The sequence below is a fragment of the Acartia tonsa genome, chromosome 7 (assembly GCF_053477335.1).
Source record: "Acartia tonsa isolate MP-2025a chromosome 7, ASM5347733v1, whole genome shotgun sequence".
In the NCBI taxonomy this organism is placed as follows: Eukaryota; Metazoa; Arthropoda; class Copepoda; order Calanoida; family Acartiidae; genus Acartia; species Acartia tonsa.
In genome coordinates, this window is record NC_137266.1 from 42,110,872 (window position 1) to 42,245,871 (window position 135,000).

At 32.6% G+C, this 135,000-nt stretch overlaps 6 protein-coding genes and 2 long non-coding RNA genes across 11 annotated transcripts; 4 read left to right on the forward strand and 4 right to left on the reverse strand.

The window, feature by feature from the left end:
* The first annotated feature begins 17,649 nt into the window (after window positions 1–17,649).
* On the forward strand, window positions 17,650–28,145 carry LOC145323782 (uncharacterized). 2 transcript variants are annotated; one of them, XM_080166319.1, is made up of 17 exons: window positions 17,650–17,724; window positions 17,806–17,853; window positions 19,328–19,413; window positions 22,999–23,059; window positions 23,374–23,404; window positions 23,811–23,855; window positions 24,232–24,343; window positions 24,780–24,829; window positions 25,062–25,106; window positions 25,385–25,456; window positions 25,616–25,684; window positions 26,022–26,128; window positions 26,472–26,558; window positions 26,958–26,996; window positions 27,374–27,426; window positions 27,763–27,808; window positions 28,016–28,145. In XM_080166319.1, exons 1-17 carry the CDS (start codon window positions 17,697–17,699, stop codon window positions 28,069–28,071), a joined length of 1,035 nt encoding a protein of 344 aa, XP_080022445.1. In that variant the 5' UTR covers window positions 17,650–17,696; the 3' UTR covers window positions 28,072–28,145. The 2 variants fall into 2 exon arrangements, with proteins under 2 accessions (XP_080022445.1, XP_080022446.1); XM_080166320.1 differs by lacking the exons at window positions 17,650–17,724; window positions 17,806–17,853; window positions 19,328–19,413 and adding an exon at window positions 21,419–21,511.
* Window positions 28,131–32,616, reverse strand: LOC145323783 (uncharacterized). 2 transcript variants are annotated; one of them, XM_080166321.1, is made up of 11 exons: window positions 32,498–32,616; window positions 32,176–32,247; window positions 31,835–31,881; window positions 31,475–31,558; window positions 30,922–31,012; window positions 30,555–30,647; window positions 30,258–30,438; window positions 29,918–30,058; window positions 29,361–29,400; window positions 28,644–28,723; window positions 28,131–28,273 (listed from the first exon to the last, which is right to left on the reverse strand). In XM_080166321.1, exons 1-11 carry the CDS (start codon window positions 32,530–32,532, stop codon window positions 28,223–28,225), a joined length of 915 nt encoding a protein of 304 aa, XP_080022447.1. In that variant the 5' UTR covers window positions 32,533–32,616; the 3' UTR covers window positions 28,131–28,222. The 2 variants fall into 2 exon arrangements, with proteins under 2 accessions (XP_080022447.1, XP_080022448.1); XM_080166322.1 differs by lacking the exon at window positions 29,918–30,058.
* Window positions 32,617–46,343: 13,727 nt separating this feature from the next.
* On the forward strand, window positions 46,344–47,846 carry LOC145324324 (uncharacterized). Its single transcript, XR_013881243.1, has 2 exons — window positions 46,344–46,500; window positions 47,710–47,846. It is a non-coding gene; the product is annotated as an uncharacterized LOC145324324 (long non-coding RNA).
* Window positions 47,847–50,697: 2,851 nt separating this feature from the next.
* On the forward strand, window positions 50,698–62,591 carry LOC145324556 (FMRFamide receptor-like). Its single transcript, XM_080167138.1, has 12 exons — window positions 50,698–50,759; window positions 51,188–51,298; window positions 51,769–51,852; window positions 55,150–55,213; window positions 58,089–58,137; window positions 58,780–58,861; window positions 59,297–59,375; window positions 59,681–59,773; window positions 60,252–60,317; window positions 60,742–60,792; window positions 61,922–62,032; window positions 62,517–62,591. The coding sequence occupies exons 1-12, from the start codon at window positions 50,698–50,700 to the stop codon at window positions 62,589–62,591; spliced, it is 927 nt and encodes a 308-aa protein (XP_080023264.1).
* A 2,424-nt stretch (window positions 62,592–65,015) lies between these two features.
* Window positions 65,016–65,762, forward strand: LOC145324325 (uncharacterized). Its single transcript, XR_013881244.1, has 2 exons — window positions 65,016–65,084; window positions 65,481–65,762. It is a non-coding gene; the product is annotated as an uncharacterized LOC145324325 (long non-coding RNA).
* A 9,802-nt stretch (window positions 65,763–75,564) lies between these two features.
* On the reverse strand, window positions 75,565–93,246 carry Dnz1 (DNZDHHC/NEW1 zinc finger protein 11). Its single transcript, XM_080166323.1, has 9 exons — window positions 92,977–93,246; window positions 92,407–92,499; window positions 91,799–91,901; window positions 91,531–91,590; window positions 88,893–88,970; window positions 86,891–86,969; window positions 85,559–85,676; window positions 79,169–79,255; window positions 75,565–77,397 (listed from the first exon to the last, which is right to left on the reverse strand). Exons 1-9 carry the CDS (start codon window positions 93,089–93,091, stop codon window positions 77,300–77,302), a joined length of 831 nt encoding a protein of 276 aa, XP_080022449.1. The 5' UTR covers window positions 93,092–93,246; the 3' UTR covers window positions 75,565–77,299.
* Window positions 93,247–95,011: 1,765 nt separating this feature from the next.
* LOC145323785 (peroxisome assembly protein 12-like) lies at window positions 95,012–108,964 on the reverse strand. The gene is made up of 11 exons (XM_080166324.1): window positions 108,751–108,964; window positions 107,895–107,969; window positions 107,222–107,313; window positions 106,254–106,368; window positions 102,570–102,682; window positions 102,009–102,097; window positions 100,089–100,167; window positions 99,317–99,376; window positions 96,294–96,387; window positions 95,742–95,810; window positions 95,012–95,143 (listed from the first exon to the last, which is right to left on the reverse strand). The coding sequence occupies exons 1-11, from the start codon at window positions 108,840–108,842 to the stop codon at window positions 95,074–95,076; spliced, it is 948 nt and encodes a 315-aa protein (XP_080022450.1). The 5' UTR covers window positions 108,843–108,964; the 3' UTR covers window positions 95,012–95,073.
* A 14,738-nt stretch (window positions 108,965–123,702) lies between these two features.
* On the reverse strand, window positions 123,703–132,530 carry LOC145323787 (uncharacterized). 2 transcript variants are annotated; one of them, XM_080166325.1, is made up of 6 exons: window positions 132,464–132,530; window positions 130,464–130,545; window positions 129,837–129,908; window positions 127,150–127,258; window positions 124,360–124,463; window positions 123,703–123,859 (listed from the first exon to the last, which is right to left on the reverse strand). In XM_080166325.1, exons 1-6 carry the CDS (start codon window positions 132,510–132,512, stop codon window positions 123,784–123,786), a joined length of 492 nt encoding a protein of 163 aa, XP_080022451.1. In that variant the 5' UTR covers window positions 132,513–132,530; the 3' UTR covers window positions 123,703–123,783. The 2 variants fall into 2 exon arrangements, with proteins under 2 accessions (XP_080022451.1, XP_080022452.1); XM_080166326.1 differs by lacking the exon at window positions 124,360–124,463.
* Between the last annotated feature and the right edge of the window lie 2,470 nt (window positions 132,531–135,000).

Sequence of the window (135,000 nt, forward strand, 5' to 3'; positions counted from 1 at the left end):
GAACTCCCCAGATCTTTAAACACTTCGTATACATTTTTTTTATTTATTTTGGTTCCTTAGAACTCTTTTGTGTTTTTTTTATATTCCTTTTTTCTTTATGTGTTTTTTTTTTTCTTTTTAATATTTTTTAAGAAAAAAACATTGATTAACATTTAATCATTGAAAAATGCATTGATTAACACCTAATGCATTAATTACATAATTATCATAAATACATGATATAAAAATAACATTGGTTAACATATAACCATCAGATTTAAGCATGGTATTATAGAGCATTAATGAAACATTAATTTTAAACTTTTTTTTGAGACTACTACTGCCTCAACAAATATTAAATACATAAAATAAAATAAAATATGAATTAATACACATAAACTATAATTATTACTTTCTTTTTCCAGACGTTCTGCTCTTCTTGCCAGATTCTTCAATATCCATGGGCATGATAGCTTCATCATCATTCACTCCAAGTTTTGCGGTCTCATCACACAAGCCGTCTTGAGACATCCTTGCCTCAGTATCACCAAGCATATGAAAACATCTTTCAAATCCACTAGTAACCGCAACCGAAATCGAGGTTGCAACGTTATCAACCTCCTCCTGATTATCCAAAATCTTTTGATGCTTACGACTAACCTCCTCTCCAAATTTATCAAGCATCATCAATATTCCAGGCGTGTGTTCCATCCTCATTTCCTCCCTCACTTGTTCATCAACATGCCATTGCTGACCTGACAATTCAAGGTCCAGACAAACAGGAATGTTCGGATTTAAGGGCTGATCCATCTGAACACAAACAGGATCCCCAAACCGAGTAACCAATTTGAAATCACCTTCGAACCACTCATTTACTTTGTGTTCAGGATTAAACTTCCACTCAATATTGGTTGTCAACAAACTTGTATAAACTTTTCCATCCAACTCCAATCTAAGTTCCTTTACTACATTCTCTAAAGTGGTATCTGGATCACATAACAATATCTGCTTGGCTAGAGTCGGACGGAGACGCTTGCAGCGCATCTGCATTTCCCAGGTCAAAACTCTTGCGTCTACTTTATCATTCACCAGACTACCTGCATATGTGGCACTCACCAGGTTATCAATTATTTCTCTTTGACCATCCAATCTAACATAACGTATCTCAGCTGGCATCTCTCCACTGGTGATTAAACTCACCGAATTCACATTTACAATGCGTGGAATGTAGACTGATAAGTTCATGTATTCATTCACCTGAATAGAGTCAATAAACACTTTAGCACTCAAATCCTGTTCAGACTTTCCATCAAGCCAATCTTTCTGTAACTCGAACAAAGTTGTGGATGGCATTTGCTTCAGAATAAAGCTTACTTTATTCACGACATCTTTCCAATGTGCCAGGAGCCGGATAGCTGACACAACCTGCGTCTTCAACCTCAGATCAACGCTATTACCCACCGTTCTCAACACCGTCTGAAGGCTCATTTTACCATCTGCAGGTATGACGTCAATTTTTGAAAGTTGATGCCAATCCTCAAGTTCCCCCATATGTTTGATTATGGGTAACAATTCGCCCAACGTTTGACAGCTTTTTCTCTCATCTCAATCCAGGTATTCAATCTTAGCAAGCAACACCAAACTTGGTAAAATTTCGCAAACAAGCTTAGAGAGAAATATGGTTGCACTCAACTTATTCAAACTAGTTGTCTCGTTCCATGACAACTTTCTGTTTATAGCTTTAGAATGCTCACCAGCCGCCATCAGGTTGAGGTGTCTTGAATTCTGGCTGGTAAAGATAGGGATCCTGTCCACAGGCCAGTCTATGGAGTTGATGCATCTCCCCATCTCTAACTGCACCGATAACATGTTTACTAAATTCAACTTAAACCTTGGTTCATTATCAATAAGACGAGCTAAATCTGCCAGTGGCATGTCCTCACTGCTCAAAAATATGTTCCTCGTCGCCCTGCCCACACTCAACGTGGGCAGCTCAACGCGCGACATTACCAACACCAGCCGAGATGCAGAGTTGCTGACCAATGCAGATACCGGTAGACCAGGTTTGACTTGATTTCCTTCATTGACAGATTGTTTGTGGCGGCCATCTTCTTCGTTGCTCAATAACTTTTGATTCATTGTTGCCGCCGTAACCAACCTGCAAAAATACAATATAATTAAATTTCAGCATAAGAATTTAAGATCTAGCATTAAATTCTTCCTCAGTAAATCTTTTTTTATGACACCATGAACAACAACAATACAACAATGCCAACATAGGAATTATACCTAACAACAACATTAACACAATCAAAACAAACTTGGCAAACAATGGTAGTATATCTTTGAACAAATGTTCTAAACCAAACCAAGGACCTGTAACCTGTTCGAAAAATGACAACTTATGATCAACAAAATCCAACTTAGAAGCTTGTCCATTAAAATCCTCAAAATCCTCTAACCCCTGATATTTAATAGTCTTATTAAAATCAGCAATAAACACCTTTTCATCGTTCAGAAAAATCTTTTGTCCCACATGTTCAGATTTTTCATTGGCAATGTGCAGAAGTTCGAGTCCCTGCCCCTGATTCCCAAGGAACAAATTGGCTGTCAACTTCAAAAATACCGGACTTTGCGAACAATTTAACAATTTTATGTCCTCTACTGCAACAATCATTCTACTATATTCTTGTATCCCAACTGTCTCACCTTTATAATCCACCATCAAATGTCCTACTGCACATCCATAATCCACACCTAACTTTACTGGAATTTCAACCGCTGTACACTTTTCATACTTAGCAATTTCTCCCAGGTATATAATTCTGAACCCATGATGCATCTGTACATTTGATCTAACTTCTGTTTGAGCACATCTAGAAATACTAAAAAGTTCCATCATCCTCTCATTCCTTTCTCTACTAGCCAAAAACATAGCATTCAAATCAAATCTAGCTTCCTGTTTTAACAAATCCCCAAAATAACTTCTAACAGCCGCCTTCGGTTCCTCTAAAAACTTGATACCCTCCAATTCTGTTACAAAAATGTTGAAATCCAGATGCTGCAAAGTAAGTTTCTCTGTTCCCATAATTTTAACTAAAATATTCCTTTCCAAGTTAGAAACAAAAAGTTGTTCATTCCACGTAGTTAAATTAAATGTATCTTGAAAAACTACCTTAAAATTACTGGCCGGTTTTCGTACTACATACGGAAAATATGGAGAAGTTGATGTTGCCCACAAATGATTTTCTTCAAAATTCGCCACAATCGTCTTTTTATCATAATCCATAACAACATTTCCCTTGATCAAAACGGGTGTATTTTTTACTAAAATATGCAAAGTCCCAACAGCAAAACCTAAATTGAACCACATATTGTGCGCGTATATTCCCAGTGTCTTGCATTGAATATTTTCACCACCAACATCCCAGAAAGGTGACAATGTTCCATTAACTGTGAAACTGTGAACAGTTGGCAAGTCTATGTTTACTTTAAAACTAATACCATCATGCTGATACTTGCCAGAATGAAAAATCCTTCTACATTCGTCCATACTCAACTCTACCTGTTTTTCATGTGGCACGTCTAGTACGTGCACATGACTCGCGGTGCCGCAAAACCAGCGCTCCAATTTTAGTCTAACCTCACAACTAATGGCTTCCGACAGTATAAAATCGGTTTCTGCTAACCCCAATAATTCCACAGATCTGACCGGTTCCATCCTATCATGCAAACAGGCAGCTGATCTAAGTTCAACATTACTTATTTGAGAACAATCATAAGCTGCTAACCGTGGATCCTGTGACGTATACATACCACCAACAATAATCAAACAATAAGTCTGCATCACAACAACAAATAACAAAATATCCAAGTACCTGACTCCTCTATCATCCTTAGATTTCTTCACAGGTACTGGTCCAGCACGTCCACTCTTTGAACTACAAGCGTCAGGCGACCTCTTGCGCATACCACGATCTCCATCTCGTCTATTCCGGTCATGTCTATCACCACCGCCGCTTCCTCTCTTGTCATCACGCTCCCGACGGTTTTCGTGGTAATCTCTTCTCCTGCAAATATTATACAAATTATTACAAATATTATTTTTTAATCAATTTTGCGAGGTTCCTAGTTACTACATCTGCTACTGAATAACGTTCTAATCTGTCCTTTTCTCTGTTTTGTCTATCCTCTTCCAATTTCTGTAGTTGTACTTCATTTGTAGAACCTTTAGGACGACCTTTAACAGGAATAGTCTCAGACATTTTTTGCAATTTTGCATTATCTAACGATCTATCTAATTCATCCTCCTCAACATCTCTACCTCGTTTAACACTTCCCCTTCGTTGTTCCAAGTTTACAATTTTACTTTGCAGTTTTGGAAAAGTGTCCTCTAAAATACTCATCCGAGACTCTAACTCTCTAGCAGATTCCATGTTAACATCCTCTACACCCAAACTGTTGTCTACTAAACTATTATCAGAGGCATAATCTCCATGAAAAACACTATCCTTACTAATAGTAGAATATGTAGAGTCTAACTTAGTTTTGTCAGTCGTATCATTCGTATCTACACTATCAGAAATATGAGTACTTTCCAAAATATCACAAAGATCCTCAACTAAATCATCTAAATTTTCATTATCCTGAGATACATTTGACCTTTGCTGTGACAACCCAACACCCAAAAAAGATTTCTCCAAAAAATCTGGTGTTACCTGTCCATCCTTCCGCCTTCCAACCACCTCTGGACTAGCGCCACAACTATTCTCCTCTTCAGAAACGCCTGAACAAGTTAAATTTCTTAAAGTATTGGGAAAGTCATAGTTTACTTTCAAGGTATTATCCACAGAGAAAAACTCATCTGTAATCACTAAGTCAATCTTTTCATCTGGAGTCAAGTCTAAAGTACTCTCAATAACATATATTTTATCCCTTGGTACAATTCTTACCCCTTTGTCTTTCAATCTACACTTTTCTAGGGGTTGAACCTCGAATAAACTATCAGAAATTACTTTTGTCACTAGACACGGACCCACCCATAGCGAGCAGAGTTTACGAGCTACACCAATCGTTGTGACGTCATAAAAAATATAACAATAGGAATTTATAGCTATCGGCCGACCTATCCTTTCTGTATTTTCTACCTGTAAATACTTCTCAGTTCTCTCTTGTCCAGTTCTCCAATTTTTGTCAAGGCACTCCAATAACTCTGAAAAATTCATATGTTTAATTTTCGAGCGGGTTAACGGATCAAATGAGTCAAGCGGAAGCTTAGGGTTTCGTAGAAACATCTTAAAATACGGGGAACATCCTAACCTCCGATTGAAAGAAGTGTTCATACAAAATTGTGTAGCTTTAAGTTTATAAGCCCAATCTCCATCTTGAAAACGTAAATCAGTCTTAAGAAACGAATACACCGATTGGTTGTATCTTTCACTGTAATTCGAATTTGCTGATCTTGGAGGGATAAAAATTTGTTCAATTCCCAACCTTAAACAAACTTCCCTAAAAACTTTTGATTTGAAACTTTGTGCATTGTCAGTCCTGATTCTCTCGCATAGTCCCCAAACAGAAAATAAATTAAACTTCAAACATTCAATAATTGTTTCAGCTTTAACATCCTCAATAGCAAACAACCACACATATCTAGTACAACTGTCAACTACTATTAAAATATGTTTACAAATGACTCCATTATATTCACACTCATTCAAAGGACCTAAAGCATCTATGGCCAACTCTGCCATAGCTTCCCCAGCCAAAGGAGAAAATTCTATATTATGATTATGTTTTGGTTTTTTACGTCTATTCAAACAAATGACACAATTTGCAACTGCCGCCGCTACATATTTAGACACATAGGGAAAAATGAAGTGACGATTAATCCTGCTCAAAGTTTCCAAATATCCCCTATGTCCCGCTGTAACATCTGCATGAGCTAACAAGAAAACTTTATTGTACATTCCAATAGGTACCACTACCCGTTCAATAAATTGAAATTCTTTCTGGAGCCGCATAGGTGAAGTCAAGATAATTAAACCATCTTTATAACTCAAATGTTCAAAAAATCTTAATATTTGTTTACCACGATAAGGCATTTGAGACAATTCTCTGGACGTAGGTTTGACATTATTTACAATAAATTTCCTCACCTCAACTAAAACAGGATCCTTCTCCAGGCTACGACTAAATTCTCTCGCCTTCAATCTGGATGATATTTGACTGGCCGTCTCTGCTCCAATTCCTGCAATAAGACATAATTTAGGATCTTCCAATTGATATACAGTATCCAATATTAACTCTCCTTGTTCGTCTGTCGATAATTTAGATATCCTATCTTTACTATCCTTTAATGCAGTACGTGACAATATATCAACATTAGTATGCATCTTGCCCTGCCTATGTACAACCTCATAACTGAAGGTGGATAAAAAGTTTATCCACCTTATGGTGAGACCAACAAAATATCCGTTCTGCCTCCAAGTAGATAGATGTTTCAGTGCAGCTGAATCAGTTCTCACGATAAACTTCTTGTGTCTCAAATAACATTCAAATCTTTCAACAGCATTTACTAATGCACATAATTCTCCTTTATGCGCTGCATAATTGGCTTCATGAGTTGAACAAACACGTGACCAACACGATATCATCTTCTCTTGTCCATTTTGTTTTTGACTTAACACCGCAGACATAGCTGTAGATGACCAATCTGTATCCAACACAAAAGGTTCAGCCTCCATCCTCCAATCCGGGAACGATTTACTTATTTCTTCACAGAACAATTCTCTAGTCTTTGTAAAGGCTTCCATACTTTTTTCATCCCATTCTATTTTACTACTGTTTCTGAATTTGTTCAATGGTGCCGTAGTATCAGAAAAATTCTTGAAATATGAACCATAATAATTTATGAAACCAGTAAATCTTTGAATATCTTTACCTGTTTCAGGTACTGGCCAATTCTTAATCTTTTCAATATATGCTTGGTCCATAAATATGCCTTCTGCATTTATAATATGGCCCAGAAATTTCACTTCCTCTGCAAACAATGTACATTTTCCAAGATTAATCTTGAGGCCTGCTTCACAGAATGTTCGTAGTAGAGTATTCAAATGCTCCAGATGTTCCTCTACATTCATACTATATACAAGAACATCGTCCAAATAAACTAGGCAAAATGCCCTTAATTCAGGACTCAAATCCATTACTCTATCCATCAACTTTACAAATGCACTTGGAGCATTGGTCAATCCGAACGGAAGCCTCTTGAAGCAATATTGCCGTCCATTAGAACAAAATGCTGTATATTTCCTGACAGATTCCTTCAAGTGCATTGAATTATACGCTGAAGTAAGGTCAATAGACGTAAAAATCTTCTTTCCTCCAAGTTTGTCAAATAGCTCACCAATATTAGGCAAAGGGTAACAGATCTTCTCAGTTATCTCATTTAACGAGCGGTAGTCCAGGACAAAACGGACTTTCACCTCGTTAGTATTTCCAACCTTCTTCTTAACAGCAAAAATTCCAGAATTAAACGGTGAATTACATTCTTCTATCACATCTGTTTCCAACCATAAATCAATCTGTTCTTTTAGTTTCTCTGCATGATGAGGATTGAGTCTAATCATCCTATTTTTGAAAGGTTGAGCTCCAGGAACCAACTGAATATCATACTCCTCCAAAGTACAAGATCCAATATCCGTAGGGTCAATCGATAACGCCTTGAAATTCTTTAAAAACAAACCAACTATTCTTCCTTTCAAAGAAACATTATCTTTTAAAAACGGAACTTTATCCAACTTCAATTTATCTTTAATAAAACGAATCTTCTTTAATGTTGTTGACACATCTTCTTTAACTCTGTTCTCTTGCAACATTGCTATCTTCTCCGCCAAAAACAAATTTCCAACCAAAGTACCAGCAGGAACAGATTTCTTGACAGTTTCAAAATTCGTGATTTTAGTCATAATTTTACCGTTCTTCCCCACCTCAGTAATTCCTTCGTTTATCAACAAGTTGTTTCGGCTACAGTAACCTTGTCTAGGAGCTATATAACACAACTGTCCTTCAGGCATATTTCCCTTAGTTGAAACTTCTACCACCACTGTACTTAATGCAGGAATTTCTATTCGATTTTTCAATGAGCAAATCCATTTTTGGTCTTGTAATTCAGCCACATTAATCTCAGGTTTCTTAGTTCTTGCTTTCTCCATTTTCTCCAAAACCGTATGAACCAAATTCTTCACTACAATTTTCCGTTTAGCTACTAAATTCACACTGATTCCATGCATCTCAATCCTGTTGCCGTCTGGCAAATATCGTCTTCACGTTATTTTTGTTCAGCCAATAACTGCCTAGGTTCATAGGTACAGTCATGCCGGAAATAACAAAGCAATCTTCTTGAAAACTGTGACCTCCAATCTGAAATTCAACATTCCGAACAACACCATCAATCTTGATGCTGGAACCCTGCACGCCTGTTGCTTTCGAATCCGTTTCTTCAATCACACAATCAAGCTTTCTAGCCAACACTTGAGATATCAGGCAGCCTCTTGCATTGCCGCTATCAATTAAGGTCAGGATTTCCATGCCACCAATCTTCGTTGGAACATAGACTTCAGCCGCTCCAGCCGCCATCTCAGAATCTTCATGAAACTTATAAAACAGCTATCTAACTAACACCAGCAGTTATGAGGTTGTAACTATCCAATTGTCTATCAAATAACTATCTATCTGTCTACAACAAATAACAAAATAACGGAATAAAACAATTCACTCACCGACAATATTTCATCCACCAACAGAAACGTCCAAAATATCTCTTAATCCACAATCAACAAAACTTCTCTCCGGCCAACAGAAATATCCCAAACTATTTGTTAATCCACAATCAGTAAAACTTCTCTCCGACCAATCTAAAATATTACAAACTTTTAGATGCCAATTGATGGATAAATCACTGTACATAAGAATTAATATCGATATTAATATATATATATAACAAATTTTACAAGAATATTTTTCGAACAGCAATATATATATATAATGGTAATCAAATATTAACAACATGAAACAAAATCTTAACAACTCACCATCAAATAAATAATGATGACAGTATCTCCCAATCACCACAAACACTCTTCTCAGCCAATCTAAAATAAAATACAATTATTTTAGATGCCATAAATAAATGTTTTCACTGAACAAATAAACTTGTAACACAATAAAAGAAGTTGTATTAAGAAATATGACATGATCAAATATTATCAATCACCAAGCAAATTAATCTTTCCAAATACCATAAGTTCAATTCTTTTGTAATTCAATAAAATATTACCTAACAAAACTATTATTGTCAGATTAAAACTGAGATGTATAAAAGGTTTAAAAGTCGAAATTCAACTAACTATATATCTCAATACCTGAGAGCACCTTCTTGCACAGCTTTGCTTCTCTGCGCAGCTCAACTTTCTGCGCATGGCGCACTCCACGCCCGATAATCATTGCAGCTACCTCTATACACCACCCCATTTTGCGCATACCAGCTCTGAGAGGTAGTGCAATCTTCGTTGCAAATATGTTCACTCCCCCTTTCTCCTCCAACAAAAGAGACAGCTCCACCATATTTGTGCATACCAGCTCCGAGAGACAACCCCTCCCTTCCTTCATAGAAAGAGACTACTCCACGATAATATCTAATGCATTATAACAATTTTGCTTCATGAAATTCTAAACTTCATAAAAAATTTTGCTGAATCAACTTTACTAAATCGCAATATAATTGTTTTAAAATCGAATACTTTAAATCACAATAACTGACTCAACTTTTAAAACAATTTTCCACATTTCATCAAAATTTAATACTTTTCAACTATCCAATTTCACATTTTTATCAAATTTAATTCAATTTAAAATTCAATTTAATATTTTTCAATAGCAATCTTACAAAATTGTATTCCTAATTTGTTTTTCATTTTCACTTTTTATTATTCTTATCTCTGTTTTATTATTCTTATCTCTGTTAGACTCCACAACAGTCTGAAACAAAAATGAATTTTCCTAATTTCAACAAAACATAATCAAAAACTAAATTAATTATTTTGATCTCCATTATAACATAATCTCATAATTTCATATACGCTTATAAACAATATGTTATCTTTTCATAATTCAAAATAAACCATCAAAATATCAAAATAAGTTATCACAAAATTAGAGTTGCTTCGTTCACTCTTTATCATTAATTTTGTTTTGTTGTTGTTTATTTACAATGCGCATAAATCAAAACAATGCCGCGTAACAAGTAGAAAATGGAATAAGGTTTTATGATTATAATACATACAAAACATTAAAACCATAAAATGTCATCTATAATAGCATTATTCCATGCCTCGACCTCTGCTACAAGATCGTCCTCATAATCACTTGTCCCTAAACCATCGACATGCGCCACTTCCTTCGTATCCTCCCCTTCTTTCACCTCTCCTTCAATTTCACCAACCAATTTCTTTTTATCAATAATATTTTCATTCTTTTTAAAACTCTTTTGCCCCGTCTTATAAGGAACAAAAGGCTTGTTTCCCCATCGCAAAAAGTATTTTCCCTTAGGTTTAGGCAACTTTTTATCTCTAATATCAAAGCAATCCCTCATCATGTGACCTTTTCTGTTGCAATAATAACAAATAAAACCACCTTGAATTGCGCCAATTAAAGGAATAAGTTCAGCTGGTCCACCAAATTCATCGGCTAAATCAATTTCACATTGATTTATTTCATATGACAAATTATCTTCATCACTAACCTGATCAATAGTTACAGGATTTGACTTGGAACCAACGCCTCCAACCATCGTTTTAGCCAAAGCCATCTGGTTTGTTGTACATCCTCTAGCCATTGACCCTGAAATTTGATTAAATTGTAGCCCTTTAACAATCAATTGTGCTTTAACTATTAACTCTGTCCGAAACTTCGTTATCATTCGCACTTGTCCGTCACGCTCCAAATCCAACGCAAATTGACGCATCTGATTAGCCAAAAGTGGAGATAAAACCACATTACACACTTGAGAATAGAAATCCATGAACATATCATCAGTTGGTTTCGGATACGCACGTTTCCAGAAAGATAGTATCTTATCAAAAAATGCATCAATCTTATCATTCTCATGTTGCTTAACACTCAAATACGCATCTTTACACACATTTTTCATGTCGGGTGGTAAAAATGTCTCTCGCATCTTACACAAGTACCCCTTTAATGTTAATTGTCTATTCTCCATATCAGCAGGTTTTAGTGTATAACCACAAGCGGTTCTTACACCCACACATTTATCAAACAAAATTTCCTTACACACTTGATGATTAGTCATATGATAACGTCTAGTAGTCATCCAAAATCTCTCCAAATAATCATCAAAGAAAATCACATCATCGTCAACCGCAAATTCAGGCGCATTTTTTCTGAACTGATCATCAAGTTTAGCACACGTTTCATTGTACCTATGCACATTCTCCTCCCCCTGCGAAACATACAGAGATCTATCTGGTACATAAACAAGAGATTTACACCAACTAACCTGCGAATCACTCAGTCCAGCTTCAAAAAAATTGAGCGTATTAAAATCCTCCGCATCAACCTCAGAAAGGGCTGGCCACCACATGAGAACTCCATTGTAGATATTATCCACAGCATCAACCCTAGACAATTCCCAAAGTTTTATGATCTTATCTTCATTTCCCTGCATACCACCAAAAATAGGCCGAGAACCACCAGCAAACAGTTTAGGCTTCTCTTCTGATCCTCCAAATCCTCCAGATCCACCAGCCGTCCTCTGCCACGGCATAGAGTTATTTAAACCATTCTGCTGGTTATTCGACCCATTCTGCTGGGTATTCTGCTGGTTATTCGACCCATTCTGCTGGGTATTCGAACCATTCTGCTGGTCATTCAAACTATTCCGCTGGGCAATCTTTTCAAGAATTCGCTGCTGGCCAGTCATAAACTCATCCACAACGGTCACATTCTCAGTCTTGATATCATTATCAACACTAGGCTCCACCACCTTATTAAGACGATCTTCTAAATCGTCCATCCACGTAGCCAGTCCAGTAACCGCAGCAACATTAGTATCAACATTATCCGTCAACTCTTGAATTTTCGTCTCCAGTGGCGCTATACGCCCACCCAGCTCCGCCGCCACATTATCAATTTTAGTCCCAATAGCATGAATCTCATTCTTGACCGTACCCCAAAAAGTAATCATGTACTCATCCTTCTCCACCTGAGACATCTTCCTCCATTCAGAAATGTCCATCCTGGTCACTACAAATATCCTGAACAAAAACCAAAAGCAAAGAAATAATACAATTAAAAGAAAATCTGAGCTATAGATTCGTACTACACTACTGCGCCAAAATGACGTGTAGTAATAGCAAGAACAAACAGCTAAATATTCTTATAAAGTGTATTAATTCAAGACAAGATTAACATACAATAATAATATTAAACTTTAAGGCAACTATTCACTTTTATGTTCGTGTCGTGTTGCAGAGCAATGTCTTGCTCCGAAACGGTTGACACAAGAACTAAAAGCTAAACTATAAAATACATGCATTGCTCTTAAGTCAGGAAGAAAGGGACTATACATCACAATTATAGGAATTTGAAGTTTATTTTCATTTAAATTTATTTAGTTTTTCTAGAAAGGCTCTCTATTTTTCTTGATTCATTTTAAAAATTATCAACTCAATAAAGCAAATTTTTAAAAATAAGTTCTTAAATACATTTTAAGATATTCAATTATGAAAAGGTTAATTCAAACTTAGTTCAAGAAAAAAAATGGTTTTGTTAATCTATATTACAAAGTAGCTTGATGTATGTCCGTACGTCTGTCTATCCCTTAAGATCTAAGTAACCACTGAACCGATCGGATTCTACTCTTTAGGGTATATACCTAATGGTCCTGTGGTGGTTTTAAGCTATTTTCTAGGGGGTTGAGACACCCCCAACACCCTCTAAAATAAAAAAAATCCCCGCCTCATTTTTTTTAAAGAATTTGCTGAAGATTTCCTTGGTCGTTTTACGAATTTCGCCTTAATTTTTTTTTTGAATCACCTCTTGGGGCTAAGCCCCTAGAGGCTAGGGGCGAAGTAATAGTAATAAAGTAACAGTTTGTACCTTACCTTGATGATCATTACATCATGAAACTAGCAAAAACATTTTGTATCCATACAATTTATTTATTTTCACGTAGACACAAAAAATGAATTGACTTCTGGATTTAGTTTTTTGTCAATGAATGGAGTTTCTACAATTTTACACAAAAAAATAGTTTAACTTTACCTTATATTATGAGTATTTGAACAAAAAAAAAACTCTGTTCGCCTCAGTTATTCAATGGCAGAATTAAGGTTAAATACTCAGTGGAATCATCACAAACATACAATTTCTGTCTAGAACACATAGCAGCCAAAGTGAATTGTGTATAATATTTACCCTATGAAAACTTAACAGCAGTATGAGGACGCTCATGTCGTGTTTTTATCCTTCCTGGATGCCTTTTATCTATTCACTCATTTTTACACAATACCAGATATTCAAATTTATTTATCCTTTTGCCAAAATGCTTTAAAGCTTTTTTCATTTACATGGCAAGAAAGGGAGGCAGGTTGAAAAAGAACAAAATAATGTACAAAATTTTATATCATTTAATAAAAAAAAGTAACAGCATATACATATGACTGTTTATCAGTCTTTATGTTTGGAAAATTTCGCTGACTGCTAACCCGAAAATGTTCTCCTGTACAGTAAAGCTTCTTTAGAGTCTGTGGATGGTTTATAATTATTTATAACAAAATAGAAGAAGTTAATTTTTTTATAATCAGTATAACAAAAATACAATATTATTCTTTTTCTATGTTACACTTTAAAAAAAAAGTTTAAATTATATGCTGTAGTAAGAGGGTCAAAATAACACTCCTCTATAAAACATTTATTATGATAGGGTTTTACACACCCTCCTTGGTAATTTTCAATCTAGATACTTTCAGAGGTAGGAATTCATTTTTTTTGCTTTTTAATGTTCTTTGACAAACACTACTTACCCCCCCCCCCCCCCAACCCTCTTATTGAAGCAATGCATACCTATTAGTCTTCATCCTGATTGGTGGAGTGTTGAAAAACCTTTGTGGAAATTGGTGGGATAATTGAAGTATTTAAGTTGAAATACCTTTGGTGGGGAAGGATGTAAATTCCCACCCTACAAAAAGTAGAGGGACAAAGTGACTAAAAATCAGCCACGTGACGTTATAAAAATGAGGCAGATTAGAGGAGAAGTGTTACAGAAAACCCCTTAGAAAGAGATGATTAATCACTCATTTTTATGACGTCACATGGCTAATTTTTGAGTCACTTTGTCCCTCTACAAAAAAAAAACAATCTCGGGGAACATCCCTGTTTAATATCAACACCTTTTTAAAAGCGAAGCTTTTCTATAATTATTAAAAGCGAATCTTTTCTATAATTATTAAAAGCGAATCTTTTCTATAATTAGGGTCGGTCCGTCCGTACGTCCGTCCGTCCGAGATAGTTAGCTTTTATTCGTTAATTTAGGCATGTTAGAATTATCCTATTGATTTCAAACTTTGCATGGTGATTTCTGTAGTAGTTAGGTACGATTTAGAAAGCGTAGCAACTCTATAATCGTTACCAGAATGTCCGTACGTCCATTTTAAACATGTTGATTTTTTTACTTTTTTAATAACAATTTTTTATGTGATAAAATCATCAGATTGATCTGATTTTTTGATTACTGATTCCTATTACAAGAAGGTACAATATTATGAGCGAAGCATCTCTATAATCAAGTATTAAAATGTCAGTATGTCCTAAAACAGAATTATGTATTTAAGAAGTTTTGCAACAAATTTACGTATAATTTTGTCACTCCTTATATTTTCATATTTTGTATATTCAGTTCTGACACTCAACAAAAGTTAATGTTCGTCTGTCATATCGTTTCAGAGCTTCGCTTTTATGGATGTTGTCATCCTTGTTTTAAAAGATTTTAGTGATTTTTTTTAACAGTGAATAAAAAATAAATATGTAGAAGCATAATGTAAAAATCCCATATACATACATTGTACTAAGATAAAAAGTATAAATAATCATTACTAGATTTTATCAGCTTTGTAAATGTTCTTCTTATCTGTGATACATTAGCATCATGCCCCATTTAGAAAAAAAGCAAGGATGAAAACGACCATAATTAGCAAATTAATATGAAATAGTACCTTCTTTACATTGCTTAGATGGGGAATCCTCAAAAAGAATTTCTGAAGTCTACTAAACATTGATGTAAATTATTGTATAGAAGTACAAAATTAGGCATTATATTGTAATCTAGTGGCTACGCCCCTAGAAGCCTCTATGGACACTTAAAATGGGGGAAATGGGTTTGAAGTCGACCCGCATCCCATTTTCAATTCAGCTGTTAGCATATAGGCAGACTCACAGATAGACATCCTGTTATTTTCCAATAAGAATTGTCAATAGCTATTCCGTTCAAAGCGTTATAGGCGGACAAACGGCCAAAGCAGGTAATTAATCTGTAACTTATATATTAGGGGAATCTTTACAACTATAGTACTTGAAAAACATATTGTGTCTAACATACAGACAGACCAGCGAACATCTGAAAGTATATAGTAGTTTTGCAACAAAAAAGAAAATACGGTACTTGCTTACATGTGGTAGACTGGAGCACCGAAACCCCCCCCCCCCCCCGCTTAGTTTTGACAAAAATCAAAAATAAGGGGGGGGGTAGTTTTTTAATGTCTGGAAAACGGCAAGGAGGAAAAAAGCTCAGCAAGGCAAAGACTTAACCCCCCCCCCCCCCTTAATTTTGAAGAAAATCAAAAATAAGGGGGGGGTAGTTTTTTCACTGTACAACACGCCAGAAAGTTGAGTGAGGTAAATCAAGAAAAACCAGTATACCAGAGGGGAAACCTTATTACAGGGACATTCATGTTTTGGGGCATAATTTCCTTATTTATTGACTGATTTTAGTAATTGATGTATCCCTGAACAGAAAATGAAAATAAGGAGGAGGGGGGCCAGTAAAAGGTTTTAATTTTGCGCGGGAAACCTTATTACAGGGACATTCATGTTTTGGGGCATAATTTCCTTATTTATTGACTGATTTTAGTAATTGATGTATCCCTGAACAGAAAATGAAAATGAGGAGGAGGGGGGCCAGTAAAAGGTTTTAATTTTGCGCAAAATTAAAACCTTTTACTGGCCCCCCTCCTCCTTATTTTCATTTTCTTTTCAGGGATACATCAATTACTAAAATCAGTCAATAAATAAGGAAATTATGCCCCAAAACATGAATATCCCTGTAATAAGGTTTCCCCTCTGGTATACTGGATTTACTTGATTTACCTCACTCAACTTTCTGGCGTGTTGTACAGTGAAAAAACTACCCCCCCTCCCTTATTTTTGATTTTCTTCAAAATTAAGGGGGGGGTTAAAAACTACCCCCCCCCTTATTTTTGATTTTTGTCAAAACTAAGCGGGGGGGGGGGGTTTCGGTGCTCCGGTCTTCACATGTAAGCAAGCACCGAAAATACTTTTTTTTACATAAACACACTAATATCTAAAGCTTCGCCGCTAACCTATATTTTTTAAAAGCATAGTTATTTTGTGACCTAGCAAGTTTTTTGGAACTAGTATGATGATGTACAAAATTTCCACTTTTAACTCCAACAATTTTATAATTAAATAGCATTTAATTATAAGATTTAATAAAAATCAAGTAATTTTACGGGGGGGGGGGGGGGGGGCGTTATGTCACTTTTTAATTACCACCCCTAATTTTGTGCTTAACTTAGTTGTGTTTTGAGTTTGGAGGAAAGGCATAAAAAATGTGATTTAGTATCTTTTAAGCTCCTTTAAGAAAACATTTGAATTTACCTGGATTTTGGATGGCTCCTGTGAAATAAAAAAATCCTAGAAAAGTTGTACATTTGTCCGTTTGAAAAGTCAGAAAACACTATCTATTACGCAATAAAGATAAGAGACAAAGAGCGTTTGGAGCTTCACTTCTTATGAATTTTGTCATCCTTGTTTTATTTTCACTTGCATCAAATATTTATCACACTTTACTTAAACAGATAAGAATATTTCAATTTAAGGATTAAGACGGATATACGAATAGAAGGTCTTTTACTTAACTTTAAAAACAGCTGCTAGCTGAACACAGGCACAACCTACATTAATACAATAATTGTATATTTCAAATATAAACAACGAGAACTAGCGCGGATAAAGAAAATGCGCTTAAAATTAGTATCTTTACAAGATATGCACACTTTATGTGCATTATAAAAGTTTGTATATTGAATGCCATTTTTAGTGTAACTTTCTCGTATGGCTTTGAAACCGATTAAAACAGCAAAACTGAAAAATCTTATTACAGAATCTTATTACAGACAATTTTCAAAGAATATTAAAATCAAGATAATGAAATCAATACCAGGTTTGTTAGCCCTGGGGGCTATCAAAACTGGTTTTAATCTTATAATTTTTCATTTTGCGGAAAGCTGTCTATAACACAATGCGATAAATAACTATTCTTCGTATGTTGAACATGATCTTAATTTTGTAAATAATAAGATAAGCTATTTAAAAATGAATAAAAACAAAACAGTCACATTAAGATGTTACTCAAATTAAGTATTCTGTTGGGTAAGTAAATTAATCCGTTTTTATCATTTTGTTATTTGAGAGATTTAAAGAAGCATTAAACTGAATCGATATTTTTTTTAGTTGTGGTTGCGAAAACCAATGGCATATCCGAATATGCATCCAGCTTAGGTAATCATTTTTGGCAATTTCTACAATTTACTTTTCATCCGAAAGTGATTTTCTCGGCTGCATGGAAGGTTTCGTGATTTTCTATTATTTATCTGTATTCTATTTTATGCCATAGGGCCTAGTTTATATTCTCTGTTTTTATAGCCACTAAATATTTGCTCTATAATCCACTTTGGCAATAATATTAAGGAAGACGACTTCTTGAGTTTACCCCTTTTTAAAAGCATAGCTTTTCTATAATTAGGGTTGGTCGTTAGGTCCGTAACGGTAAGCTCTTTTTATTAAATTAGACATGTTAGAATTTTCCTATCGATTTCAAACTTTGCATACTGATTCCTATACAAGTAAAGTACAATTAGAAAAGCCTAGCAAATCTATAATTGTTACCAAACTCATAAATGTATATTCTGATTATGTAAGAATCAGTTTGGACACTCTACAAGTTTTCATTTTCGGTTGTTTTATCATTTCAGAGCTTTGCTTTTATGGATGTTGTCATCCTTTTTACACTATAAATACTTAGATTTTAAAACTTACCAGAAAAATATGTGGGACTTCTTTTATACCACCAAAGTAAATCAGAAGTTATTCAACGTATTAAGCAAACCAACTTGTGGAAACCTAACTTAGTTATAAAGTAGATGCACAATTCTAAAATATAAGTCTAGTACAGAAAAAGAAAAATTAAAAATAAGAGGGGGGAGGGGGGGTTGTGTGTTTGTTTGTTACTTTAAATCAGGATAAGTTAGGTTAAATTGGGTACTGGTTAGGGATCTTGGACAAAGTAGCTTCGGACAAAGTAGTTTCGGGCAAAGTAGCTTCGGACAAAGTAGCTTCAGGACAAAGTAGCTTCAGGACAAAGTAGCTTCAGGACAAAGTAGCTTCCGGGCAAAGTAGCTTCCTAAGAAAAGTAGCCTCCAATGTTAATAAAGGTCATGGCCGCAGCGCTCGGCCCCCTGGCCTGCCTAGCCGCGGGCGCTCGGCCCCCTAGCCTATAACCTAACCTGACCAAAAAAATTGTAAAAACATTATTAAAACTTGTAAAAACAATATAAAAATTGTAAAAATCTATTAACCACTTTTTGCAAATCCACAAAATTCTAAACCACCTATGTATTATCAGTTGATAATATTTTTCTTAAATAAATGTTCTGAGGCTAACGTAGGTTAGGTTAGGTTATAGGCTAGGGAGCCGAGCGCCCGCGGCTAGGCAGGCCAGGGGGCTGAGCGCTGCGGCCATATTAGAGACTATTTTTCTTAGGAAGCTACTTTTCTTAAGTAAATGTCCTGAAGCTACTTTGTCCTGAAGCTACTTTGTCCTGAAGCTACTTTGTCCGAAGCTACTTTGTCCGAAGCTACTTTGTCCAAGATCCCTGGTTAGCCCCACAGGGTTAGGGCATCGCAGAAATATGCATGTAAGGTTAATACCACCGCTGTTGCTGTGCTACTAATGCAAATAATTGTACTTGTCTAGTTGAGACCTGGGCCCCACTGGTATGGCTACACTCTCAGGAACCTTTCTATCCTTCCTCTGTTCAGTTCCACCTTAACTATACCATGGTACACATATAGATAGATAGATAGATAGATAGATATACCTGGGCCCCGCTGGTATGGCTACACTTACAGGAACCTTTCTATCCTTCCTCTGTTCAGTTTCATCTTAACTATACCATGGTATACATATAGATAGATAGATAGATAGAAACATAGATAGATAGATAGATATACAGATAGACCTGGGCCTCGCTGGTATGACTACACACGGCTGGTTTTTTATTAAATGAATAAGTTAGGGTACAATGTTTGGCACTTTCGATATAAGTAAATGATAATGAAAAACCCATAGAATACGATAATACCTTCAGAAAAATCGATAAAAATAGTTTTCATACTAAATTTTGATTTTTAAATTTTTTTTCTTAAATGTCATAGCAGAAGATGCAAAATGTCGTCTTAGTTTTTGAGGGTTTTCATATTCTCTGAAATCTAAATTATCAAAATATTTTTTTTGGTAAATGATTATATGATATATGTCAAACATTTTATCAGAAAAAAAATATTTAAAATTATAAAGTAGAAACCTGAATAATTTTTCTTGTGGAAATACTTTTCTTTAATTTTGATAAACATATGTCTGCTAGCATGAAGATGTTTGTACTGCCAATACACGTTGGGTTTTATTTAAAGAATTTCTTTAAAATGTTGTTTTTTTACCTTGTATACCAATAACGCAAATTGCTATCAGAAAACCCCCGTACCCCCCAATCGACCAAGACTTGCCTACGGCCCGATCTTTTAGGATTGCTTTGTAATTCACATTTTTGAAAGTCTTTCAACAGTATACACAGCAAATGCTCTCTTTTTTAACTAACTTTCCGAATAATATACCTAAAGCATTTGAATTAACAAAGGATATGCTAATATTTTTACCATTCAAGTTTATTTAATATTCTAACAAATAGTGCAACCCTCCAAGTTATGGCTACTTTTCATGAACATATGATCTAAAGAATAAGCTCTGACGCAATGTCATATAAGGATATTATAATATTCATTAAAAAAATTGTTATTTTTGCATATATGTTACATTTTACAGTATTTTGTGGCTCAAAAGAAAGACAATTAAAATTTATTTCATATTATATAGTTTAAATTGCATAAGATAACCTAGAAATAGTAAAAAAGTCCCTTTCTTTTTTTGTCGTAAAACAGAAATTAACAAAGATTTTTATTAAAAAACACCTTAGTGTAAAAATTAAAAATTTTAAATATGGTCACAAAAAGATTCAATTAGTTTATTAAATGTTTCATTTTCAGCAAATTACGATTAATCTCTATTACAAAGAATAAAGTGTAAAAAGATATTCTCGTTATAATTTTAAGCAACTTAAAATGCATTTTAATACCTTTTAATGATTTATTTTTTAAAACATCATTTTATAAAATGTTATTGATTTTTAAAGTTATATATTAGAATGATTTTAAATTTTGTTAACAGTTTGTTTTAAATGTAGAAAATTGGTAATTCTAAACATTCAAAAAATGATTTTATTAAATTTTCATCACTTAAATTGCATGTTTGATGAAATTTTCAACTGATAATTCAAGAAAAATCGTTTAAGTTTTATTATATTTTACTTTGAAATGTTAAAAAATATAATTATTGTCAAAAATGTGGAAGTTATACTTTCCTCAAAAAAAGACCTAAAACATGCAAATTAACACGTGTAATGAGATTTCTTTTCTTTCAGGTTTAATTTTAAGTAATTATTGATATTTTTTGTAAAAAGGATTTTATATAAAAAGTTTTAAAACTCGAGTTATGTAGTGGTTCTAAAAAAGGTTGCAAATTTATGCAATTTTCTTGCAAAAAAAATTTTCTAGGATTTTAAAAATAGCATAGGGTGTTATTAGACGTACTTACAGATACAATTGCTAAGTCATTTTGGCCAAACACTAAAATAAAGTTTTGACATCTGAGGGACCATACACTTACAGGAACCTTTCTATCCTTCCTCTGTTCAGTTTCATCTTAGCTATACTATGGTATACATATAGAATAGATATATAGATAGACATGAGCCCACTGGTATGGCTACACTCACAGGAACCTTTTTATCCTACCTCTGTTCAGTTTCATCTTAACTATACCATGGTATACAATATAGATAGATAGATACATAGATAGATAGATCGATAGATAGATAGATCGATCGATCGATAGATAGATAGATAGATAGATAGATAGATAGATAGATAGATAGATATATATATAGATAGATAGATAGATAGATAGATAGATAGATAGATAGATAGATAGATAGATAGATAGATAGATAGATAGATAGATAGATAGATAGATAGATAGATAGATAGATAGATAGATAGATAGATAGATAGATAGATAGATAGATAGATAGATAGATAGATAGATAGATAGATAGATAGATAGATAGATAGATAGATAGATAGACAGATAGATAGATAGATAGATAGATAGATAGATAGATAGATAGATAGATAGATAGATAGATAGATAGATAGACAGATAGATAGATAGATAGATAGATAGATAGATAGATAGATAGATAGATAGATAGATAGATAGATAGATAGATAGATAGATAGATAGATAGATAGATAGATAGATAGATAGATAGATAGATAGATAGATAGATAGATAGATAGATAGATAGATAGATAGATAGATAGATAGATAGATAGATAGATAGATAGATAGATAGATAGATAGATAGATAGATAGATAGATAGATAGATAGATAGATAGATAGATAGATAGATAGATAGATAGATAGATAGATAGATAGATAGATAGATAGATAGATAGATAGATAGATAGATAGATAGATAGATAGATAGATAGATAGATAGATAGATAGATAGATAGATAGATAGATAGATAGATAGATAGATAGATAGATAGATAGATAGATAGATAGATAGATAAATAGATAGATAGATAGATAGATAGATAGATAGATAGACAGATAGATAGATAGATAGATAGATAGATAGATAGATAGATAGATAGATAGATAGATAGATAGATAGATAGACAGATAGATAGATAGATAGATAGATAGATAGATAGATAGATAGATAGATAGATAGATAGATAGATAGATAGATAGATAGATAGATAGATAGATAGATAGATAGATAGATAGATAGATAGATAGATAGATAGATAGATAGATAGATAGATAGATAGATAGATAGATAGATAGATAGATAGATAGATAGATAGATAGATAGATAGATAGATAGATAGATAGATAGATAGATAGATAGATAGATAGATAGATAGATAGATAGATAGATAGATAGATAGATAGATAGATAGATAGATAGATAGATAGATAGATAGATAGATAGATAGATAGATAGATAGATAGATAGATAGATAGATAGATAGATAGATAGATAGATAGATAAATAGATAGATAGATAGATACATGAATAAATAGATAGTTTTAGGAGGATGCGTCATTGCGTACACCCTTCTTACCCCTTTAACTAACCGGCCCAAAAACTGCCCTAGAACATTACTAAATTTACCTAATAAATGTGGCATTACTGTTAAGCCGTTTACGAGATTCATTAAAATAGATTTATGTCTAGGTAAATAATGAATATGATATAACTTTACAAGACCAACCAACTGCAGAATCAATACTTGTAGGTAACTTCTTAAATAAGTATTTTTGCTGGTATGATAACTAGTGAATTGTTAAAGTAGGATGTGGTTTCTGTACAGCCCCTACTTTCCTTTTTAATTTGCTTATTATCTTATTTTATACCTGAAACATCTTAAAAATATGTGTAATTTCTATTACTTTATTCAAATACTTTAAATAGTTATATTAAATTAGTTATAAACCTTTTCAGGACTTATAAAAAGCTACACTGTAAAGGAGAATCATATCGGTTTAGAGGGCCAAAAATCACTTAAACATTTTAAAATCATTTTATATAATCATTAATGAAACGTTTTAGGTGCAGAGACTGCTGATTATCATTTAAATACAAGGAAAAAATATTTTTATATGTTAGGTGGGGAAGTACGTTCCGGGGGGTGGGAGTAATAGAGAAAACACCCCTTACAAATTTACAAAATAATTGTATTTTTCTTCCGCTCTCCCAAATGACAAATCCAACCAATAATTTGTAGGTAAGATAACCCATTATGGTTTGTAGCTGTTTTTTTTTATTTTACTAGATTTTTCATTTTTATTTTGGCTTTGGTGCCAAAAAAATACATAGAAAATTTTAGTGGTTTTGGTGAGGGAATTTTAAGGATATAATGTAATTGTTGATCCTTTGCACAAATTAGTCAATAATTAAGTTTTTTGATCGCATTGTGATGGAAGGCTTTTTATATGTATTTAGAAGTTAAACTATATTTTTTACACTTTTAAAATATTTTGTCCCTAAAGAACAAATATGGAATGTGTAAACTGTTTTCAAGAATTTTTCAGGTACATTTTTAGGTTTTCATTAAAATTGAACATGCACAAGTTTTATTTCTAAAACCTTTGATGTACATTTTTGTTTTAGTAAAATAAAGTCATCTAGAAATGATTGCCTGTTAAAAATTTCATTATAAGTCAAACTACATTCAGACAGAAATTGTTTCGATTAAGGAAGGGAGGGAACATTGGACTGTAAATCTCATTGGTAATCAATCATATATAGCCTCGAATTTGGGTACTTTTGTCGAATTTTTATTGGTTGATTTCAAGATTGTTGTCTCAAATTTTTGAACCATCAATTTGATCTACAGAAGGTGTAATTTTTTGGGGGGGATTTATATCAATGTAACTCAGTCAACATTATCAGTCTATTTATTTTTAGTGGAGAGCCATTAGAAGCAGCTCCTGTTTATGCTTTTGTAAAGGAGTATAACAATTCTTGTGAAACAGTTGATGTGCAATATTCTTTCTTCTATCCTTTTAATTATGGAAAAGTAAGTATTTTTTATGATTTTGATAATGCTTAGGCAATAGTGTTCAAGGGAAATAAAACCTCAGTTGTCCAATAAACTAGGGTTTTAAATTCTCTCTCAAATAAACTCTTAATGTAGAGAAAAAAAGATAAGAAAACGGCCAACAAACTAATGTTCATCACCAATGATGATACCCCAAAAAACCTACTGTAGATGATAATTAGTGGTCAAAACAATTTAGCAATTAACCTAATGAACCAATCAAATCCATTAATAATCCCCAGAGTTGTTTAGCCAACTAATAAGAAAGTGTGATTATTAAACTTAGGGGACTAGTGTAATAAACAGTCCAATGCCCCCCTCCCTCCCTGGGAAAATGTTTGTGCTTTACTTCTACTAACCCCTCAAAAAATACAAAAAAAATGTTTTTTGTAAAAACTGCTTAAATCTTATTAAGGATGTATGTGTGGGTCTTGAAATTGGTGATAGCTGTCTTGGAGATCTTAGGTAACATAATTCATAGAGCTGACTTAAAATCAATACATTAAATGTTTGAAATTACAGACAATATATAAAGATTTCAATAAGTGTTTTAACAAGGTTGGCTATTATGATCTTTAGAAAACAAAAATTCAGATTACCTTCCTATGTTTCTAGATAGTTTGAATCATTGAACAATGAGAATCACAATAAATGATTCTTAAAACATTGCACAAAATTATACATTATACTTTTCTAGAACTTTTGGAAACCACATTGGAGACTGGGAACACATATCTGTCAGGTTAAACCAAATTATAGCATTACCTTTAAATGTTAAGGTTTTAATACTATACTAGCAAATATCTTAAATATATTTTACATGGTATATCAAAAATAAGGTTCCTCCATAAAATAGGAAAAAAATATGTTAATTATGCTTTTACCACTCTACTTTATGAACCATCTTTTAAATGTTTAAGAATTTTTGTTATGTCTTCATGTGTATGTTTAGAAAATGATAGATTAAATAAAAAAATGAAATAAAATCTCTTTCTAAAAAAAAAAATGGAATTATTGTAGAATTGAGAATGGAATAGCAACATTAGTACACCTGGATGTTCATAGTTTTGGAGCCACCTACAAATGGGATGGGTAAAATTATTAAGTTTTTTAAACAAGAAATAAATGTGAAATTTTTTACAATTTTAAGATTAGCTTTTTTAATTGTTAATTATGAATTAACACTTGAAATTACAATAGCATTTTTCACATTTTTTACATATTTAATATCTTCAATTTACTCTTTTTTAGAAGGGATAGATTTGAGTTTGTAGAAGGAGAACCTGTTAAACATAGAGAATATAATAGAGATGGAAAATTGTTAAGTGACTTCTTTAATAGTATTATTAAAAAGAGAAGAAGATTTGGTTAAGCCCAATCCTCTTCAATTTTGGTTTTAGTTATTATATTTCGAATCATTTTATTAAATTTATTGAATTTCACTGGTTTTGCTGAATAATAATAGGAATTATAAATAAATTGTATTCTATATATTTATTTATAGACAGAGGAAAAGAGTATTACTTTCATAATATTAGGCTTATAAAAAGATTTTAAATATTACATTCACTGTATAATTTTTCTTTATCTGTATATATAAAATTACCTCAAACTTGTGGTATATTTTAGATTTGGATATAATGTTTATTTTATTTAGTTTTATTACTGAAAGAGATGTGCCCTATCCAACCCATCTTGACCTAGAAGATGGTAGAATAGCTGTGTTTAGTGCAAATGGATCTCATGGTACTTGGGCTCAACCAGGTAAGGAATAATGATTGTTTATGAGTACTAACATCCTAATATTACATCCTTCTTTGTTACGTATAGCATAAAAAAATCCCCAATGCCTTAATCTAAAAGAATAGCCTAAATCCATCTATTGTTCTATAAAAGCTTCCCTAAATTGGAGAACTCAGTAGTTAATCAAATCTTAAGCTACAGACGACAAACCTGATTACTTCATGTAATAGGATTTATTATAGAATTCAAGTAATTGGAAATAAGACAGCTTAAGACAGTTTATATAACAATATAAACTTTGTATTAATAGTGTTTTATTTATCTATAGATAATTACAGTTATTTACCCACCTATATAAATTCAGGAAAGTTTACCTATCTGCATATTCTGACAGTTCATCTTGATGATTATACAGAGCGGGGAGTACAGTGGCAAACTTGGAATAATTTAGGTAAAAACCAAAATAAGAAACACTATTTCTAACCAACATTGAATTGATTGTATGAGTATTAAATAATTCTACAAATATCACAATTTAATAGTAATTATATAGGCTGTGTAAATGGATGTATTATTAATTGGATCTTACACCAGATTTTCATGTTTTTTAATAAAGTGAACTATGAAATGGGCTAAAATAACATCATCCCAATCTTTACCCCATCCTCTTTCCAACTACTGGATAAATGATCCGACCAATAATTGCAGGGGAAATTGCAAGTGCAACCTAAATTGACGACTTTTTGCATGAGTTAGAATTAGTAGCCACAATGATAATTATCATCTAATTAATGAATAACTGAACAGTTTCAAACTTCTAACTCAGTGTTATCATTTATTTGCTTTTTAGTTATCAATGATGTAGTTGATGATTTGAATACTTTTACAGGTTATATTACATCTCACAATTTTATATATATATACTAGCGGCTACGCCCCTAGAAGCCTCAAGGGGCACTTAAGGTGGGATGGGGAAAAGTTGACCCATCCCGTTTCAAATGTCAGTTTTAAAAAGTAAAGAAATTAATTTTTTTTATTGGGAAGGTGGAGATACCTTACCCTAGAATAGTTGAAAACCATACCTGGACCTATAAGAAACTCTACTTTAAAGGGGAACCATATCGGTTCAGCAGTTAGCAAGACTTTAATACAGACAAAAAAGCTTACTACTTTTTATAATAGGATTAATATTTTATACATAAATTGTTATAGTTAACTTCACCTATTAATGAAAGTTTTCGTATAATACATATGTGTATCCTTTAGGAGACAAATCATGGATTAATTTCCGAGGAAAATGGGGCAACACTTTTAAATTGGTAACTTTTTAATTTAATTTATAATTGTATTTTTTAATAAATTTATACCCTCACCTTTATGAACAAATTTTGCTTGCAGATCTAACCTAGCCTAAAATTATAACATGAGAAAGAAAACAAAATTGAACACAGTAAAAGTGTCTGACTGATTATGACGTAAAAAAAAATTAGCCAATGAGAGGCCATTATTGACCAATGTTACAATTTATAGTGACCTCTCATTGGCTAATTTTTTTTTTACGTCATAATCAGTCAGACACTTTTACTGTTTTCAACAAAATTACTTTTTTATCTTAAAGGGTTTCTTATGTTTTTTGTTCATTAATCTTTAATTAGGAATGTGATTTGGATCCAATTGTTGGTGAATGTGGTCTTGTTGGAGGTAAGAATACATCTTTGAAAAGAATTAACCTATTTTATAAATAGTTTAGGAATGTTAGTACATCACAGTAAAGTCAAATTTAATTTAGATTTAGGCATTTAAGAAAGATAAACAACTAAACTTAAAATTTAAAGGGTTATGCCTTACTCTTGCTGGATTTATTTTGATAAGTTTATCGAATTTTAAAATATGACTATTTAATTTTAGGACCAACTGGACCATACAAATACTTTCGTGGTAATTTTCCAGAACCTGAATGTTAAATAAATTGTTTGAGATTGTGCTAATAATAAATATGTAATATAACAGACAGAATAAACAGTTTAGATATTATCAATTGTATTTTTTTTATCAAATACATACAAACTATGTTAATTATTACAAATTAGATTAAAAATCAAGAAATGATTATGATTATTTACATCTATTTCCACAAACTGTGACACAAGCTCCATATGCAGCTACCTATAAAACAAATAATAGCATAAAGGAAAAGATTTCAAATATTTCACTCTTTAATGTACTCCATATTTTTGCTTTTCTTCAATTTTTATAAAAAAGTTTACAGTTTTTTTGTGTTCTAATTGTTATGTTTATTTAATTGTTATAATCAATTAATCAAGATAAGAAATACTCTTTAATCTTAGGGGGACAAAGTGACTTAAAAATCAGCCATGTGAAGTCATAAAAATGAGAGAGATGAGAGTGGAAGTGGGAAAGAAAATCACTAAAAAAGAGTTAGATAATTCCTTATTTTTATGACGTCACATGGCTGATTTATTTAGACTCTTTGTCCCCCTACCTTTAGTGATTTTAAAAATTTTCAATCTCATACCTTTTGGATTGGAATACATGCATCAATACAGGCATCCAGATTACCACCTGGGCAGGCAGAAGCATCTCCTCCAGAGCCACCTAGAATAGGTTGGTTCAGATATCTGCATAGTAATTTTAAAATTAGAGTAAAACACTAGAGGGGGAAGGGGTTTATAACTGAATGTCTCCATCCCAAGGACCTTGTGCCACCTCTCAATTGGGTCTTTGAAAATCAACCAAGAGTATTGGGAATATTAACACAGCCAAGTAGCAGAAAACAATTTGCTAGCATATGAAAAAAAGGTCCTTTGAAAATGAGGGGTATGTAGTTATATGGATATACATCTATACTATAGATCTGTTTTTTGAATCATTGAAGAATATTTAAACAATGATACAATTAAAGACAGCGTAAAGTGGCGCCAAAATAATGACATCATACGATAAAATAACCAATGAGAGGCAAGTATGAATTTTACCATTGGTCAATTACAGTGTATAATGGCCTCTCATTGGTCAACTTTATTGTATGACATCATTTTTTTGGTACCACTAAACGCTGTCTCATACAATTAGCCTGTAAAGAATTTCTTTAAACCTCACACAATTTAAATACTGAAGCTATCAATAAATCATGTTTGATGTGACTAAAATATTATGTTCGTTTAATCATTTAAATACATAAATATGTAAAGTATTAGATTCAAACTTAAAATTCTTAGAATACAAAACTTACCATTTTGTTTTCTGTTGTTAGTCTTGGATTGCTGATTTGTCTAAAATAAATGATATTTTATTTTCAGTAAGAAAATATCAATTAAGTCGTCTTCCTAGCAGCAGTTTGTCTTTTTCTCATCAATAGATATAACCTTTCAAACTTATGTTGTACACTTTAATTTTAGTTTTTCAAATCAGGGATGTAAGTAACCCATTTTTTGTAAATCAAGCATTAATAAGCTGAAATAACTTCTCAAATGCAACATGTCTCCTTTTCATGATCCAGGTAGAATAATAGGTATACAATAATATCAATCTTAGCTCATAGACAATAAAGCTAGAGGTTCTTGGATATCAAAACAGAAACCACAGGACAATATCAATATCTTTATAAAACACCAAATAAGACTTTTATTTTAGCAGATAATTATGATTCACCACTGAGAATCTCAAGCTTTAATTGTCCAGGAGCACTTCATGATTTTATACCTTTACAGACAGACATCATATCACTTAGTATAGGTATTAATTAGATGATTTGTTATTTGGCAGAGTTACCATAATATTTAACCCTACCCTGTTGCCTCCTCTTGTATTACCACCGCCATTAGAACCTGACTTTCTTTTGTTACCACCACTTGGTTTTCTTGAGTTTCCATTTTGTCTTTGGTTTCCTGATTTTCTCTGATTGTTTCCTGACCTTCGATTGTTACTAGCCTGAAACTTTGGACTTTAGCATTGAATTTCCCCTCCCAAATTCATCACACCATTCTTGTTTTATTACTCATTTACCTAATAGATAATTTTTTCACCATCACAAATGAAATGCTATAATACTTGTGCTGTTTCCAGTGTTATAATTGAGCTACAAAATGAATTTTGCCTCGCCTAAAGTAAAAAGAGAATTGCATCCTACCTTATGGCCACTATTTCCATTACTAGAAGCTCTGTTTCCAGATTTAGAACCACCACCATTGCCACTCTTTCTTCCCCCACCAGCAGCTGCTGATGACCTGGAGCCTCCAGATGATGAAGTTCCAGAGCCACCTGATTTCTTGTTTCCTGATTTTCTGATTGATGGATGTGGGTTATTTTTCCTGCAATCGTAGAGAAGATTTAAAGCACATGTTAAGTTTATATTGAAAACTATTACAACTTAAAAAATTAATGTTAAACTGTTTTTGCATGTAAGGTATCTACATTGATTTCTCACCTTGGGTTATTGTTGATAAAACCTTGAGGTTGGTCTTCATCCTCTACCTTATCATCATCAGGAATCTCTATCTGTGCTTCATCAAAAGGCAGTCTAAAAGTTAAAAATATCAATTCATAACAAGCTAAGTACAACTTTGGGTCAGCTCTTTTGTTTTTTATGAAGTTGGCCTGGTAATTTAAATCTTTAACCTCTTGTTTGGGATAATTCACAACCGCTTTTTTTATATTTTTATACTTTAAATCCCTTTGTTCCATTTCCACTTTTCAATAGCAGGAGTTTCAAATATAATTAGGAAAGATTGGGTGTCAACATAAATTAAGTTTGAATAATCCAACAAGTAAATTGAAAAAAATGTTAAGCTGACCTTCCACCATGGCAGAACCCAAGTTTGCTGCAGTAAGGAACTCTGGACGCACAGTCAGCACTTGTTACACATTGACCTGCCTTACCACCACCTGGAAATTGTTACTAAAAGTTATCCTATTATTTAAAGTACTAAGGCTTTTTTGTCTTGAAGCTTGAGATTTAAAAAAGTTCTGAACCAATTGAGTTCTCCTTATAAGGGAAGTTTCACATATTTCCATCCATGGATGGTTTTAAGCTATTTCACTTTTAGATTTAAGTCTTGGATGGTTTAAGGTTTTTTTTTCAATTTAAGAACATAGAGCCCCTTGGTGCTATGGGTGCAGCTACTAGTTTCCCTATTAAAGGAGTGAAACATTGAAAGATTTGTCTGTGTGTTTTGATAGTTCTTGATAATTGTTGAACTGACAGGGTCCTTCTTAACAATGTAACTTCTCATGTGTCCAAGAAAGGTGTAATTATATTTTGAGTGATGTAACCTCAAGTGCCCCTAGAGGCCTCTGGAGGCGTAGCCCCTAGTATTCAGAAAATATGTATGTTAAAATATATTATACCTGGAGCACTTGAACCTTGACTGGGACCATCAGATCCATAGATGGAGGTCCATTGACACCAACCCCACTTAGAACAAACATTCCCTACAATAAAATACGTTTTTAAAAGTAAAGTAGAGACTTTATTTTACATCTAATCAGAGGGGGGTATAGGCGTTAGGTTAAAAAAACCATACACCCATACATCCTGACACCCCTCTTCTTGTCTGTTATACACCGCCCTAAAGCTCACATCCCCCTAGATTTGAGATTAAAAGGTGTTCAAAACACAGACAGACATTCTTATACTTTTATTTAAGTATATATACTGTCCATTAATTCAAGTATTGCTATTAATTAAATATTATTCATATTTTGTACCTGTCACACAATCAGCTGTTGAGGTGCATTCTCCACCCCTTTTTAACCTTAAAGAAAAATCACATTACTGGTGGGAAAATGACATACAATTCTCATATATACTTTAGATAATTGAAAAACTGAAATTTTGTTTAAGTAAAACTGATTTTTTAATGTTTTCAAAAATGGATATAAAGGGGATAAATAAAGGAAGATTTTAGAAAATACGAATGACTAAAAATTAGTTATTGATCAAAAATAATTATGTTCAAAGTTTTAAGACAATATCATAGAAATAAATTACAAATCCTTTCAGACAAACCAACTGCGCTATTTAAGGAAAAAACTATCCTTGTTACAACCTGCTGAGTGTGTGAATATGGCTGGCATCCAGTCCGGCTTCTGGTTCAGGTAAACAGGACACATAACAGGACCTAAACAAGTCATTAAAAGACACTTTTGTAACCATAGCAACTCTTTCACTATCAATAAATATCTAATTAGGTCATCTTTATTCTCTAATTTTAAATAATATAGCAACAAAATTCTTTTTTGACTTATAAAGAATCATCTTTCTATTAGAATATCGCTTCAGTACCTACAAGAGGGGGGGGGGTTACAAAGGGGTTACTACACCATAAAAAGTTGCGGTTGTCATTACACCAAAAACGTGTTGACACTTACCTGCTTGCTAGTATCAGTAATAATCTTGATAACATTTTTGTGTCTTAGTAAACCATCTAATAATCTGAATAAAACAAAGAAATTTTATGTTTGTTTAAAACCTATAGTTGCACCTTGGGTACTGAACCTTGCAGTAGTGATACAGCAAAATACAAAAAATATCTTGATTTAATTCGATACAAATAAAAAGTTAATTTCAAATAAAATAGCACAATTAAATGAAAAATATTACTCAAAACTACACCTTTTTTATCATTAAATGATAATACGTTTTTCATATTTTTAACTGAAGAAAACATTTACCACAAAAACCACTAGCAGACTAAACATTTCTCCAAATTTGTGAAATCACACCAAATATTAAAATTTCGGGTCAAAGGTGTGTAACCACGACTTTGCATGATAGGAAGCAATGGATATAGCATACATGGATGCATTGACAGGGGAATAGTTGACGGCAATTTAGGTTGCTAATATAACCTCATTTATTGGCCAATTCATCCACTAGGAGGGTTTATTTGGAGGGTATCGTTATTCTAGCCAACTGCGAGTACCACTTTAATAGTGTACATGAAATCTCGTGCAACATCAAAGTAATAATATAGCAATTAAAAACATATTATTTCGAATAAATTTTATAATTGATGTACTATATTATTAGTATTATATTTCACCCCCCCCCCCCAAACAATCCTTATACTAAAGTAACAGGATGTCTGTGTGTTTGTCTGTGTGTTTGTACCGAAAGATCTCGCTTACCGCTGAACCGATCGGGTTCTCCTTAACAGGGTAGCTTCTCATAAGTCCCGGGAAGGTTTATAACTATTTTGGGGGAGGGTACCACCACCCTCTCAGGAGAAATCGCCCCTAGAAAAAAATTACCCCTCCCGAAAAAGAGACTTCAACGAAACATAAACCAATTATTTCTGTAATTTGATATTTTAAATAAAAAAAACATTCAAAGTGCCACGAGAGGCCTCTAGGGGCGTAGCCGCTAGTAACTAAAAAAAGTAATACTTAATCCTTTGATTTTAACCAAAATTACTTTCTTTTGGTTCTTGATATTTACAACTCACTTTTTTCATTTAACACAAAAAATGTCTTTATACATCCCAAAAAAAAATAGATTTGGGTTATAATCCTTCCCCATTTGATAATATCTCGAGATAAAATTTCAAGGGGGAAAAATATAAAATATCATGTTCAAATATCAAATAACTCTTTCAGTTTTATATCAACATTTAATGATAAAACCAAAGTCAAAGCCAAAAAAAACTAGGCACGTCTTTACATCACAAAAATGTAAGGAAAACTGCGTTGGAAAAATTACCATTTTTTCAGCAATATGACAAGTTTTCTTAGAACATTTTTTTTATATTGATGTAATGGCTATTATAATAATTTTTCACAAAAAAAAATGTTTGACGTAGTAAAAATATTCTAATAAAATGATTTTATGCCTTGTAGTCAGAAGTTGAAAGTAGGTTTTTGCCACAATCTTGTAATGCACTGATTATAATTTTTTGTGAATATTCGTCCCTGCGAGTATATGTTGTTGGGCCAACATAATAAAAAACAACAAGAGTTGTCAGTCTTTGGGGAGGTAAGAAAAAAGTATCCTATTATGTAGTAAGGTTTTTTTTCTGTAGCTTAAGAGTTCGTTAACTCCAGAACCGATTTAGTTCCCTATATTATGGGAGCTTCTTATGTTCCCTTCAGGGTTATAGGCTATTTAATTTTTATATATAAGTATAGTTTAATGCTATTTTCCTACTTTCCTTGCTCTGACGAATACAGATCTCCTAGAGTTTAAAATATTGTGAATGCATCGAGCATTGACAAGCTGTTTCATATTCTCAGTAATCTTTGGGGATAAGACAATGGACAATAGATTGATGTTATCCCCAATAATGATAAACAAAATTGCCACTTGTTTATAGATTCAATCAAAATTCAATAAAAGTACCTAAAGTAATTGAGCAAACGAATGAGAAAACATGGTTATAAATCTTTGGGTACTAAATAGTTTAATTAACTCCTCTCTCCTTGTTTTATTTGACAGACCTTACTTTAAACGATTTTAAGAAAACAACATAAATTGATTAATTACTGCAATTTTTGTTAATTATTTTTGACAGATTGGATTTTTATGCAATAAAAAGTGTAATTAACATTTTAGAATCTTGGAAACTAAGAATTCCACAAACAATTATTTCCATAAGTAGCGCAGCAATAACAAGTACAGTTTAGATGAAAAAAAAATAAAGTATTATTTAAAAATTCAAAATAAAAATAGAAAATTAGAAGCTACAATGTAAAGGAGAATCATATTCGTTCAGCGGTTCTTCTGTATAACAGACAGACATATAGACATCTTGTTACTTTTATATAAACTAGCGGCTATGCCCCTAGAGGCCTCTAGTGGAACTTTGAATGTTTTTTTTATTTAAAATATCTAATTACAGAAATAATTGGTTTATGTTTCGTTGGAGTCTCTTTTTCGGGAGGGGTAATTTTTTTTCCAGGGGCGATTTCTCCTGATAGGGTGGTGGTACCCTCCCCCAAAATAGTTATAAACCTTCCCTAAAGCTACCCTGTTAAGGAGAACCCGATCGGTTCAGCGGTAAGCGAGATCCTTCGCTACAAACAAACAGACAGACAAACAGATAGACATCGTTCTACTTTGTATTATAGATATGTAACTATGCTACTAAAAAAATGCCTTTTTCTGACTCACTCTGCATAAAATTACGGTTTATCTTCTTCAGAGAAACTTAGACGTGATTTTAATTTCTCAGTTTTGTTCATTTTCACCTCTATCTTTATATTCGTGCTGAATGGCGTGCAAGGCAATACACGTGGGGGTGTAATGTGTAAATTTATGTAGTTAGAGAGGGGGGGTACAGGCAATCACGACCCCTACTGCACAGCGATTGAGGTTTGGCCTAGTTTCTAGCTGTAATGCTTAATGTTTAAAATATTGTTTTAAAATTAAAACATTTTGCATTAACGCGGGAATTAAGTAAATGGACAACTGACCCTTTGATTACACTACCTTTGTCTTGAGGACCTTACTGGCTTTACCTTGCGCCAATTTCAATTCCAACTCTCAAGCTTAAACGGGTACCACTCTTAACATCTTTAGCATGAGGTGATATTTTGGTTATTTAAACCCGACAGCAATTAGGTATGTTTGCGTTTAGCGCTCAGTTTCAAATAGTTGTATGTTACAGTGGGCGGTTTTTTAGGCCATTTCAAAGCATACAGAAATCAGTACGAGAGTTTTGGGTGCGTCGCAACTATCTATCTAAAATCTTAAATATTATCATTTTAAAGCACTTTTTCTTTTGTGGTGGGGATACAAAAATATGAATATTTTTTTATTTAAAGCTAAAAGATATTTCAAATTCTCTCATTTATTTACTCTGTCCTCCTCCTTTCAAAATTTTTCCCCTCATATTCGGCTCAATAGAAAGCTCCACTAAAAATTTAATAACTATTTATTCAGAGGTGTCCCAAATCTTAAGAAAACAATCAGTGTCTTTGGTATAGAGGATTTAAAATCTTGTATTTTTGTAAGACCTCATTTCTATGCAGAACGCATAGACCAATAAAGCTTAACAATTTGATAATAATGGGTAGTCATACAATGTAACAAATTATTTTGTACCACAGCTTTTATAAAATTTAAAAATGTGTCTGTTTGTTCGCATGGGGTTATTTAATCTCGTATGAATCTAGTCGTAGTGCACCAAAAAAATTTATGCGCATTATTTAAGGCATGAACAATTTACAAATATTTACTTTGGTTTTGAATGCCTCCTATTGGATATAATAAAACAAAACTTTAATTTGAAAAGTAAAAAATATACCTCATAGTAAATAATATTAAAAATATGTACTTCGCTTATTTCCCCCTGTCTTGTCCTCTTTTCAAGGAAGCTTTTGTTCATCTAGGCCAGAATTAACTTCCCCTAAAATCCTTATCTATTGATTGATTGTGTATAGATTGATTGTAGTTGTATGGGTCGCCATTTTGAGTTTTTGTTAATAAATCTATACTAGTATTTGTTGTTTCTTGGTCCTGGTCTTGGTTGCTTGTCTCTAGCTGTTGATCTCAGACTTTTGTAATTATTAAAAGCGAAGCTTTTCTATAATTAGGGTCGGTCCGTATGTCCGTCCGTCCATCCGTCCGTCCGTCCGTTCGAGATAGATAGCTTTTAATCGTTAATTTAGGCATGTTAGAATTGTCCTATCAATTTCAAACTTTGCATGGTGATTCCTGTAGTAGTTAAGTACGATTTAGAAAGCGTAGCAACTCTATAATCATTACCAGAATGTCCGTACGTCCATTTTAAACTTGAAAATTTTCCTACTTTTTTAACAACAAATTTTTATGTGATCTAATTATCCATTTGATCTGATTTTTGGTATATTGATTCCTGGGACAACAAAGAACAATTTTATAAGTGAAGCAACTCTATAATTAATTCCTAAAAATGTAAGTATGTCCATAAACATTATCCCGTATTAAGCAGTTTTGCAAAAATTTACTTACACTTTTGCTTCGACTCTTATACTTTTATATTCTGATTATTCAGTTCAGACACTATACAAGTGTTAATGTCCGATTGTCCTACCGTTTCAGTGCTTCGCTTTTATGGATGTTGAAATAATGTGGTCATGACACCTCCCTCCCTATCTGCGACAAGAATAAGGTTTAAGTGAAGGAAAAAAGAAGCTAAACTAAACTTGTGAGAAAATATTTATTATTGAAAAGAATGATAAAATAGAATTACATTTACAAACAGTTACTACAGATTGTGTAGTGTCTATCATACTCTAAAGGCAAATAAATACACACAAGAGGCATGCACAGGGGGGAGATCAGATGACAAATAATAAGAATAAGAATACAAGCTAAAAAATTTTTATTTGATCTATTTTTAGAAATAAGAGGGGGAAGATTTCAGATCTCAACAGGCAATTTGCCTAAACACACAAAACGTTGAAAATATGGTGCAATTCAGCTATCAAAATATCAATTCTAATAATTTAAATAAATATCAGCTACTATTCCTTAATTTCTTTGCATGCCCCTTAATAACACACATTTGGTAAATATTAAACAATAATAATGAATAGAAAATTTCCAATAAAATGAATAAATAGTGTTGACACGAAGTGTAATGAAAATTTTGTATAGTTATAGATATATTCTAGATCATCAATTACTTGTTTTAACCTATTGGAATACAGTGAATGAACAATCCAATCACATTATTGTGTGAAATAAGGAATTGTGCACATTGCATATAACCATGTATGACTAATTTAAAAAATTCTGCTAGATATTCCCCATAAAGTTGGACAAATTATTGAGTCAGCTTGAATTCTAGGGTAAAAAAAGTCTATATCTAAGTACTTAATTCATGTACTAAATTGGATCACCTATATATCTAAAGAACTTCAAAAGAAGGAATTTGTATATGGGGGTTGTTTAAGTAGGGAGGGTTTCCCAATACGCCCCTTCAATACATAATGAACATAAAATTTAATAGTTTTTTTTCTCGTATTCATTCGAATCCGGTGGATAGGAACCAGATCTCATCCATACAATAAAAACTATGTCTAGCATTGTATTATATCCAGCTTTTTACAAATATAAAACTGGTTTTAACCTTTTAATTGTACATTCCATATCCGCAGAAAACGGTTTATAATACTATGAAAGAAATAACTATTCTCCTACTTTTATGATAAAGGGGTGGAATGATATTGTTTGAGATACTTTAGTGTAGTCAATATTAAATTAGTGTCTATCTATATTAATAATATTTTTTAAATGAGTAGCTGAGCCCTTTTTATGGATGTTGTTCTAGTTTTGCTAAACTACAAAACTATTAAACATTTCTACAACAAGGTCAAAGATAGCAATAGCTGAAAGTCCCATCCATAAGCCAAGGCTGCTTCCAACTTCCACAATGAGACTGAATCCATCATAGTTATTAACATCCTCTTCTATGTCTGCATTTTCATCAAACAAAAGGCGAATCCAGTTGTCCTTCCAATCTCCTAGTTAAAAGTTTATGCTAGTATACTGATTTCTTTTATGAAATATTAATAATGGCACAGTTTCTGGTCTTTAAAAACTTTACCCCCTCAAAATTAACCCAAATAATCATGACCACAGCAATAGAAATTTTTTATGAAAGAAAGTGTTAATAACAAGTACTTATGCTATTTGAAGAAAATATACTGCTAGATTAAAATCTTATTGGCATGGCTAATAACTTACAAATAGCTTGTGTTATTGTTCTTATTAAATTTACCTGTGCCATAGTAAGTCCTGACAGCATTTAAAACCAATTGTGTGCAAGGGGGGGCACATCTGTTGTCTCTAGACTCAATATCAGCTTGACTTTGAAATCTGGTTTGTATAATGAACTTTTTTAAAGCTTTGCTCACTTCTTCAGTCTTGTTTTTACCAGACAACTTGCATGTAGGAGAACATTGAGACAAATCTATATTTGGTACATTCTCTGGAATCCATGGTGGTAGACAACCAATCAAGTTCTTCAAAGAAATCTCCAAGTTGTTAGATACACATTTAGCATAATCTGTTGGCTGTTTATATTCCTTGCAGAAAAACTTGCTCTTCATTCTTTTTACCTGTGAGGTTTTTAATAGGTAATAACCTACTTCCCCTTTATTGGTTTCTCCAACATTGTTTCCAATATCAATGCTCGTACCATGTAAAATATTGGTTCCATGTCTATGAAAAAGAGAACTGAAAGGATCTAAAAAGATAACAACTGATGGCAAATTAACAATGAGTGTTAGTTCTTTGGTATAATTCTTGATTTCAAAACATTCATCAAAATTATTTGATTGTGTCCTAGTCAAGGCTTCATTCTTGGGGCTATCAATTATTATATCATAGTGAGTTTTAAAGTATATTTGTTGTGTAACTTCATCAAGTGTTTGACTTGTATTTCCAACCCATGATAGTTTGTCATGTAATCCTTCAACCTTACCACTCCTATAATTTTCATGATTTTTATAACCAATTTTTTCTGCAAAGGTGTAGTTGAATCTAGATGTCTTAGAACATACAATCAACCTAATGGAAAATTATAGTTAGAATGATAAATGATGTCAAGAAATGCAATTACAATGCAAAATGAGGCCTAAGCTGGGTAGTCAGGCATGGGATTGATAATATTAATTTTCCTTCCATTGGCGTGCACAAGGGAGGTGCCCAAATTGCACCCAATTAAATTGACATCCCCCTTAAACCAAAATTTAAAGATTGTAAAGGGGGAATTATGGACATCAAATTTATTTGTTATTTTAGAGTTAGGGTGGATATACCAACATAAGTGTCCACATAATCAAAATTCTCAAAAAGGATCCCATAACTGATAAATTAACATGCAAAGTTGTGCAATTTTTTACACCCTTCTTAAATTTAAGGAGATTGTGACTTATTTATCTCAGTCCCCAACTTGGATATTTAGGGGGTGAAATTTTGGTAAAGGGTTATGAACTCCTTGGGGAATGTATCCAATTCCCATAGTTTTGCCTTGAGGGTAAATACACCACCCTTTTACTCACCTCTGTTTCCTTTGCTTAATTCTAATTAAAATATGTCAAATAATAGAGATAATATAGAGACACCCTCACTAAATCAGCTAAGAGGAAATCAATGAAGGAACAACCCAGACATACTATGGTAGAGATTTCAGCTGCTATTAGTAAAGATGCAGTGATACTGTCACATACATTTCAATTTCATATGACCTAAAGATCACAGGCCATGTATTCTACCTACCTTGGCTTTGGTAGATCCCTTGTGTTAACATGTGACCTGACAACCACAGTAGGAGCATCTAAATATTTCCTTACAGCATAATAAGACTGATAGAGAAACAAAATGAGGGTGACTAGCTGGAGAATAATACGTAATATAGTTATCAATATTTTCATGTCTTCCATTTGTTGTACTTAGACTATGTTAGACTAACTATGTTCAATAGTTACTGTGTAGCCTCAGTAAATATATAGCTCCATGCTTTCCCTCAAACAATTCCTGGGCATTATAAAACCCCACCCTTAGATGATTTCTTTCCAAAAGATGAAAATAAAGAGTAAGATTTACTGGCAAGAGAGGAGTGATCTATTGTACCTTTAAAACTACAAAATATCCTCCGGGATACTGAGGATTTTCAGGATTGTTATATAAACAAAAATACTATGAAATTGTTTATATAATTTGGTGTTTTCAGAATTTGTAATGTTCTACTGTATTGCCCACTACTCCAAATGCCATCTAATGTACAGAAAGTGCTAAAACAAATATATTTAAACTTTTAACTAAGTGGAAAGGAATAAAAGTAAATAGAGTTAAAATTTTTCAATAGTTTTGAAGCATAGCTACTCTGAAGAAGATTTAAGATAAAAATAGTATAGCTATTTTTAATTAATAAAAATTGCAGATTCCCATAAATATGGTCTTGTTTTCTCAACAATTATTGAACATTAGTTTAAATAAATAATGGCAATGGCCATTATGGTAAATATTAGTCATTTCCATACAGAGAAGCCAAAAAACACACAATTCCAAAAAAATGCAGTTTATGTTAACCCTTACAGATCGGGCCCCAATTCCCACCTTAATAGATTGGGGGGGGGGGGCTCCAAGAGCCCCCCCTCTATCTTGGCCCCTGGTACAGATAAAGTCGTAAAATTTTTTTCTGGTGGTTCATGTGTATTTTTAGAGAAAATTACTTTTTCTAGTCATAGCAGTCAGACCGCTCCTTAGCCGCGTTTTAGCGGCCAGCCGCTAAATTTTAAAACAGCTGTAGAGCGGTCAATTTTGCAGCTAGGATGACCAAATTTTTCATAACAAAAAAATTACTTTTTCTGATCATCACCGAAAAATGGCAAATAACAGAAACCGCCATTTTTGGCGGTTACGGCAGTAAAACGGCGGTTGGTGGCGCAAATTAATATTTTTATCTGTTTATTATTGCTCAAGGATTTCCAAAAAAAAATTATAAGTCTCTAGCTGTAATAGAAGCCACGATATTCATGATATATGTCTGTAGTAAAAGCCGGACAAAAATCAGTGATACAGTCGGTCAGGGAGCGTTTAAACGGTCATAACACCACTTTTCTCAGAAGGTCATTGATATCTAAGTATTCACAAAAAAAAATTAGGTTTCTACCTTATACACAAAAGTCATAATGTAGAAATTAAGATTTATTCAGAATTTTTTAAAAATTTTTCTGCTACCCAACCGACTTTGACTGGACACCACGACCGACACAGACCAGATATCCCAATAAAATCAACTCTTGCTGACGTATAATTACTAAACTTAAAAAGTCATGAAGTTACAGCTCTCCATCTTACCTAAAAAAATGAGATTGAAAAAACTAGAGAGGGGGCTCTTGGAGCCCCCCCCCCCCCCCCGATCTGTAAGGGTTAATGGTCAGGAAAAAATTATAGTGGTAAATGAAATATCAAAAATTCACTAATTTATTAATATTATACCAACAGCATCCTTTTTTTTTGGTGGGGGGGAGGTGATCATGGAATCTCATTTTGAAACATTTTGGTATTATTTCCTTTTGTATATCCTTATACCCAATCACATGCATATGAATGAAATGCATTATCCTGTTGTAGTCCGTAGCAATCTTTTGAGATTTTTTAACCCCCCCCCCCCTCTCCTTCAAAAATTAAGAGAATTACCGCCATGAATGCAAAAAGAAGAGAATTATAATAAATCAAAGCTTTTGTTTCCTGTCTGTTTCAACTAACTATAAACAAGGATGACAACATCCATAAAAGCGAAGCACTGAAACGGTAGGACATACGGACATTAACACTTGTATGGTGTCAGAACTGAATAATCAGAATATAAATGTATAGGAGTCAAAGCAAAATTGTAAGTAAATTTGTTGAAAAACTGATTGATTCAGGATAATGTTTATGGACATACTTACATTTTTAGGACTTGATTATAGAGTTGCTTCGCTTATTTCATTATACTTTGTTGTTCCAGGAATCAATATACCAAAAATCAGATCAATCGGATGATTAGATCACATAAAAATTTGTTGTTAAAAAAGTAAAAAAATCAACATGTTTAAAATGAACGTACGGACATTTTGGTGATGATTATAGAGTTGCTACGCTTTCTAAATCGTACCTAACTATTAAAGGAATCACCATGCAAAATTTGAAATCGATAGGACAATTCTAACATGCCTAAATTAACGAAAAGAGCTATTCGTTACGGACGGACGGACGGACGGACGTACGGACGGACCGACCCTAATTATAGAAAAGCTTCGCTTTTAATAATTTATGAAACATAATATTGGTAATTTTTTTGTATTATTAAAGGAACACCTTTTCTGTAACCATACAATTACGTGAACTCCACATAAAAACCAAACAAAAAAGTTATTATTACCTTTTATAGATATTTTTTTTGGTTGAACAATCAAGTATTATAAGCATTTTAAATAAAACTTACACATAATTTTCCTAATTTGCAGAAGCATTAATCTTAAATTTATTTATCGATTATAAGTAATTTATTTAAGTCGTCTCGTTGCCAAGGTGCAATTCTCTTTGTTTCTCTTTCTCTCTCTCTCTCCCTCTCTCTTTCTCTCTCTCTCTCTCTCTCTCTCTCTCTCTCTCTCTCTCTCTCTCTCTCTCTCTCTTCTCTCTCTCTCTCTCTCTCTCTCTCTCTCTCTCTTTTACAAAATTGTAAGTAAACCTGTTCAAAAACTGGTTAAATGCGGGATATTGTTTAAGGACATATTTACATTTTTAGGACTTTTAGGATTATAGAGATGCTTCGCTTATAACAATGCACTTTGTTGTCCTAGGAATCAGTATTCCAAAAATCAGACCAATCGGATGATTTTATCACATAAAAATTTGTTGTTAAAAAAGTTAAAAATCAACATATTTAAAATGAACGGATTTTCTGGTAACGATTATAGAGTTGCTTTGTTTTCTAACTCGTATCTAACTGCTTCATCATGATTCATCATGCAAAGTTTAAAATCAATAGGATAATTCTAACATGACCAAATTAACAAAAATAGCTAATCGTTACGGACGAACGGACTGACCCTAATTTTAGAAAAGCTTCGCTTTTAAAATTTGGTGATTATCATGAATGCAATTCAAAATTATTAGGAATAAAAATCTTAAAATGTTCAATGACAAATTAGAGTAAGAAAAAAATAAAAATAAATTCTCACATTCATTCTTATAGAACAAGCACAAAAAAAGCTTAGCAAAGACAGTAAACAAAAAATAGAACTCTTCTCTCTGTAAGCCAGGCGCATGATGACGACGTTAATACAACAGATACATATATAGTATAGATGTATATACACATAACTACCTCCCTTTCTTTTTCAATAAATTTTTCGTCTGCTTAAAAATAATTTCTGCTACTTGGCTGTGTAAATATAAGCGACACTATTGGTTGATATTCAATGACCCAATTGAGAGTTGGCACAAGGACACTGCGATGTGGAGATAAAGTTATTAATTTAACCCTTTCTCCCTTTAGTGTTTTACTTTAATGTTAATATTAGGAATGCCATGGACGAGCCAGATAACCTTGCGTGGTTCGAACTTTAAAGAAAGAGTTGGTTGTCTGTCAAGTGTTATTTTTTCCTTTCGGTGTAAGATCCTAATGCTAACTAGTAACTAAATATAAATAAGTAAAAAAACTATCTATGATAATCGATTGGATATTGCACCAGATTTTTACATACTCTAATAAGGTGAAAATTCAAGCTTGCTAAAATAACGATACCCCCTATCCACTTTCTTAACACCATCCCCTCCCATTAGATAAACAAACTGGCAAATAAATGAGGTCCATATTAGCAACCTTAATTGACGACAAATTTTCCCCTGTCAATATATCCACGTATTATAGATCTATTTCTATGACACAATGTGATAAATATACAGTAAAGTTTTCCAATAATATCTACTAGCGGCTTTTTTTTTTAATTTTCTTTAAAATCTAAAACACGAAAAATTTGTTTGGTCAAACCTCTTGGGGCAAATCCTCTGGATTAGATTAGATTAGATATTTATTTTATGACACACATAACAAATATTAATAATAACAGTATTATAATACAGGTATTAAATACTCATTTACAAACAATAAAATTGAATATGAATAAAAATTAAGGACAGATCAATCAGATAATAATTATGTACAGTGTCAAAGGACTAAAGCCCTCTAGAGGCTAGGGGCGAAGCCGCTAGTTATTATATTAAGTAGTGAGACCATTTTGTTTGAAGCTTAAGATCTCGGAAATTGCTTGGGTAGTTTAAGACTATTTTTCTAACCTCTTTCGAACCCCTCTAGAAGCTAGTAGCGAAGCAATTAGTATTGGATAATTTACTAGCGGCTACGCCCCTAGAAGTCTCTAAGGTTACTTAATACTTAAAAAGAAAAAGTAAAAAAAAGATATTTCGTTTAGGGGGGTAATTCTTTATCGGTAGGGTACCCTCCCCCAAAATAGTTTAAAACCTTCCCTGGACCTATAAGAAGCTTCAAGGTTGAGGAGAACCAAAGTCTTGATATGATTGCGTTGTTTATGGACATTGCATATCCCAGTTAAAGAAATGTTTGAAATCTAATGGGAAAACCCGCATTGATATCTCAGAGAAAGAGAGAAACCCCCTCATCGGAGATTTTTCAGAGCAAACAGAGAAATAAATATTTTTATTTTAAACCGCGAAACTATGGTCTAGTCTGTGTTAGAATAAGGTGCCTCAAAGATGTAATCACAAAAGCAATGTCATTTTTTTCTATAAAATGTTTTTCATAAATGTAAGAATCATCCTATAATATTGATGCATCAAGACATTATAATTCTCATAAGAAGATCAGTACGGTCATTTAAACGGTAATTTTAAGGACTTTATTTTTTTTTGTTGACACTAAGGCATGGGGTTTTGAAGTTCTATATAATCCTAAAAACTTAATAAGTCATAAAAAGTGGTTTTCTGTAGACATTTTTTGTAAAATCACGCAACTTGTGTTTGTTTTTTGCCAAAATAATATGATTTTTCGGATTATGGAAAGAAAACGAAGTAACGGTTTCGTCGTATTTTCACAGTAGCTTTTCTCCTATTTGGACAATCATTTACATTTACCTAACCTAACCTTACATACAAAGAAACCCGCTATTTCGTTTTCTTTCCATAATCAGATTTTTCTCTAATCAATCTTTCATAATAACAATTACTTTTTAATATGAATATTAAGTAAGTTTGTCCGTTTAGATCTCATTAATTAGTGAATCAATCAAATATAAAAATATCTTAAGTTTGATGATCCAAAAAAAAGGATTAAACCCTAAAATCACAAAAATCCTATATTTAGCTTTTATAAATCGAATGCCTATCTTTAGCTTAATAAGAGGGCTTACCTAACTTATCAAGAACTAGCAGATACGCCCCCTAGAGGCCTCTAGGGGCACTTGAGATGGTGAGGGGGTTGAATTCAACTCTCCTCTATTTTTTATTTCTGTTTTAAACAGAAAACCCAATTTTTTTATTCGGAGAGTGGAGATACTCTTCCCCAAAATAGTTTTAAAAACCTACCTATGAAAAAACAACAAAAGCTCACTACTAATAGGATAGAAGTCCACATACGATAGGTAGGGGAGAGTGGGTGTTAAGTAACCCATAAATATTTGAGGGTAAATAATTAAAAAGCATTTTTAATATTTCATTTAAAATTCGATCCTTTTACTATTAAGTCTTAAAAATTCCAGATATCTAAAGTGAAATCACATATAAAACTGTGACTGGGCAAAAAGTATTAACTGTTCCGCTGCAGGTGACCAATACGTGACCGATGACCGATCTGGCATCGAGCAATGTGACCGACCTGAGGCTAGAATGTGGAGAACCCGCGGACATGGAATTTGTCAAGGTAAATTGTAAAACAGCGGCGTTTTCCAGCCGCCGCCAAAACGCCAAAATTGAAGACAACGACATTTTGCGTTTATTTGTGTAAAGTTTTTATACTATGTAAATCATTATACAAAGGTTTCTGTGTTTGTTTGTATGTAAAAATAGATCTCGTTAACAGCTGGAACGTTATAGATTTCCTATACTATTAAGTTTTTCACAGCTCCGGACCTGGAAGGTTTTTATTCATTAATCTATGCTAATTGCTAAACTCCCTAGAGGCCTCAATTAACATTTATTCAACATAACCTTTTTTAATAGATTTTCCAATTAATACTGAACAATGCATTAATTACAGTTCTTTTTTCATTTATTGTTCTACCTTTAGCCATAAATAATTGTTCTTGCTGTTATAGATGTTTAGCAACAAACTCTTAAATTACATAATCTTTTAATGTGTGCATTATTTCTGCTTGGGGAGGGGAGGGGGGGTGAATTACACAACATACATATATGGGTAATAATCCTTTCAAACGTAAATAAGACGTTGTATAACAGTATAACAATGTAGCTTTCTCTACAATTAGATTATATGTCATTGTCTTTACGTATGTCCGTAATGGATAGCTGTTTCCGCAATTTAGGACATATTAAAACTGTGCTATCAGTTAAGCATGATGATTCCTGTCACAGTTAGGAACAACATAAAGGCTGTATAATAATTACCAGAGAATTCTGTATGTTCATTTTCAACTTGATGATTTTTTACTTTTTTACAGGAAAAATTTATGTTCCTGAAAATGGCTTAATTAGATGTAATTAAGTCCTTATTTTTAGGTAACTTTGGTTTAAACCTCCAAATACATAATGTTGGATTTTGTTACTCTATATTTATTAATGTTAGTTTGTTTGACTCTCTGATGTGTTAAGCTTCGCTTGTATGGATGTTTTCATATCCTTGTTAAAAGCGGTCATATTCTTCTGATTTTTGGAATACTGATTCCTAGGACAATAAAGTGCAATGTTATTAGCGTAGCTTCTCAATCATTAAGTCCTAAGAATGTAAGTATGTCATTAAACATTATTCTGTATTTTAGCATTTATTACATTTATTACATCTATATTCTGCTTATTCAGTTCTGACACTCTACACATGTTAATGTTCGCTTGTCCAACCATTTCAAAGCTTCGCTCTATTGTATGTTGTCATCCTTGTTACTGTTTTGTTCAGGTTGTGGAATGGTGGGTTTTCGGAGTACTCACGAACATCACCGGAGTTTTCGGAATTATCGGAAACTTTATCAGCATCTCTATACTCTGCAAAAAGTAAGCATTTTTCATTTTGGATTCAGAAATTTTTAGTAGAGCAGCAATAAATCAGGATTTTTGTTGTCACCTCCCCCCCCCCTCAGTCCCACACTTAAGTTTAGTTTACATGGGGTGGGTGTCCCCCCACTAACCTAGAGAGTAGCTTAAAACCTTATGGTATATTTCCTAAAAAGCTGAGCTTTAAGTCAGTTTCCGGCGGACTGATATATAGACAAAAATCGTACTATTCTATGTTTATGACAATTCTAACGGTATGCACAACGTTTTTCTACTATTAATACAAGCCGCGCAATTTGAATTTTAAAAATGTTCATATTTTTTCCACAACCTTTAAATTCGTAAATATTCAAAATTAAGGTCTTTGGAAAAACCGGTTTTAAGGCATAATTTGTCGAAAAAATCATTTTTATATATTTGAAACATAAATGTCCCATAATCGGTTTTCCAAATATAAAAAGCATTTTATATAATTGTTTCATTTTCTATGCCTAATTAAGTTTTTAAAAAAACGCATTTCTCATGAAACACCCTGTAGATAGAGTTGCTACTCTTTTATATTGATTTTACCAATTTCTCTAGATTAATAGAGCTTCGTCTTTTAAATTTTATGGCCTATTTTCCTTAATTTATCATTTATCAGTTTCCAGCAGAGATTCTTGACATAATTGTCCTTTTACAATAGATATAAAAAGTCTAGATAGACAAGCCTTTCTTGGACCAAAAAAAGCTAAGTGTAGGAATAATCCGACCTCTTAATTAGTTGAAAAGTGTGCATATTTTGTTATGATAGGATATTGTTTTCATTTCATCTATAAACAGTTGAATTTCTTCAGGAAATTTTATGTCTATAAATTTCGTCTCTTGGATTATGACAAATAGGAGTCTGCTCAAATACACTTTTTTTTTTGTTTTATCAACCATCTAAGGTTATATATCTATTCCTTAAAAGAATGTATTTTTCCACCTGACATATTGCTGTCTAATAAAATTGTATTTTCATGTTTTTAATATTTGTATCTCCAGCTTATGTCAGTGTTCTGACACCCAGGAATATAGAGAGAGGACAATGGACAATAAATTTATATTCTCATCATATTTGATTAGTAAATCCTGTAAACTGAAAGCAAACAGTACAATATATATGCAATGTCAGTGGTTTTCGTCGAATCAATAATGTTCATAGTTAAAAAAAAACATCGACGACAATCAAAAATAGGAAGACGAAGAAAGTTGCTCAATGTGACGTCATAAAAATGAGGGATTATCCATCTCTATTTTAGGTGTTTTCTTTCCCACTCCTCCTCTCCTCACCCTTATTTTTATGACATCAGAATTTTTTTGAGCGACTTTCATCGTCTTTAAAAATAGCATCTTCAAAATATGTCAGCCATTACCATTTTTTATTAAAGCTATGTAGTCGAAGCAAAACATTGAAATTGTATATCGACAAAAGTTTGTAATTTTGGACTAAAATCTTTATATGGCAAATCTATCCTTATATAGAAATAACAGGATGTTTGTATGTTTGTAGCTTAAGATCTCCATAATCGCCAAACTGATTTAGTTCTCCTTTACAGGGAAGGTTGCAATTATTTTAGGGAAGAGTTCGTCCATCTTTCCAAGAAAAATCACTTTTGGCCAAAAAACAACACTTTTTTAAATTTTCGTCTTTAAAACTAAAGTATGGTTTCGACTTACTCCCCTTCACCCCATCTCCTTAATTGTCCCTAGAGGCCGCAAATTAATGAATAAGATACAAGGTACATTATTAAGTACAAGTACACAGACATCCTCTTACAAATTATAGATTAGCAATAATAAAAAGTGCGTCTTAGTTTGCACAAAAAAATTAAAAACATGTTGGATAAAAGAATTTTTCTATAAGATATTACATTTTAAAATGTATCGTTATCTGAAATAGCAAATCATCTGCTAATTTCTTTGATTTTACTGTGTCATAACTTAAGACGTTATATTGGTTTCTACTGCTGCTATGTCAGACATGAAAATTGATGATTAATTGTTGATTGTCTGTCAATGTTACTCTACTGAAAACCCTGTGAAATAGAATAAGGAGTCTTTTGGTTATTGAACAAGGATGACAACATACATGAGAAGCGATGCAAATGATGGACGGAAAACTGGACAAAGTGAGTTATAGAGCAGAAAAAGAAAGTTAGAGAATAGCCTTATTCTCACGAAACCTTAAGTATTTATGTTTTGGAAGCATCACCGTCAGACTGACGGACAAAATAGAATATAATCTGGATGCTCATTCAAACCGGGAATCTTCACCAGAAAAGATAGTAGTCTATCTTAAATAATAATAAAACCATATTTTCTCCCACCGCGTTATAGACATATAGGCAGACAGACAGACAGTCAGACAGGCAGGCATACAGACAGACAGACAGACAGACAGACAGACAGACAGACAGACAGACAGACAGACAGACAGACAGACAGACAGACAGACAGACAGACAGACAGACAGACAGACAGACAGACAGACAGACAGACAGACAGACAGACAGACAGACAGACAGACAGACAGAAAGACAGACAGACATACAGACAGACAGACAGACAGACAGACATACAGACAGACAGACAGACGGACGGACGGACGGACAGAAATACTGTGAAACTGACAGACTAACAGACTGACAGACAGACAGACGGACGGACAGACAGACAGAAAGACGGGCGGACAGACTGACGGACAGACAGACGGACAAACAGACGGACAAACTGACGGAAAAAACAGGCGGAAGTGTGGACAGACGGACAAAGAATGATAAAGTATTTTCGCTACTAATTTTATTTTGTACTTTTTAGGTCCATGAAGAACTTATTCCACCATTTGTTGTTGTCTTTGTGCCTGGCAGATATGATCTTCATCATCACCAATGTCCTCATGTCTCCAAAGGCGCTCAATTCTAAATTTCTCAGGTACTGCCTGTACTGTAATTTCATATAAGCCTTTATGTCTCACTTTTTCTTTTGATTTAATGATTGTTGTATGACAAAATTGAATAGTTAGCATTATACAAATAATGCTTATGTCTAAAATAGTTTTTTTTTCCTTCTTTTCAAATTTGCCCTAGTAGAGTGCGGATGTCATTTTCTCTTTACGCTCAGTTTTTTTTGTATTTATTGATTGGTTTACTATTAAGTAAATGGGGCATTCACTAAACTTTAAGGAATGCTTTTTAAGGAGTGTTTTTTTCATTTAGGTAATTACAATTATCAATTGTTGATGTACTTTTTTTCGTTATGCCTTTGCTTTTCTCTTAAGTATTGATTGATTGGTATATTAAAATTTTACGGGACCTTATACTATACTTTAAGAAATGCTTTTCTATTGTTTTTCTTTTCAGTTCAGTATTTACCCTGGCAGAGTGCGGCTGTCATTTTTCCTTGGCGGCCTCTGTATTTCTGACCATGGCCATCACTATGGAAAGATACCAGGCCGTGTATGAACCTTACAAGTACATGTCAAGATCTAGGAATGTTAAAAATCATCCTTTTTTAGTGGCACAGATACTCTATAACTCAATAAATTGTGACATTTCCCTCAATGTACCTGGCCAGCACTGACCCCCCCCTAGTTTTATTACAAATTAAAAACAAGGGTATTTCTTCGATACATATAAGGGCCTAACACTGCGGGTCTACCCATATATAAACTACCTCCCCCAACCCCCTTAATTTCAAAATAAAGGGGTGGAGTTTTTGTGCTTAACAAGGCCTTTGAGTACATATGAGGAAAGTACATATGTTGCCTAACAAACAAAAATCCGGTTACTTTGCATTATTCTTATTTAAAAAGCAACATGATGTTTGTCTTTTTTTTCTTGATGTAGCGAAGAATCTCGCCAACCGGTCAACCTTTATACTTACAGGGAAGCAATCCCCAATCCCAAGAGATATAAAAGAATGATTGCAACCACCTGAACAGAGGACCAGTCTACACACATTGGACTCTTTTCTTCCTGTATGTGGTACCAAGCTTTCTATTTGCTATTGTATTCAATATACCAAGGTAGGGGGTTAGATAGGTAGATCGATAGATGGACATACATACAAACAGACAAGCAGACAGACAGAAAGAAAGACAGACAGACAGACAGACAAACAAACAAACAGACAGACAGACAGACAGACATACAAACAATTATACAGACAGAAAGACAGACAGAAAGACAGACAGACAGACAGAAAGACAGACAGACAGACAGACAGAAAGAAAGAAAGAAAGACAGACAGAAAACAAACAAACAAACAGACAGACAGACAATTATACAGACAGAAAGACAGACAGACAGACAGACAAACAAAAAGACAGACAGACATTCATACAGACAGAAAGACAGACAGACAGACAGACAGACAGACAGACAGACATAAAGACAGAAAGACAGCTAGACAGACAGACAAATAGACAGACAGAAAGACAGACAGACAAACAAAAAGACAGACAATCATACTGACAGAAAGACAGACAGACAAACAGACAGAAAGATAGAAAGACAGAAACACAGACAGACAGACAGACAGGAAGACAGACAGACAGAAACACAGACAAACAGAAACACAGACAGATAAAAAGACAGACAGGCAGAAACACAGCTACACAGCTAGACAGACAGACAAACAGACAGACAGACAATCATACTGACAGAAAGACAGACAGACAAACAGACAGAAAGATAGAATGACAGAAAGACAGACAGAAAGACAGACAGACAGAAAGACAGACAGGCAGAAAGACAGCTAGACAGACAGACAAACAGACAGACAGAAAGAAAGACAGACAGACAGTCAGAGAGACAAAAATAGCTAGATCAAAAAGATTAAGAAAGAGAGAAGAGAAGTAAAATTATTTAAACAAGGATGACAACAACCATAAAAGCAAAGCTCTGAAATGGAAGGACAAACGAACATTAACACTAGTTGCGTGTCAGAACTGAATAAGCTAAATATTAATGCACATGTCTGTCTATACAAAATTATAAGTAAATTTGTTGAAAACTAATTAAATATATGTTACTGTTTAAGGACATACTGACGTTTTTAGGACTTGATTAGAGAGATGCTTCGCTTATAATACTATACCTTGTTGTAATAGGAATCAGTATATCAAAAATCAGATGAATCGGATAATTTTAACATACAAAAATTTGTTGTCAAAAAAGTAAAAAAATCAGCATGTTTTCACGTACGGACTTTCTGGTAACGATTATAGAGTTGGTGCGCTTTCAAAGTCATACCTAACTGTTAACGGATGTACGCACCTACCCTAATTTTAGAAAAACTTCGCTTTTAAAAACAAATTTGATATTATTTACATTTCTATGTAACTCTTACTCTGAAGTTAAAAGTAAGTGAGCTTTCTAAAAACTACTTGTAAATTAAGTTCTAAACATACTTCTTTAGAAAGGACTTAACTTAGCTAAGAGAGTATTTTTTTCTTATATTATGAAAATTAACTCGTCAACATATGATAGATTTAAACCTAATAATACATAATACAAAGGAGAAAAATGTTTAACAGGCCGACTTTTAATACAAAGGTTTTAATACAAAGGTTTTAAGTAAATTTTTCGAGGGATTTAACATACTCATCCCCTTTCCCTTAAAACAATATTCCCAAACTCAAACTTTATTTAACAAGGATGACAACATCCATAAAAGCGAAGCTCTGAAACGGTAGGACAAACGGACATTAACACTTGTGTAATGTCAGAACTGAATAATCAGAATGCGAATGTATAAGAGTTAAAGCAAAATTGTAAGTAAATTTGTTGAAAAACTGCTTGATACAGGATAATGATTATGGACATACTTACATTTTTAGGACTTGATTATAGAGTTGCTTCGCTTATAATATTGTACTTTGTTGTCCCAGGAATCAGTATACCAAAAATCAGACCAATCGGATAATTAGGTCACATACAAATTTGTTGTTAAAAATGTAAAAAAATCAACATGTTTAAAATGGACGTACGGACATTCTGGTAATGATTATAGAGTTGCTACGCTTTCTAACTCGTACCTAACTATTACAGGAATCACCATGCAAAATTTGAAATCGATAGGACAATTCTAACATGCATAAATTAACGAAAAAAAAACTATTTAAAAAAGTAAAAAAATCAACATGTTTAAAATGGACGTACGGACATTTTGGTAATGATTATAGAGTTGCTACGCTTTCTAAATCGTACCTAACTACTAAAGGAATCACAATGCAAAATTTGAAATCGATAGGACAATTTTAACATGTCTAAATTAACGAAAAAAGCTATCCGTTACGGACGGACGGACGGACGTACGGACGGACGGACGTACGGACGGACCGACCCTAATTATAGAAAAGCTTCGCTTTTAAAAATGAAACCATTAATAAGATTTCTCGTATTCATTCGAATCCGGTGGATAGGAACCGGTTCTCATGAATACGAAAAAAACTATGTCTAGCATCGTATTATATCCAGTTTTCTACGAATATAGAAATGTACAATCATAAGATTAAAACTAGTTTTTTTAGCCTGTGCCTTCGGCACCACGGGGCTAAAAAAACTAGTTTTAATCTTATAATTGTACATTCTATATCTGCGGAAAGCCGTTTATAATACGATACGAGAAATAACTATTCTCGCATCCAACAAATCTTGTAACTTTAAATTATTAATTTTTTTGAAAATTCAATAATCCTTAATTACTTTTTTTTTTAATCAAAGGAGATTATAAAAAAAATAACACTTGTAAAAATTGAATTAATATCATTATTACGTTACAAACTGGAGGCTCCTACCCTCTCCTAAAGTTGATTTTTTAAAAATTATTTTCTATCTTGTGAGTTTTTTTTATACCTAAGACTATTGATTAAGCTATTAACTAGGGTACAGAAGGATATTGCTTGCCATTAAATCGATATGGTTCTCCTTTACTGTGTAGCTTTTTATATAGGTCCTGGGAAAGTTCTAAGCTATATTAGGAAAGGGTCCACATTCCTCCAAAAAGAAATCGCCTCTAGAAAACATTACCCCTTCCCAAAAGTTATTTTTTACTTTTTATTCCCAAACTAAAATTGAGAGTGGAAGGGTCGACTACCCCATTCTCCTTATAACTTAAGTGCCCCTAGGGGCATAGCCGCTAATATTATGACATAAACCAATTATTCTTATTGAGAATATTTATATTTAGTATTTTTCTTACAATTAAAAAGGTAATGATTAAGTTACCTAATAAAAAGATACAAATAATTAATTATATAATTATCTTAATCATATAATTACATCATCCTAATTTAATTGCTACTTGTTTCAATTTTTAGATTTATTGTGAGTTATTCCAGCAATCTTACTCTCTCCTTTCTAAAGTTCCTCATAGTTTTCCAGGTATTGATTTATATTCTTTAGTTTTATACAACAAGCAAAAGTGCAACCATTGTGTTTTTGACAAAAAGTGGGTGTGTTTCTGTCAATTTAAATAGTAGGTGTATGATAGGCAAAATCTTACACTGGAATGATAAACAACGTTTTATTGTTATTCGAACAAACGATAAAATTCATCGAGGCTGTAAAATGCACCTAGTTTTTTTCATTTTAAGATTTCAACAGTGTTTAGTTTCTAGAAGTCAAATTCACATTTATACATATGGGCAAAAAAAATCAAATGACTGTAATTTTCTAGTTGTAAAATGCCATATACCCTCATAATATAAAGTAAGCTTTTTTGGCTGAAGATTAAGATCTCAATAACTACTGAACCGATTGGGTTCTTTATTTTAGCTAAACTTCAAATAGGTCCCATGATGGTTTTAGGTTAGTTTGTTTTAAGTCCTGGGATGGTTATAAGATATTAATAGCCCCTCACTGCTCTTTTGAATACAGAGCTCCTAAAAGCTAGGGGCGTTGACGTACCCTTTACTGTAAATAAACCCACCAAAAGACTATAGACTAAGATAGTAGCTTCGCTATATTAGTAAAAACATTACTTAAAGATAATCCTCTTAATAACATTCAATATTTCTAAGAAGAGTTATTACATAAACAAGGATGACAACATCCATAAGTAGCGAAGCTCAAAAACGATGGATGGACATCAAGTACTATATAGCAATTTTAAAAAAAAATAAACATTAAAATCACGAAACCTTTTAATATTTATAACGTAAAATTGTAGGTATCAAACTAGTACCCCAACCAATAAGCAAATCTTAATAAAACTTTGTGGGTAAATGTAAAATTTAAAGTAATTAAATCCCTAAATATTACAGCCGAACACAGTAATAGTGTATGACTGATTATGACGTAACAAAAAAAATTGGCCAATGAGAGGCCACAATAAATTTTACCATTGGTCAATAACGGCCTCTCATTGGCTAATTTTTTTTTGTTACGTCATAATCAGTCAGACACTATTACTGTGTTCATTACAGCCACATATCTGGAATGGGAGCCGAGAAAATCACGTTTCCCCCAAAACGTTTCAGACGGACGGACAGACGGACATTTGCTTCCTACTTTGCTTCGCTACTAAAAAATTAAACATTAACACAAAAAAAATATAAAAAGACAAATCATGTAAAATTTCTTAGACTAGCCTTGTAGATAAGGTTTCTAAATCGAAATTTTGCACAATTTTATATACTATTTGTGTATTTCTTTAAATTAATAAATATTCAGCTTTTTTAATACTCTACAAGTGAACGTGTTCCTTTTTTCTACCATTTGATTTCAGAGCTTTGCTTTTATGGAACTACATCCTTGTTTATATTAATTCTTAATATTTATGAGAAATAAGTTATTGTACGGAGAAATTTAATCAAAACTTTAAAAGAAAAATAATAAAAAACACCAAATAAATATATTAACCTAAACATGTCTTAAATATTAGATATTTATAAATTAATTTTATTATATTTTTTTTTTTTAACTTTGAACAAATTTTCTATTATATTTTTTTAAATCATAAACAAGAAAATACATATAAAATATATAAGTAGCGCAGGAATATGATAGATAATTAAAACAATTAAGTAATTTTAAAAATGTCTGCCATTGCATTGGTAATCTAGTCTAAGTATTGGCCTATCATTGGTCCTTGGTATTGCATGACGTCATTTTTCTATAGCTTCATTTTTAAAAATAGAACTCAACTATAAAGGACAATAATTTAATAAAATTACATTCGTTGGATAGAAACTAAAGGACGGACGGACGGATTATCCATTGTTGTAAGTAGCTATGCTACTATAATAATAAAAATCATCATTTTGTTTAATATTTAAAATCTTTATTTTATTGTTTTAAAAAGAATATTGAAAATTGAATAAATAAATTTAGGGGTCGGCAGCCCCGCTTCATTCGCCTGTAAGCCTCAGGGAAATCAACCTCATACAATTTTTAAAATCAACTAGAATGAATCTTTTCTTTACCAAAACATGACAATCCCATTTAAAAAAAAAAAAATTCAAAGCATCTAAACGGGTTTAAAATTAAAGGCTTAGTCTCGGACTTACGCGCGGCTGCCAAACCCTGAATAAATTTGTTTGATAAAATCATAAAAGAAAATTCTAACTATTAACAACTTGAGTATGAAAACAATTATTTTTTTAAAAGTTTATTTGTTCAGTATTATTGAGTGGGTGATGAGTTTTACAAATGGTTGAATTTCTTATGAAACATTGATGACGATAGTAATTTGGGGATCTAAAGGGATAAGACAATAACCTATTAATGCATGTACAGACCCAATGATGATACATAAACTTTCCCCTACTGTAGATTAAAGTTAGTGGTTGAAACGTATGAACACTAACTAAACCAAGCCATCAAGATTCATTAATAGTCCCCAAAGTTGATGAGCCAACGAAAAATAAAACGTTATTATAAATCTTTGGGGACTAGTGTAATATGAAGTCTAATGTCCCCTCACTCCCTGGGTTTGGTTAATGCCTTGACCCAGAAACAGGCGAAACGCATAACCATAAGACACTTAGATAAAGTTTATCCAATCAAAGGGTTGGTTGTGTGCATCCAGATATGGCATTAACCAGAGGTGAATTCTCAAAAAAAAAACTTTTTTGGCTCTCTGCCTTACTAAAATAGTGAGGCAAAATTATCCCCTCTAAATTTTTTGCAAGCCTCACTAATTTTAGCGAAGCAAAGAATTTTTAGTGAGGCAAAAGTTTTTTAAGAATCAACCTCAGATTGTTTAAACACCCAAGATTACGAATTAGGAACATGTCCATAATTGTTCTTGTTCTAGGTTGTGCATCCTTTATCAACGACTGGACTCATACCATTGATAATTCTAGGTGATCATTAATTTTTATTTGATTTTCTCCATCTTTCTTTATAGTAGCAAAGCTTAATCTCATCTCTCCATTTCTTGTTTTTTTGCTATGCTTTATAACTTTGTCCGTTTTTATAGTCTTTCGCTACTTATGGATGTTGTCATCCTTGTAAAGTCTTGTTTAGACCCTATTTTTATGTATTTTTATCATCCTATTATATAAAGTAATAAACGTTTTTTGTCTGTCCCGAAGGATCTCGCTAACCGCTGAACCGATATTGTTCTCCTTTACAGTGAAGCTTCTAATAGGTCCTGGGAAGGTTTTAAACTATTTTTGGGGTGGTGTCTTCACCCCTCTCCCCACAAATTTTTTTTTACTCTTTGGAAACTTAAATTTAAAAAAGGATGAGGTCGAATTTTTCCCCTACTACCTTAAGTGCCCCTAGAGGCTTCTAGGGGCGTAGCCGCTAGTATATATTTAATTCATCCATCAAACGGATGTTTTATCCATCCATATAAAGTCTATTTGTTTATTCATTTATCAATTACCCTATCCATTCTTTTACATTAGACATTTACATCTTTTAATCTATCTGTCGATTCATCCATTAATTTATTAATCCATTTACCCCCTATTCACTTATCTTAATTTTTATTTATTAAGGTGTAATGAATTTCCGAATCTATATGTCTATACCCGCGAGTACGTTGACAAGCAGTCGGCGCCGAAGGGCTAAACATTTCAGGTATAAAGGGTTAAGATTCAATATATCAGTCGGTTTTTGTAATGCAATTCTGTATCTGGTTCGAAACCCTGAATAGCCTACACCGAATTTGAAAAAAACATCAGACGGATTTTTGAATTTCATCCTGTGTATAAAATTATTCAAGAAATAAAATTCATTTTTTTTAATTAGATCCGTGTGTATTATCGTCATATTAGATTTGATTGTTAAATTGTTTTACTGTTGGTGGATTTTGGCCTCAAATTTTGGAAGATTTTTTTTATTTCCTAATTTCTAAAAAAAGATCCTAGTACGTTTTACTTAAGAGATGTCCCTTTAGGACCTTTATCCCTTAGAATGTATGTCCTTTAGTAGGTTTGTTGCTTTTGAAGGTTTGTCATGCTTGTTTATAAGCTGAGAGTTGATGGACGATATCATATTTGTTCTATGTTTTAGAATGGCCCGTATAGCTGTTGCTCTGGTATTTCTTTTCGTTATTTTCAACACTCCCAGGCTGACCATTGGAATATATGAGGTATTTTTCTTTAATATATGGTTTCTTACATTTTGTATTAGTGGTTACGCCCCTACGCCTCTACGGGCACTTGAAGGGGGGGGGGGGTGGTTAAAGTCCAAAATTTTAGTTTTGTATTTGAATTTAAAAAGTAAAAAAAAATATTTTTATAGGGTGGTCGTTCTTATCTAGCGGTAAATTCTCTTGAAAAAGTGTTGGTACCCTCCCCCAAATAGTCATGAACCTTCCCAGGACCTATGAGAAGCTACATTATAAGAAGAACCATAGCGTAATTTCATTGCAATCAAAATTTTCTTTCTATTTAGGTGACCAACATACAGATAATTCTTCAATGTTTCTCGAGTAGAATTGTTTACTATCCCAGCACTAGTCAGCTAGTAGGAGATATATTCTCACAGGTAGATAGATAGATACTATCCTAGCACTAGTCAGCTAGTAGGAGATATATTCTCACAGGTAGATAGATAGATACTATCCAAGCACTAGTCAGCTAGTATCAGATATATTCTCACAGGTAGATAGATAGATACTATCCCAGCACTAGTCAGCTAGTAGGAGATATATTCTCACAGGTAGATAGATTGATACTATCCCAGCACTAGTCAGCTAGTAGGAGATATATTCTCACAGGTAGATAGATAGATACTATCCCAGCACTAGTCAGCTAGTAGGAGATATATTCTCACAGGTAGATAGATAGATACTATCCCTGCACTAGTCAGCTAGTAGGAGAAATATTCTCACAGATAGATATTTAGATAGAATTTAAAGATAAAAAGTTGATAGAAAGATTAATAGATTGAATGTTAGATTGTTCTCGTATATATATTTGGATAGATATTTTTAATTTTAATTGAGATTAATTTTATATTTCAGTATTTTGCTCTGTTGAATTCAAGTGTAAACTTTCTGGCCTACTGCATGCTTGGATCTCAATTTCAGGTATATTGTGTTGGTAGCGCAGCCACTTTAGAATAAGGGTAGGTATGTACGTCATTACACAAGATACGTCTTGGTTCCGTATTGTACATATATGTATAAATATAAGTTAATCTTAAAAGGTAAATTAATAGCTTCTTACTGACCATTTTATGAGAAAACTGGCGGCTACGCCCTTGGCTGCCTCTGTCAAACTCCCCCCCCCCCCTAACACACTTTCAATTTTAGTTTTATAAAAAGAAAATTGTGTAATGGGATATTTTTTCATGGAGTGATTTCTTTTTTGAGGGTGGTGGTACCCTGCCACAAAAATAGCCGTAAACCTTGCCATGGCCTATGAGAAATATGATTCAAATCCGCATGACAATAGAATAGATTTAATAAGAATTTTAAAATATTTTAATGATTATTAAATGCTTTTTTTTAGGCTGAGTTTATGACAATTGTGAGGAAATATCTAATATTTATCAAAGTACCGGTAAGAATACATTTCTAACATATAAAGCAATGTCATTATATTAAAAAAAAAGCTGTTTCTTTTCAGATTTTACTTGGAATACTATTAACTAATAATTTCATTTCATAAAAATTGCAGACCAATCGGTCCAGTGTTTTTAAAAGATTAACCAAAATTTTTACAAAAGGCTGAATATCTTTGATTTTGATTATAAATGTCAACTCTTTAAAGTCTTATTTAAACTTTTGACTAGCTTTTTTTGTGCCGAACCTACCCTATAATTAAAAATGTCTGTTCGTCGCTACTTATGAATGTTGTCATCCTTATTGCAAATTATAAAAGAATATTATTTTATTAAACTGGCAAAAGGAATTTAATATGATACCATAGTTATCAAATATTTATGAAATGTAATATGTAAAATAAATGGAATATTGTATAAGATTATTTATATATTTATGAAGATTTTTTGGAACTGTATATTTTTTTTGTAGCAAAGCTGCACTATAAGTCAACCGTCTCTGTCTGTGATGCTGACATATAAATCTGCAAGAAACCCATGCAAGCAGTTCATAAGTTATTGTTGTGCTTTATTTAAAAAAGGCTTCATTATTAATGAACAAGAATGACAACATTCATGTAAGCGAAGCTCTGAAATTAAACTGCAGAACAAACAAACATGAACACTTGTGGAGTGTTCAAAAGTGATAAGCAGAATTTATTCATTTGAATGTATGAACAAAAAATGTTGCGAAATTGCTTAAATACAAGATTCTGTTTATTACTTTAAGAAAATAATTTTTTATTCTGTATATTTATTGTAATATGACACCAAGTCAACCAAAGATGTACAATCCTTATATAAACGTATTAGTATATCTGTCTGTACCAAAGGATCTCGCTAACCGTTGAACCAAAAAGGTTCTCTTTTACAACGTAGCTTCTTACAGGTCCTAGGAAGGTTAATAACTATTTTGGGGGAGGGTACCACCACCCCAAAAAAATCAACCGAAAAAATTAAATTACCCCACCTAAATTTTTTAAAGTTTTTCTTTTTAAAACTACAATTGAAAATGGTGAGGTAGACTTCGTCAAGAGCCCCTAGATGTCTCTAGGGGCGTAGCCGCTAGTTACAATTAATTGTATATAGGGTGGAGGTGAGAATGAAGCTACGCCTGAGAACAACAGTGTTGACAATAAAGAAGTTGATGATAGCCAAGGGGATGAAGTTGATGAGGCTAATGATAACTTTGAACTACAGGTAAGTCAGGGATCTAAAGGGATAAGACAACTGATGATACATTTTATTAAATCCCAGTGGACAAAAGCAAAATTTAAAACCAACCAAAATTTAAAAAATGCCTACAGTTTTTGATCCAACAAATACGATAATTTGCTTATAATAGTCCTCCCGAGGTAAATAAACTCTTGAAAATAGATATAAAGAAATTCGATAACAACTCCATAAAGGGGACAATAGGAATTCAGTGAAGAAACAAAATCAGACCATATTATTAATTAAAAATGTAAACATTCTTCATTTTATCCATATAATAAGACATTTATAGACCGTTCAATTTCTTATACAAGAAAAATTAGCTAGGAGAAATTTTTTCGTCCAAAAATTTATTGGATTAAATCACAAAATCCTCGTCTGCTATAAATTCCTTCTTAAGTTGGACGGAATATTATGTCTAATTGGCTGCCAAGAGTAATAAATCTATTAATATTTTATTTCAATTTAGGAGAGAACTAGCAGAGGGACTTCTTCAACAAGGCAATCTATTCAATTTGTAGAACTAGAAAGATTTAATTATTGATATCAGGGATCAAAGGGATAAGACAATGACTGATAAATTTATGTATATCCCCAATGATAATATACAAAATTACCCTTTTAAAAGATTACAATTAGTAGTTCAAAGTTTGTACACTCAACTTAAGAATCAACCAATCAAAATTCACTAAAGTCCCAAAAGTTGTTAAGCCAAGGAATAAGAAAAATTTCCCCACAACCCTCTTCCCCTTTTCCTCCCCTTCTTACCCACCTCTCTTCACTTACATGAGAAAACAAAATATACTTCCAAATACTTTAAAAGGTTTCGTGATTTTTTGTAGAATTGATTGTTATAATAGCTACCCCTGGTAATAGGTAAAACACCCAATAGACAACGAATCTGTTGATTGAAAGACTTTTGTCTTAAAATCTTAATTCGATTGTTCCTCTTTATAAGTCAAGCGATTTCTCTAATCAAACTATTAAATCAAGCGTCTGGTTTAGCATACTTAACCATTTATGCCAATATGAAAGTGTATTAAATATGTACGTTTGTCCAAAAATGCATAGAGACTGTATATTCCATGTCCCCCCCACTATGTTCCATTGAGTGACAAATAATCGTATTTTACATTTTGGAAAATACACTTTTAAACAATTGTTTAGTAATATACACAAGTTTTTGGAAATAAAGCCGAAAGAATTAGCTCTTTACTATGAAAATTAAGAATTTTATGTGTAATTATACCAGAGGTATGGAATTAAGTTCCTTTTCATCATTGTTAACCACTATTTTTAATTTCAACTAAACTACATTTCAAATCAGTGTGGACCCTTTATTTTTGAAGCTATTTTGAAGTATTATATATTTTTGGAATCAGGATGTAATAATTTATACGTTTAGCCTTTAAAAGAAGTCAAATCTCCATTTTTTGTTGTAATTGTAGATGGTATTCTTAGCATACCCGATTTCTGTAAAATAGACAATTTTCTTCTAATGTAAATTTTACGTTTGGTTCCAGATATCTTAAGCGCAAAAGAGCGCAAGCAAATCCTCTTACATGGTGATATTAGATGTATGTACAATATCAGAGAACTTTACCCTGTGTATGCGAATGTATGCGAAGTTTGTTTTTTTTAAGCCCTAAAGATACTGGGTCTATCAAAAAATAACAATTTTTAAAGATATAAAAGTAATTTATTTTTTTACTTATTTTAAACACATATTCATTTAAACTAAAAGTAAAGAAAAGTTTTAAATAAAGATTATCCCTAAATGTCTAGGCTCTTATCTGAACCATTTTACCTTTTTATTGGGGGGGGGGGGGGGGGGTAATGCCCCACTCATATCCACATCTGAACCCATTAAAGCTAGAAGTTTAAAAATTTTTATGTCGTTTCCTAGTTCAAATATATATTCTTATTTAATTCGTTAGCATTATTACTCCCTTCACCCTTTTATTAAGCAACCTTTTTCCAAAGGTGCTTTCATACTTATTTAAAAAAGACAAGTAGAATTTGTATTGTTTAAGATAGAAAATGCTTCCTTTCAAGTAAATTGAAAATAAAATGAAAGTCTTACATATCAGAGATTTATAGGGATTAGACAATGGCCGAGAAATTAATGTACATTCCCAATGCTAATGCACAAAATTGCCCATTCTATAAATTAGTGATTTAAATGTTTGGACACTCAACTAATAAACCAACCAATCAAAATTCAATAAAAGTCCAGCAAATTGTTATGCCTACAAATAAGAAAACGCTATTTGGTGAATTTGGGGACTATTATAATAAACAGCCCATTGTCCCCTCCCTCCCTACATATACACACAGAAAATAAATAAGAAATAGGCTCATCTGTATGCCAACTTTAGATTAGAAATCTCAAAATATAAATTTCGGCGGCGGCGGTCGGTGGAAAAACGGCGGCAGATTTTCATTTGATTTCAGTAGGTCATACATACTTGTTAGAAAAGCTTATGTTTAAAATTTGAAGTCTATAGGTCAAAAATTGCGGTCTCAAGAGCTGTTAAAAGATTTCTGATGGATCAGGACCTGCAGGATCATACCTGGACCCTGAAATTGACTTAAACACCTAAATTTGATATTGTTATGTACTGGTATAGGATATTTTAGTATTTGGTAACTTAAAATGCTTAGTTTAAGGCAAACAAAATACTTTTGCTCTTTACCTGTATGACCCTGCCAGGTTTGCTGGCATCCTGTGCCAGCCAGGATGGAGATATTTAAAATTTCGCCATTATATTGAAAGATATATGGATACTTATTGCTATTTAAATAAAATTTCATCAAAATTTTGAAATATACACTCTCTATGATTTTTTGTCATTTTTTGGCTTTTCTGGAACACGGTGCCCCCGTCATATGGATAGACAAAAAAAACAGCATACTTTTTACGACACTTAATTTATATCAATTCAAATTGAATAAATTATCAATGAATAGTGCAAGAAGTGTTTTGAGGTCTATATCTGTTGTTACCAGTCCGGGGGGTGGTAGCTGCCAGTATCAGGTAGTAATTGATAGATAGATTCATGCAATTTATCTTTTTTGCATAATGATTCTTATAAGAATAAAGTACAACTTAGAAAACGTAACAGCTCTATAAGCATTACCGTTACAGTTTTAAACATATTCCTATAAATTTTTTAATGTTTTATTTGGAAGCTTTTTATAGTGCCTATAAAAAATGACGTCATACTTGCTAACTATTGGCCAAGCAAAAAGTATACCGGCCTGCCATTTGATATTTATTCTGTTTAATGACCAATCATTGGTTATTTGCGTGTATGACGTCATTTTTTATAGGCACTATAAGCAGCTTCTGTACTACACTATTAAAGTGTTTGACTGTCACATTTTATGGATGTTATCATCCTTGTTTTTCTTAATATGATAAATATTTTAGGTGACATGTATCCGCTAAAATCTCAGTAAAGAAACACAGATATAAAATATCAAAATATATTAATAATCAAAACTATATTTGCTTGTTGTCTATTGGTATTTATCAGGGCTCGGCAGCCGCGCATAAGCCTCAAATTTAAATCTGCTTTAAAAAAAAGATTCGAAAAAGATGGATTGTCTGTTAACGTACAGGTTTAGACATCCAGCTGAATGTAAAAGCTATAATATGAAGATTTCACCGAGGCATACACGCGGCTGCCGAGCCCTGTTTTAATCTTGTTGAGTAAACAAGGATGGCAACATCCATAAAAGCGAAGCACTGAAACGGTAGGACAAACGGACATTAACACTTATATAGTGTCAGAACTGAATAATCATAATAGAAATGTATAAGGGTCAAAGCAAAATTGTAAGTAAATTTGTTGAAAAAAAGTGCTTGATTCAGGATAATGTTTATGGACATACTTACATTTCTAGGACTTGATTAAAGAGTTGCTTCGCTTTTTACAATATACTTTGTTGTCCCAGGAATCAATATACCAAAAATCAGATCAATCAGATGATTAGTTCACATAAAAATTTGTTGTTAAAAAAGAAAAAAAGTAACATGTTTAAAATGGACGTACGGACATTTTGGTAATGATTATAGAGTTGCTACGCTTTCTAAATCGTACCTAACTACTAAAGGAATCACCATGCAAAATTTGAAATCGATAGGACAATTCTAACATGCCTAAATTAATGAAAAAAGCTATCCGTTACGGACGTACGGACGGACGTACGGACGGACCAACCCTAATTATAGAAAAGCTTCGCTTTAAAAAATATTGTGAATATTTTCTGTATTTTAAGTTTGTACTTAAATAATTTTTGGTGGTTTCTTTCATAGTGTCTAGTCGAGCACAGGCAGCCCCTCCCCTTAATTTTGAAAAATTTGAAATAAAGGGGGTATAGGGTTTTTTTAAAATTTGTTTAGGACTTTAGTTTAGGTTATGTTAGAGTTAGCTTCCCCCGCAGGGGTTAAGTTCGACATATACACTTCGAGCGAAACCGCCAAAATTTATTACGAAATTGTGATCATTTTTTTGTACCTTAATTCATACTTGCATAAACCAGAAAGTTATCCACAATTGTTAAGGTTCCAGGTGTGGCAAAATGCCCTCGACCCACCCACAAGACATTTTTTTGCCGCAGGCATCACTATTAAAAAATTATAATGTTAAGACATTCTCTGACATGCAAGAGGGAAAGGACATAGTGTGGTAGGGTGAAGCGTTTCAAGCTGGGATTAGCGTCGGGGTGTTATTTGGTAAACACGGAGCATCGCATACTCTGGAAAAGGCTTGTCCGTATGCCGCCTACCACAATAGTACTTTAAATAATACCGGTACCGAAAGATTTATAATCACGATATCTCATGTTCATTTATTAGATTAAAAACTTAGGTCCATTGATTAAATATAACAGTGCGTAAATCTTTCAACCAATGCAATGGTTAATTCTACGGAAGAGGCATTTTTGTTTATCATCAACGGGAATTTATATCAATTTATCGTCCATTGTCTTGTCATTGATCATAATCTCTCGCAATGTAATTAAAATTAATAATTGTACATAATATATATATTTTGTGAATATTACAAGTTTGTTGTAAATAAATTTGAAAACTAATTTTTTTATTTATTTCTTATTAAAACTAAGGGCTAGCTTACCCGTAAAATTTTAACTATCAGCTATCCTTCTAGAATAGTAACTTGATCTCTGTACCGAAGGATCTCGCTAACCGCTATGGTTAATATTTACAGAGTAGCTTGACATAGGTCGCGGGAAGTTTATAACTATTTTGGGGGCGGATTCGCTAGTTTAACAATAAAACACAATCATAAATTTGAAAGGTTGCTTAATACAAGGGCTCGTCAACTATTGCTGGTCTAAGCCGAGTATGGTCGAGCGTGGCCGCAGCTATTTATTTTTTTTTGGCCACAACATCAGTCTCGCGGATAAACCGGCTGTAGCCTATGAAAAGCCGCGCGGCTGGGGGTGACAGCGGCTAACTTAATAATAATGTTTCACCTCCCAGCCTATGTCCTAGGTCCTGTCTTTCCCTGTGTTGATTATTGATTATTCCACAAAGAGTAAAACACTCTCAGAAGATGTCATTCTTGTTTAAGCGAAGCTTTTCTATAATTAGGGTCGGTCCCCTGGCATGTTAGGATAGTAAATATATTTTAGGTTTATAAAAAAATATTCTTATTATTAGGTTCTAACACTCGAAAAGTTTATTTGTCATATATCAACGTCTGATTGTAGAGCTTTGCTTTTGTAAATGTTTACAATGACAACATGTTTGGGAAAACTAGTGTTTCGGAGCCGGAGCCGGGAGCAGCAACATTTTCAGGGTGGCCACAGACTTTTTTTCAAAATAGCATAAAATAGTATGCAGAAAATAGTGAATAGTATGCAATAGTATGTACAAATTCCATAAAATAGTATGAAATAGCGTGCATTTAAAAAAAATAGTATAAAATAGCATGCATTTTAAAGTGCATTTAAAACAACTTAATGCCTTAAAATGCAGGCAGGGGAGGAAGGGGGGAAGGTCTTCAGGTGTTGATTCTTACATAAACTATAGCTCATGCCTCTGACAGCTTTAGTCCAAAAAATACTGCTCTGATGATCGAATGGTTTAAGAGATACCTAACTAGGGTAAGGTTAATTTTAAGGTCTTTTTGAGCCACGGAGGGCTAGGGGGGAGGGGGCATCAGTTTGACTTCTAGACTAAAAGTTGGTTGATACCAATGAAAGCTAAAATATCTGCATGGTAAATTAAGGGATTCCAGGTAATTTTTAGGGTTTTATAAAGCCCTAGAAGGCTAGAGGCATAGGGGGGGGGGGGGGTCAGGGGGAATGACTCTTAAACTTGAGTTATTTTATACACATTGTTTAAGTTCAAAATATCTGCACGATTCAAATGTGATCCAAGAGAAAACTAAGGTTTGGTCAATTTTTAGGGTTTCATAAAGTCCCAGAGTGCTAGGGGGATTGGGGCTAAGGTGTTGCTTCTTGCTAAAATTATAACTGATGCCTTTGATAACTTAAATTGAAAAAAAATCTGCTTTTATGATTAAATGGTTTAGGGATAATTAAGGTCAGGTTCATTTTAGGGTTTTATTGAGCCCCGGAGGGCTAGGGGGGGGGGAGAATGACTTTTAAACTAAAAGTTGGTCTGCACTAATAAAAGCTTAAGTCCAAAATATCTGCATGGTTTATTAAGTAGTTTTAGAGAAAACTGAGGTTAGATCAAATTTTAGGGTTTTATCGAGTCTCGGAGGACTAGGGTGTGATGGCTGGGTAGTTGCTTCTTGCTTAAACTATATATCATACCTCTGATAGCTTAAGTCCAAAAAAATCTGCTCTCATGATCAAATGGTTTATGAGATAGTTAAGGTTAGGTTAATTTAAAGGCTTTTTTTTAACCCCCGCGGGGCTAGGGAAATTGGAAGTGGGGTGACATCTAACTAAATGTTAATTTATCCATAAAAGCTTAAGTCCAAAAAATCTGCAAGGTTCATAATTTTGGTTCCAGAGAACCCCCCCCCCCCCTTGATCTTATAGGCACTGAGTAACTTAAATAATGGGTTTGGGTATGACACTTAAGTGAGGGTAAGAATTTTATTAATATCTCATTCCTAGCGGGCACAGGATGCCAACAAACCTGGCAGGATCATCCAGGTAAAGAGAAAAAAATATTTGAGTTTAAGAAAGCATTTTATGTTACCAAAATACTAAAATATCATATATATGTATATACAGGGCGACCACTCCAAAACCAAATAAATATAGTATTTTTATAGTATATTTTTTAAATCCATATAGTATACTAGCGGCTTCGCCCCTAGCCTCTAGGGGCTGTGCCTCAAGGGGTAATTAAAGAAAAAAAAAATAATTACCTCTGGAGATGCCCACCCAAATTTTAAACAATTAAAAAAAATAATGAGGGGGGATTTTTTTCATTTTTAGGGGGGTTGGGGGTGTCCCACCCCCCAAGAAAATAGCCTAAAACCACCACAGGACCAGTAGGTATATTCCCTGAAGAGTAGAATCCGATCGGTTCAGTGGTTACCGAGATCTTAAGGGACGGACAGACAGACGGACAGACAGACGGACAGACAGACAGACAGACAGACGGACAGACATCATTCTACTTTGTATTATAGATATAGTATATTTTTTCTTACTCATATAGTATGATATAGTATCGGACTTTGTTTTATTTAGTAATACATAGTATATAAATCATCAATAATAACTCAAGGCAAAGCTGTTATCAAAGTAATTTCACATATAAGGGGGGAGAGGGGGGGGGGGTTGCCACTTTCGCTAGCTCTTTGATTATTAGGCTAGGTATTAATGTGAGTCTATAGGTCATTAGGGATAAAAGATTACTTTTGGGTAGAACTTCACGTATATTTAATCATTTTTTTGAATAGGTCTCCAGGTTTAGGTGCTGCAGGCTAGCTGGAAGGTGGTTTCTGGACAAGTTAAAAAAAATTTAAATTTCTGTTTGAAGAGTTAGAGATCAACTTATTAAACAAAATATGTATCTTTATGTTATTAACATATCTGAAGAAAAAAAATATAATCAGACTCCAATTTTTGGTCCTGCAGGCCTCCAGGTTCACTCTGGACAGGTGAAAAATTCAAATTTCTTATTAGAATAGTTAGAGGTCAACTTATAAAACAGAAAATGCATCTTTTTGGATGTTATTAACATAACTAAAGAAAAAATTAAAATCAACCTCCAAGATCTGGTTCTGCAGGCCTCCAGGTCCACTCTGGACAGGTAAAATTCCAATTTCTTGTTTGAAGAGTTAGAGGTCAACATATTAAACAAAATATGCATCTTTTTGGATATTTTTTTACATATTTGAAGAAAAAAATGACATTTAGCCTCCAGGTTCAGGTGCTGGAGACCCTCAGGTGGACTCTGGGAAGGTAAAAATCAAACTTCTGATTTGAACAGTTAATGGAATATTTGTTAAACAAAATGAGCTTATATTTGGATGTTATTTATATATTTTAAGGAAAAAATAAAATTAGCCTCCAGGTGGACTCAGGACAGTTATAACATCAAAATTTTAAATTTAAGGAGTTAAAGGTTAGTTTATTAAACAACATAAGCATCTTCTTTAGATACTATTTATGTGTTTTAAAGAAAAAATGACAATCGACCTCCAGGCTAGGTTAAGGTGCTGCAGGCCTCCAGATGGACTCTGGACAGGTAAAATATTATGTTAATATATAATAATGTGTTAATATTATCCAAATAAATGCATTTTCTGTTATATAAATTGACCTCTAACTCTTCGTATAAGAAATTTGATTGTTTACCTGTCCAGAGTGGACCTGGAGGCCTGCAAGCAGCGTGTCGGAGCCGTTTAATTTTGATGCGGCTCCGGCTCCGCGGAGCTGTATCTGGAAATATGGCTCCGGCTACTGCTCATTATTGAATTTGAAAAAATAAAATAAATAATATAAAATAGTTTGCTTTTATTTGATTAAAGCTATATAAAAGTAGAAGGATGTGTGTCTATTTGTTAAGTAACAATAGTTTTTCAGTTTATTATATGGAAATAGACCGCTGCCAAATTATAATATTACTTTAAAAAAATCCTTTTTAGCTAATCTGGAGCCGGAGCCATTTTTAACGAAAAATACGGCTCTGGCTCTGGAAAAATGTTGCTGCTCCCGGCTCCGTCTCCGAAATGCTGCCTGCAAGACCTGAACTTGGAGGCTGATTTGTATATTTTCTTCAGATATGTTAATAAGATCAAAAAATACACATTCTGTTTTAAAAGTTGACCTTTAACTCTAAAAATAAAAAATTTTATTTTTTACCTGTCAAGAGTGAACCTAGAGGCCTGCAGGACTTGATCCTGGAGACTAATTTTCATTTTTTCTTCAGATGTTAATAACATCCTAAATGATGCATATTTTGTTTAATATAAGTTGATCTCTAAATCTTCAAACAAAAATTTTAAATTTTTTACCTGTCCAGAAACCACCTTCCGGCCTGCAGCATCTAAACCTGGAAACCTATCTAAAACATGAATAAATAAAAGTGAACTAATACCCAAAAGTAAACTTTTATCCCAACTAACCTATAGTCTCACATTTATACCTAGCTTAATAATCACGGAGTAAGCGAAAGTGGCAAAACTTTTCCCTCCCCAGTTAAGTTAATTCTATGAAAAATAACTGATACCTATTTAAAACATAATCACAAACAATAATATATTTTCAGGATTTTCTCAATTACTGTAAAGCTTTATGCATTTTTGTCATATCACAGTATCTTTTGATAGGTTATTTTAGGTTAGGTAAGTTAAAGGTTAATGATTGCCCCTCAGAGATGAAGCCACCCGCAGGGGCTAGAAATAGGATAAATCATACTGTGAAAAAAAGATTAAACACTCCTTTAGAGGGGTTGTCTCAAAACTGAAAATATTCGTTTTTTGTAATCTAAATCTAATATTATATAGTATATATAGTAAATTTTTGTCATATAGTATGATATAGTATCCAAATTCATCTTATATAGTATAAATACTAATAGTATATATAGTATGCAGTGGTCGCCCTGTATATAGGCACCAATTTAAGGTTCAAGGTTTGATCCTGCACGTTCTGATCCTCCAGGTTTCCAGAAATGTTTAAAAGGATCCTTTGACCGAAATTTTTTACTTTAAATTTTAAACTTAAGCTTTTCCAACATGTCCACATGAGGTATTAAAATTTTATAAATATCCACCGTCGTTTTCCTGCCGAGCCCCGGCTGGCAGCTGCCAAGAACAGCTTCCGCTGCTGAAATTTATGTTTTGAGAATCCTAACATAAAATTTACACACACAAAAACATTTTCTGAAAAAATTGGTCTTTTAGCTTCAAACTTACAGCCGTTAAAAATTGTTATGTGAAAAAGAACCTAAAAACAGAGGATTTATATTAGTTAAGAGATCATAAACCTCAGTTACCTATAGGATCATTTAATAATAAAAGTACTCCTCAATGCTATTAAAATTTAAAAGGAGATATCTTTACATTGATTATGGAAATACCAATAACTTTCTTCTGGAAACATTTCTAAAAAAATTGAAAACAAAGTAGCAAGTTTGCCATATTTTCACAGTAGCATTTGATAAGTTATTTTAGGTTAGGTAAGCGGTAATGATTGCCCCGCAGGGTTAGCGCCCCCCCCCCCCCGCAGGGGCTAGAAATAGGATAAAAGATACTGTGAAAATGCGATAAAACCCGCTACTTTTTGGAAAATAGTGGAAATAGTATGCAATTTGGGACAATAGTGGAAATAGCATAATTTTTTGGAATAGTATGCATAGCATGCAAAAATAGTGGAAATAGCGGAAATAGTAGAAATAGCATGTTTGTGGCCAGCCTGCATTTTTGGTGGAGCTGGATCCGGAGCCGTATTTTTCGTTAAAAACGGCTCCGGCTCCAGATTAGCTAAAAATGATTTTTTAAAGTAATATTATAATTTGGCAACGGTCTATTTCCATATAATAAACTGAAAAACTATTGTTACTTAACAAATAGACACACATCCTTCTACTTTTATATAGCTTTAATCAAATAAAAGCAAAATATTTTATATTATTTATTTTATTTTATCAAATTCAATAATGAACAAAAATTGATATATTAATTTTAAGGTAGGAGCCGGAGCCGCATCAAAATTAAACGGCTCCGACACCCTGGAAAAATATGTATATATGTAAAACCGACGTTCAAATAACAAAGTTTTAAAATTTATTTAATATCATAAAACAAAGACGTTTTAACATCAGTACACATTAATGGATTTAGAAATATGTTATGAAGTTCTATGAAAACTGTATTTTTAGTTGAAAAACAAAACTTTGGAGATTTTAATAAATAATTTAGAAAAGAACGTTATAAATAATATATCTTACTAAACTTAAAAATATCAATGAAAACATACCTAAATAAAATAAAAAATAAAACAGTATTGATGATCTAAAAGATTAAAAATCTATGTACTGTTCTATTGGAAAGTAGAAAATTAGGTAACTAATTATTGCAAAGAAAAACTGGGTTTTTTTTGGCTAATAAACTTGAATGTATTTATCCAGTATGGCTTCGAAACCGATTCATGTATTAGAACCGGTTCTAAGCCATACTAAAGAATCATGTATTGTATCGTACCATATCCTATTTTCTAAGAAAATGAAAATGTACAATCATAATATTAAAACCAGTTTTGTTAACCCGTATCTTTGGCATATCGGTGCTAACAAAACTTACTAGTTTTAATCATATAATTGTAAATTTTTATATCATCTGAAGGCTATTTATAATATATGCGATAAAAAAAACAATTAATATATTGCTACCGTAGCTATCTAATTATTCATTTACGGAATTATTTGTCATTTTATAAATAAAACTATTCGTCAAAAAAAAAGACTAACTTAAGTATCTTGAATTGCCAGCCCTACTCTGAAATGAAAAGGAGAAAAGTGATACTTTTCATAGAACCTCTACTTTTTATTATATTATATGGTAACCTTATCACAACAAGAGCATGCACAGATTTTAAAACAAGTATGACAACATCCATAATTAGCAAAGCACAAAAATATTATTGAACAATAGGACAAAGTGAGTTAAAGAGCAGATGTTCGGTAGTCATAACGAAGAAAAGAAAATCCCGAAACCTTTAAAAAGTAAAGTTTAGTCTTTTGAAGTCCGACGTACAAAACTACATGCAAATATGACTAGGTATATAGAAATCTTAACTGAAAATTTCAGCTGTCAATCTTCAATAGGTAGCAACTGAGAAAATAACATTTCTCCATAACATTACGGACATACAAAGTTATTATAGAGTAGCTGCGCTAATAAAAATAAAAAACATGTGAACATTCTTAATGGACAATAAATGAATCTTCCCCCTAGAAAAATTAAGCATAATTTGTTAAACTAAAATAACCTTCTAAGAAAGGATTAATTTAAAGCCTACTGTCATATCTCTTATGTATTATACTTTTTAATCAAAGCTTTTATATAAATAAACAGAATTAGAATTTACGAAAATCAGGGCTCGGCAGCCGCGAATAAGCCTTAAATTTAAACCCGCTTGTAAGCACATAAAAAAATTGAAAAGATGGATTGTCTGTTTAGGAACAAGTTTAGACATCCAGCTGAACTATAATATGACGATTTCAATGAGGCTTACACGCGGCTGCCGAGCCATATGTGATGAAAACTTTCGACTTTTCATGGTAAAAAATGTTCCTTCGTGTATAGATTAAACAAAAAAAACAATATAAAGGTTAAAATTCTCCTTATATTGGCCCTAATTAATTAAAACTCTGTTAAAATCCAGTTAAACCATAGAATAACAGCCATGGAGTCGTATTTTTTTTAAAAAGATGTCTGATTTTTAGTTGGATAGGGTACAAAATATTCATAATAAAGATTTGTTGGTCATTTTGCAAAAAATTTAATTTATTTTACTAATTTAGACATTTATTTTATTGCTAGAACGCACATTTTTCGAGTAAACACTACGTTTCTACATATACATAATCATATTTTAATCATAATTTAATTAAGACAAAAATGGACTAACTTATATACAGAAGAGAAAAATAGAATATTTAATAACACATATCTTGCATATCATGATACTAATAACACGAAAATATAATCAATTTTCTGTCCCTATCAGGAAATTTTCTGCGACATTAGCAGGGCAAAAAATTAATTAAACAGCAACCTGTTCCAGGAAAATAAACAACTGCTTGAATGATATAATAGTTATTTATTGCATCAGATTATAGAAGACAGCTTTCTGCGGATATTAAAATGAAAAAATTAAAGATAAAAATAAGTTTTGTTAGCCAAGCGGAGTCCAAGGCCCGGGCATAACAAATCTGGTTTTATTCTGATAATTTTTATTTTAATATTCGTAGAATAATGCGACATCTCTTAAGTAAAACCTCCTAAAAATTTTTTCAAGTGAAATCACATTGGTTAAGTGTGAGGAAAGCAGGGTTTCGGATCCGCATTGATTGTATGCGGATCCGGATCCTCAAAATTTGGTCAGTGCGGATCCGGATCCTTGACAATAAAAATAAAATCACCAAATTTTTCAAAAAAAAATTTATTCTTTAATTCGAAGTCAAAAATACTTTTAATTTTCAAGTCTGAACCTAAACCTTTAAGATTGGCTCTCATCAAGAGAATGTCTGAGATTTTATATAAATTTAGGTAGATTTTTCCATTTTTTTCGCATTTTTTTGACTCAAAATTATGCGGATCCGGATCCGAAACCCTGGAGGAAAGGGTCGATTTTTTAAATGCAAGGTTGTATCGGGTTCGAAACAATGCCGTTGATAACCAACACAGACTTTGGGAAAACTGTCGGACGGATTTTTAAATTTCACCCTGTGGACAAAGATATTCGAGAAAAAAGTTTCAGTTTTGAATTTCGTCCCTGTGTGTTTTAACGCCATATTGGATTGGATTTTTACATTGTTTCACAGTTAGTACATAATTTTTTGAAGATTTAAAAAAAGTTGGAAGATTCTAAATATATTTTTCTCGTATTCATTCGAATCCGGTGGATAGGAACCGGTTCTCATCCATACGAAAAAACTATGTCTAGCATCGTATTATATCCAGCTTTCTACGAATATAAAAATGTACAATCATAAGATTAAAACCAGTTTTTTTAGCCCGTGCCTTCGGAGAAATAACTATTTTAGGTGGTTTTACTATAGAAATGTCGCATTAGGTGGTTTGTCACATTAGGACGTTTGTCCTTTAGGAGGTTTGTCGCATTAGGACGTTTGTCAATGAAATAATTAGATTGGTATTTTATTTATATTTATTAAAATATTTTTATGGAATAATGAAAAGTCAAGGGTTATTTTTACATTAATTTAAAACTATTATTATATTTTAATTTGATAACCTATAGAATATTATTGTTTATATATTTATGTTAAATTCACATATAACTTTTAGAGTAAAACTTAGCTTTAACATTTGAAGACATTATAAAAATATTGCACATATAGAATCTAAAACTTTTAAGCTGAATATTGAAACAAAAAATGGTCAAATTATGAAACAAATGCTTTTCCTAAAATATTTTATTTCTGAGATCAACTTAAAAGTATTATTTATGTTAAGTTAGGTAGGTGTAAGCTATTACAATGTTATACAGGGGTAAAAATTGACTACAAAAATGACAAAAATATAAAAGACAAAACACAAATATATAATTTATAATTAATGCAAAGTATTATGATCATTGATTTAAGGTTTAACATCACAAGTGAAACATGTTTATATTTTTTTGTAGAAAGCCACAGAGCCGCGAAAGTTTTGCCGAAAATTTAGGTATTTAATTTTTGTAAACCAAGTTTTCATACTCCCCCCCCCCCTCCACAAGTTATTTTTAAAAAAATATCAAAACAAATAGACTTTTTATACTCATTAATGAAGAACTAGAAAAAATTACAATAAAATAAATTGATGGTATACAATATTTTGACTTGTATTAGGATTTGTTGTGTACACTAAATTTTGTGAACAAAGTATTATTAATATACACTTTTCTTTTCTTGGTCTTCAGTTTTATGCATTTCATTGGTGTGCATTTGTACACTAACTATTGTGTAAATCTTGAAATGGGTGTACAAGTTTATGTACACTAAATTTTCATGATCTTTACTTATATACTTTTAATTTGTGTACATTTGTACACATCGAATTACACATGTAGGTCTTGTATTGGGTGTACAAGGTGGGATTTGTGTACACTGCAGGGGAATAACCATAACAGGGGGTGGGTTCTTCCAAATACTTCAGCTGAAAATGAAACATAAATAAATTGGTGCTTTACTATTTCGCATTTCTCACCATTTACGTTACGGACTGACGGACGGACAAAGAATAATATATGAAGTGAGAAGATGTTGAATACTTTATAATTAGGTAAAGAAATTTAACTATGACTCAACAGTACAGTAAATACCCAGAAATATAAAGAATTATACAATTGAATTAAATACCTATGTAACTTAACTACAGTTAACTCAATCAAAATATAGGCTATTTTCTTGCGGCTGTTAATTGTTTAAGGTTTAATGCAGCTCCTCAACTGAACACAACTGCCAAATCCAGAGATGGATTTATTTTGGCTCACTGGCTCACTAAAATCAGTGAGGCTCGCCAAAAATTTTGTGATAAATCCTTTAAAATTGCATAAAAAATCTATAATAAGGGGGGGGGGGTTTAATGCAACCATCTCGTAATCAATGATTAAATGGCACTTAGAATTCGAATTTCGATCTGAAATTGTGCATGAATAATCCTTGGTAGGTCTATTTTCCCTAAATCGAACAAAAAGTTAGAAAAGTAACGGCTGGCAGCTCAACCGTTTAGCCGTTTTTTGCCTATTTTCAGGGCAAATTCATCATTAATTACGTAGAAATCAACTTTTTAAAACATATTTTTGGTTTAATTCATGTTAAATGATAGCAATAACAGTTTTTTAAATTTCTAGTACCAACAGCTACCGGCTAGAACCGTTTGATAAGGTTTTAGAGCGAGATAAAGTATTATGTGGAGATAGGTTTCGTGACTAATATGCTCTTAAGATAGCAAAAAAATGGGAAAACAGCTAAGCCGCCAGCCGTTAGCCGTTACTTTTCCAACTTTTTGTTCGATTTAGGGAAAATAGACCTACCAAGGATTATTCATGCACAATTTCAGATCGAAATTCGAATTATAAGTGCCATTTAATCATTGATTACGAGATGGTTGCATTAAAAAAAAACCCCTTAAATAAAACCATAAAAGATAAAATAAGATAGGTATTGCTTAATTTTTGTAGATTTTTTATGCAATTTTGGAGGATTTTTCACAAAATTTTTTAGCGAGCCTCATTGATTTTAGTGAGCCAAAAAGTTAGGTTTTTTTTAAGCATCCACATCAGTTTTTGTTAAGGGTATCAAAAGATGGGTATAACAGAAAATTTGTATATTCTGTGGTGTTTCATATAATGGTGATTTCTTTAAAAAAAATAAAAACACTAGGTACATTTTGTTAAAGTGCACTATGTTGATAAGATTTAATTTACAAAATACCTGAGATTTTTTATGGAAAATAAAGTAGTTAAGTAAAGTTGAAATATTATAGGCTGGATGTTTCTTAAGTTGTGTAACTAGAATTCATTTAACAAAAAAGAATTCTATTAGTTATAGTAAAAAAAAACGAAAAAAATTAAGCTCCACAACGTCCACGGTTTTATGAGCCAACTCAATTAAAGTAAAACAATAGAGGGGGATGGGGTTGAATAACTATATTTTGATTAGGATTGAAACCAATCAAAAGTAAATGAAAGTACTCAAGGTTTCTGTGCTAATATTTAAAAAACGTGTTTCGGTATCAATATAATTTACAGTCCAATGTCCTCACTCCCCGTTCTCTCTGAATATAGTGCAATCATAGAATTTGTTGTCTATGAAAGTCAGTCAGTAGTAATAAAAGTGATAGAAAATTAACGTAAAACACTTATCGTACTATTATACTAACAGACATATATAAATAAAGAATGGCTACGTCTTGAAAAGCTTACCTAATAACTTAATTTTGGGTTTAGAATGTTTTGTGTGGGTAGAGTCTTGAGTATTTCTATTCTTTACTTGTTCCACTAATGTCTCATCTACAAAAAAGAAATATAAATTAAAAGAATCAAGGACGATAACATCCAAAAAATAACTTAACTATATTGAGATACTAGAGTTGGCTCGATATAATTATCTCCCTATTGGCTAGTTTTCTATATGCATATCTATTTCTCAATAAATCTATTTTCCTCACCCGGCATTACTATCTAAAAGAAAGTAAATATTTAATAATTTAAAAGATTTTTAAAAGATTTTTTAAATTATATTTTTTTCTTTACATTACCATCACCAAAGGGTTAATGATGATGATTACAATTTTAGTTTAATATTTGAACACACAAAATGTCGCCACAATCGAATTCTTTTAAAACATAGTTTTCTTAAATTTATCATATTATAAATTTAAATTTTCTTTTTTATGATTAGAAATTAAATACATCAATATAAGGTAAATAGCAACATGAAATGAAAAAAATGAATTTATTTTTAATAAAGTAAAATAATGGGTCTTATCGTTCTGGGCAATGAGAGTTTATTATGGATTATTGGAGCACTATGAGTTTTAATCATATATTCCTTGGAAAACTTGAGCTCGTTTATAGACATTTATTTCCTATATAGATCTGACATGGATCTTGAAGCAAGTTTTGTACATGTTAAAAATTGGAAGATTTCATTAAATAAAAGTAATCGCAAATATACTTAGTAAATATAAAGAGAAGTAAAAATATATCTAAAACGATAGAGAGAGAAGAGAGAGGGAGAGAAAGAAAGAGAGAGAAAACAAAAAAGATAGAGAGTTTGAAGAAGAGAGAAAGAGTAATTAAAAAGATAAAATGATTATAGGTTAGCTTCGCCTCTATTGCTTTTGTTTCTTTTATTGTTAAAATGTATAAGAATTAGAAAACAGAGAAAGTTATTACTCAAAGGACAAACTTTTCTTTAAAAAATATGGAAAAAAATCAGTAGGTACTACAACATTTTTTTACGAACTTTAATAAGAAAAATTATACATTCTTTACCTATTTATTATTATAAATTAAAATATATATTTACTTTAGTAAGAAATATAAAATATTACAACAAGGATATTGTTTAAATATCATTATATACAAGGTTGACAACATCCATATAAAGGAAGCTAAACTAAGCAGGCGAAAAAAAGAACATTGTCAAACGATGAATATAACAGATTTTATCAACATGTATTAAACTGACCTAGCTATATTTGCTTGATTCACTTCACTAAGAGACAAAATGAATTGAAAATTATATCTAAAATTGAAATATATCTTCATGTCTTAGAATAGTGGATTTAAAAAAAATAGGTTGAAAAACATACAAACTTTAAAATATTATAAAATGTCATTAAACAACTTAATATCTATAGTTAGTATCACGTCCTGAGATTTAAGACTAGAGATGCTTTGCTTCTTTGCAAGGTGTCTAATTGTCCTAGTAATCACTATTTTAAAAGGTATTAATATTATGCCAAAATCAGCATGTTTAAAAGAGAAAAAGGGACTTTTTTCTAAAGCCTAATAATTACTATGTTTTCTAGATTGTATTCATTGCAAAATTTTACATGAATAGGATAATTATAACATTCCTAAATTAACAATAAAAGTGGACGAAGTAATGACCCCAATTTTAGAATATTTTTGCCTTAACAAATAAATATAGTTTTTGGAAAAGCAATGTATTTTATGATGGAGTACCAAGCATGTTGTTCAGTACAAAAAGATTTGAAACAAAAATAAAGTTGTTTTATTTCTATAGTATTATTGCATCATATGCATAGAATTGACTTGATGTGCCTAACAATGACCTAATATTATATTTATTTACTAGCGGATACGCCCCTAGAGGCCTCTAGGGGCACTTGAGGAGGATAGAGTCGAATTTGATAATTCAATTTCTTATTTTAGATTTTAAAAGAAAAAGTTAAAAAAAAATTACGTTTGATGTTTATTTTTCGTTGAACTCTCTTTCTAAAATTGGTAAATTTTTAAAAAATTTAATTTCTCTAGGGAGGGTGGTGGTACCCTCCCCCAAAATAGTTATAAACCTTCCCGGGACATATGAGAATCTACCCTGTTAAGGAGAACCCAATCGGTTCAGCGGTTAGCGAGATACTTCGGTACACACAGACAGACACACAGACAGACAAACATCCTGTTACTTTAGTATAAGGATATGTGGAGCTATGATAAAATAATGTAAATTATGTCTTTTAAATAAAAGACCCCAAGCTTCAGTTTGTTTCGAAGTTATTGTACATTATAAAAATATCAGATTAGTATAAGTGTTTAGGTACATAATTAATATATTAAAGATAATTAAATTAGTGTTTTTTTTATACCTGGTAAAAAGTGAAGAATGCTGTTCCGTTTTATTTGTATGATGATATGATTAACTATTTGAGAAGTTACGCGGCATGCAAGCGCATGCGCGCATCAATGAAACTTAATTTTTAATAAGTTAGTTGAACCTGATCTAACCTAACCTAAAATAACCGAATTAACCTAATAAAGCTTAAATTTAAATTTTTCATTGATGCACACATCATGCGCGCACGCGCACATTGGTATATCATATCATCATAGAAATAAAACGGAACAAAGCCATACTGGAATATCTATTCCTATGTGTGTGAAAAATAAATTCTGAAATGTTTCTAATGAATCTAATATTGGAAACAAGTACCATCATCTTTTCTTTAAAGCAGAGAAGAAATTACTTCATAACTCACTTTCGTTGTCTGCCCCCCTTCCCCCCCCCCCCCCTCCTTTAAAAACTGAAATAAAGGGAGGGGGGTCCTGAGCTTGATCCCTGAGCTGGTACATATTTCCCAAAATAACCAAGCCTAACCTGACCTAAATTTCAAACAAACAAATGAAAAACTTCAACGACTCATCACCCCCCCCCCCCCTTATTTTGAATTTATCTAAAAAAGAGCAAGGGGGTTATCAGTGCTTAACAATGCACTATGTGTGAAAGCAACAAATTGTACTTCTTAATCCCAAAAATAGCATAAAATTACAGACCGCCCGCCCTACTTTTAAAAATTAACTTTTACAGTAGTAAATTTTTTACAATATTGAACGGTACATATTCCGACCATCCAAGTAATGATTGATGAGATTAATATGATTAAACTTTTACAAAGAATATCAAAGGAGGTGTTTTTTAAAAAATGGTATTTTTTTGTAATTTGTACATTTTTATGTGAAAAGTTCAGAAAAGAAGATAAATAGGTAGGTATAAAGAAAACAAAGAAGAAAACCTGCTCACATTTTTTTGTAAACAGTGTTTTGCTTTCTCTCAAAGTGCCCAGTCGAGCGCAGAACCCCTCCCCTATTTTCATTTAATATAAATTAGTAATATGGGAGATTTCCTTTTTATAACTTAAGGTCAGGCTAATTTATGAATACTAAGTAGCCCTGCAGGGTTAGAACACCGCAGGTATACACACCAGGGTTAGAAAGAATAATTCTCCTTAATCACAATTTATGGTACTTGCTTACATGTGGTAGACTGGAGCACCGAACCCCCCCCCCCCCCCGCTTAGTTTTGACAAAAATCAAAAATAAGGGGGGGGGGGGTAGTTTTTTAATGTCTGGAAAACGGCAAGGAGGAAAAGTGCTCAGCAAGGCAAAGACTTAACCCCCCCTTAATTTTGAAGAAAATCAAAAATAAGGGGGGGGGGGGGGTAGTTTTTTCACTGTACAACACGCCAGAAAGTTGAGTGAGGTAAATCAAGAAAATCCAGTATACCAGAGGGGAAACCTTATTACAGGGATATTCATGTTTTGGGGCATAATTTCCTTATTTATTGACTGATTTTAGTAATTGATGTATCCCTGAACAGAAAATAAGGAGGAGGGGGGCCAGTAAAAGGTTTTAATTTTGCGCAAAACTACCCCCCCCCCCTTATTTTTGATTTTTGTCAAAACTAAGCGGGGGGTTAAAAAACTACTCCCCCTTATTTTTGATTTTTGTCAAAACTAAGCGGGGAGGGGAGTTTCGGTGCTCCGGTCTTCACATGTAAGCAAGCACCCAATTTATTTCAAAATAAGAAGGGAAGGTGGTTCAATAATCCAAAGGAACTTTGAGAAAAAGCATATTTCTTGTTAATTGTGAGCTTGTACAATATTCATTTATGACATTTATCGACAGTATAAAAACACTGCAAACGGAAATTATATGTGGGGTTTAATAACTCAGAAAGTTTTGAGTGATATTTTTACTAATAGGAAAATTTTCTAACAAACTTTTATAGAAGATTAGAGTTCGTAATAAATATATTATATGTAATAAATGACGCATTTACAAATTAATTTTATTTGATTTTGATAAACTAGGTATTAGTTTATTAAATACTATCGGCTTCGCCTCTAGCATCTAGGGGCTCTGTTTTCGATAAAAAATCAATATATATTACCCCCCCTTCCCCCTCCCTCCACATGAAACAATGGGAGGAGTAGGTTGCACTAAAAATCCGTAAAGATTGTGAGTTTTAAGTTAAAAACAGTAGTAGAACAATAAAAATTTATGTTATCTTTAAAAAAAATTTTTTTGTCTAGGTATAGTTCTTTTCAATAAGAAATACACATATTTAGTGAATAATATCGTTCTACTACTATTTTTAAGCCTTAAAACTCACACTCTTACGGATTTTTAGAGCAACAAACTCCTCCCTTTCTGTGCACACACATGTTTTTTTGACACAATTTTCTGTTAGATTTGTATTTTATGTTTTACTTGTGTTACACAATAAAGACAATTTTCTTTAGATAATTTCTCTCATAGTGCCTATCGAGCACTAATCCCCCCCCCCCCCTTATACTTGAAATAAACTTAAATTAAGGTTGGGGGGGGGGGGGGTGACCTACCCCTGCATTTCCATACCTGTTGGGCTTTCCACCTGACCTTAAGTACCTAATTAACAAAAACGGAAAACTCCCCCATCCCCCAATTTGAAAATTTATCTGTAAATAAGAGGTTGGGGGGTTTTAATGCTCGGCTTGAACGTTAAAGGGAAACCGCTCAATTATCTCTCAAACTATTTGCTTGTAGATGACACTAACAATCAAAGACTATTGTTGTACAGAAAGAAGGTAGGGACAACATAAGATTAAGATTTAATTTTTAAGATCCTCAATAAAATCTAAGATACATTTTTTTTCATTTTGAGGATAAAATCTTACACATTTGATTTTTAAAGTATTTCAGGAGGCGAAGAGTAAATAATCCCCCCCCCCCTCCCCCAGACGTTCTTGACGCATTTAATTTTTAATTGTACTCACTGGGAAGACTTTCAATAGTACATAATAAATAACAAAATTGAGGCTAAAAATGTGAGGCTTTTCCAGCTTATATAAACAGTGAATTGATTGGATAATTAGTTGAACAAAAGGCAGACAAATAGGAAACAAGGAAATAATCTAACACAGGAAAACAATGTAAGCACAACAATTATCTTTGCAAGTTATTTTATATAATATATACAACAGTGCCTACGCCCCTATAGGTCTCTAGGGACACTTGAGGTAGAAGGGTAGAAAGTCGATCACCCCCTACCTAATAAATTTCAATTCTAGTTTTTAAAAGAAAAGAAGAAGGGGTTTTCTATTGGGATGGAGTTTGTACCATTCCCCAAAATCAGCGTTTCGGAGCCGTTAGATTTTGGTGCAGCTCCGGCGAGCCGTATCTAGAAATACTGCTCCGGATCCGGCTCCGGCTCCGGATCCGACCTAAAATCAAGAAAAACTCGACATATTTATTCCCCCATAAAAAATATTTTTTCATTTTTGACTTGAATGTTTTAAAAGTTCAATTTTTGATAAAAATGGACTTGAAAAACCTAAAAAGGGCATTTGCACATGACAAAACAGAGTTACCAAATCATAATTTGTAAAAAATCTCTTTATTTATCTAGTCCGGAGCCGGAGCCGTTTTTAACGAAAATTAAGGCTCCGGCTCCAGCAAAATATGGCGGCTCCACGGCTCCCGGCTCCGAAACACTGCCCAAAATAGTAAGTTACAGGGGCCTAGGAGAAGACCCCATCTTAAAGAGGAAACATATCGATTCAGCGGTTAGCGATATCCTCCAGCAAAAACAAACAAAGATCCTCTTACTTTAATGTGAGGACGGAAAATGTTCCATTAGTTGTGTTTGGCTAGAAAAGATACCTAATGAAAATAACAAAGATCTTCATCATATACCGATTGGTGAAAAAGAGATGATTTGAATGTATTAGCTCTGAGAATATTAATGTACTTACATACATCCAGCTATATATCCACAAAGTTAGATAGCTAATTAGAAAGTTTACCTGTAAAGATGGCATCGAACTGGTCGCAGGCAATGGCGATGACAAACATGCCGAAGAGCAGGGACTCCATGACTAGTAGGACACTGTGCAATATACGAGACTGTCGTACCATAAGCTCCTAAATAAAGATAATATTAACTCAGGGATCTTAAGGGATAAGACAATAGACGATGCATTGATGTGCATACCAAATTATGATATACAAATTACCCTTTTTGTAGATTAAAAGTATTGGTTGAAACGTGTGGACACTGCTAGTTAATGAAACAAAGTTTTAATTTTAAGCCAACGAATAAAAAAGTATTAGTGTAATTAACAGTAATTAACATTGACTAAATTAGTTAGGTAGATTTGTAGTATCTATAATATCAATGGCTACTTTATTAAAATCCATAAATAGTTAGATTTATTATTTTCTTATTAAAACTGACGTGCAAGTGCAACAATAAATGGACACATAGAAAAATAACTCTTTAATTTAAGGAATTTTTTCGTCATAAATTCGGACTTGTTAGTACATATGGTATGGTTTTATAATTAAAAGTCCAACGTCCTCTCCCTCAAAAACGTGTATATACTTATAATATGAATAAAGAAAGTTGGATAAATCTCAGAAATTGCTGGTCCCTTTTGATTAAGTTTCATTTTGTGGATTTTATGCATTCATGCACCTTAACTAAGCCCCTAAATATAAGGATAGCAGTCACAAATCGTTAATGCTCCTGATTTTTTAGGTTAGTTTTATGCTTTTTTCTTATTGCAAAAGTAAAACACCTACAAACTAAAAGCGCAGCCGCTAAAATTATTAAAAAAAGAAAATGAAAGTATAATGTTACAAACTTACAAAACTGTTCGGAAATTAAAAATTGTCAGTTAAAATTAATCTTGATTCTTTGCTGACAATACTATTAATACCAGATATATATGTATATAGGTTTCCAGGGATAGGTTAATACGGAAAAATATAACTATCAAAACATAAAATAAAAAAGCTTTCATAAACGCAAAAGTTTTAACAAAAGAATTAAAAGGCACACAATTGTAACATTATGTAATCTTTAACATTAACAGCAAAGATGTTAAAGAATCTGAATTTATACATATACACTGTACATTCCCAATAATGATAAACAAAATTACCCCTTTTGTAAAGTTGAATAATTAGTTTAAAAGTTTGAAACTAACTAAAAACAAATCAATATATAGAAGCACCCAAATTTTTTTGATCTAACAAATAACGTATTATAAAACTTAAGGTACCAGTGTAATTTACTTACAGTCAAATGTCCCCTTTCCTCCCAGAGGAGTATTGCAAATATAGATAAAAGTTACCTTTGAACAATTTTTACACTCTGCATACCACGAATAGGCTACTAAACAAACGGCATAAACTGACAACAGTCCCACGTACCTAAATAAAAAAAGGAAGATCAAATCCAAAAGTTGTACATGTGCATTGTTAACAACGATGACAACATCCATTAGAAGGGAAGCTTTGCAAAATCAAGGAAGTACAAACGGACCAAGTGAAAAAGAAAGAAGAACAGAAGATATAGAATTACGAAACCTTCTTAACCTTTGAAGCATGACCGACTGGATGCTCCTTGAAAAGGGTATCTTCACAGAAAATCTAGAAATCTTCCTATTGAAAAAGCAGCCAAGAAAATTACATTTCCTCCATAGGTATTGGACTAACGGACAGACAGACACAGTGACTTATAAAAAAGCTTCGCTACAAAAAAAGGAAAATATTTTGTTAATGCAAAAAGTATTAGGTACTATCTAGCATGCTCGGATCATGGAAAGAAAACGCAGTAGCGAGTTTCGTCGTATTTTTATAGTAGCTTTTCTTCTATTTCTAGCCCCTGCAGGGGGCTCTAACCAGGGTTGGCATATCCTTTTTATATGCTTTTTAAATTTGCCCAAAAGGGTGCCAAAAACCCTTTTGGGCAATCATTAACATTTACCTATCCTGACCCAACTAAAAATAATTTATCAAAAGCTACTGTGAAAATATGACGAAACCCGCTAGGTAATTCGTTTTTTTTCATGATCCGCATGCTCTCATAGTTATTTTTAAAGAAATTATTATTATATTAAATAGGAAAACCTACAGTGAAGAAAAGTTCTTTTTGACATAGACACAATGGGTAAATAAAACATAGTTTAATTATATTGATGTAGAAATAACAATCACAATAATGTCCATAAACAGCGCAGAAATAACAAGCTAACAAAACAGCTATTTTTTTAAATTTAAATTTTCTTAATTATTAAAATTCTCAATATTTTGTCAGCTGAGTTGTTGTAAAAACATCACTCTGCATTACATTTAAATTCCTAAAATCAGTCAATAAGTAAAGTGGTTGATTCTGTACCTAATAACATTCTCCGACGTAGTAACGTACGGTCAGGCTATAATAATAGAATAGGTACTTAATAATATTAATTCAAAGAAACCTAGCATTCAAATCTAATAGAATTGAAATTAAATTTTATTTTAATTCACAAACTACCTACGTTAAATTTTAAAAATTGGGCCCATTCTTGTTTGATAAAAGTTTGCAAAATGTTATGAAAATATAAAAATAATGCTGAGTTCAAAATATAAATACTATCTCTCAGAACTAAAAAGAACATAAATTCAAATTTACAAGTTACATAAGGTAAAATATTTTTTGGGATAAAATAGAAAATATTAATATGTTGCTCTCGAAGGAAGAAAAGCATAATTATACATTTAAAACATTATAATATTTGGGTAAAATTAACTCTAAAATAATCAAAATTAACCTCCCCTTATGTTAATTTATTTCATAATAGGACAGCAGGGAAGGTTTAATGCTGAACAAAGGACTTTGAGGTAAAACACAGAGAGAAAAAATATTATCAGTTACTATCCCAATCATTGATTTAGTGAATTCATATTTTGCAAACATATCAATTTGTATATTTTATGACATATTCAGCATTCAATATTAAAATATCATAAAAGATATTTGCATTGCTGTAAATATTGCTATTCAAATTTTAGATGAATCAATAAATATATTAACACCTACTTAGAAAAGTATCTTAATACCTTACATTTTCCCCAAATATTTGTATTAACTTATATCTTTTGAATTCAAACTTTTAGGGATAGGGATTTTAAGGGATAAGACAATGAACGACAAACTGATGTACATCCCCAATTAGGTTCAAACTGCCTCTTTTGTAGAGGCCCTTTTGAGGGAAGGGCGAATCCTTTACTTTATATTTTAGTTTAAGAGGCTTTAATGTAAAGGAGAACCACACAGACAGACAAACTTATACCCAAGAATCCAAAACTTACATTAAGAATTGTATAAAAAATTTCTGGTTCCACTCTCCGACACAATTGTTTATCCAAGGACAGTGGTGGTCCATTTTTCTAACAGGGTAATCATTCTTATATTAAGAAACCATTATGTCGACATCCATAAAAATCGAAGCTGTAAAATTATATGGAAGAACAAACGAACATTCACACTTGTAGAGTGTCAGAACATTAAAAGCAAAATATCAATTTATAAGTATAACGAAATTGTTACAAAATTGCTAAAATTCAGGATAATATTAAGGTAGGATATACCTATTAAAATAATGTTCTATTCTTTAACATACTTTAAACTAAGAAAAAAGACTGGATAATCTCTTAAAATATTAAAACTCTGTTTATTTAACATTATTAAGTTATGATGCAAATATAATAACTACCTAAGGATATAATAATTTATCCTCTTATTAGTGGATGTAAAGGGGGGAGGCGGATGTGCCACTTTTTGAAACCAAAAGTAAAACGTGCATGATCTCAGCCCATAAAAGAGTTACAGCTTTAAAATTCGGCACAGCAGTTGCTTATGTGGAGAACAATATGGAACTGTGAAGAAACGGCGGCGGAACCGCCGTTTCCTGCCGAATTTTTTTGCCTTTTCTCGCCATAATAGACAATTTTCAATCATTTTTATAAAAATTTCGCTTATATTTTCACTTGACACTTGTAAGATTTTACACCTGCAATTTTTAAAATATTGACATGTTTGAAAAATTCGTGAAAATATAAGGAAAAATTTTTTAAGAATAAAAGTTTATCTCAGATGATTGAGAACTGTCTAATTTGGCGAAAAAGGCCAAAAAACCGGCGGATGCGGCGGTTCCGCCGCCGTTTCTTCACAGTTCCATATTGTTCTCCACAAAAGCAACTGCTGTGCCGAATTTTAGAGCTGTCACTTTTTTTTGGGCTGAGATCATGCACGTTTCACTTATGGTTTCAAAAAGTGGCACATCCGCCTCCCCCCTTTAAATGTAGGCTGTAATGTTTGACTCATAAATAAATACCTAATCGAAAAATATCTTACATTTGCTCTAAAATTTTCTTTTTATGAGGGCAAAACTGTCCTTTAAAAAACTAGCCAATAAGGGCCTTATCACCGGGCTAACAAAACTTATATTATTTTAGGATTTACATTTTAATATTCGTGGAAAATTGTCTGTAATACAATGCTATATTATTATTTTTCAGTATGGCTGAGAATCGGTTCTAATCTAGCGGATATTAACCAGTTTTAAAGCCCTACTGCATAATAGATTCTTGATTTTCAAATTATTATTTAGATGGGTATATTTTATATCATCTTATCCCCTCAATTCAACTGATATGGAATATACCAATTGTTATATGATTTAGTACTCAGAAAATATTAAGGGGCATCCTTTGAAAAATATAAGTGAGTAAATATTCCACTTTCCAGAAAAATATTGTATTTGATGTTTTATTTGAAAGAAAGACGTAAATATACTATTTATATGTAAAAAATTTATTGAAGTGTCAGAAAGAAATATCAAACACAAATCGCTTTTCACACCGACTAAAAACAAGTGAAGCTGCAAGCCATATGATTTTCATTTTATTTCAACAATCATTCTGCTCATTTAGTTCTGACACTCTAAAAGTGACAACGTTCGTTTGTTCTACCGTTTCAGAGTAGAATATCTCTATTATAATCAGGGTTGTTGTATTGGGCATTTTTTTTGATAAAAGGCCGTCCAATTGCCCAAAAGGGTTTTGAATGTCGTAAAAAGCATATAAAAAAAGGTTATAAAATAGCCTAATACCAAGACTTATTATTAAAAATAAAATATCCTAAAACCATCTCAGGATATATAAAAGCTCACTGGAAAGGAGAACCATATCGGTTCAGCGGTTAGCGAAACCCCTCTCTAGATACAAAAAAGCTTACTAATTTATATAATAGTTAATATCACCCAAAAAATTAGGCCCGCCCCCTCTTTTTTCATCCCATCCCCTTTTTTCCACCCCCCAAAACGGGAGGTGCCCAAATCTGCTTAAAAGAACCGATAAGGGCGGCCCAAAACCGCCCGCCCGATTTGACAACCCTGATTATAATCAAGACCTAAAAATGTAAGTATGTCCTTAAAAATTATCCTAATATTTTATAAGTTTTGCAACAAGGGGTAGTTTCACGAAATGCATTTGAACTTAATTTAGAGAACTGCATATTTTTTCCTGGTTAATTGGTTTAACTACATTTATATGGCCTAGATTTGAAAGAATTTCAATTTTCTACCACGTAGTTTTTAAAATATCATGACTTGAAAATCGTCTTTTTAAATTGCATATATCACAAAAAGACGATTTTCAAGTCTTGATATTTTCAAAACTACGAGGTAGAAAATTGAAATTCTTTCAAATATATGCCATATAAATATATTTTAACCCACTTACTAGCAAAAAATATGCGGTTCACTAAATTAAGTTCAAATGCATTTCGTGAAACTACCCCTTTACCTTTCTTAAGACTTTTACTACAATATTCTGCTAATTCAGTTCTGACACTCTACAAGTGGCAATGTTCGTTAGTTCTAACGTTTCTGAGCTTCGCTTTTATGGATGTTGTCATCCTTGTTTCTTCGTAAAAAAAGAATGATTCCTAATGCATTGTTTGCAAATTCTGCAGTGGTGAGCTCTGGGAGGTCGATACATCTCACATCTTAATAAATATATAGATATTTTATAGTAGTGAGTTCTAAAATAAAAGGTCGGACGTCCCTATAGAGATGACAAAACATTTTAAATGTAAAGGATTCGGTACCGAAAAATTAGAAACTTCTTTACAAATAGGTACAGAAAATTGGAAAGATAAAAACCTAATATTTGTGGATCAGATTCAGAGTGAAAATGAGAAAGGTATAGCTCACCTGGTACAAATAGTCCAATCCTCCCTTGGTTTAATACTCCCACCATTTTCATCTAACCCATCCTCTGCTAGGTTCAGCCGATGTTTTGGTAAAGGTACAATTCCTAAAACATAGCATTTTTACGTAGTGCAGAATATGTTTAAAACCAGGGTGAAGGAAAAAAACCTGGCTTTTTGTTTTTTTTTATGAGGTTTTATATTTGCAGCATTACATAGTTTTTTTTTCCATATAAAATTCTTTGAAGTTTCAAAATAAAGTTATGTACACCTACTAAGTGTATAATTAGACTAAAATGTTCTAAATACCTGTTAAATTCTTAATATTAATTCTTTTATAATGATATGAGAAAAGAAAAAAGTCTCCTTAAATGAGTCAAGATAAAGTGAAAAGGTATTTTTTAGTGCTCGACATTCAGGTATTTTCTAAATTAAATACCTTACTAAATATACACTGAACAAACATTATGCCTAGAAGCTGAATTATATGATAGTTGTAAAATACTAATAAAACTATTATCTTTTGTCATTTGTTGTTTAAGATTTTTTTAAAATCGTCTTCTCTCAGGATAAAAAAGGAACATTTATCTATCTCTCTAAAAGTGCACTAACCAGGATCAGAAAAGACTGCTCTGGCGTGAGAAATAAACAGGAGAAAAATTATTGTGTTGAATAAAACTACGTGGACACTGCCCCATATAGAACCTGAAAAAAATAAACAAATTAATAAATAGGTACCTACCCACCTAAAAAAATTATGATGAGGCTAGATTGACTTTTAAATGTTTGATTTTTTTCTCGTAAAATATACTAGGTAATACTAATATCATTTATAACGAAAGAGGATATGAATTAATGTATATATTTTGAAAGAAACATTCTACTAACTTAAGAGCAGTAGCAAGAAACAGTTATTATAAAAACCGAATACAAAAGTACCACAACATACCTATTATCGCATTCAATTTGAACCCCTGCTAAATATTAATTTCAATTAGGGTTCCAACTTTATAACCTAATAAGAAATGACTTATATGCTTTTTAAGTTTCTTAGATATGAGAACTACAGGATCTCTACAATAATCCCTTGCCCTTATTTTCATTGTAAAGATGTTTAAGGCATTAGACAGATTGTCAATTAAAATTGCAATACATACGTTTAAATATAAAATTACCACTCACCAGGAAAAATTTGAAATACTATCCATCTAACGACAACATAATCTGCATAAAGAACTGCTCCATAGGTCATCAAGATGCAGAAAAATCCGCACGGGTCACTGCGAAAAACTACCATTTTTTCTTTTACCCGAAAATTGGTCAAACTATCCTAGTTTTTAAAATAATTGTTAATACTTGTGTACAGAGACGCGATTGATAAAATTGTTTATCAACTACATTGCACACATTTTTATATGCACCATCTGAAATAAAAACAAATCAGTGCATGTATATGAAGTAAAAATGCACCAACGAGGGCTAAAAGGAATTATACTTGACAGGCAATGAAAAATAACTAGGTTATTTGAAAATCGAACCATAATATAATGGGTTTAAAAACTAAATTCTTTCTGCTATTAAATTACGAGTTTCGTCCGCACAAACATATACTTACCTACTTACTTTTATAGAATTCAATGTACTTTAAAAGTTTTTCATGCACTTTCCATGTATATTTCTATTTGGTATTATCCTCTTATAAATTTTTTTTTCAAATTTGAAAATTTGAGTACGTCTGACATATCACTGCGCTCTAAAGCTCAGCATTCGTAATCTTATTAGGCCAAAAGATCTTGTGGATTCTCCTAAGCTGCAGTGGTAAACATGATATAATTCATTACTTATCAGTATCTGGTATTAATGCTAATAGGTAGACTTACAAATCCTTTATACAATATACAGCGATCATAAAAAAAAGAACAAATACAACATAATAATTTTATTATACTTAAAAACTAGATAACTCTTGAATTCCACAACAACCCCATGATTCACTTTAATGTTAACACACACACACATGAACCGTACAAACCGTTTCGCATCAATAGTTTCATATCATGACAATGTGCAAAGGGGTAGTGACATGAAAATGCATTTTAACTTAAATTAATGAAAAACTAATTGGTTTTTCCTTTTCTAAGATATCATACTCATTTATACAGAATTAAATCTTTAAACATACATCGTTTTGATTACATTGTACTTAAAAATATCTTAGAAAACCAATTTTTCGTTAACTATAGCTGTTTTAATGTTATAAATTAAATACGTTTTTTATAGTTGTAAATGATATAATATAGCCATAGTTAGTATATAAATTTGGCGTTTTATTTTATCTTTTAATCTAGTTGGATCAGATAATCATAAAAAATCATAAAGACTAGTGAATTACTAAACATACTAAAAATTCACAAAAGTTTTCAAAGGAAATTCCAAAGAATTAAAAAAATAAATAAATAAATAATAAATTATCAGCTGTAGCGCTGTCTGCTGAGTTGCTCAATTGATAGAAATATTTTCTCTACTATTTTTTTCCCCTATATATTTTCTTAATCTAATAAATATCTAACAAGCGCTGCATTAAAAACCATCAAAAGGTATTAAAACGTTTAAAAATTTACATTTAAATTAAATTATAACTGAAAAAAAATAAAGAAATAACTTAATTTGCTCTATCATTGATAAGGGGAATAACGTCAATTTAGTTTCTTACCGAGGATTTGGTTTTCAACGGCTTTATGTAAAAATTCAATACTATGGAAAATTATATGAAAATTTTATTCACTAAATATATTTGTATTACAAACAGCTTTAATTATGGAGTAAGGATTAATAAACCACAAATGATGATTAGATTATATTAATAAATCAAAAAATGCATGTATTTTAAATCTTATGGTTTTATTTTATAAGGAAAATTTTATTTTAATGTTGATTGTTATTAACTAAACTGTAAGATCTTTCAAACGACTTGTTTTGGGAAGTTTCGTTCTGCAGCTTAAATAATTTGAGACATTTTTGTCAGCGCAGTAGGGTAATGAGAACTCTTCTCCCCCCCCCCCCCCTCCCGGAAGGAATAAATGGATCAAGAAAAGTAGAAGTAATAGTTAAGCAAAAATACACTAATGAAAAAAAGTAAAGCAGAAGCAAGTTTGTCAACATGAATGAAAAAACAGGCGGACATAGTCAATTATATAGGATAATACTTAAATTACCATACATTTACTTCAGATTTATTAATTGTTAAATATATAACACAAACAGAGCTAAAATCATTGATCAAGGAAACAATCTAACCAGCTGAGAACTCGTACAAGCAATTTTGGTCACAGCACATTTCTTCTTCTTTCTAAATAACAAAAAACAAGGATGACAATATCCAAGTAGAGAAGTATAAAAAGAATCACGGAGGGACAAACGGACAAAGTAAACTATACAGCATATGTTCAGTTATCATAACAAAGAAAAGAAAGAGAGAAAAAAGCCAAACGAGACCTTAAGGTTCGTTTCTTTTTAAGCACGACCGACAGACAGACGAACAAAGCAAAGTGAATAATAGATGCGCATATATAAGGGAATCTCCACTTAAAATTTTTGCTGTCTATCTTAAATAGAAACCGAGGCTAACAAATTTCCCCCCAGAGCATTACGGACTGACTGACACATAAAAAGTAAATTATACAGTACCTTCGCTACTAAAAATTTGGACAGAGATGCCTACAGACAAAGGGACGAAATAAATTTCGGTTTAGAAAAAGAAAAAAAAATGAGAAAAATATAGACAGATTAAAATGTATACATTACTCATACAGAAAATTAGTAACAGACAGATATATGGATTAATATTTAGCAAGATAAAGGAATGGGTAGATTTGCATATACAAAAACAGACGTTTAGAAAGATAGTTTAGAATAAACTCAATGAGATGTGTATTGAATATGTATACCTTACATAAGCAGCTATACAAGAATAGCAAAAAATAATTCCAGAAGCAGGAACTACAGTTGGATCTCTCCTGAAATATCATCCTGTTATAAGAGAGGTAGGCTGCATGTATGTTTAACTGTCTGTCTGCACTTAAGATCTCTGTAACACCTGGTCCATATTATTTCTCTTTTTAAAAACTAAAGGTGGGGGGGTGGGGGGTTAAATAATGTTCTCAAAAGTCTTCCAAAATGGAAAACTATTTAGGATATTTCTGGATAATCTTTTTTATCCACTAGGTAAAAAGTAATGTTTTTGACTGTCTGTTAAGGTCTCACTAACCACTGAACCGTTTGAGTATTTTACTAGGTCAAGGGAAGGTTTAGGGATATTTTATTTATTAATATAATTTGGAAAGAAAGTATGTTAAAATTACCCACCTCCCCCTCTTAGTTATTTATGCTGGACTTAGACTCGTCACCTAATTAACCGCTTTTAGATATTCAGGGCTCAAAATGAACATAGGGCGTTTTTATACTTTTCGCTTATGTCAAAGGTTAAAACATTAATTTACCTTATTTTATTGCACAGAGGACAGATATTTTGTCTGAGGTTATTACTGTTCATATTTGTGGGAGGAGCCACTATCTTATTTCCAAGCTTCGTGTCTAAATAATAAAAGAATAGAGCGGGGCACGATCTACATATATGTAACTCTACTTACGGGTTGGGAACCCTATGCTGACTTTCCCTATGCTCTTTGAATATCAGCCAATAGCGACGGAAATATAAACAGATCCGAGTCACTACAAAAAAAAACAGAAAGCAGTCGAACAAGGTTCCCACCACTTGAGCTAGGCGGCTATACTCAAAAAACGTCTATCTCAGAAAACGCCTACTTCAAAAAACGCATTTGTCTGGATTGTACATCTATACTTATACATTTATTGTCTAAATAGATATTATAATACTTTTGGTTTTGATTAATAAACTAGGGATACAGGGATATGACACTAAAAGCCAGATTATTTCCCTCTCTCAATTATTGGGTCTACACTCAACATTTTATTTTTTTTATTTATTTATAATCTTAAATGTTGGTTCTTTACCTTAAAGGATACTGGACAATTTTGTATTGGTTTAAGGCTATTTTCCAAAGGTACTTTAACCCTAAGTGCGTCCCCTCTATTTTTGAAAAAAAATGAAAATATGGTGAGTTTATTTTTTATACCTAACACCTGACGTACTCTAATTCTGCGGGGCTACCAAGAACCCCAAACAATTCCTAACAAACAAATGAAAACTATCCCTCCCCCCCCCCCTTTCTCCTTATTTTCTTATTTTTTTGTCCTCCTTTCACAAATTCCTATTTCCCTGATTCTTCTTTACAATTTTTATTGGAAAATATTTTTTTGGGTATTTTCATAAAGGTTATTTCTGAAAATCTAATTAAGATATCATATGTAAAACTAAAAATGGAGGAAGGAATAAATCTGTGAAGGTCAAAAAGAACTTTCAAAATATATTTTCTCGTATTTATTCGAATCCGGTGGATAGGAACCGGTTCTCATCCATATGAAAAAACTATGTCTAGCATCGTATTATATCCAGTTTTCTACGAATATAGAAATGTACAATCATAAGATTAAAACCAGTTTTTTTAGCCGGTGTTCCGGCACCTCGGGGCTAAAAAAACTAGTTTTAATCTTATAATTGTACATTCTATATCCGCGGAAAGCCGTTTATAATACGATACGAGAAATAACTATTAAATCTTAAAATCAAAATTGACAGAGATGTCAAGGGATAAGACAATGAAAGATTAAATTAATATAAATTCCTAATGAAGGTAAACAATTTTATCCCTTCTAAAAATTTAGAATATAGGTTGAAAAGTTTGGACAATTCTAGATCGGAACCAACCAGCAAAAAATCATTGAAAGTACCCAAAGAATTTAGCTTTCAAATAAATTAATTAGCTATAAAAATTTGGGTACCAACGGGATTTACAATCTAATAACCTCTCCCTCCCTGAATATTTATACCGACAAAGTGAGTTACAGAGAGAATATTGTCAAATCTGTGTCAGAAATGGAACCCAGTAAAAGTGTCGGACTGATTATGACGTAAAAAAGTAGTTAGCCAATGAGAGGCCACAATAAATTTTACCATTGGTCAATAATAGCCTTTCATTGGCTTATTTTTTTTCTTACGTCATAATCAGTCAGACACTATTACTGGGTTCTCAGAAATGTTTTTCTTAATCTATTTAATCATATATGTTTTTTTCCATTTTATAATCCTAACAAAATTCTAACTCTATGTGTCAATTAGGAAAAATATCAGATTTCTGGCAATTTTGCAAATATATGTCGAATTACTCTTTCTCTAGATAATTAGTCACTTATATAACAAGGATGACAACATCCATAAAAGCGAAGCACTGAAACGGTTGGACAAACGGACATTAACACTTATATAGTGTCAGAACTGAATAATCAGAATATAAATGTATAAGAGTCGAAGCAAAATTGTAAGTAAATTTGTTGAAAAACTTCTTGATACAGGATAATGTTTAAGGACATACTTACATTATTAGGACTTGATTGTAGAGTTGCTTCGCTTATAACATTATACTTTGTTGTCCCAGGAATCAACATACCGAAAATCAGACAAATCGGATAATTAGATCACATAGAAATTTGTTGTTAAAAAAGTAAAAAAAAAATCAACATGTTTATAATGGACGTACTGACACTCTTGTAATGATTATAGAGTTGCTTGCTACGCTTTCTAAATCATGCCTAACTACTAAAGGAATCACCATGCAAAGTTTGAAATCGATAGGACAATTCTAACATGCCTAAATTAACGGTAAAAAGCTATCTCTCTGTGTGTGTGTGAGTGTGTGTCTCCTAGCTGGGATCTTTAGAGATAAGACAATGGACAAATAATTCATATACATTGCCTATGATGATAAAAAAAATTGCCACTTTTGTAGATTAAAATTATTGGTTGAAAAGTTTTGACATTACTAGTTTGGGACCAACCAATTAAAATTCAATAAAAGTACCCAAAGTCTTTGAGAAAATAAATAAAAGTAAGTGGTTACAAAACTTTGGGTACCAGAATTAATTACAGTAGGAAAATCCTCTCCCTAACCTGTGTGAGTAATATATGCTCGCTGCGCATTAGCAAAAACGCTAGCAAACCCACTTGACGTCGGGTTCGTGTTTAAACTACATCGCGTAAAACTAATTAAAAAGTAAATGGTATATTATATATAGTATAGATGTATATACAGACAACTACCTCCCTTCATTTTTCAAAGACCTCTTTCGCCTGCTTCTAAATAATTTTCTGCTACTTGGCTGTGTTAATATAAGCGACACTATTGGTTGATTTTCAATGACCCAATAGGAAGGTTGCACAAGATAGTTGCGATGGGGAGATACAGTTATTTAACCCTTTCTCCCTCTAGTGTTTTACTCTAATAATGGTACCAACTGCTGTTATGTCTTGTGTGTGACACTACTGGCAAGATTATAGGGAATGCATTGTTCCATTAAAAACTGATGTTTAAAATACAATAGATACCTGAATTAGAACTCTGATAATGTTCCAAAACTTGTAGGAAAAAGCATCCAATCTCTAAGCCTTAAAGCAGAAATTATTTAATTCTTCATAAATTAACAACAAGATTAAAAGTAACAGGATATCTCTCTGTCTATTTGTGTGTCCATTTATATGTGTGTTTGTAGCTTAAGATTTCATTAACCATTTGACATATGTGGTCAAGCTTTTCTTTGACCATTAAGATCTCGCTTACTTTTTGGCCGATAGAGTATTTCATTTTATGGAAGCCCAACAAAGGTGCAACTATAACAGTTATGTCCTTGTGTTGCACAACAAAACAAGGATGACAACACACATAAAAGCAAAGGACTGAAAATGTAGGACAAACGTACATCAACACTTGTATAGAGTCAAAACTGAACAACCAGAATATTAGACCTTGGTTATAGAGTTGCTTCGCTTATGACATTGTACTTTGTTGTCTTAGGAATCAGTATACCAAAAATCAGATCAATCGGATAATTAGATCACATAAAAAATTGTTGTTAAAAAGTAAAAAAAAATCAACATGTTTATAATGGACGTACGGACATTCTGGTAATGATTATAGAGTTGCTACGCATTCTAAATCGTACTTCAGGAATCACCATGCAAAGTTTGAAATCGATAGGACGATTCTAACATGTCTAAATTAACGAAAAAAGCTATCCGTCTAGAAAATCTCTTCTTTTAGAAAGGAGTGAGAATCAACTTAACATACAAGCAGAATACTTCTTAATTGCATCATGATTACCTGTGGCTAAAAATTTTGCAATTTTTGATACAACACGGCTCACTTTAGAGTCTGGTCTGGTTACTGCTGCCCTATTTTCCTTAAAATTTTAGTTTTGTATTTTATCCATTCTTTACTGTTCATCTACCTCTTAAATAAACTAAATGTCTTTCTGTATCTTGGTTGTTTGTTTACCTGTCTTTCTGTTCATTTGTTTGTTTGCCTGTCTTTCTGTTCATTTGTTTGTTTACCTGTCTTTCTTTTCATTTGTTTGTTTGCCTGTCTTTCTGTTTATTTGTTTATTTGTTTGTTTGCCTGTCTTTCTGTTTATTTGTTTGTTTACCTGTCTTTCTTTTCATTTGTTTGTTTGCCTATCTTTCTGTTTATTTGTTTATCTGTCCGTCTGTCTGATTGTTTATTTGTTTGTTTGCCTGTCTTTCTATTCATTTGTTTGTTTGCCTGTCTTTCTGTTCATTTGTTTGTTTGCCTGTCTGTCTGTTCATTTGTTTGTTTGCCTGTCTGTCTGTCCATTAGTTTGTTTGCCTGTCTTTCTGTTCATTTGTTTGTTTACCTGTCTTTCTGTTCATTTGTTTGTTTGCCTGTCTTTCTGTTAATTTGTTTGTTTGCCTGTCTTTCTATTTATTTGTTTGTTTGCCTGTCTTTCTATTTATTTGTTTGTTTGCCTGTCTTTCTATTTATTTGTTTGTTTGCCTGTCTTTCTGTTCATTTGTTTGTTTGCCTGTCTTTTTGTTCATTTGTTTGTTTGTCTGTCTTTCTGTTTATTTGTTTATCTGTCCGTCTGTCTGATTGTTTGATTGTTTGTTTATTTGTCTGTCTGTACGTCTGTCTGTATGTATGTCTGTATGTCTGTCTGTCTGTCTGTCTGTCTGTCTGTCTGTCTGTCTGTCTATCTATCTATCTATCTATCTATCTATCCAGGGTGCGCCACATAAATCCGGACTTTTTTCTAATGGCCATAGCACCAAAACTACTTGACCAATCATGACGTTTGACCACACCATAAAAAGCTTAGGTAATTACCTTTTTGCCCATAAAAAATTTTGGACGATGGAGGACGTGTTCTCCGAGCTAGCAGCGCTTATGTTTAACATGGCAGAATCGAATTGCGCTGATAGTTTACCCTGGATACTCAACTAGGGCCCACTAAATCTGACCTCAGCCCATCTGTAGGTGAGGTAGAGTTATGCAACTTGCTGGGGATACTGTAAGATACATAAGTAAGACAGTCGAAAAGACTAGAGCTCTTTATTTGAAATGGCTTGGCCGTAGTACTCCATCAAAGTGAAACATGGCAGATTTTGAGATGTCAAAACTTCAAAAATTGTGAAAATTCGTGAAAATTTCTCCGTTCTCGGCTACAAAGTCCGATTTGTAACCTTAAAACTCGTTTTAGACTATGTGTTGCGATGATAACCCTAGCTTAATCTTTATGCCATTTCCAAAAAGGTATTAAACGTTGTTCTATCTTATTTGTGGCCCAAATGAGAGCCGCCGAGTCGAAGGGTAGCTTGAAAGATGGGTGAATTTTGATCCTGCAGTTACTCACGTCCCTAAGGAGATATGGCCTCCCAGCAGCCCCGATCTTCATCTAATTGACTTTTGGGCCTGGAGCGCCACTAAAGCACGAACCAATAGACGCGCCCATACCACAAAAACCTCCCTTTTTGCCACTATCAAGGAGAACTTCGCCAGCTTGGACAGGGACATGGTGACCAGGATCTAGGGACGGTTCAGTGGGCGGGTAGAGGCGGTGGTTGAGGCTGGTGGCGATTTTATTGAATAATCTAATAGTCATATACCTAGTTTGCCTCCCAGTTTTTAAAATCCAATAAAATCTTTAAAATTGACGATTTTATGTTCATTTGTTTAAAAATAAGAAAAAGTCCGGATTTATGTGGCGCACCCTGTATCTAACTATACCTGATCTCTATACTGCAGATGATACTTGGCTAGTATTGCCTCTACAGAATGATATTTGGTTTTATTCAGAGTGAACAGTATCAAAATAACTAAAATATTTAAAATAATATTAAATCAGAATATCGTTTTTCTGCTTGGGAGAGGGTATCGTCACCCTTCCAAGATAAATGGTCCCTGGAAAAGAAGCGTAGCCGCTAGTATTTAAATATTTAACAAAAAAGTTATTATCATAAAGTAAAATAGTAACTAGAAAGGTTTAAACATATTTTGGGGGAGGGTAACACAACCGTCCTAAGAGAAATCACAAAAAAATCTAAAATTTTAAAAATATTTGGACGCCACATATACAATTATTTCCCAAACAAAATGTTTGGGAAAAAAAACATTTAAAGTGCAACTAGAGGCCTATAGGTGCGTAGCCTCTAGTTTTAACATAATTTAACACTCATTTGATCTAAAAACATTTGTGGCGTGCAGAGGATTTTTTAAAGGGGTGTTGATACCTGGGTGGATTCACCCCTTTTCACCCCGTTCGGCACACATCTAGTTTTTTATACTTACCTAAATTTACAATCCCCCAAGAGGCATGGCTGTATGGATATATCTTGACAAACCAATTTCGTATAGAACCAGCAAGGCTCGAACCCGCGGCCACGCCATCCATTTCATCTTCCCTAAATATAAGTTTGATTGTTTGTTTGTCAGCACATCACTTCCTATTTCATTTATTTTACAGATCAAATAGAATTAACCAAATCTTTCAATCTTTAGGCCTAAGGGCCCCTGAAAATCCTTTCTGGGTAATCAAATATTATAACACAAAAATATAGTTGTGACTTTAACAAAGCACTTGAAAAACAAAAACTCCTTATAAAAGTAAATATGATTTAAAAAAAAAAAAATAAGTGTTATAACCAACTTTAAGGTGCAGGCATGATCGTAAAGCCACGACCACAGGAAACTTTAGTCAGTTCCTGTGGCCACATTTTGGGACAGATTGCTAAACAGACCAACGAACAAAAATTGCTAAACAAGAGTATAAAGAAGAATAGAAAAAAAAGAAAATAGTTCGAGGCTAACATTATATTAACTTATTACAAACTCTCACACAGACACACAAACAAACAACAACTAATAACAGAGCTAAAAACCATATTTTAAGCTAAATTTCATATTCATATGACGTTATTTTGTTCTTTTACGTTAGTTTAAATAAAAGGACCAGAAAAAAAACTATTCTTTGTATTTTTATTATATAAATATTTATATTTCTTTTATGTTCTCTGTAACCCCTACAACAATACAATGATTTTGACATATTCAAAAATTGATGACGTTGTTTCGATTTTGTGTAGATTTTGAACTTTTATTCCAATACTTAAATTTTAACACTAAATATTTTTTAGATAATATATTCTATTGAAAAAAGTAGTAAGTTGCTTAAGCGTACAGAAGGAGGGCGTTAACACACCACTTAAAAATGAAAAGGCCTACCTCCCCCCCCCCCCCTCTCAAGAAAAACACCACTTCATAAAACCCATGGCACACCACTAGTTTTATGTAAAGTCAAAAAGATCTCTTAAATGAAGGGTCTTAAAGTTCAGGGATTTTTTTGTGATTTCATGATAATTATAAGGCTTTCGACATACCCCTCCCCCCTTCTCGTGCTTTTGTCTTAAACATTAAAAACAAACCCACCATAAAAATTCTTCTTTTATCAAAATACAAGCCCCTAGTGATTAGAGGGCTAAGCAATGGTTTGATACGATCAATTTAATATTAATTTAATGATCATTTGGACTATAAAGTTTTTTTCTCTTTTAGAATTTGTATCTATATAGGTAAATTTTATCTACATTCATGCACGCTTTTTTTACTTATATAACTAAAAAATGTAGAGAAGTGTATCTAACATACAAAGAAAAACAAGGACGAATAAATCTAAAATCGAGAAATTAAACAAATAAAAAGCTATAATCAATAATCAAAGAGTGAAAAATTAATTTAAGCAGCAATATAATAAAGCTATCCTTTACTGAAAGACGCACTGATACACCATATGTATAGAAAAGCTTTGCTTTGAAAGACACAAAGTTTTACAATGAAACTTTACATCGCCTCTGTTTTTAGTTTATAATATAAAAATAATTTATTCAATAAATTATGATAATTTTTTTTCGTGGAATATTGAAGTCAGAAAAAACAACGAAAATCCATTTTGTTAGTTTGGAAAATGTAAATATGTTGAACAGCTACTCTTTAAATGAGTCTGTCTGTGTAATAATGATTATAATCATAATTATGCAAAGAGAGATGGGCTATTTATTACACTATTAGGTTTTAAAATAACGTTTGATTATTCGTTGGCTTAACAACTTTGGAGACTTTTAATGATTTTTAATTGGTTAGTTTATTAAACTGAGTGTCCAAACGTCTCAACCACTATTTGTAAGCTACAGAAGGGGTAATTTTTTGTATAATCATAATGGGGATGTACATCAATTTATCTGCTATTGTCTCATCCCTTTAGATTTCTGATAATCATGGGTGGGTTATTCTATGTCAGGGTTACAAGATATGATAATAGAAAGATAGAAAATATTTTAGAATAATCTACACATCCAATAGATCTAATTTGATCAGGGAGAGAGTCGAGATTGGATCATAAATTATATGACCCCCAAACTTTTATACATGCCTTTCCATTCTTTGACTTTAATAACTGTAGAAACCTTTTCCTACAAACAAAAGTAATAAGACGTTTGTCTGTGTATTTGTACTAAAGGATCCCGCTAACAGCTTAACCAATGTGATCCATCTTTATTAGTGAAGCTTCTTGTAGGTCCAGGGAAGGTTTATAAGAGAAATCACCCATGGATAAAATCCCCCCACAATATTTTTTTACTATTTCTTTTTGAAACTAAAATTGAAAGTAGAGGTTCGCCAAAATATCCCCTTTCTTCTCTCAAGTGCCCCTAGAGGCCTCTAGTGGCCTAGCAGAATGTTACATTTCTGTGGACATATTTAATCTTGTTTGCATACATATTGGCCACTACATATGTGACATCAGAAGCGAACAATAAAAATATTCTTTCAAAAACTTAAAACAGTCAAGAATTTAAATTGACTGTAGTACAAAAATGCATTATTGAATGGAAACAATATTATTACATGGATCTTGCACCAGATTTTCATATTCTCTAATAAAGTTAAAGTTGCAGCGGGCTCAAATAACGATCCCCTACACTAACCTTTTCATCATCCCCTCCCCGCCTCCTAGCTAACTAAATTGACGAAAAATTTTCCCTTGTCATGATATCCACTTATTTTCTACATCCATTAATGGAACTTAGTAAAATAGCCTAAAACTATCAAAAGACTTAAACTTTTAAAAATTATTTGAAAAGTATTTTAAAACCTATGCGAAGTTTCCCTGAAATGGTGAAATAAATTGGTTCAGTGGTTATCAGATCTTAATAGACAAAAATAATAAATTCCTACTTCATATATTATTCAATTCATTATCCTCACTGTAAAAGTTATGAAAGGTGTCTACTTTTTTGTATATTTTTGTAAAAAAAAAAATATACATATATCTATTCTATATTTACATGTTTTACGATGAAAAAATCCAAAGGAACGAAGCCTAATATTCTATTATATTAAGTAATAAGTAAGGTTCATGTTGTTTTTCTATTAAGAACCACTAAACCGACTGAGTTTTTTATTTTGATATATGTTCCGAGTTGGTTTTATGCCATTTTATTTCTAAATCTAGTCTAAAGTTTAAGCATGGTTTTATGTTATTTTTCTTCCTCCTTCCCTCTTCGGTGTTTTGAGCCCAATTTTTTTCTTATCCCTACTGAGAATGTAATATGTAAATAATAATAGGTATTTACTCTTTATATATTTTTGTTTAAAAGATATTTAAGAACCACTGAACCGACTGAGTTTTCCATTTTGATATATGTTCCGAGTTGGTTTTATGCTATTTTATTTCTAAATCTAAGTCAAGTGATCGTTGTCAAAGAAGTTAAAGATCAGCATATTTTAAATGAACGTCCGGACTTTCTGGTAACAATTATAGAGTTGCTACCCTTTCCACGTCATACCTACTGTTACAGGAATGATCATACAGGATTTGTAATCGATAAAACAATTCTTACATGCCTAAAAGAACTATCCGTTACAAACGGTTGAACGTTCCTTTATAATTATAGAAAAGCTTCGTTTTTAAAAAATCACCTTGATTTATGAAATTGTTGGTTAATTTTGTTATGAAGATAGGGAAGAATTATTTGGATGGTAAAATTTCTAGTCAGTGATATTCTCTCCTTCCCTGGGTGTATTGGTCGTCTTTCTAAAATTAAAACAAGGGTGATTCAGGGATCTACAGGGATAAGACAATGGGCGATAAATTGATGTGCATCCCCAATTACACAAAATTACCCCTTCTGTATTATCATTATATTTAGTGGTTGAAACATTAGGACACTCAACGTAATAAACTAACCAATCAAAATCCATTAAAAGTCCCAAAAGTTGTTTAGCCAACGATTAGGAAAACGTTATTATAAAACTTTATTGACTTTTGTAATAACATCCCATCGTTTCCTCTCTTTGAGGATGATTACATCCACTAGTATCCAGGGAAGGAGGGGACATTGGGATGTTTATTACACTAGTCCCCAAAGCTTTATAATGAAGTTTTCTTAATTAGTAGTTTAACAATTTTAATGACTATTATTATTGCATATTATTGATTGGTTGGTGTCAAAACGATTAAACCACTAATTGTCATAGATATAGGGGTAATTTTGTCTGTTATCATCGGGGAAGTACAACAATAATCAGCTCTGAATAGTAATGTAGATTTTAAATAAAATAAAATAAATAATTATATGTATATTGGTGCAAGATATACAAATACTAGAATTGTTCATTAAAAACAGCTTTCCGCGGAAAGTAATATGAAAAATCAATTCCAGTTTGGTTATCCACCCTCAAAATAATCATCATACTTAAAAGTTAAATAAGTGCGAAGCGCGCAATTTAATTTTTATATTTCTTTTTAACTTGACACCCTCTTTAGCTGTTTTATGGGGTTGTAGATTCTTGACCAGGGGTGTGTAGTGGACCACATCAGATAGAATGTTAGAGTATTATATGTACAAACGTTAATCATAGAGTAGCTGCGCTACTATTTAATTTACCTAATGAGTAGAACTGTTGAGCAAAGGAGGCTGAGGATTTGTTGAGATAATGATATTGGAGGATAGAATTTAACATCAGATATATCTCATCTCTACAAAATTTATTTATTGGATTCAATTAATCATCATTACTGATAGAAATATGTATAACAACGAATAACATTTTGTTATGAGTCTATTAACCCTTGCTCAACACCCAATATAACCTAACCTAAAAAACGAGAAACTACCCACCCTTTTATTGTCAATTTATTTAAAAAACTAAGAATAATATAATAAAAGAATATAAATAAAGTCAGGCTATACGTCTTTACATTACGTTAAGGTGGAGTGAGTTGCGATTTTTAAGTGGCAACTCACTCCACTTTAACGTAACGTAAAGACGTATAGCCTGACTTTAATTATAGAGTAGCTATTCTACAACTAGATATCCATAATGGTTTGATTGCCAATTTTGATATAGGGGAGATTATTTTTGGTCCTGGGTAAGTTTTAAGCTACTTTTCCTAACAAGTTAGATTAGGTAGTACAATTTTTTTTTAAATTAGACGGGTAAATTGGCTGAGATAAAATTTGTAGACCTCTATCTGTTGAAAAGAACATAATTTCTAATAATTACGCCACAATTGAATAAAAATAATGTAAATCTTAACTATATATCAATAAAACTTGCCTATAGTAATGAAGAGGGTGAAGGTGTGAAGTTGAGTAGGAGCTTAAAACATCCAGTAACTTATCCAAAGCTGGCCTGAAAAAAATATACATACTTAATCATAAGGATAATTATGTCTCTTATCCTTATCAATTGCGGTTTCCCTCAAAGCGCCTAGTCGAGCACAAAAACCTCCTTAGCTTATTTTAAAATAAATAAAAAACAATGTAGTGTAATTAATTCTGTGTTTGTTTTTTACTTCATTCAGAAAAAAATGTGGGAAAAAAAATTTGTTTTAACTTCAAACATATTAAAAATTTAATTTTTATTTTCTAGAGCTTCTAACATCCAAGCAAAATCTTTTTACCCCTCTCCATCCTTATGTAAAAGTAACAGGTTGTCTGTCTGTGTCTGTAGTTCTCCTTGATAGTGAGGTTTCATATAGGTCCTGGGAAGGTTATTAACTATTGTGGGGAAGGGTACCAAAAAACACCCAAGAGAAATAGTTTAGAAAATAAACAACCATCCAAAAAGTTTTGGGTAAGTGGCAACGCCTCTTATGGGGCGTTTCACAGTAGCTTTTCCCCTATTTCTAGACCCTGAGGGGGGCTCTAACCCCGCGGGGCCAATTACCTAATCCTGCGGACAGTAGCCTAACTTAACTTAACGTAAAATAACCTATCAACTGATCAAAAGCTACTGTAAAAATAAGACAAAACGCCTCTTAAGAGGCGTTGCCTCGGAACGGAATATAACCAGTTTTTTCTTCGCTTTTCATCATAAAATTGAAAGTAGAGACCCAACTTCCGCTCCTTCACCTTTCTTCAAGCGCCCTGAGTGGTCTCTAGGGCTGCAGCGCCGCACTGCAATATCTTACTTAGTTATCTGTTGGAACCCTTGATACGCCGTGATGTCAAAAACACTCGGATTTTGTTGTTCTTCTAACCGGGAATTTAGGAAAACTGCCATCTTTAATCTTAAACAAGAAAAAAATCGTCCAAAAGTAGCACGCAGTATCCAATGAAGAAATCGTGGAGGTTAGTTGTGTTTTCATACACTTGTCTAGTTCATAAAAATAGTTACTCATTCGCAAAAAAAGAAGAAAATATATAGTCCCTCTCATGGCAACGCCCCTTAAGGGGCGATTTGTCGTATTTTTAAAATGTCTTTTAATAGGTTAATTTAGGTTAGGTTATGTTATGTTATGTTGGGTTAGGTGATTGCCCCGCAGGGGCTAGAAATAGGAGAAAAGCTACTCTGAAAAATACGAAGAATCGCCCCTTAAGGAGCGTTGCCACAGAAGGGACTATACCCTAAGGTTCTTATTAATATCATGTACTCAAAAAATAAGTTGTTTATCTCTGTGGGTCTTGTTCTACCATAGGCGTGCGGAAGGTGGTGCAGGGGAGGCCGAGGGGTGGTGCATCAACCACCTGACAAAATTGAGGAAGATTGATAACCCCCCTTTTACTAGTTGTCTAGTCCCCTTAACCCCTCTACACCTCTCTTTAATAGCATATAGACCTCTCTGATACACCACACAAAAACAGCCAAGAAGGGTGTCAAGCTAAAAAGCTACACCACTCTTAAAGATAAGGGGGTATTAAAAAAAAATCATGCTCTTCGCGCCTCAATTTACCAGAAAATGGTGCATGTTTGTCTTTTGATAATACAGGGGATTTGACATCATATTCCTGTTCACACTAAAGGTTTCTATCCAATAAGATTTCAAAAAGATATTATTACTTCTAGAAAACAAAAATTTGGATGATAAAGGACACTATAATTTTCTCACAAGAAGGAATACCCTATAAGACAAAAGCTTCGTTTAAAAATTTCGGTAAATTAAATAAAATATACTCATATAAGTGTTTTATGGCAGCTATTTGTATTTTTGGCAGAGGTTCTTACATTAAGACAAAAAAAACATCTAGCTGTATTACTGCCAGTTGTAGGAACGCCATGTACCTTTCATATATGCTATTTATATAAAACATATTTCATGGTTTAAATTCACACAAAATAAACGTTACATGCCTATAAATCTATTTTATAATTTTTTTTCGACTGACATCTTTATAACTTGTAAATATAAAATCAAAACTGACTAAATTTTACTTCGCTGTGATGACAATCTTCAAGCATATGTTTTGTATGTAACACTATTCTTATGAAAATATTATTATATTAATATGATAACAGCAAAACTAATCACAATATAGATATAAATTTTGAAATATTTTATTATCTTTTCACTTCAAGATTTGAAGATCAGCTGACTTATATTTACTTTATATTTTATTATCTTTTCACTTCAAGATTTGAAGATCAGCTGACTTATATTTACTTTAAGCAAAACAAGCATTTCAATATCCTTTAATTTCCATTTGAACCTAAAAAAGCCCCTCCCCCCAATTAGATAAATAAAACTAGGTTAAAATTATTCGTGACGTATTTTAGTAATATTAGTTTGTACAAACTAATTAAAGTTTTATAAAGGTCCTCAAAGTTTTAAAAGCTATCAATTAAATAATGTGTAAATTAAACTTTTGCTACCAGTATAATTTGCCTAAGGGAGCGGACAATGGGCTGTTTATTACACTAGTCCCCAAAGTTTTCTAATAACGTTTTTCTTATTTGTTGGCTTAAAAACTTTGGGGGCTGTATTAAATATCGATCGGTTAAGTCATTAAGTTTAGTGTTTAAATGTTTCAACCACTAGTTTCAATCTATTGAAGCGGTAATTTTGTGTATTTTGTCCAGCTGATAATTTGTAGTCCAAGTTAGTTAGTATAATAGACTAAACACTCTGTTGTTGACGAAGTACACTTTCATTGGTCAATACAATAATAAATATCTAGAAATTATATAGTTAGTAAGATATATAAGTTTTCCGGAATTTTAAAGTTAGGGGGAGATTTGAAATCTGCATCAAATTTTGAGGATTTTTTATAAAATAAGAATAAAAAAAAAAAAACTAAGTAACAATTATGGAAAATAGTTAAGTTTTTGTTTTAATTGGTAAGGCAGACTAACTATTAAGATATATAGGTTTTTCGGAATTTTAATGTTAGGGGGAGATTTGAAATCTGCATCAAATTTTAAGGATTTTTTTATAAATTCGTTTTTTGTATAATTCTTTATCTAAAAGCGAAAATCCAATTTAAGTTAATTAATTTTGGCATCTGTGATTGGTGGATTTAAAAAATCTTCACTCTGATTGGATGGCGTACATCATTCAACCAACTAGAGCGCAGGTAGTTTAAAATCCACCTATCCTATTGGTCAAAATTAATTAACTTAAAATGCATTTCCGCTTTTAGATAAAGAATTATACAAAAAACGAATTTATAAAAAAATCCTTAAAATTTGATGCAGATTTCAAATCTCCCCCTAACATTAAAATTCCGAAAAACTTATATATCTTAATAGTTAGTCTGTCTTACCAATTAAAACAAAAACTTAACTATTTTCCATAATTATTACTTAGTTTAATATTTTGTTTTCATTCTTATTGTTATTGCTGCGCTACTTATGTACACAATAATTTTAACATTTCATATTAAAACCCTGGTTATAAATTATTGGTTGAAGGGGGGTTAAACTTAGGCCAAATCTAACTAAAACGAAACTACTAAACAAGTTTATCTGGTATGGCTTAGACCGAGCATAACTTTCACATAAACGCAAGTGTTGCTTGATTATTGTTTACTAGTTCTTTCGTCACTAGTTTCTATGTGAGGGTTAAGTAATAAGTATGTCAGGAAAATAGCCTAAAACCTTCCAATGACACATATATATATAGTTTCCCTGAAAATTAAAACCAATTTGAACCACCACTTTTCTTTACCGTAAGCTACAGACAAAAAAAACCTTAATACTTGTTAATACAAATGGCTACGACACAAGCATCTAGGGGCTCTGTACTCGAAGGTGCAGATTGAGGGCTAGAAAAATAGCCTAAAACCATCTCAAGACTGAAATAAAAATAGCCTAAAACCATCCCTAGTTATATAAAAGGATAAAGGAAAGGACAGGATAACAATTAGGTATAATCTTGAGCAAATCAAATTGTAACTCTATATAACTTCCAGTAACTATGACTATCATAATAACTTAAAATCTAAATTATGATTTCAGGGACCTAAAAGAAGCTATACTTTAAAAACATGAAGATCGATTGATTAGCGAGATTTTTCGTTGCTAACAGACAGACAAACAGTCATCCTGTAAAAAGTCAGATAATCATAAGTAGCTTTATTGAAATAAGTATATCATAAGATCATCGTTTTTCTTTTCATAGGATATGTGACTTTCATGGTTTTTTTTGTACATGGTCATTGGTCAACCTCTCAAACCTGTAATACTTTGTAACTCGCTTTGTCTGTCTATCCGTAATGATGAAGGAGGGATACTCTATAATTTTAAATGTCCGTCTGTCCAGTGTCCATAAGAAAAGGAAAGTATTGGGAAAACTTGAAATCCATTTGCTATTCAAGTTAGTATCTTTTATATGAAGATTTCTTATACTAATAAAATAAATCGTTCCATCAGTCTGGCTTTAATGTTTTTTCATACATTACATTTAAATAATTGGCCAAATCCTATTAAATTAATTAGGCTATATTAGGAGTTATGATTGTTTAAGTTATTTTGTCTATGTAAGACTATGGAAACCTTAAAACCAAGAAAACCAAGGTTAGCCTAGGAAATTTCATAGGATTTGGCGCATATATTTATCTGTTTTTGGCCCAATAATTCATGAGCTTTGCTTTTTATGTAGGTTGTCATTCTTGTTTTCAATACTTATGTCTGTTAACATCCTTGTTATTATCCCCATTGTTAGAAATTCAATTATACTTTTCCTATGATCGATAATTATTTTTTTGGCAAGAAGTTTTAATAAAAAGTGGGTTGTGCTATCATTTGCGCTAAATGTATCATGCAAGAATTAATTATTAAAAACTCAAGGGACAGTGGAAAGTGTCATGCGTGATGGCATAAAAAATACGTCTGAAAGGGGGCTATGAGAGGAGAAGTTGGAAAGGAAACCAGTAAGAAAGAGATAAAAGACGTATTTTCAGGACGTCACACATGACACTTGCCGCTGTCCCAAACAAAAAAAAAAAACAGCACCAAGGAAAACGGACATGCTGGGGTGGTGGGAAGAAATCCTCCTTTTTTTTACATTTTAACCGCCCTTTTTAACTCCCCCCCCCCCCCTAAAAAAAACTTTTCAAATAAATCTGGTGAATTTTATATGACGAAATGTAAGTTTACACAGCTCCCACCACCCCTCCCCTCGTCCAAATAAATTCTAATAGTGTTGGGAGAGGTGCCCCCCCCCCTCTAAAATATCTTTATTTCAAGCTCTCCCAATCCACCCCACTTATCAAATATCCCCTAATATATTATTGTATCATAACTGCTGGACCAACATGGTTCACAATGCGTTCGACAATGCTTTGACTTTTGTGTCAGAACCTAAATTGGGACATGTGCATTTCATTACTTTAGGTTAGGTAACTTTATCTCACTTTTTAATAAAATCTAAAATGCAGCTGTTTTGATTTTCACCCCCTAGGAGTTACCGCATACCGATTATTTATTTAAAATTTTGAACAACTTTGCTTTGATAAAGTTCTTCATAAAACCACTCCTGAAGTGAGTTGATCCATGGCCATTTTTATCAGTTGCTTTGATAAGGTCACATAAATTCAGCCTTAAATAAATCATATATAGAAAGGTTTTATCAAAGACTTTATAAAAGCAAAGTTGTTCAAAATTTAAAATTTTAAATAAATACTCTTTGCTTTTCTTGTCATGATTATGCGGTAACTCCTAGGGGATGAAAATTTAACTTGAAATTTTCAAATCAAATTTCCTTAAAAACGGCTGCATTTTAGATTTTATTGAAAAGTGAAATAAAGTTACCTAACCTAGGGTAATGAAATGCACTATGTCCCAATTTAGGTTCTGACACAAAAGTCAAAGCACCTTTGGACGCACTGTGGGTTATTCATTACAGTGAAGCTTCTAACAGGCGATGGGTGGGGTTTCCTCCACCCTCCAAAAAATACCCCCAGCCATCCCCATTTTTTATTTTAATTTTCTACAGTATAGAGTCGAACCCCCTCCCCCCTCCTTATCCCTCGAATGCCGGTAGTTCTTTATATTGTGTCTGTTTGTGAATATGAAGCACACTGCGAACACGTGGAAGTGATAGCACACATAACAATAATGATTCACATTTTCAATAGAACTATCGAGAGAAAGAAAAAGTCAAAGGGTTTTTCAAATTTTTGCCAGTTTGAAATGGTTATCATTTTTGCTAGGAAACGTAGAGCGCCCCTAGCATTTAGAAGCTCCGTGGGCTATGCAGAAAATAGCCTGAAACCTTCTTAAGACCTAAATCTAATAAAACAAAATATCCTTAAAACATACATTTAGTGGGTCGATTTAATGCCCCCGAAAAAAATAGATTAACCATCCCTACATCCCTATCATAAGAAAGGATGTAAAAACTTTAAATTAAGTTAACATAATTTAGACTCTACTTATATGATTTCAATTGAAAAGAAATTTAATATGATCCAAATCGTTTTATCAATTCATGTTTAAATAATTATTTTGTATACTGTATAGAAAAATTCGGATCATGGAAAGAAAACAAAGTCATTCCAAATTAGGACAGAAGTCACTGGAAATTGATCTAAGGAAGGCTACTTATGTCCTTCATCTAACAAAATCTAACTTAAGGGAGGTGACTTATGTCCTTTGTCTGACAAATTCTTACATTAGGAAGGCTGCTTATGTCCTTCATCTTGCAAAACTTAGCTTTTCTGTCCTTCACATTGCAAAACCTCACAAAACATAGCTTTTCTGTCCTTCACATAGCAAATTCTTGCAAATCATAGCAAATTCTTGCAAAACATAGCAAATTCTAGCAACACATAGCAAATTCTTGCAAAACATAGCAAATTCTTGGAAAACTTAGCTTTTCTGTCCTTCACATAGCAAATTCTTGCAAAACATAGCATATTCTTACAAAACATAGCAAATTCTTGCAAAACATAGCAAATTCTTTGAAAACTTAGCTTTTCTGTCCTTCACATAGCTAATTCTTGCAAAACATAGCAAATTCTTACAAAACATAGCAAATTCTTGCAAAACATAGCAAATTCTTGCAAAACATAGCAAATTCTTGGAAAACTTAGCTTTTCTGTCCTTCACATAGCAAATTCTTACAAAACATAGCAAATTCTTGCAAAACATAGCAAATTCTTACAAAACATAGCAAATTCTGGCAAAACATAGCAAATTCTTACAAAACATAGCAAATTCTTGCAAAACATTGCAAATTCTTACAAAACATAGCAAATTCTTGCAAAACATAGCAAATTCTTGCAAAATATAGCAAATTCTTGCAAAACATAGCAAATTCTTGCAAAACATAGCAAATTCTTGCAAAACATAGCAAATTCTTGCAAAACATAGCAAATTCTGGCAAAACATAGCAAATTCTTGAAAAACATAGCAAATTCTTACAAAACATAGCAAATTCTTGGAAAACTTAGCTTTTCTGTCCTTCAAATAGCTAATTCTTGCAAAACATAGCAAATTCTTACAAAACATAGCAAATTCTTGCAAAACATTGCAAATTCTTACAAAACATAGCAAATTCTTGCAAAACATAGCAAATTCTTGCAAAACATAGCAAATTCTTGCAAAACATAGCAAATTCTTGCAAAACATAGCAAATTCTTGGAAAACTTAGCTTTTCTGTCCTTCACATAGCAAATTCTTGCAAAACATAGCATATTCTTACAAAACATAGCAAATTCTTGCAAAACATAGCAAATTCTTGGAAAACTTAGCTTTTCTGTCCTTCACATAGCTAATTCTTGCAAAACATAGCTTTTCTGTCCTTCACATAGCTAATTCTTGCAAAACATAGCAAATTCTTGCAAAACATAGCAAATTCTTGGAAAACTTAGCTTTTCTGTCCTTCACATAGCAAATTCTTACAAAACATAGCAAATTCTTGCAAAACATAGCAAATTCTTACAAAACATAGCAAATTCTGGCAAAACATAGCAAATTCTTGCAAATCATTGCAAATTCTTACAAAACATAGCAAATTCTTGCAAAACATAGCAAATTCTTGCAAAACATAGCAAATTCTTGCAAAACATAGCAAATTCTTGGAAAACTTAGCTTTTCTGTCCTTCACATAGCTAATTCTTGCAAAACATAGCAAATTCTTGGAAAACTTAGCTTTTCTGTCCTTCACATAGCAAATTCTTGCAAAACATAGCATATTCTTACAAAACATAGCAAATTCTTGCAAAAAATAGCAAATTCTTGGAAAACTTAGCTTTTCTGTCCTTCACATAGCTAATTCTTGCAAAACATAGCAAATTCTTACAAACCATAGCAAATTCTTGCAAAACATAGCAAATTCTTACAAAACATAGCAAATTCTTGCAATAAGGGTCCCAAACTCAAAAACGAATTTTCAGCGGGATCCGACCACCGGTTCTTGAGATATGGTGACCTGGTGTTCTTGGTACCGATGGTAAGATTTGGGAAATGGTTCGAATCCTTAGTAAATTTGGCTAAGTCCAAACATATTTTGACACTTAGTCAAATTTTTGAAGAAAAAATACCAAGGTGACACCAAGCGTACCTACTGAGAGGACACCAGGTCGAAAATATTCTAAGTGTCAAAAAATTTTTGAAGGATTCGAACCATTTCCCAAATCTTACCGTCAGTAACAAGGACACCAGGTACCGTATCTAAAGAACCGGTGGTCGGATCGCGTTGAAAATTTGTTTTTGAGTTTGGGACCCCTATTGCAAGAATTTGCTCTGTTTTGCAAGAATTTGCTATGTTTTGTAAGAATTTGCTATGTTTTGTAAGAATTTGCTATGTTTTGCAAGAATTTGCTATGTTTTGTAAGAATTTGCTATGTTTTGCAAGAATTTGCTATGTTTAGTAAGAATTTGCTATGTTTTGCAAGAATTTGCTATGTTTTGTAAGAATTTGCTATGTTTTGCAAAAATTAGATATGTGAAGGACAGAAAAGCTAAGTTTTCCAAGAATTTGCTATGTTTTGCAAGAATTTGCTATGTTTTGCAAGAATTTGCTATGTTTTGTAAGAATTTGCTATGTTTTGCAAGAATTTGCTATGTTTTGTAAGAATTTGCTTTGTTTTGCAAGAATTAGCTATGTGAAGGACAGAAAAGCTAAGTTTTCCAAGAATTTGCTATGTTTTGCAAGAATTTGCTATGTTTTGCAAGAATTTGCTATGTTTTGTAAGAATTTGCTATGTTTTGCAAGAATTTGCTATGTTTTGTAAGAATTTGCTATGTTTTGCAAGAATAAGCTATGTGAAGGACAGAAAAGCTAAGTTTTCCAAGAATTTGCTATGTTTTGCAAGAATTTGCTATGTTTTGTAAGAGTTGCTATGTTTAGCAAGAATTTGCTATGTTTTGTAAGAATTTGCTATAATTTGCAAGAATTTGCTAATTTTTGTAAGAATTTGCTATGTTTTGCAAGAATTAGCTATGTGAAGGACAGAAAAGCTAAGTTTTCCAAGAATTTGCTATGTTTTGCAAGAATTTGCTATGTTTTGCAAGAATTTGCTATGTTTTGTAAGAATTTGCTATAATTTGCAAGAATTTGCTATATTTTGTAAGAATTTGCTATGTTTTGCAAGAATTAGCTATGTGAAGGACAGAAAAGCTAAGTTTTCAAAGAATTTGCTATGTTTTGCAAGAATTTGCTATGTTTTGCAAGAATTTGCTATGTTTTGTAAGAATTTGCTATGTTTTGCAAGAATTTGCTATGTTTTGTAAGAATTTGCTATGTTTTGCAAGAATTAGCTATGTGAAGGACAGAAAAGCTAAGTTTTCCAAGAATTTGCTATGTTTTGCAAGAATTTGCTATGTTTTGCAAGAATTTGCTATGTTTTGTAAGAATTTGCTATGTTTTGCAAGAATTTGCTATGTTTTGCAAGAATAAGCTACAGAAAAGCTAAGTTTTCCAAGAATTTGCTATGTTTTGCAAGAATTTGCTATGTTTTGTAAGAATTTGCTATGTTTTGCAAGAATTTGCTATGTTTTGTAAGAATTTGCTATAATTTGCAAGAATTTGCTATGTTTTGTAAGAATTTGCTATGTTTTGCAAGAATTAGCTATGTGAAGGACAGAAAAGCTAAGTTTTCCAAGAATTTGCTATGTTTTGCAAGAATTTGCTATGTTTTGTAAGAATTTGCTATGTTTTGTAAGAATTTGCTATGTTTTGCAAGAATTTGCTATGTTTTGTAAGAATTTGCTATGTTTTGCAAGAATTAGCTATGTGAAGGACAGAAAAGCTAAGTTTTCCAAGAATTTGCTATGTTTTGCAAGAATTTGCTATGTTTTGCAAGAATTTGCTATGTTTTGTAAGAATTTGCTATGTTTTGCAAGAATTTGCTATTTTTTGTAAGAATTTGCTATGTTTTGCAAGAATAAGCTATGTGAAGGACAGAAAAGCTAAGTTTTCCAAGAATTTGCTATGTTTTGCAAGAATTTGCTATGTTTTGTAAGAATTTGCTATGTTTTGCAAGAATTTGCTATGTTTTGTAAGAATTTGCTATAATTTGCAAGAATTTGCTATGTTTTGTAAGAATTTGCTATGTTTTGCAAGAATTAGCTATGTGAAGGACAGAAAAGCTAAGTTTTCCAAGAATTTGCTATGTTTTGCAAGAATTAGCTATGTTTTGTAAGAATTTGCTATGTTTTGTAAGAATTTGCTATGTTTTGCAAGAATTTGCTATGTTTTGTAAGAATTTGCTATGTTTTGCAAGAATTTGCTATGTGAAGGCCAGAAAAGCTAAGTTTTCCAAGAATTTGCTATGTTTTGCAAGAATTAGCTATGTGAAGGACAGAAAAGCTAAGTTTTCAAAGAATTTGCTATGTTTTGCAAGAATTTGCTATGTTTTGCAAGAATTTGCTATGTTTTGTAAGAATTTGCTATGTTTTGCAAGAATTTGCTATGTTTTGTAAGAATTTGCTATGTTTTGCAAGAATTTGCTATGTGAAGGACAGAAAAGCTAAGTTTTCTAAGAATTTGCTATGTTTTGCAAGAATTTGCTATGTTTTGCAATAATTTTCTATGTTTTGTAAGAATTTGCTATGTTTTGCAAGAATTTGCTATGTTTTGTAAGAATTTGCTATGTGAAGGACAAAAAAGCTAAGTTTTCCAAGAATTTGCTATGTTTTGCAAGAATTTGCTATGTTTTGCAAGAATTTGCTATGTTTTGTAAGAATTTGCTATGTTTTGCAAGAATTAGCTATGTGAAGGACAGAAAAGCTAAGTTTTCCAATATTTTGCTATGTGATGGACCAAAATCCAATTTTATGCAAGATTTTGCTATGTGAAGAATCAAAAAGCTAGGTTTTTTGAGGTGAAGGGAGTCTACTTATGTCCTCAATCTTGCAAAATCTTTGTTAAGGGAGGCATGTTATGCCCTTCATCTAACAAATTCTCACTTAAGGAAGGCTACTTATGTCCTTCCTAGGAAGGTGACTTCTGTCCTAATTTAGGAATGACTTTGTTTTCTTTCCATGATCCAAAAATTCTTTAAATTTAATAAGATCCAAATCTTTACATCATTTCATGTTTAATTAAATAATTATTTTGTATACTGTATAGAAAAATTCTGTGGAAATCCTACTCTAAGACGACAGCCGCAATAAATACAGTCGTTAACAGTCGCTATAATGCAGCGGCTGTAAAAAAAAGTATAGCTACAGTATTTACAAAGCTGCTGACTGGGTATAAAAAGGATCCGTTTGTCTGTAAGTACCAAAGGATCTCCCAAACCGCTGAACCGATATGGTTCTCTGTTACAATGTAGCTTCTCATAGTTCATGGGAAGTTTAATAACTATTTTGGGGGAGGGGACCACCACCCTCACAAGAGAAATCAAATCGCCCCATTATCCCCCCCCAATAAAAATTATTTTTTTAAAACTAAAATTGAATATGGGGGGGAGATGTTCGACACCCCTTCCAAAAAAAATCCCTCTCCCCCTAAAATGATTTTTTTTACTTTTTCTTTTCAAATATAAAATTTAAGATATAAATAAACTCCCTCCTCCTCAAGTTCTCCTAGAGGCCTCTAGGGATGTAGCTGCTAGTTGTAAATATATTAAAAGACTGGATTTTATTGCGGTTGATTTGCCCTCACTCAATCCTTGGTTAATTAAAAGGAAATTAAATAATCAATAAATAATTTGTTTTTTTTTCAAAATTGGATTGTTTAAAATGAAACTGAACTAATTAATTTGCTGATGCAAAGCTTTTCTTCAATTAATATGATATGTTGGATATATGTCCTTCGGGTTCAAGACCTCTCCATGCACCTTGAAACATACTACGCTTATGATTGCAATGTAAAGCGTCCATGCGTTCATCATACAACCAACCCTTTGATTGCACGACCTTTGTCTGAAAGGTCCTAGCTGTTGCACCTGTTTTGTGCCAAGGCATTCCCCCTACTCTAACTATTAATGTCGCTCACCTGACATAGGAGCTGAAGGAACCATTTTTAACGTCTTTAGTTATGACGTGGTGTTAAGCCGAGATTCGAACCTATCACCTACCCGACGACGAACAAGTGCGCTACGTGTTGAGCCACGGTCGCGGGTTTTTATAAAGTTAGTCATAGAGCAGTTATTCAGTGGTTATAAAGAGAAAAGGATAAAATATGCGACTTTTAAATAACAAAGCCAGGAAATTTTTCGGAAAATATAAATATGTTAGCCTTTTGCAGCATGACCGACTATTAAAAATCAGCAGTTATCTTAAATAGCAGCAGAGAAAATCAAATTTCCTCATAGCATTATGGACAGACTATCTGTGAATTTTGGAAAAGCTTCGTTGCCTTTAAGACATACCAAAATTTCAAAGTTTGTTTGTGTGACTTTCTTCGCTATCCTTTATGGATGTTGTCATCCTGGTTTAATTAGAAGCTCGTCCGTTCTCTTTAATATTATAACAATACTAATTAAGAATAACAAGGATGACAAGATTCATAAAAGCTAAGCCATAAAATCAGATGGCAGGACAAGCAAACATTAAGTAACTGAATACAGTGTTAAAAAATCAGCCATGCGACTTCATAAAACTGAGGGAAATGAGAGGAGAAGTGGGAAAGAAAACCCCTAGAAAAGAGATGGATAATCACTCATTTTTATGACGTCACATGGCTGATTTTTGAGATTCTTTGTCCAATTACAAGTTAAAGGTGTAAAACCTTAAACATTAATTTTTAAGTCTACATAAAACTGTATATATACTTGTTGCAAAGTTGCATAAATACAGGCTAATAGGAGTGTAATCAACTTTTAACTTTAGTTTTAAAATGAAAATGTCGGTAAGCAGTTAGCGAGGTACTAGGACAAACGTCAGAGCGACAAACGTCAGAGAGACAAACGTCAGAGCGACAAACGTCAGAGAGACAAACGTCAGACTACACAAACATCAGAGTGGTACAAAGGTCAGACAAATTTAGCTTTTTGTAAAAGTCTGATGTTTTTTATAAACTTTAAAAACTATGTTTGTATTTATTGTTTTGGTGAAGGAAGTCAGGTATAAGATATTTTTGTTTAAAGAACAGGATTTTAGAGGCTTAGATAGTGTTCATTTAGATTTAGTACTGCTTTAAGGTCAGACAGCGAAAATAAATCTTTTTTTAAGATTTTGTCATTTCTGCTCTTTTTTGTTACTTCAATGTTTACTTCAAATAATTATAGCTCCGCCCCTTATATGTAGGTGGTTTTACATTTACTTTGTTGTTAGGCTTAGTTTATAAATAAAGAGAATCTAAATTTTCTCACATTTTCGTAAAATTAATCTCACAAAAAGGCCGAAATTTGGAGGAAATGTTTGATCTTATAAAAGCTTCTTTTCTTATATAAAACAAAAAATATTACATAAATTGTGCCCCTGACAACCATAAATCTTTTTATAATTGATTAATTCTCAAAAACAATAAATACAAAACATAATTTTTAAAGTTTTTTTATAAAACGTCAGACTTTTACAAAAAGCTTAATTTGTCTGACCTTTGTACCACTCTGATGTTTGTATAGTCTGATGTTTGTCCAGTCTGACGTTTGTCTCTCTGACGTTTGTCGCTCTGACGTTTGTCTCTCTGACGTTTGTCGCTCTGACGTTTGTCCTAGTACCGTTAGCGAGATTCCTAGGTACAACACAGACAGACAGACAACCACACAGAGAGACATCCTCTTACTTTTATATAATAATTAGAAGAGAAACAATCTTTTACTTTCATAATTATTTCATTACATTTAAACATTACAATTTCTTATTAATACTTTAATCAAAAATAGTTCGCTAATATCAAAATTTGTATAAAATTCACATAAATATTGGCTTTATCGAAGGTTTTTATTTTCTATGGTGCGTCTGTATTACATAATGAATACCAATTTTTGATTTAAAAAAGCAGGAACAAAATTTTCTTCTTATTATTATTTTTTTTTATAAATTTAATTAGTTAGTTCATTAACTAGTAGTGTAGAAACGTTTCAACCAACAATTTTAATTAACAGCAGGGTTATTTATGTTTATCGCCATTGGGGATGTATGCCCATTACCCTGTCCCGTTTTAGAAAAATTTTGTTAAAATTTTTGCCCCCAGCCATAATATGGTTTATTTATGCAAAATAATGACCCATGCAAAATATTTTTTCTGTAATGCAAAAATTGCGATGGTACAAGCACTGCAAAATTTTTAAAATTTGCAAAAAGACCTGTTTTTAAAGCTCTTGTACCATCTCAATTTTAAAGATTTTTAAAAAATTTCAATTCTAGTGTGTCAAAATAAACCTGAAATTTACCAAATAAAATGGGGGCAGTCTCAATTCTAACATATGAAGGACAAAGGTGTAGCAAGTAATCTTTCAAAGTAAAAATTGCCAGATTTCATACACAAATAATAGGGTTAGGCCGGATTAGATGGATACAGATATCCGGCTGATCTATAATTCTGGATATCAAGTATTTAGGTTTATATTGACACACTAGAATTGAAATTTCATAAAAATCTTTAAAATTGAGATGAAACAAAAGCTTTAAAAACGGTCTTTTTGCAGATTTTAAAAAGTTTGTACCATCTCAATTTTAAAGATTTTTACGAAATTTCAATTCTAGTGTGTCAATATAACCCTAAATACTTGATATCCAGAATTATGAATCAGCCGGATATCTGTATCTATCGATTCCAGCCCAACCCCATTATTTGTGTATGAAATCTGGCAATTTTTACTTTGGAAAATAACTTGCTACACCTTCTTCCATTATATGTTAGAATTGAGACTGCCCCCATTTTTTTTGGTAAATATCAGGTTTATATAGAAACACTAGAATTGAAATTTTGTAAAAATCTTTAAAATTGAGATGGTACAAGAGCTTTAAAAACAGGTCTTTATGCAAATTTTAAAAACTTTGCAGTGCTTGTACCATCGCAATTTTTGCATTACAGAAAGAATATTTTGCATGGGTCAATATTTTGCATAAATCAACTATATTATGGCTGGGGGCAAAAATTTTAACAAAATTTTTCAAATCCGGGACAGGCTAATGCCCATTGTCTTATCCCTTAAGATCCTTGATATAAGAAACCAGTTTAAATATTAAGGGCTTGGTTACCCTATAATTATTATTTTTCTGATGGTTAATTTAGCTTCGCTTTTATGAATATCGTTTATCTTGCGTGTTTGAAAAAAATGTAAGAAGATATAAACATACATACGTTCTAAATTAGCCCATAGGAAAACAGTAGAGGAACAATCCGACAATATTATTCATTAAAATTATGTAAATGTTCACAAAATTACGATTTCTGTTTTAAGTTTCCAAAAGTTTCTGCTGAAAAATCCTCCAATTCAAATCCAGGAATCAGGGAACAACTAAAAAAAGGCTAGAATGAAATTTGATTATTATTAAAAGCGAAGCTTTCTATATTTAGGGTTGATAGGTCCGTCCTTAATAGGTAGCTGTTATCATTAATTTAGGCAAATTAGACTTGTCCTAGGGATTTACAATTTACAATTTAATCGTCGATTTAGACATATAAATCCCCTCCCCCCTCCCCCAGTAATAAGATATACCCAACAGGCAAAATTAAGTTATAATTAACTGTAGCAGTCCATCAAAATCATGTTGATTTTTAATATTTTTGACAACATTTTTTATGCAATATAATTATTATTTTCATCTGATTTTTACAATTCTTATTCCTACTACAACAAGGTACAATGATATAAGCGAACCATCCTAAAAAAATTATGTATGTCTTAACACAGTATCCTACATTTAATCAGTTTGCAACAAATGTTCGTTTGTCATACAGTTTGAGAGCTTTGCTTTTATGGATGTTGTCATCCTTGTTTTGTCTAGATTTATTTACCTGTAAACTGAAAACCTGGTTTTATCAGCATGCTTTTCTTCTACCAATCTTGTAAACCAAGTTTGGGCAGGAACTGCATAAAAAGGCACCTCACCCTTTTCAACCTTACAACATGTATCGTAAAAAAAAGGATGATAACATCCATGAGTAGCGAAGCAAGGATGGACAAACAGACAAAGTGTGTTGTAATTTTTTTTTAAATTGATAGAAAAAAGATGAAAGCAAAAAAAGGGTGAGATAATTATTAAAAAATTGCGAAAACTTTATACATATTACATATATCAACAAATAAATTTATTTTTTATTAGATACCCTTTGGTAAGGGGTATCTAAAGAAGTTGTATCAACTTTTTTTTTATAGCTAGCCGGTCCTTTTAGTAAGTAGTAGATGTAAAATTTTTCATATAATTCAGATATGCAATCGGTTTTTTTGTAGACCTCTTATTTTTTAAGTAATTTAAGTTTAAAAAAAAAAAAAATTAAGTCGATTTTAAGGTACTAAAATGCAACAAAAAAAAGAAAGAAAATGGCCATTATGAACAAAAATAGTAAGATCTTTAATTTGACACCTTACTTTTTCAATTCTGTCAGGTAATTATTGAAAAAATCGATTTTTTTAAACCCACGAGAATAAAAACTTTGAACTCAATTTTATCATTTCACAAGTAAAAAAATATGGGTTCATATATAGCTTTAGAATCAGAAAAATATTACGAATCCATTGTAAGCAAAATTGAAAAAAAAGTTTACAATATAGTATATAAACTACAATAAAAGGAATTATATGAAAATATCATATTATATTGTACAGGCAACGTCTTAACTCTTGAATTGACTATAAAAATGGGAAGGGGGTATAGAGGGGGTAAAGAGGGGGTAAAAAAGGGAAGACGATAGTGTTGCCAGAACAAAAAATACAATTGGCCATTTTTATATTTTTTTATTTTTTTACTTTTTTTCAATTTTGCTTACAATGGATTCGTAATATTTTTCTGATTCTAAAGGTATATATGAACCCATGTTTTTTATGTCTGTTTGAGAAAATATTTAGGTCTAAAGTTTTTATTAAACCGAGGTTAAAAAAATAGATTTTTTCAATAATTACTCAACAGAATTTTAAAAGTAAGGTGTCAAATTAAAGATCTTACTATTTTTGTTCTTACTGGCCATTTTCTTCTTTTATTTTGTTGCGTTTTAGTACCTTAAAACCGACTTAATTATTTTTTTAAAAAACTTAAATTACTTAAAAAATAAGAGGTCTACAAAAAAACCGATTGCATATCTGAATTCTATGAAAAATTTTACATCTACTACTTACTAAAAGAACCGGCTAGCTATAAACAAAAAAGTTGATACACCTTCTTTAAGAAAACTGCTGTCTTCCATAAAAATCATCTGAGAAAATCACATACCCCCCATATTGTTACTGAATGTCGGACAGACAGACAGAGTTAAATATAGAGTAGCTTACTAAGAAACACAAATTTTCCCCCAAAAATAAGTCAATAATAACCTAAAATAGTTTAGGTTATTAAAGAACAGTACGTAGACAGTATTACTGTAATACTATCAAATAGCATATTAGATAAAGAGAAACTTATTTAGATACTGTATAAAAGCCTGTGGTGAATAGATGGACAGACGGTGGAGTTAAGAGGGGGGGCAACTATGCCCCCCCCCCCCTCTATCTCTGCTCCTGTTACAGATAAGAACATATTTTTTTCTGGTGGTTCATATGCATTTTTAGAGAAAATTACTTCTTCTAGTGATGGCTGTCAGACTGCTTCCTAGCCGCTTTTTAGCGGCCAATATAATCCACGATATTAATGATAGTCTATAGTCTTAAATATATATATAATATCAAGTATGAAATAGAAAATCAGTCAAAATTCGGTCAAGGAGCGGTCAAACAGCCATGACCTTCCTAATCACGGAAGTTTCTTATTGCTCAAGGATTCGCCAAAAATTTAGGTCCCTAGCTATAATAGAAGCCACGATATTCATGTATACGTAAAAGCCGGACAAAAAATCGGTCACAGAGTGGTCAAACAGTCATACATCACTTTTCTCAGATGTTCATTATTCTCCAAAAATTAGGTCTCTATCTTATACACAAAAGTTATTACTTAGTATTTTTTCTTATTTTGTTGCCACCTAACCGACGTTGACCGGACACCACGACCGACACAGACCAGTTATCCTTATAAAATCAACTCTTGCCGACGTATAATTAGTATTACTAAACTTAAACAGTCATGAAGTCACTGCTCTCTATCCTACCTACAAAAAAATGGCATTAAAAAAACTAGAGGGGGACATATTTTGTCCCTCCCCCATCCCCACTCCGATCTGTAATGGTAAAGTGCCCATTTACCCCTACCCTGGGGGTGCCGTAGGCATCCCCAACCATTTAGGAGGGGGTAACAAAAAATTTTTTGCGCGCTTCGCGCGTATTTGTAATACTAAATATTTAATTAAATTTAAATAACCCCCCCAAAAAAACTTTTACCCCGGGGGTAAATTTTTTGGGGGGGAAACAAAATTTACCCCTTCCAACAGATTTCAGGGGGGGGTAATTACCCCCCCCCCCCCAAGCAAATTTTACCCCCGGGAAAAAAATTTTTTGGGCGGTAAACAAAATTTGCGGCGCGCTTCGCGCGCCATTTTACCCCCCCCCCAAAAAAAAAGAATTACCCCCTCCTTAAAAAAATTGTACCCCCCCCCCAAAAAAAAGCTTGGACGTCTATGAGCTATACTGAATACAAGAGTATTTCTGACAATATTACTTACATTTTGTCCAAGAATAATATCCTCTGGGTCTTTGTGTACCCCGTTCCTAAATATTCTAATTGTAACAGCTGCACCATAGTGGTGGAAAAGCATCTCTGTGGATTCACATCTAAACAAGGATGACAACATTCATAAGTAATCAGAGGCGTGCAGCCTCTACACCCTTCTTGCTTTCAATAGGGAGGTAAAGGGGTGATTACCCCCCTCCCCACTCCAAAATAAAAAAGCTTGGACGTCCTTTACTATATGAAGAAAGATTCAACCCCCCCCACACCCAAATGCCGTAGGCAACCCCAAAAGTTTTCACTTTTAAATATTTACCCCTCCCCCACCCCCAAAAAAAGGGTCACTGTATGTAAGTAACGAAGCACAAACAAATTATGGATGGAAATAAAGTGAAGAGCAGATGTGCAGAGGTCGTAAATAAAGAATAAATTTATTGCAAAAAATCACAAAACTTTCATATTTGATTTTTTTTGTGTTTTATTGTTTATTTTTTTATATTGACTGACAGACCGACGGATGAAATTAATTCTATACTTTATCAGGGAGTAAGGGAGGGGACAATGGGCAATTAATTCAATATGAGAGTTATCAAAGAAAGGGCATGAAATCCAGTTTAATCCAATAAATTTGTAGGAAATTATAAAGGGATTGTTAATTGAATAATAGATTTCTATAGCGTCATGTAAAGTGAAATCACAACTTGTTTTTGATTAAATATATTGATGTTTTATGGTGTGATTTTTATATTACAAGATTATTGGACCCGGCCAGCTGCTAGCAAGAATATGACTGCCCCTTTTTATTCTGTTTATTTCCCTTGCCCCTTGCCCCCACCTCCCTTCTCCCCGTCTGCTACATTCCAAACTAACACAACGAGTAGTTATTTCCCTTGCCCCCACTTCCCTTATCCCTTCTCCCCGTCTGCAATATTCAAAACATACATAAAGAGTAGCGGCAATTCATGCGCAAGTACCCAAACTCAGTCAGAAACTGCTAAATTCTTGAATATTCGATCCATTGTCCCCTCACTTACTCCCTGATACTTTATGCTCATAAGTATAAGAAATCTCCACAATACAATCTCAGCCCTTTATCTTTAATAGCAGCCGGAAAAATAATATTTTCTCATAGCGTTACGGACTGACTTACTGACTGCCAGACGGACAAAGTGAATTATAGAGTAGCTACACTACTAAAGATCCCATTTAAATCTTCTAAAAGAAAATATCTGCAATTTTTCAAAAAACACATTGAATAAAATCATCCTTGTTTTTTCCCACGTACTGGTAATGGATATAAATGCCCTGGAGAATATAGTTAATTTTGTTATCAACAACTAATTCCAGATAATTACTCAGTTAATCAACAAAATTAAGGATAGGCTAATTCAGGGTCCAATTTTGTACAGTACACATTATTTGAAGTAGTGATGTGGTAGACGGCATCATACGGACAAGCCTTTCCTAGAGTATACTACGCTCTGGGACTCCCGGCAAATGCAGATGTTAAAACTCCACCCATCAACTTTAGATATGCTATCAAAAGACGGTCATTTTGATAAGCGGTCACCCAACCCATTGTTATGGAATACAATGGCCACCTGGGCATGGGGAGGGGATTACCCCCTCCCCCTTTCCGCAGCCAGACCTTCCCTTTTCTCCCTTCATCACCTGCCTACCCCAAGGAGGCAGCCTTCCCTCCTACCTTTGCGCCTGTGGACACAGCCCCAGCTCAAAGGAACCCCTCACCAGCTACCCCTCATAATCTATTATTATACTTCTATTTGCTATATAAACCTGTATATCTATTGTAATGAATCACTTCAAATATATCTTTTAAGCAGTAACTACTTGTAGTTATTTATTGATAGAATCTTTAAGGCTAGGGGCTCGTTTGAATCGAACTCGCTCAGTAGGGTTGAACTGCTTCACCCCTACCACAGTGAAACAAAAGCAGAGAGGGGACATTGGGCTGTTTTGTACTAGTCTCCAAAGTTTTCTAAGAATGCTTTCTTGTTCATTAAATTAACAACTTTGGAAACTTTTTAAAATTTGATTGGTTGGATATTAAGTTGAGTGTCCGAACTTATTGTAATCTACAGAGGGGGTAATTTGTGTATCATCATTGAGGGGGTTGGAAATTTTTTTTTTTGGGTGAGTGTAATAAAAAATTTAGTAGTCAAATGTACTTGAACATACCATTTATAATGTACTATATCGCTAGTTAGTTCCATGTTAGTATATGTAAGTACTGCCAAAAAATGTACTATTTTGCATGTATTCTTGCTTCAAAGGGTTTTACTACAAAATGTTTCATTTTAAGATTTTGGTTTTGGTTATTCGGCTTAAAAGCTATGCAAATATTTTACTACATACATTTTAATGTTATATAATGGTTTACAAGAAAAACAACAGAAAAATTTATTATAGAGTATCTTCGCTGCTAAAACAAAAGTTGCTGCACTTTGTTTACTATTTGATGAGTTTCGCTTTGAAGGATGTTGAGTCGTTGACATTCTTGTTTTTTTCAGCAATGGATTTAGAATATTTGTGGATAAATTGACAGGGGATTATTTGTCGTCAATTTAGCTTGCTAAAAAGGACCTTATCTATTGATCAGTTCGTTCGTCCAGTAGGGATGGTGTAAAGTACATCCAAGTAATAATATATTGATTATTTCACCTGAATAAGTAAGAATTGTCGGAAAACTGTGGAGATACTTCTTGTACAAAATATGCTACTGTTCCAATATTCCTGAAGATAAATTCCTTCTTTAACATTAATATGATGTCTATGTGTTTGTTTGTTTCGTATAGGGAGGGGGGAGGGGGTTAATAGATAGGTGAATAACCTTCTTAGAACAAATCTTAAATGAAATCACTAATATACTCTTTATTACTATTATTTACGTCTTCAAAAGTCGTCTTCAATCTAGAACATATTCTTATCACCTTCAATAATTTACAAATAATCATTAATCTAGTAATCCATCATTAAACACAAGCTTCCTGTTTTATGCTTACTAACCGCTACGACCCCCAAGGCCTCTAGGGGTCAAAGAGAAGTTTCGTGGGGGGGGGGGGGGGGTATGTGTGGGGTCATGTCGACCCTTTCAAGTTTTAATAAGAAATAGTAAAATGGGTTTAGGATTTTATTCCACAGGCGATTTCTCTTGTTAGATACTCTCCCCCAAAAATAGAAATAAACCTTCTTTTACCTAAACGAGACCCATATCGGTCAAATGTTTAGCGAGGTCTAAAGCTACAGACAGACACACAGTGAGAAGACATCCTGTTACATTTTGTTTACCTGGTTTTACAGCTGGTTTCAACAGTCAAAGGATCCCTGTAAGCTTCTGTGAAATATCCATCCTCGTTTCCAGGATGCTCAACTAAACAAACAAGGATGATAAGCAGCTTATAGTGCCTAATAAAAAGTGATCTCATACAATACAAATGACCAATGATAGGCCATTATACATTTTAACATTGATCAATTTCAATGTATACTGGCTTACCAATGGTCAATACAGATGACGTTATTCTTATTAGGCACTGTAAGCTGATTCAAGAATGATAACATCCATAAAAGCGAAGCTCTTGAATAAAAAGGTAAAACAAACGAGCATGAGCCCCTGCAAAACTTATTAATCAGAATATTAATCTAAAAGTAAAAAAAAGGACATACTTACATTTTGGGACTTTATTACACAGATGTTTCGCTTAGAATATTGTATATTAAACGTAAAAACGAATTTTTAGAAGTTGTGATAAAATAGAAACTGTGCAGATATTTTTGATTATTTATGTTAATATTAGGGTTGGGCCGGATATCCGGTGTGGCCGGATATCCGGCCGGATATCCGGCAATTTTATTTATCCGGCCGGATACCGGATATTGAAACTATCCGGCCGGATATCCGGCTCTATAATTTTTTATACTTTACACCAAAAATCTCTGCTTTTTAAAATTTTAAATGGTTATAATTTTCTTATTATTGAAGCTAGAAGAACATTTTTTCTGAACAAGTTTAACTTTATGTAAATTTATATAAGATTTCTGAAGAAATTTTTTTTTGCTACTTTAGTATCTGGTAATTTGGCCGGTTATCCGGCCGGATAACCGGATATTTGCCGGATATCCGGCGTTAGCCGGATATCCGGCCGGTTACCGGATATCCGGCGTTTGAAATCAGCCGGATATCCGGTATCCGGTATCCGGCCAAAAAAGTATCCGGCCCAACCCTAGTTAATATCTCAAAAAATACGGACGGACGGACGGACGGACGTACGGACGGACGGACGGACCGACCCTAATTATAGAAAAGCTTCGCTTTTAAAAAGAATTTTGAGAATTACATTAGTACAAAAATCAAATTTAACAACTTGAATTAATTATCTAAATGTTACTTAACGTTCCAAATTCCATAATACATAAGCTAATTGGAAAATTCAAATTAAATTGAAATTTTATACATTTATTGAAGTAGCATTAATTAAAAATATTTGTATTAGCTCAGCTATTTCATATTATGTATACACAAACCCATAGACGCCAAAGATTTTTTTTTTTGGGGGGGGGGGGGGTAATTTAAACTTTATTAAATATTTAGTATTAAAAATGCGCGCGAAGCGCGCAAACATTTTTTTTATCTGAGATTTTTTATTTTGGGGGGGTAAATACCCCCTCCTAAATGGTTTGGGGTGCCTACGGCACCCCCAGGGTAGGTGTAAATTTTAAATGGGGGGGGGGGGTGGTAATCGCTACATTACCCCCCCCCCCCCTTGGAGGTCTATGCACAAACCATTCAAAGGTTTTTTAAATAGGCCAAAACCACCCAAAAGATGAATGTAAAACAGCCATTAAAAGGTTCAGTGGTAAGTGAGATATTAACGGACAAACAAAAACTACTTCATGTATTAGAATATGTCCTACACTTCAAGATTATACCTTATTAATTAAGGAATTGTCAACAAGGTTTGATATAGATAACACATTTATAACCTGCTAAAATTTTAGTTGGGATATTTTTCTAGTGGCGATTACTCTCTCGTCGATCAAAGGTGGAGGTACCCTCCTCCAAAATAAATATGATCTTATATGTACCTATAAAACGCTTCACTGTAGAGGAGAACCTTGTCTGTTAAGTGAAAAGCAAAATCTTTCTCTACAGACATACTCTAAAATAGTTATAAACCTTCCCTGGACCTTCAAAAGGCTTCACTGCAAAGGAGAATCCTAAAAGTTTAGTGGTTAATGAGATCTTTTGATACACACAGACGGATAAACAGTTACAGAACAATACCTACCTAAATTCAAAGCTTTAATCCAATATTGTGCATCATCTTTATCAGCCATTTTTTATCTATAAATATTTTTTAGAATTAATAGCGGATACGTCCCTAGCATCTAGTGGCCTAGTGGCTTTGTATTCGAAGGGGCAGAGAGGGGTTAGAAAAATAGCTTAAAACCATTTAAAGACTTCAGTCTGATAACAAAATAGCCTAAAACCATTCCAGGGTCCATATACCCAATCGGTTCAGTAGTTGATGTGATCTTAAGCTACAGACAAAAAAAACTGTACTACTTTATATAATAGAATAAATTACAAATAAAGAAGGATTTATGAACAGTAATTGTAATTGATTTGTGCTACTTAAGATCACAAAACAGCTTTAGAGAAAAATTACAACCCCCCCCCTCTCGGGAAAATACTTTTTGGGGGTTTAAGATCATCCTCTAATAACTTTAAGTATGTTTGTTGACCTTTTAAAAGCTGGATAATGAAAATTTAAGAAGAGTTATTTAAAGTTACATATTATTATCACGAAGCATATTGAATAACTGACATGAATTTTAATAAAACAAGTTTTCAATGTCCATACAAAGCAGCTATTGATTTTTTTTCAATATTAGCATAACTTTGTTCAATTAACTATTTTATATTACAGATTAGATTTAAGAATTAGTTTTAAATAATATTAATTATAAATTTATATTCAGTGGCGATTAAAGGGTTTTGCCAAAATTTTTACACATATTACGATTGTTAACCCCCTGAAACCAAAATCGAGGGCGGTGTGATCATTGGGGGAATTTATCATAGATTACAAGGGTGTTTTGTGTATCCACCCCATTAGATGTCAAACCTCTACATAATGAACTTTCTCAATAGTACTAAAAACGTCCTTTTACCAAAAAAATTCACACATTCCCCACCACCCTCAACTTCTGGGGGTGAGTGACTTTTCTACCTTTACAACCCCCTTTTGTGTTTAAAGGGAGTCTAGACCTTTATCAAAGGGATTGTAGGGCCTACACCCTCCTAGCTGGTGCCTTTTAATTTAAACAAGGATGACAACATCCATTAAAGCGAAGCACTGAAACGGTAGGACAAACGGACATTAACACTTGTATAGTATCTGAACTGAAAAATCGGAACATAAATGTATAAATGTCGAATCAAAATCGTACGGACATTCTGGTAATGATTATAGAGTTGCTACGCTTTCTAAATCGTACCCAACTACTACAGGAATCATCATGCAAAGTTTGAAATCGATAGGACAATTCTAACATGCCTAAATTAACGAATAAAATCTATCTATCTCGGACGGACGGACGGACGGACGGACGGACGGACCGACCCTAATTATAGAAAAGCTTCGCTTTTAAAAAAAACGGCTAGGGCTAAGGAGATATGGATATATGTATAAAATAAAATACATGAAAATAGCTCTAAATTTTATTTTGTTTGTTGTCTTAAAAACTAACTCAAAAGTTTATATATAGATACAAACATGATAAAATATGTAAGCATAAATCACAAAAAGTATGTAATGTTAGCATGAAAACTTTTATATAGCAAGGACGACAACGTCTATAAAACCAAAGCTAAATAATTCGGACAGAAAAAAATAATGGTAAACATATAGTGGCATTAAAGAAACGTGTAGGTTATTAATATATTTCGAAATCTGAGCCAAATTTGATGTGGATTTTGCATACTTATAGAGAAGTTTCGCTTATATCACGATGCCCAATCTTAGTAAAAATTATAGGTTATAGTAAAAAATATATCCAAAACATCAAAACACCAACGTACAGATTTTTGCCAAGATTGTAGCGTTTAAAGGAATCATCATGTCAATTTTGAAATCAATAGAACAATAATAACACTATCTAAATATCACACATACTATACAAATACTGGAGAACTTTAAATTAAATACAAAGTATTAACTTTCTATCTTAGATAATAGCGGCTACGCCCCTTTAGATCTCTAAGGTAAAGTTGCAAAAGACAAACCCCCACTTTAATTTTAATTATTAGAATTTCCTTTCATAGGGTGATGGTATCCTCCCCCAAATACTTTTAAACCATTCCAGAACCAATGCGAGGATTTACTGTAAAGGAGTACCATATCGGTTCAGCGTTAAGAAAGATTCTTTGCTACACACACACATACTGACATCCGGTTAATTATATATACAGGGTGCGCCACATATAACCGGACTTTTTTAAAACGGCCATAGCGCCAAAACTACTTGACCGATCAGGAAGTTTGACCCCACTATAAAAAGCTTAGGTAATGACCTTTCTGTCTTTAAAAATCTTTGGACCATGGGGGACGTGTACTTCGAGCCGGCCGCGAATATGTTCAACAAGGCAGATTCGAAATACGCCGGTGGTATAATCTGGATTCTCAACTCGGGCCCAATAAATCGGACCTCAGCCCATCTGTAGATGAGGTAGAGTTATGCAAATTGCTGGGGATACTGTTAGATACATAAATAAGACACTAGAAAAGACACGAGCTCTCTATCTGAAATGGCTTGGCAGTTG

Excerpts from the sequence above, each read along its gene's own strand:
- LOC145323782 (XM_080166319.1), top strand. The coding sequence starts at position 17,697 with ATGTTACTCAAATTAAGTATTCTGTTGG. Across the intron at positions 23,405-23,810 it reads GCTGATTATCATTTAAATAC|AAGAACAAATATGGAATGTG; the intron begins AAGGAAAAAATA and ends ATTTTGTCCCTA. Across the intron at positions 26,997-27,373 it reads TGATTTGAATACTTTTACAG|GAGACAAATCATGGATTAAT; the intron begins GTTATATTACAT and ends TGTATCCTTTAG.
- LOC145323783 (XM_080166321.1), bottom strand. The coding sequence starts at position 32,532 with ATGTTATCAAGATTATTACTGATACTAGCAAGCAG. Across the intron at positions 30,648-30,921 it reads GGGTTCTGCCATGGTGGAAG|ACTGCCTTTTGATGAAGCAC; the intron begins GTCAGCTTAACA and ends TTTAACTTTTAG. Across the intron at positions 28,724-29,360 it reads TAACAACAGAAAACAAAATG|GTGGCTCTGGAGGAGATGCT; the intron begins GTAAGTTTTGTA and ends AACCTATTCTAG.
- LOC145324556 (XM_080167138.1), top strand. The coding sequence starts at position 50,698 with ATGATCTTCATCATCACCAATGTCCTCATGTCTCCAAAGGCGCTCAAT. Across the intron at positions 51,299-51,768 it reads GCCGTGTATGAACCTTACAA|AGGACCAGTCTACACACATT; the intron begins GTACATGTCAAG and ends CCACCTGAACAG. Across the intron at positions 59,774-60,251 it reads TAGGAGATATATTCTCACAG|TATTTTGCTCTGTTGAATTC; the intron begins GTAGATAGATAG and ends TTTATATTTCAG.
- Dnz1 (XM_080166323.1), bottom strand. The coding sequence starts at position 93,091 with ATGGTAGTTTTTCGCAGTGACCCGTGCGGATTTTTCTGCATCTTGATG. Across the intron at positions 91,902-92,406 it reads AGCAGTCTTTTCTGATCCTG|GAATTGTACCTTTACCAAAA; the intron begins GTTAGTGCACTT and ends GCTATGTTTTAG. Across the intron at positions 79,256-85,558 it reads GTTCGATGCCATCTTTACAG|ATGAGACATTAGTGGAACAA; the intron begins GTAAACTTTCTA and ends TCTTTTTTGTAG.
- LOC145323785 (XM_080166324.1), bottom strand. The coding sequence starts at position 108,842 with ATGGCAGTTTTCCTAAATTCCCGGTTAGAAGAACAACAAAATCCGAGT. Across the intron at positions 102,683-106,253 it reads CAACAATTTCATAAATCAAG|GGAAGATGAAATGGATGGCG; the intron begins GTGATTTTTTAA and ends ACTTATATTTAG. Across the intron at positions 100,168-102,008 it reads ATCTGCAGTATAGAGATCAG|GAAAATAGGGCAGCAGTAAC; the intron begins GTATAGTTAGAT and ends TAAAATTTTAAG.
- LOC145323787 (XM_080166325.1), bottom strand. The coding sequence starts at position 132,512 with ATGGCTGATAAAGATGATGCACAATATTGGATTAAAGCTTTGAATTTA. Across the intron at positions 130,546-132,463 it reads GATTAAAGCTTTGAATTTAG|TTGAGCATCCTGGAAACGAG; the intron begins GTAGGTATTGTT and ends TTGTTTGTTTAG. Across the intron at positions 124,464-127,149 it reads ATATTATTCTTGGACAAAAT|GTTGAAAAGGGTGAGGTGCC; the intron begins GTAAGTAATATT and ends ACATGTTGTAAG.